The sequence below is a fragment of the Ranitomeya variabilis genome, chromosome 4 (assembly GCF_051348905.1).
Source record: "Ranitomeya variabilis isolate aRanVar5 chromosome 4, aRanVar5.hap1, whole genome shotgun sequence".
Taxonomy (NCBI): Eukaryota; Metazoa; Chordata; class Amphibia; order Anura; family Dendrobatidae; genus Ranitomeya; species Ranitomeya variabilis.
Genome location: NC_135235.1, coordinates 696,067,578 through 696,202,483, shown reverse-complemented (window position 1 = coordinate 696,202,483; position 134,906 = coordinate 696,067,578). Strand labels below are relative to the sequence as shown.

The following is a 134,906-nucleotide window of genomic DNA, read 5'->3' as shown; positions in this document are numbered from 1 at the left end:
TCATGTGAAACAGGTCAGAATGGTGTTCCAGGTCCTTTGTGCTAATTCCTTGTTTGTGAAGGGGTCTAAATGTCTCTTCGGAGTTCAGAAGGTTTCATTTTTGGGCTTCATTTTTTCCCCTTCTACTATCGAGATGGATCCTGTTAAAGTTCAGGCCATTTATGATTGGACTCAGCCTACATCTGTGAAGAGCCTTCAGAAATTCCTGGGCTTTGCTAATTTTTACTGTCGCTTCATCGCTAATTTCTCTAGTGTGGTTAAACCGTTGACTGATTTGACCAAGAAAGGTGCGGATGTGGTGAATTGGTCCTCTGCGGCCATTGAGGCTTTTCAGGAGTTAAAACGTCGTTTCTCTTCAGCCCCTGTGTTGTGTCAGCCAGATGTTTCGCTCCCTTTTCAGGTCGAGGTGGATGCTTCTGACATTGGAGCAGGGGCTGTTTTGTCTCAAAGAAGTTCTGATGGCTCTGTGATGAAGCCATGTGCTTTCTTTTCTAGGAAATTTTCGCCTGCTGAGCGTAATTATGATGTTGGCAATCGGGAGTTGTTGACTATGAAGTGGGCGTTTGAGGAGTGGCGACATTGGCTTGAAGGAGCCAAGCATCGCGTGGTGGTCTTGACGGATCACAAGAATCTGACTTATCTCGAGTCTGCCAAGCGGTTGAATCCTAGACAGGCTCGATGGTCGCTGTTTTTCTCCCGTTTCGATTTTGTGGTTTCATACCTTCCGGGTTCTAAGAATGTGAAGGCTGATGCCCTTTCAAGGAGTTTTGTGCCTGATTCTCCGGGAGTTCCTGAGCCGGCTGGTATTCTCAAAGAGGGGGTAATTTTGTCTGCCATCTCCCCTGATTTACGGCGGGTGCTACAGGAGTTTCAGGCTGATAGACCTGACCGTTGTCCTGCGGAGAAACTGTTTGTCCCTGATAGATGGACTAGTAGAGTTATCTCTGAGGTTCATTGTTCAGTGTTGGCTGGTCATCCTGGAATCTTTGGTACCAGGGATTTGGTGGCTAGGTCCTTTTGGTGGCCGTCCTTGTCACGGGATGTGCGTTCCTTTGTGCAGTCCTGTGGGACTTGTGCTCGGGCTAAGCCCTGCTGTTCTCATGCCAGTGGGTTGCTTTTGCCCTTGCCAGTCCCGAAAAGGCCCTGGACGCATGTTTCCATGGATTTTATTCCGGTCTCCCTGTCTCTCAAAGGATGTCGGTCATCTGGGTGGTTTGCGATCGCTTCTCTAAGATGGTCCATTTGGTACCCTTGCCTAAATTGCCTTCCTCCTTTGATTTGGTTCCATTATTTTTCCAGCATGTGGTTCGTTTGCACGGCATTCAGGAGAACATCGTGTCGGACAGAGGTTCCCAGTTTGTTTCGAGGTTTTGGCGGTCCTTTTGTGCTAAGATGGGCATTGATTTGTCTTTTTCTTCGGCTTTCCATCCTCAGACAAATGGCCAAACCGAACGAACCAATCAGACCTTGGAAACATATCTGAGATGCTTTGTTTCTGCTGATCAGGATGATTGGGTGACCTTCTTGCCTTTGGCTGAGTTCGCCCTTAATAATCGGGCCAGTTCGGCTACTTTGGTTTCGCCTTTTTTCTGTCATTCTGGTTTCCATCCTCGTTTTTCTTCAGGGCAGGTTGAGCCTTCGGACTGTCCTGGTGTGGATTCTGTGGTGGACAGGTTGCAGCAAATTTGGAATCACATAGTGGACAATTTGACATTGTCCCAGGAGAAGGCTCAACGTTTCGCTAACCGCCGTCGCTGTGTTGGTCCCCGACTTCGTGTTGGGGATTTGGTTTGGTTGTCGTCTCGTTATGTTCCTATGAAGGTTTCTTCTCCTAAGTTTAAGCCTCGTTTCATTGGTCCCTATAAGATTTATGAAATTCTCAATCCTGTGTCATTTCGTTTGGCCCTTCCAGCTTCTTTTGCCATCCATAATGTGTTCCATAGGTCGTTGTTGCGGAGGTATGTGGCGCCTATGGTTCCCTCCGTTGACCCTCCTGCTCCGGTGTTGGTCGAGCGGGAGTTGGAGTATGTGGTGGAGAAGATTTTAGATTCTCGTATTTCGAGATGGAAACTTCAGTACCTGGTCAAATGGAAGGGCTATGGTCAGGAAGATAATTCCTGGGTTGTTGCCTCTGATGTCCATGCTGCCGATTTAGTTCGTGCCTTTCATTTGGCTCGTCCTGATCGGCCTGGGGGCTCTGGTGAGGGTTCGGTGACCCCTCCTCAAGGGGGGGGTACTGTTGTGAATTCCGTTCTCGAACTCCCTCCTGTGGTCATGAATGGTACTTCGGCGAATTCTGTCCATGGACTCCCTCTGGTGGCTGTGAGTGGAGCTGCTGGTTCTGAGATTCCTTCCTCAGCTGTCCTCGCTGATGGCCAGGCTGGCTTCTCTATTTAACTCCACTCAGATCGTTACTCTATGCCAGCTGTCAATGTCTTAGTACTGGTTCAGATCTCTCCTGGATCCTTCTGATGACCTGTCTACTCCAGCAGAAGCTAGTCCCTGCTAGTTATTTTGTTGTTCATTGTTTTCTTGTCCAGCTTGCTATTTCGATATTGCCTTGCTAGCTGGAAGCTCTGGGATGCAGAGTGGCACCTCCGCACCGTGAGTCGGTGCGGGGGCCTTTTTGCACACTCTGCGTGGTTTTTTGTAGTTTTTTGTGCTGACCGCAAAGATACCTTTTCTATCCTCCGTCTGTCTAGAGAAGTCTGGTCTCCTTTGCTAAAACCTGTTTCATTCCTGTGTTTGTGACTTCCATCTTAACTCACAGTTAATATTTGTGGGGGGCTGCCTTTTCCTTTGGGGAATTTCTCTGAGGCAAGGTAGGCTATATTTCCTATCTTTAGGGGTAGTTAGCTCTTAGGCTGTGAAGAGGCATCTAGGCAGAGTTAGGTACGCTCCACGGCTGTTTCTAGTGTGTGCTGATAGGATTAGGGTTTGCGGTCAGCAGAGCTCCCACTTCCCAGAGCTTGTCCTGTATTCAAGTTTAACCATCAGGTCATTCCAGGTGCTCCTAACCACCAGGTCCATAACAGGTTTCCCCTTGCAGCCTTTACAGAGTCCTATTCCTTTGAGGGGCATTGATGCTACACCTTTGGCTAAAAATAAAAAAACTCAGTTTTGGACACAGCTGACCATGTGCATGGCGCCAGCCCATCAGGAAGATTGTCGTTTTCTAGTGTTGCATAATTTGCATGATGCTATTGTGCTGGGTTTCCCATGGTTACAGGTGCATAATCCGGTCAGGGGGTTCATGGTGACGTTCCTTTGATGTCAATTGCCTCCTCCCCCTCTTCTGAAATTCCTGAGTTTTTGTCAGATTTCCAGGATGTATTCAATGAGCCCAAGTCCAGTTCCCTTCCACCGCATAGGGACTGTGATTATGCTATTGTCTTGATTCCAGGCTGTAAGTTCCCTAAGGGCCGACTTTTCAACCTGTCTGTGCCAGAACATACCGCCATGCGGAGCTATGTAAAGGAGTCTTTGGAGAAGGGGCATATTCGGCCATCTTCTTCACCATTGGGAGCAGGGTTTTTTTTTGTTGCCAAGAAGGATGGCTCCTTGAGACCCTGTATTGATTATCGCCTCTTGAATAAGATCACAGTCAAATTCCAATACCCTTTGCCTTTGCTTTCTGATCTGTTTGCTAGGATTAAGGGGGCTAGTTGGTTTACTAAGATTGACCTTCGAGGGGCATATAATCTTGTTCGTATTAAGCAGGGTGACAAATGGAAAACTGCGTTTAATACGCCCGAAGGCCATTTTGAATACCTTGTGATGCCATTCGGACTCTCTAATGCTCCATCTGTGTTTCAGTCCTTCATGCATGATATATTTCGGAATTATCTTGATAAATTCATGATTGTATATTTGGATGATATTTTGATTTTTTTCAGATGATTGGGAGTCTCATGTGAAACAAGTCAGGATGGTATTTCAGATCCTTCGTGATAATGCCTTGTTTGTGAAGGGGTCTAAGTGCCTCTTTGGAGTACAGAAGATTTCTTTTTTGGGCTTCATTTTTTCTCCCTCATCTATAGAAATGGATCCGGTTAAGGTTCAGGCCATTCATGATTGGATTTGCTAATTTGCAAATTTTTATCGCCGTTTCATTGCCAACTTCTCCAGTGTGGTTAAACCCCTGACCGATTTGACGAAGAAAGGCGCTGATGTGACGATTTGGTCCTCTGCGGCTGTTTCTGCCTTTCAGGAGCTTAAACGCCGATTTACTTCTGCCCCTGTGTTGCGTCAGCCGGATGTTTCTCTTCCTTTTCAGGTTGAGGTTGACGCTTCTGAGATTGGGGCAGGGGCCGTTTTGTCTCAGAGGAATTCTGATGGTTCCTTGATGAAACCGTGTGCCTTCTTTTCTCGAAAATTTTCGCCTGCGGAACGCAATTATGATGTCGGCAATCGTGAGTTGTTGGCTATGAAGTGGGCATTTGAGGAGTGGCGACATTGGCTTCAGGGGGCCAAGCACTGTATTGTGGTCTTGACCGATCATAAGAATCTGATTTACCTCGAGTCTGCCAAACGGCTGAATCCTAGACAGGCCCGATGGTCCCTGTTTTTCTCCCGTTTTTATTTCGTGGTCTCGTATCTTCTGGGTTCTAAGAATGTTAAGGCTGATGCCCTCTCTAGGAGCTTTTTGCCTGATTCTCCTGGGGTCCTTGAGCCTGTCGGCATTCTGAAGGAAGGGGTTATTCTTTCTGCCATCTCCCCTGATTTACGACGGTTTCTTCAGGAATTTCAGGCTGATAAACCTGACCGCTGTCCAGTGGTGAAACTGTTTGTTCCTGACAGATGGACTAGTAAAGTGATTTCTGAGGTTCATTGTTCTGTGTTGGCTGGTCATCCTGGGATCTTTGGTACTAGAGATTTGGTTGGTAGGTCCTTTTGGTGGCCTTCTTTGTCACGGGATGTGCGTTCTTTTGTGCAGTCCTGTGGGACTTGTGCGCGGGCCAAGCCTTGCTGTTCCCGTGCTAGTGGGTTGCTTTTGCCTTTGCCGGTCCCTGAGAGGCCTTGGACGCATATTTCTATGGATTTTATTTCGGATCTTCCGGTTTCCCAGAGGATGTCGGTTATCTGGGTGGTTTGTGACCGGTTTTCTAAGATGGTTCATTTGGTACCTTTGCCTAAATTGCCTTCCTCTTCTGATTTGGTTCCATTGTTTTTTCAGCATGTGGTTCGTTTGCATGGCATTCTGGAGAATATTGTGTCCGATAGAGTTTTCCAGTTTGTTTCTAGGTTTTGGCGGGCCTTTTGTGCTAGGCTGGGCATTGATTTGTCTTTTTCTTCCGCATTTCATCCTCAGACAAATGGCCAAACCGAGCGAACTAATCAGACTTTGGAAACTTATTTGAGATGCTTTGTGTCTGCTGATCAGGATGATTGGGTGGCTTTTTTGCCATTGTCCGAGTTTTCCCTTAATAATCGGGCTAGTTCTGCTACTTTGGTTTCACCCTTCTTTTGTAACTCTGGTTTTCATCCTCGTTTTTCTTCAGGGCAGGTTGAGCCTTCTGATTGTCCTGGAGTGGACTCTGTGGTTGACAGGTTGCAGCAAATTTGGGCTCATGTTGTTGACAATTTGGTGTTGTCTCAGGAGGGGGCTCAGCGTTTTGCTAACCGTCGTCGGCGTGTTGGTTCCCGGCTTCGGGTTGGGGATTTGGTCTGGTTGTCTTCCCGTCATGTTCCTATGAAGGTTTCTTCCCCTAAGTTTAAGCCTCGGTTTATTGGCCCTTATAGCATTTCTGAGATTATCAATCCAGTGTCTTTTCGTTTGTCCCTTCCAGCCTCTTTTTCCATCCATAATGTTTTTCATAGATCTTTGTTGCGGAAATATGTGGTGCCCGTTGTTCCCTCTGTTGATCCTCCTGCCCCGGTGTTGATTGATGGGGAGTTGGAGTATGTGGTTGAGAAGATTTTGGATTCTCGTTTTTCGAGGCGGAAGCTTCAGTATCTTGTCAAATGGAAGGGTTATGGCCAGGAGGATAATTCTTGGGTTGTTGCCTCCGATGTTCATGCTGAGGATTTGGTTCGTGCCTTTCATTTGTCTCGTCCGGATCGGCCTGGGGGCTCTGGTGAGGGTTCGGTGACCCCTCTGTTGTGAACTCTGTGTTCAGGCTCCCTCTTGTGGTCACTGGTGGTATGGTGTGACTTTTACTTTGGGCTCTCCCTGGTGGCTTTGCCTGTTATCTTGCTGGTCTCTGGCTATCTGCTGGTTCGTTATCCTCTGGGAGGTTCCTATATAGCTCTGTTTTACTTTCACTTGTTGCCGGCTGTCGATGTAATCAGTGCTACTCAGATTCCTTCTGACTACCTTGCTCCCAGTCCATCCAGGATAAGCTAAGTTTTGTTTGCTCATTTTTTGATCAGCAGTGTTTATCATGTTTTCTGTTCCAGCTTGCTAAAATGTAATTCCCTCGCTTGCTGGTTGCTCTAGTGGGCTGAGTTTTTCCCCACACACCGTTAGTTGGTGTGTGGGTTCTTGAAATCTCAGGATGGATATTTTGTAAGGGTTTTTTATTGATCGCATAGACCCCTGCTCTATTTTCTGCTTTCTAGTACTAGTGGGCCTCTTTTGCTGAAACTGATTTCATCCCTATGTATGTGCCTTCTTCTTACTTCACCGTTAATATTTGTTGGGGGCTTCTATATCTTTAGGGATTATTTCTCTGGAGGCAAGCGAGGTCTTTCTTTCTCTTTAGGCGTAGCTAGTTCCTCAGGCTGGCTCGGGACGTCTAGGAATTTTTTAGGCACGTTCACCGGCTACCTCTAGTTGTTTTGGATAGGTTCAGATTTGCGATCAGTCCAGTTACCATCTCCCTAGAGCTCGTCCTTAGTTTAATCACTTGCTGATCTATTTGTGATCCTCAGCCTCTCGGGATCATAACAGTACAGCCGGCCTGCAAAGTGTTAATTGCATGGCAGAAGCAGGAGAAAAGAAGCCTTGAGAATTTTTTTTTTTTTTTTTTTTCTTGTTGTTGCCGTGTGTCTAGCTTGTGTGTCTAGCTTCTGTGCTAGCTTCTCTCCTCCTCTTAATCTTGGTGTGGCTCTGAGTTCAGCAGCTGACATGGATGTCCAGAGCCTGGCTTCCAGTCTGGATCATCTTGCTGCTAGAGTTCAAAGTATTCAGGATTTTGTTGTTCACAGTCCTATGTCTGAGCCTAGGATACCTATTCCGGAGTTGTTTTCTGGAGATAGATCTAGGTTCCTGAATTTTAAGAACAATTGTAAGTTGTTTCTTTCTTTGAAACCTCGTTCCTCTGGTGATGCCGTTCAGCAAGTTAGGATAATTATTTCCTTTTTGCGCGGTGACCCTCAAGATTGGGCCTTCGCATTGGCGCCAGGGAATCCTGCATTGCTCAGTGTGGATGCTTTTTTTCTGGCCCTTGGATTGCTCTATGAGGAACCTAATCTTGAGAACCAGGCTGAAAAAGCGTTATTGGCCCTCTCGCAGGGGCAAGATGAAGCAGAGGTGTACTGCCAGAAATTTCGGAAATGGTCGGTGCTTACTCAGTGGAATGAGTGTTCCCTGGCTGCAAATTTCAGAGAAGGTCTTTCTGAAGCCATTAAGAATGTCATGGTGGGGTTCCCTACGCCTGCAGGTCTGAATGAGTCAATGACTCTGGCCATTCAGATTGATCGGTGGTTGCGGGAGCGCAAACCTGTGCACCATTTGGCAGTGTCTTCTGAACAGACACCTGAATCTATGCAATGTGACAGAATTCTGACCAGAAGTGAACGGCAAAATTATAGACGGCAAAATGGGTTGTGCTTTTACTGTGGTGACTCAGCTCATGTTATCTCAGCATGCTCTAAGCGCAAAAAAAAGGTTGATAAATCTGTCACCATTGGTACTTTACAGCCTAAGTTCATTTTGTCTGTTACCCTGATTTGTTCCCTGTCATCTTACCCGGTTAATGCCTTTGTAGATTCAGGTGCTGCCCTGAGTCTGATGGATTGGTCATTTGCCAGGCGCTGTGGCTTTGATTTGGAGCCTTTAAAATTCCCTATTCCACTAAGGGGAATTGACTCTACGCCATTGGCTACGAATAGACCTCAGTACTGGACACAAGTGACCATGTGCATGACTCCTGTTCATCAGGAGGTGATTCGCTTTCTTGTATTGCATAATTTGCATGATGTTGTCGTGTTGGGTCTACCATGGTTGCAGACTCATAATCCAGTCCTGGATTGGAAAGCTATGTCTGTGTCAAGTTGGGGTTGTCAGGGAATTCATGGTGACGCTCCTGTGGTGTCAATTGCTTCGTCCACTCCTTCTGAAGTCCCTACGTTTTTGTCAGACTACCAGGATGTATTTGAGGAGCCCAAACTCAATTCTCTACCTCCTCATAGGGACTGTGATTGTGCTATAAATTTGATTCCTGGTAGTAAGTTTCCTAAGGGACGACTTTTCAATTTATCTGTGCCGGAGCATGCTGCCATGCGGAGTTATATAAAGGAGTCTTTGGAGAAGGGACATATTCGCCCGTCCTCTTCCCCTCTTGGTGCGGGATTCTTTTTTGTGGCTAAGAAGGATGGTTCCCTGAGACCTTGTATTGATTATCGCCTTTTGAATAAAATCACGGTCAAATTTCAGTATCCTTTGCCATTGTTAACTGATTTGTTTGCTTGCATTAGGGGGTCTAGTTGGTTCACCAAGATAGATCTTCTTGGTGCGTATAACCTTGTGCGTATAAAACAGGGTGATGAATGGAAAACTGCATTTAATATGCCTGAAGGCCATTTTGAGTACCTGGTGATGCCTTTTGGACTTTCTAATGCTCCTTCAGTCTTTCAGTCCTTTATGCACGACATCTTCCGTGAATATCTGGATAAGTTTATGATTGTGTATCTGGATGATATTCTGTTTTTTTCGGATGATTGGGAGTCTCATGTTAAGCAGGTCAGGATGGTCTTTCAGGTCCTGCGTGACAATGCTTTATTTGTGAAGGGCTCAAAATGTCTTTTTGGAGTCCAGAAGATTTCTTTTTTGGGTTTAATTTTTTCTCCTTCTACAATTGAGATGGACCCAGTCAAGGTTAAGGCTATTCATGACTGGACACAGCCTACATCGGTTAAGAGTCTTCAGAAGTTCTTGGGTTTTGCTAATTTTTACCGTCGCTTCATAGCTAATTTTTCTGGTGTTGTTAAGCCTTTGACGGATTTGACCAAGAAAGGTTCTGATGTGACTAACTGGTCCTCTGCGGCTGTGGAGGCCTTTCGGGAGCTGAAGCGCCGGTTTTCTTCGGCTCCGGTCTTATGTCAGTCAGATGTCTCACTTCCCTTCCAGGTGGAGGTTGATGCTTCCGAGATTGGAGCGGGGGCTGTTTTGTCGCAGAGAAGCTCCGATGACTCTGTGATGAAGCCATGTGCTTTCTTTTCAAGAAAGTTTTCGCCTGCTGAGCGGAATTATGATGTCGGTAATCGGGAGTTGTTGGCTATGAAGTGGGCATTTGAGGAGTGGCGACATTGGCTCGAGGGAGCTAAGCATCGTGTGGTGGTCTTGACTGATCACAAGAATTTGATTTATCTCGAGTCGGCCAAGCGGCTGAATCCCAGACAGGCTCATTGGTCGTTGTTTTTCTCTCGTTTTGATTTCGTGGTTTCGTACCTGCCTGGTTCGAAGAATGTGAAGGCTGATGCTCTTTCTAGGAGTTTTGTGCCTGACTCTCCTGGAGATTCAGAGCCGGCTGGTATTCTTAGAGAAGGGGTGATTTTGTCTGCCATCTCCCCAGATTTGCGACGTGTGCTGCAAGAGTTTCAGGCGGATAGACCTGATCGCTGTCCACCGGAGAGACTGTTTGTCCCGGATAGATGGACCAACAGAGTCATCTCCGAGGTTCATTCTTCGGTGTTGGCGGGCCATCCTGGAATATTTGGTACCAGAGACTTGGTGGCCAGGTCTTTTTGGTGGCCTTGGCCTTCCTTGTCGCGGGATGTGCGTTCCTTTGTGCAGTCTTGTGGAATTTGTGCTCGGGCTAAGCCTTGCTGTTCTCGAGCCAGTGGTTCGCTGTTACCTTTGCCTATCCCGAAGAGGCCTTGGACGCACATTTCCATGGATTTTATTTCAGATCTCCCTGTCTCTCAGAGAATGTCTGTCATCTGGGTGGTGTGTGATCATTTTTCTAAGATGGTCCATTTGGTGCCCTTGCCTAAGTTGCCTTCCTCCTCCGAGTTGGTTCCACTGTTTTTTAAAAATGTGGTTCGTTTGCACGGGATTCCTGAGAACATTGTTTCTGACAGAGGATCCCAGTTTGTGTCTAGATTTTGGCGGACCTTTTGTGCTAAATTGGGCATTGATTTGTCTTTTTCGTCGGCCTTCCATCCTCAGACGAATGGCCAAACCGAGCGAACTAATCAGTCCTTGGAGACTTATTTAAGATGTTTTGTTTCTGCTGATCAGGACGACTGGGTTACTTTTTTGCCGTTGGCCGAGTTTGCCCTTAATAATCGGGCTAGTTCTGCTACTTTGGTTTCTCCTTTCTTTTGTAATTCGGGGTTTCATCCTCGTTTTTCCTCGGGTCAGGTGGAGCCTTCTGACTGTCCTGGAGTGGATGTTGTGGTTGATAGGTTGTATCAGATTTGGAATCATGTGGTGGACAATTTGAAGCTGTCTCAAGAGAAGGCTCAGCTCTTTGCCAACCGCCGTCACTGTGTGGGTCCCCGACTTCGCGTTGGGGACTTGGTGTGGTTGTCTTCTCGCTTCGTTCCTATGAAGGTCTCCTCTCCTAAGTTCAAGCCTCGGTTTATCGGTCCTTATAAGATTCTGGAAGTCCTTGGCCCTGTGTCATTTCGTCTGGACCTCCCAGCATCATTTGCTATTCATAATGTGTTCCATCGCTCGTTGTTGCGGAGGTATGTGGTGCCTGTGGTTCCTCCGGTTGAGCCTCCTGCCCCAGTGCTGGTTGAGGGAGAATTGGAATACGTGGTGGAGAAGATCTTGGATTCTCGTATTTCTAGACGGAGGCTCCAGTATTTGGTTAAATGAAAGGGCTATGGTCAGGAGGATAATTCTTGGGTTGTCGCCTCTGATGTTCATGCAGCCGATTTGGTTCGTGCCTTCCATGTGGCTCATCCTGATCACCCTGGTGGTTTTCATGAGGGTTCGGTGACCCCTCCTCAAGGGGGGGGTACTGTTGTGAACTCTGTGTTCAGGCTCCCTCTTGTGGTCACTGGTGGTATGGTGTGACTTTTGCTTTGGGCTCCCCCTGGTGGCTTTGCCTGTTATCCTGCTGGTCTCTGGCTATCTGCTGGTTCGTTATCCTCTGGGAGGTTCCTATATAGCTCTGTTTTACTTTCACTTGTTGCCGGCTGTCGATGTAATCAGTGCTACTCAGATTCCTTCTGACTACCTTGCTCTCAGTCCATCCAGGATAAGCTAAGTTTTGTTTGCTCATTTTTTGATCAGCAGTGTTTATCATGTTTTCTGTTCCAGCTTGCTAAAATGTAATTCCCTCGCTTGCTGGTTGCTCTAGTGGGCTGAGTTTCTCCCCACACACCGTTAGTTGGTGTGTGGGTTCTTGAAATCTCAGGATGGATATTTTGTAAGGGTTTTTTATTGATCGCATAGACCCCTGCTCTATTTTCTGCTTTCTAGTACTAGTGGGCCTCTTTTGCTGAAACTGATTTCATCCCTATGTATGTGCCTTCTTCTTACTTCACCGTTAATATTTGTTGGGGGCTTCTATATCTTTGGGGATTATTTCTCTGGAGGCAAGCGAGGTCTTTCTTTCTCTTTAGGGGTAGCTAGTTCCTCAGGCTGGCTCGGGACGTCTAGGAATTTTTTAGGCACGTTCACCGGCTACCTCTAGTTGTTTTGGATAGGTTCAGATTTGCGATCAGTCCAGTTACCATCTCCCTAGAGCTCGTCCTTAGTTTAATCACTTGCTGATCTATTTGTGATCCTCAGCCTCTCGGGATCATAACACCCCTCCTCAAGGGGGGGTACTGTTGTGAATTCTGCTCTTGGACTCCCTCCGGTGGTTATAAGTGGTAGCGCTGCTGTCTCTGGATCGCAGCATTCATCAGGTGTGTCCACTTTTTGCAATTCTGACTGGGCTATTTAGTCTTGCTTGACCCTTTAGTCAGTGCCAGTTGTCCATTGTTCCTGGAGGATTCACATCCCTTCCTGGTCTCTTCTGCTTTGCTGTTCATTTCAACAAAGATAAGTTCTGGCCTTGATTTTTGCTGTCCACATGCTGTGGGCCTTATTGTTCAGTTCTTTTCCATGTTTTTGTCTAGTCCAGCTTGGTCTGTATAAGGATTTGTTTAGCCAAGCTGGTATCTCTGGAGATGCAGATATACCCTCCGTATCTTTAGTTAGATGTGAGTTAGATGTGGAGATTTTGTATTTTTTGTGGTGGATATTTTCTAGTGTTTTAATACTGACCGCATAGTACTCTGTCCTATTCTTTCTATTTAGCTAGAAGTGGCCTCCTTTGCTAAATTCTGATTTCAGTCTGTGTATGTTTTTTCCCTCTCCTCTCACAGTCAATATTTGTGGGGGGCTGTCTATCCTTTGGGGATTTTCTCTGAGGCAAGATAGTTTTCCCTTTTCCATCTCTAGGGGTAATTAGTCCTCCGGCTGTGTTGAGATGTCTAGGGAGTGAAAGGTACATTCCACGGCTACTTCTAGTTGCGGTGTTAAGTTCAGGGTCTGCGGTCAGTACAGGTACCACCTTTTCCAGAGTACGTCTCATGCTGCTCTTAGGCCACCAGATCATAACAGTACAACTGTCCAACAATGAGTTAACCGCATCTCAGAAGAAGGGAAGGAAAGTGCTGAGCCATTTTTTTTTCTGTAGTCTGTTGTTTTTTTTTTTCCCTCTTTATCTCTGGGTGGCTCAGGAGTTTGGCGCTGGCATGGATGTTCAGGGATTGGCTTCTCGTGTGGATCAACTTGCTGCTAGAGTACAGGGTATTTCCGATTTTATCGTTCAGACTCCGGTTTTAGAGCCTAGAATTCCAACTCCTGATTTGTTTTTTGGGGACACGTCCAAATTTTTGAGCTTTAAAAATAACTGTAAACTGTTTTTTGCTCTGAAACCCCGTTCCTCTGGTGATTCCATCCAGCAGGTTAAAATTGTTATATCTCTGCTGCATGGTGACCCCCAGGATTGGGCATTTGCCCTGGAACCTGGGAATCCGGCTTTGCTTAATGTAGACACCTTTTTCCAGGCGCTTGGGTTATTGTATGATGAACCTAATTCAGTGGATCATGCTGAGAAGACATTGTTGGCCCTGTGTCAGGGTCAAGAAGCGGCAGAATCATATTGCCAGAAATTTAGAAAATGGTCTGTGTTGACTAAATGGAATGAGGATGCCTTGGCGGCAATTTTCAGAAAGGGTCTTTCTGAATCCGTTAAAGTTGTTATGGTGGGGTTCCCCACGCCTGCTGGTCTGAGTGATTCTATGTCTCTGGCCGTTCAGATTGATCGGCGCTTGCGCGAGCGCTGAGTTGTGCACACTATGGCATTGTCTTCCGAGCGGAGTCCTGAGCCTATGCAGTGTGATAGGATTGTGTCTAGAGCTGAACGACAAGGATTCAGACGTCAGAATAGGTTAGACTAGGCAAGATAGTTTTCCCTTTTCTATCTCTAGGGGTAATTAGTCCTCCGGCTGTGTCGAGATGTCTAGGGAGTGAAAGGTACATTCCACGGCTACTTCTAGTTGCGGTGTTAAGTTCAGGGTCTGTGGTCAGTACAGGTACCACCTTCTCCAGAGTACATCTCATGCTGCTCTTAGGCCACCAGATCATAACACATGGCGCTGGGGCCTGAATATGAGAACTTGTCTGATCTCTGTGTCCTGTGTAAGAACTATGGAGATCGCGCTATTCTTCTGTATAATGGGGCATGGCGCTGGGGCCTGAATATGAGACCTTGTCTGATCTCTGTGTCCTGTGTAAGAACTATGGAGATCGCGCTATTCTTCTGTATAATGGGGCATGGCGCTGGGGCCTGAATATGAGACCTTGTCTGATCTCTGTGTCCTGTGTAAGAACTATGGAGATTGCGCTATTCTGTATAATGGGGCATGGTGCTGGGGCCTGAAGATGAGACCTTGTCTGATCTCTGTGTCCTGTGTAACAACTATGGAGATTGCGCTATTCTTCTGTATAATGGGGCATGGCGCTGGGGCCTGAAGATGAGACCTTGTCTGATCTCTGTGTCCTGTGTAAGAACTATGGAGATCGCGCTATTCTTCTGTATAATGGGGCATGGCGCTGGGGCCTGAATATGAGACCTGGTCTGATCTTTGTGTCCTGTGTAAGAACTATGGAGATCGTGCTATTCTTCTGTATAATGGGGCATGGCGCTGGGGCCTGAATATGAGACCTTGTCTGATCTCTATGTCCTGTGTAAGAACTATGGAGATCGCGCTATTCTTCTGTATAACGCGGCATGGCGCTGGGGCCTGAATATGAGACCTTGTCTGATCTCTGTGTCCTGTGTAAGAACTATGGAGATCGCGCTATTCTTCTGTATAATGGGACATGGCGCTGGGACCTGAATATGAGGCCTTGTCTGATCTCTGTGTCCTGTGTAAGAACTATGGAGATCGCGCTATTCTTCTGTATAATGGGACCTGGCGCTGGGGCCTGAATATGAGACCTGGTCTGATCTTTGTGTCCTGTGTAAGAACTATGAAGATAGCGCTATTCTTCTGTATAATGGGCTATGGCTCTGGGGCCTGAATATTCCTTTACCAGGAGAGATAATCTCACCCCAGCATTTTGAATTGGGGGAAGGGAAAAGGGATTGGGGAAATTTTACTATAATTTACCTTAATAAAAACTAATAAAAAATAACTGATTATTAAAAGTGTTTTGTTTCCCCCATTTTGTCTGTAGGAGGTAAAGAGCCGCGGCTGAAGATGCTTTATTTCCAGATGGCTACAGAAGAGGGAGGATTGGCAACTCCGAAAGTATTTGTCTTTTTTGGGAGTTAGGAAAAGGGGCAGGAGGACATTATGGGTTTTATTTTGAGGTCAGGGGCAAGAGATGCAATTGTAAGAGAATGGTCAGCCATAATATACTGAACAGCCACGTTAGCTCTTGCAGCCATCTTGTGCAAAGTTAGAAACCAACTAATTCTAAGATGTATTTCTGAAAGCCATAGACAGATGGGAGACACAAGATGAGATCATGGCCATTAGCATGTATAGTGGACATACACACGGGTTAATTGGATCAGCTGCAGGGCCATGAGAATAGGAAAAGGGTAAACATATGGTAGTAAATAAGTGTATTAAGTGAACAACGACAGCAGTTACTGAGAGGAACATGGAAATGCACGAGTTGTAGCACGAGTTGTAATGGAGTTTGGAATAAGGAGCCTCAAAGTAATTACATTTAACCATTTTTATGCTTCATCCCTGAAAATATGTTTTCGCAGTATGATGGTATCATGTATACACCCATTTGCCGCAATGTTCGGTCTTTGTATCATGTATAAAAAGCTCTGTTACTGTTGTTTGGGGCCATTCCATCGCCAACCTGCTGCCGTGCCGCACCATGGCCATTCCATTGCCATTCTGCTACCATGCCACACCACGGCTCTGGCCAGACCATCAGCCAGATATCCCAGCATTAATTTGTCTGTCTGGACTCCTGTTCGTGCCTGCATGCTTCATTTCACTGACTATTCCATGTGCTGTTCTGCTGCGAAATCTCCCAATAAACTGCAGTCTCAGCTTGATAAGGGGATTGTCTTACAGCAATATTTGTCCATCTAGTGTAAATATATGAATACAGTTAGGTCCTGAAATATTTGGGCAGTGACTGAATCTTTGTGATGTAAGCTCTGCAGGACACTAATTTGGATTTAATGAAACACTAAGATACAACTGAAGTGGAGACTTTCATGTTTCATTAAAGGAGTTGAACAAAAATATCCTGTGAAATGTTTAGTAATTGCAGTGATTTTTCTACAAATCCTCCTCATTTCAGGGGTCAGAAGTAATTGGACAAATTAACTTCACCATAAATAAAATGTCCATGTGTAATAATTTGTAGGGAATCCTTTTCAGCAATGATGGCCTGAATTCTGGAAGCCATGGACGTCACCAAACGCTGGGTTTCCTCCTTTGTGAGGCTTTGCCGCCTTTATTGCAGCTGACTTCAGTTATTGCTTGTTTATGGGTCTTTCTGTCATAAGTTTTGTCTTCATCATGTGAAATTCAGCTCAATGGGCATTGACATCTGTTGACTAACTCGGCCGTGGCAGAATATTCCACTTCCTTGCCTTAAAAATCTCCCAAATTTCTTTCATGGTATGTCTTGGGTCATTGTCCAGCCGTATAGTGAAGCGCCGTCCAATCAACTTTACTGCATTTGGTTGAATCTGAGCAGAAATCTTTGCCCTGTACATTTTAGAATTAATCCCTCTGCTTCTGTCTTCAGTCACAATATCAATAAACATCACTGACCCATTGCCCTGGTAAGCCATGCATGCCCACTCATCACATCGCCTCTACCAGGATGTGCTATGCTGAGGATTATGAGCGGTTTCAAGCCTTCTTCATACTTTCTTGTTCTCATCATTCTGGAACAGGTTGATCTTAGTTTCATCTGTACAAAGAATGCTTTTCCAGAACTGGATTGGCTTCTGTGGAGACACAGGGGGTTAATGAATGCTCTTGTCTGATGGCCAAAGACCACATGGACCAGGGCTCATCCCACTGAACACCTACTCTCCTTTTCGTGGGAATAATACTACTCAGACAACACTGGGTGAGGGTAAAACAGGGTGGCAATACCTTATTGAACCACCAAACAGACAATAACAGAACACTTCCAGCAAAATACACAAGATGGTGCAAATTTACAGAATCTCACCCTCCCGCTGATTCACTGAGATTAGAGCAGCTGCAACTTTGGGACTTCCAGGGCCGACAACCCCAACCTGTGGCACCCCACTTTTGTCGAGCTCCCACAGAGAAAAGGTAACGACAAGCTTATGAAGCTGACGTGGTCAGATGACCGGATGGTCCCAATCTGGCTTATATCTCCATGGAAAGCAAGGAGAAACTGACAGCAAATATGAAAAATACCATAGTACAAAACAATGATGCAATTGGAGGCACGGATCACTTAACATAAAATATATATACATACCCTCCCTCAATAATCCTCATAAAGTGCAAAAATAGGCACGCTATGAACAAAGCCTGAAATAAAGTGCATAAGTAATATACAAGGGAGGATACAAATACCAACTTATCAGTGATCCGTGGCTTCCCAGGACCCCAACGTACGTTTCACCAGCGTGGCTTTTTCAAGGACTGAAGGGGAAGTGGAAGGGGGAAGCATTTATATGCAACCCAAGCCAATCAGAAACAATATATAACCCATGGGATCAATAAATAAACCAAATACACAAAATATCAACATACATAGCCCTGGTGACATCTAAATATAGATGGAATCCAATATCATCAAATTAGTCAGTCACAAAACATAAAAATATCACGGAGAACCTGCGTTCCATGGTGGAACGCACGCCGCCGGCAGACGCCTACTGGAACTGGAAGTGACATACTGCGGCTATGTGATCCAGCGTGGAAAGCACGAACACTATAGCACAATATGGGACAACCAATCACATTATCATTTGGACGCTACGCTGGGACTCGTTCATAGTAAAATGTATGTATTCAAATACAGAGGACTATAATGCAGTACACAACCCAAAATGGGTACATTAGATATATATATATATATATATATATATATATATATATATATATATATATATATATAAGTGACAAGTGCAAAAGACAAAATAAATATAAGTATAATCATTATTACAAAAAGACTTAAATGGTGCAGTGAAGACACACGTGCGAACCAGTGAAAAAAAATACAATAAATCAGAATACATTAATAAACTATAATAATCAAAAGTGTATATATGACCCAGAAGGATACAATAAAATGTGGATGGACGAGATTCCTTAAATATCTGGATGGCAGGATTAAAACTAAAAAACAAGAAGAAATAACCAAAATTAAAATCAACAATAAAACAATCATAAGAAGGCACTAAATGACATTTGTTCGTTTAGGCCTTTGGGTGCTAATGTAGACAATCTACAGATCCATTTTGCTTCTACTTGAGCAAGACGCTTCTTAATGTCTCCACCTCTAGCATTTAGAGCGATATGGTCAATTGCTCTGATCTTCAATAGGGAACCATTACACTGATGAAACAACTTGAAATGTTTTGGCAGTGTCTTAAGGGATTCAATATCAGTGTTAGTTTGTGCCGCCCTAATATCCAATACATGTGCTCTAACTCTACGTCTTGGCTCTCTTGAGGTTAAGCCAATGTATTTAAGATTACCGGGACAAATAGCGCAATAAATTACCGCTGTGGTAGTTCATGTCATCGGGTAAATAATATTAAATGTCTTGTTCTCATCAGCATTGGAAAAAATCATACACCTTTTAATATTAGGACATGCCACACATGATCCACATGGAGGGCAGCCCCACTTAGGGCCACGTGATCCAAATGGATTAACAGTCTTCTTGTATGTACCAGGACATCCTGAAAATTCTTAGATCTTCTGTACGTAGTAGACGGTTTTGGAGGTAAGTATTGTGTAAGAATAGAGTCCAATTGCAAGACTGTCCAATGTCTGGACAAAATATCCCTAACCTCACGCCATCGGCAACTGAAAGTCCGGGGAACAACATTTCAATCTAGTGATGGCAAAAGACCTATACTATCACTCACCATATTACCTGTGATAGCTGTGGAGTGGTATACTATGCTGTATGTCCATGTAATAAGATTCACATTGGCCTAACCTCAAGACCCTTGAAAATTCGTGTAAGGGAACATTACAGTGATATTACAAATTCTAAGGAAATTGAAGACCTTTCAATATTAAAGCCGATACCTAGGCATTTCAAAGTGAAACACAATTGTAATGCCAACCTTATAAAAGCGATGGCCATCGGCAAGGTATACGTTGATCAGAGGGGGGGAAACTGGAGGAAAAACCTGGCCCAACTTCAGGCTAAATCGATTACTACAGTCAATACGGTTCAACTTTTTGGACTTGATGAAGTTCTGAGTTTTTTCTGCTTTCCTTTAACATTGTTCTAGTGTTTTTTTTAACCGCCTTATGGATTTTTTTTAAATATTTTAATTTTTTTGCTGTTCATGGTTTTAATAATTGTTTCATTGTTTACAGATTCACATTTACCATGTGCGGTGATGAGTTCATTCTGTCCTGCGGAGGGGAAGCAGTTTCACTGCTGCTGTTGTGGAGCTTCAGATATCAAAAACCTGGGACAATATGACAGAGATGGAAACAGTCTTTTGAGAAAACATTGTCACATTCGGGAACCGTCTGTGACATCTTAATACCCCAATATAGCAAAATAGGGTTATTATATCATTAATGTTAATTATTGTTATTTATAATCATTTGACGTTAACAATGTTTTAACGATGAGCTTGTGGATTATGGGATGTATTTATTATGAAAGTAATATAAATAAAATATTTTTTTTTCACAAATTCAAGCTATTAACACTTCACTTATCAGTATGCACTTACACATTAAAGCCTATTGTTCGCGGGCACCTTTTCATATTTACCCCTTTTGTCTTGGTTTTCACCATCAATCAGTTCACTTTCACCAATTTTCTGGGTCACTTGTATAACTACAGTCATAATTTTCATATGACTATCACGTTAAATTCTAGGTTACACTTAGTGCAATATATCTAATATTTTCAGATAAGTAGGTTTAGGACTAATTCAGATAGTCTTTCAAGAACATTAACTATATTATTGATATGCAATAATTTCACTTTTTTATGGATCTATAACAATTGTGTTGGGTTTTACCTTAATCTATCCTTCTTGTTGGTAATATATCTGTATTAATTGACACTAGTTTTCACAGTTAATATATTCAATAACTTATTTATTTGAATCTTATCCTTTCATCCCATTATACCTATTAAAACATCCTGACGTAGGCACAGTTACTTAATATTGATAGCTTTCTAACATATGACTATTATTTATATGCCAACAAATTATGACACTTTTCATCAAAAGCCCCATGAAACTTTCCAGTGTAATCTCCATAAAGGTATATACTGGAGGATTGCATATACTAATTACTTATGTGCCTACATTAAAACATTTTTAAGTCCCCCGGTTGCGTTTAATTCTCATAAAGATCTGTTTTTATCCCTGGTATACATATATACTTAATGATTTTTTAACCAATCAATTGTTCAGCGACCTCCAGTCCTCTTTATCAAATGACCTCACAATACAGCACAACTCTCTTATATCCCCGTACGGTCTTCCAGCGGCGTGCACTTCTGAAGACTGCCGGAGAGTGTGTTCCCATGGAGACGCATCCGCTTTGCATGCCGACTCCGCCCCTCTGCCTGACACGTCAGACGGGGAGTGAACAGGCAGCAAGAGATGCCGAACTGTGGCTGCGTCACCTCCGGTCATGTGGGCGGAAGCGCCACGTCCAGCCGCCAGTGACACGGACCACATGGGATATAAAAAGTCGGGCATATCACCTTCTGACATTACTGATCCCCATTGAGAAGAAGCCTACACGAAACGCGCGTCGGGGCACCATCTGTAGCCAGGTCATGTATATCTTTCTAATTTAAAACTTTCTTCCTCCTCTGTGTCACCACTTTTGACTTAAAAAACTCTATGCACCTTAATATTTGCTGCTATGGTAACTATACCTTGATTTCAACAACACTATTTTTTACTGAATGATGAACAACATAGAAAATATCACTTTTATTGATTCTTAAAGGGAGCCCATTTCTTTGTATGAGGAGTTTTCCCTCTCTCATATTTTGGTCTCCTTGTGATTTTTAGTAGTTCCCTATATTATTGGACATTCATTACAAATTGTTATATTATTTAACCCCTTCATGACCCTAGCTTTTTTAGGTTTTGCATTTTCGTTTTTCGCTCCCCTCTTTCCCAGAACCATAACTTTTTGATTTTTCCGTCAATTTGGCCATGTGAGGGCTTATTTTTTGTGGGACAAGTTGTACTTTTGAATTGGTTTTATCATGTCATGTACTAGAAAACGAGAAAAAAATTCCAAGTGCGGTGAAATTGCAAAAAAAGTGCAATCCCACACTTGTTTTTTGTTTGGCTTTTTTTGCTAGGTTCACTAAATGCTAGAACTGACCTGCCATTGTGATTCTCCAGGTAATTATGAGTTCATAGATAAAAAATAACGTAGCCAGGTTTGGTGTCTAAGTGTTACATTTTTTTTCCAAACTTTGCTAAATAAAAAAAAAAAAAGCGCAGTTTTCCAAGACCCATAGCGTCTCCATTTTAACTGATCTTGGGTTGGGTGAGGGCTTATTTTTTGCGTGTCGAGCTGATGTTTTTAATGATACCATGTAGGTGCATATACGTTCTTTTGATCGCCCGTTATTGCATTTTAATACCGCAGTGACCAAAAAAAAACGTAATTCTGGCGTTTCAATTTTTTTTCTCGCTACACCATTTAGCGATCAGGTTAATCCTTTTTTATTGATAGATCGGGCGATTCTGAACGCGGCGATACCAAATATGTGTAGGTTTGATTTTTTTATTGTTTTATTTTGAATGGGGCGAAAGGGGGGTAATTTAAACTTTTATATGTTTTTTTATTATTTTTAAAACTTTTTTTTTTACTTTTGCCATGCTTCAATAGCCTCCATAGGAGGCTAGAAGCTGGCATAGCCTGATCGGCTCTGCTACATAGGAGCGATGCTCAGATCACTCCTATGTAAAAGAATTGCTGCATTGCTATGAGCGCTGACCACAGGGTGGCGCTCACTGCAATCCGGCATAAACAACCATAGAGGTCTTCAATTGACCTCTGATTGTCATGATGACGCATCGCTGACCCCCGATCATGTGACGGGGGTCAGCAATGCGCGCATTTCCAGCCCGATGGCCGGAAGCGCTAGTTAAATGCCACTGTCAGCGTTTGACAGCGGCATTTAACTAGTTAATAGCAGCGGTGGATCGCTATTCCCCCCGCCGCTACTGCGGTCACATGTCAGCTGTACAAAACAGCTGACATGTCCCGGCTTTGATGCGGGCTCTCCGACGGAGTCCGCATCAAAGCGGGGGTTCTGACCTCAGACGTACTATCTCGACCGAGGTCAGAAAGGGGTTAAAGAAAAACAAGCACTAACGGCTTATTGACTTAATTCTGTTTCAGACCTATGAAACTTATTATTATTTTAAATGGTCTAATATTATATATAGAGTATACCCTTCATCTCTAAACTCCTCGAACGCCTGGTCCACTCCCGTCTTACCCGCTATCTCTCAGATAACTCTCTTCTCGACCCTCTTCAATCTGGCTTCCACTCTTTACACTCTACTGAAACTGCCCTCACTAAAGTCTCTAATGATCTACTAACAGCTAAATCTAATGGTCACTACTCCATGCTAATTCTCTTGGATCCCTCCGCAGCATTCGATACTGTGGATCATCAGCTCCTCCTCACTATGCTACATACCATCGGCCTCATGGACACCATTCTCTCCTGGTTCTCCTCCTATCTCTCTGACCGCTCCTTCACTGTATCTTTTGCTGGCTCCTCCTCCTCTCCTCTCACCTTCTCCTTACTGTTGGGGATCCTCAAGGATAAGTCCAAGGCCCCCTCCTCTTCTCTTTGTATACTGCCCCTATTGGACCAACAATCAGTAGATTTGGTTTCCAGTACCATCTCTATGCTGATGACACCCAATTATACACTTCTGCTCCTGATATCATGCCTGCCTTTTCAGAAAACACCAGTGATTGTCTTACCACTGTCTCTAACATCATGTCCTTCCTCTATCTGTAACTGAACCTGTCAAAAATTGAACTCCTCGTGTTCTCTCCCTCTACTATCCTACCTTTGCCTGACATTGCCATCTCTGTGTGTGGTTCCACCATTACTCCCAAGCAACATGCCCGCTGCCTTGGGGTCATTCTTGATTCCGAGCTTTCCTTCACCCCCCACATCCGATCACTTGCTCGCTTTTCTTATCTGCATCTCAAAAACATTTCTAGAATTTGTCCTTTTCTTACTTTCGACTCTGCAAAAACTCTTACTGTTTCACTCATTCATTCTCGTCTGGACTATTGTAACTCTCTACTAATCGGCCTCACTCTTATCAAACTCTCCCCTCTCCAATCTGTCCTGAATGCTGCTGCCTGGATTATATTCCTCACCAATCGTTACACCGATGCCTCTACCTTGTGCCAGTCATTACACTGGTTACCCATCTACTCCAGAATCCAGTACAAAACTAATACCCTCATCCACAAAGCACTCCATGGCTCAGCACCACCCTGCATCTCCTCCCTGGTCTCCGTATACCACCCTATCGGTGCTCCCCATTCTGCTAATGACCTGAGGTAAGCATCCTCAATAATCAGAACCTCCCACTCCTGTCTCCAAGACTTTACACGTGCTTCGCCAATTCTTTGTAATGCACTACCCAGGTTAATATGATTAATCCCCAATCCCAACAGTTTTAAGCGTGCCCTAAAAACTCATTTGTTCAGACTGGCCTACCGCCTCAACGCATTAACCTAACTATCCCTGTGTGGCCCATTAAAAAAAACAAAAACACTTTAATCAGGTTCCTCGCATCATGTTCTCATACAATTTATGCAGTTAATAGCCCTCTGTGTCTGTACTGCTACACACTTAGGCTGTTAACTGGTTCATGCAGCTTTACATGAACACCCGAGCCTTATACTATGGCTGGTCCAAATAACTAAAGCAATTGTTACCATCCACCTCTCGTGTCCCCCCTTTTCCTCATAGTTTGTAAGCTTGCGAGCAGCAGGGCCCTCATTCCTCCTGGTATCTGTTTTGAACTGTGACTTTTGTTATGCTGTAATGTCTATTGTCTGTACAAGTCCCCTCTATAATTTGTAAAGCGCTGCTAAATATGTTGGCGCTATATAAATAAAATTATTATTATTTACATTAGAATATTCTAGATCTTCACACATATATATAGACGTTGACTCTTATAAGCACTAACTGTATGATTTATGATTTATTGTTTATTATTGGAAGATCTTGGATCTATGCACATACGTCGACTCTTATAAGTACCAACTGTGTGGATATTTTAAAACAGATCTGGTTAATATTTCCTTTTCTGATCTAGCAACAGGAGACCCATCTATTCAGGGGAACTACAAATGTTATGTTTACTGATATTCATACCTCTGCATCTGCAAATCCATTTACCCATTGAAAAAATATATGTTCTTTTATAATATATATATGTTCCGTAGTGTTCAATAAAGGTTTGTATAATTTTTTAACTTACTTGGCATATGCTTCCTATGTGTGTATAGGTATAAATTTCTATGTGGAAGTGCCACTATTAGCAAGGCCTATTTGTATCTATTTTGTAAAATTTACGTACTGTTCTCCAAAGACTCAGGGAAAATCAACTGTTTGCTAAATTGGAGAACTGTTCATTTTTTGTACAGGAGTTGTCTTTTTTAGGCCTGATCGTGTCCAGTGAAGGGTTTTGCATGGATCCCAAGAAGGTGCAGGCTATTATTCACTGGGTTTAACCCCGGTGTAACAGGCCAGATTAACCCCCCGCCCAGAATATACCCGGGGTTAATGTGGCCTAGGCCAGATTATACCCGGGTATATTCTGGCCTAGCCCAAACTATACCCCGGGGTATAAATTGGACTAGTCCAGTTTATACCCAGGGGTGGATTAAGGGTAGCCAGGGCCCCGGGCTATTCAGACTGTGGGCCCCCCCGGTCATGTGACGGGGGTCATGTGACGGGGGTCATGTGATACCTGAACCAGATTATTCCAGAAAAATGGCCGGGCCCTACTCTACTGTAACCTATTAAATATTTGTTAAAATCTGCAATACAATTTAGGTATATTTTGACCAATAATATCACATACAAGGAACAAATACCACCGCGCCATGACCAGACCACAAATTACAACCACAGTGATCGAATAATATCACATACAAGGAACAAATACCACCGCACCATGTCAAGACCACATATTACCACCACTTGGTGACCAAATAGCACATTCAAGGGACAAATACCACAACACCATTTCCAGACCACATATTACCACCACATAGTGACTGAATACTACAATACTGATCAGTAATAAAAAAAAAACCACAATACTATCACCATAAGTGCCAGTATTCACAGGAGATCTGTACTTAGTATGCAGTGTCTGTGTAGAGGTTACACAGCGATCACTGGTGACATTATACACAGGAGCTCTGTATATAATGTATAGGTAATACAGTGATCACTGGTGACATTGTACACAGGACCTCTGTATATAGTATACAGTGTATAGTGTCAGTGTATAGGTAACACTGACTCACCAGTGACGTCTCTAGGTGAAGTCCTTCATCTTTCATCCAGCACAGACCGCCATCATTTCTTCCAGCCAGGACTCGTTTCTGCAGGAAATAACAGTTATCTCGAGCTCCACTTGCAGAACACATTACTTAATTTTTCACAACTTCTACATTACACCACATGGAGAAAAAAAAGGCGATATAGTGTCACTCTGCACAGTAACAGGACCGCCCCCCCCATTTAAAACCGTATACTCAAAAAATAAAATACATCACTGCAGTAATAATATCCCTTAATTAGCCCCTATGGTAATAATATTCCCCACCCTGGCCCCGTGTGTCTCATACCTGGCTCCAGCCATATGTTCTCCCATCCTGCACTCATGAGTATCCATTCTACCCCATATGATCTACCCATCCTGCTCCATCTGTCTCCATCGTATCATCTTGCCCCATGATCCAATCCTGCCCCATGTCTTTCATTCTGCCCCGTGTCTCCAATCATGCCCTGTGTCTACATTCTGCCCATGCCTCCAGTCCTGCCCCCAGTGTGTCCTGCAGTCTGCCCCAGTATGTCCAGCATATTGCCCCAGTGTCCAGCAATCTGCCCCAGTGTGTCCAGCATTGCCCCCAGACAGTGTCTCCAGCAATCTGCCCCAGTGTCTGACTCCAGCATATTGCCCCCAGTGTGTCCAGCATTGCCCGCAGACAGTGTGTCCAGCAATCTGCCCCAGTGTGTCCAGCATATTACCACCAGTGTGTCCAGCAATCTGCCCCAGTATGTCCAGCATTGCCCCAGTGTGTCCAGCATATTACCACCAGTGTGTCCAGCAATCTGCCCCAGTGTGTCCAGCATTGCCCCCAGACAGTGTGTCCAGCAATCTGCCCCAGTATGTCCAGCATATTACCACCAGTGTGTCCAGCATTGCCCCAGTGTCTCCAGCATTGCCCCAATGTCTCCAGCATTGCCCCAGTGTCTCCAGCATTGCCCCCAGACAGTGTGTTCAACAATATGCCCCAGTATGTCCAGCATATTGCCCCAGAGTATCCAGCATTACCCCCAGTGTGTCCAGCAGTCTGCTCCAGTGTCTCCAGCATATTACCCCCAGTGTCTCCAGCATTGCTCCAGTGTCTCCAGCATTGCCCCAGTGTCTCCAGCATATTGCCCCCAGTGTGTCCAGCATTCTGCCCCAGTGTGACCAGCATATTGCCTGTTATGGACTGGTAATTTAGGAGCGACATGCGACTAGCTCTGAGCATGTGCCCCAGTGTGTCCCCCAGCATTGCCCCAGTGTGTCCAGCAGTCTGCCCCAGTGTCTCCAGCATTGCCCCAGTGTCTCAAGCAATCTGCCCCAGTGTGTCCTCCAGCAATCTGCCCCAGTGTGTCCTCCAGCATTGCCCCAGTGTGTCCTCCAGCATTGCCCCAGTGTGTCCTCCAGCATTGCCCCAGTGTCTCCAGCAATCTGCCCCAGTGTGTCCTCCAGCATTGCCCCAGTGTGTCCAACAATCTGCCCCAGTGTCTCCAGCATTGCCCCGGTGTCACCAACATTGCCCCAGTGTGTCCTCCAGCATTGCCCCCAGTGTGTCCAGCAATCTGCCCCAGTGTCTCCAGCATTGCCCCAGTGTCTCCATCAATCTGCCCCAGTGTGTCCTCCAGCATTGCCTCAGTGTGTCCAGCAATCTGCCCCAGTGTCTCCAGCATTGCCCCAGTGACTCCAGCAATCTGCCCCAGTTTCTCCAGCAATCTGCCCCAGTGTCTCCAGCATTGCCCCAGTGTCTCCAGCAATCTGCCCCAGTGTCTCCAGCATTGCCCCCAGTGTGTCCAGCATTGCCCCCAGACAGTGCCTCCAGCAATCTGCCCCAGTGTGTCCTCCAGCATTGCCCCAGTGTCTCCAGCATTGCTCCAGTGTCTCCATCAATCTGCCCCAGTGTGTCCTCCAGCATTGCCCCAGTGTGTCCAGCAATCTGCCCCAGTGTCTCCAGCAATCTGCCCCAGTGTCTCCAGCATTGCCCCCAGTGTGTCCAGCATTGCCCCCAGACAGTGTCTCCAGCAATCTACCTCAGTGTGTCCTCCAGCATTGCCCCAGTGTGTCCAGCAATCTGCCCCAGTGTCTCCAGCATTGCCCCAGTGTCTCCAGCAATCTGCCCCAGTGTCTCCAGCAATCTGCCCCAGTGTCTCCAGCAATCTGCCCCAGTGTCTCCAGCATTGTCCCAGTGTCTCCAGCATTGCCCCCAGTTTGTCCAGCAATCTGCCCCAGTGTCTCCAGCATTGCCCCCAGTGTCCAGCAATCTGCCCCAGTGTCTCCAGCATTGCCCCCAGTGTGTCCAGTAATCTGCCCCAGTGTCTCCAGCATTGCCCCCAGTGTCCACCAATCTGCCCCAGTGTCTCCAGCATTGCCCCAGTGTCTCCAGCATTGCCCCCAGTGTGTCCAGCAATCTGCCCCCAGTGTGTCCAGCAATCTGCCCCAGTGTCTCCAGCATTGCCCCCAGTGTCCACCAATCTGCCCCAGTGTCTCCAGCATTGCCCCAGTGTCTCCAGCATTGACCCAGTGTGTCCAGCATATTGCCCAGGGCCCCCCGGATTGCCGTTCGCAAAAAACCACACAAAAAAAGAGTTCTCCTCACCTGACAAGCGCTCCAGGCAGCGAGCTCCCTCCAGCAGCGCACACTCGCCGGCGACTGACAATGACGTCAGACGCCGGCGACGTGTGCGCTGCGGCCGACTTCAGCTGCCAGCCTCCAATTAACTATTGACGTGCGGGCGCGCGCCCGCACGTCAATAGGAAACCGCCGCAGCGCCGGAAGGGGCCCGGTGAGCAGATGGGAAGGGGCCCGATGCGGGCCCCCTCTCTCTGCCCACCGGGTCCGGGGGCACATAAATGCCTGTGGGCATTCAGTCACACTCGGGCAGATTAGCAGAGGGTCAATCTGTGCGGTAGCCCAGGGCCCCCCCACACCACTGGGCCCTGGGCTACCGCCCACATTGACCCTCTGATAATCCGCCCCTGCCAGTCCCTGATATTCCTTGGAGGTTATTGCTCCTTTCTTTCCCTGTCCTTTTTAGCCATAGTTTTAACATTTGTATTTAATAAAAAAATTCTTTTATCTCACTACTTCTTTAGTCACTTTGTACCATTTTGGTAGATTGTGTTTATATACGTGATGTGTATAGTACACAACTTAGAATAAACGCCATCCTGATTGATAGACATCCCCCAATAGATACCGTTGTTACAGTGGTGGATACTAAAGGTCTAATATCCTTTATTTATAGGCAGTTACTGTCCCTACAGTTGATAGTTAAGAGACCCACATCCTCCTTCTATTTTGTCTTATCTGAGGAGCAATAGAGGGAAATACTGGATTTTGATTTTACATCTAAACTTTCCTTGTTGGAGTCACAAAGATTGCTCCAAATTCCTCTCATCCATAGGGAATATAGGTCCCCAAGTATTTTATTTAAAATTGGAATATGAACAGATGACACCTGCCCTAGATGTGGTCACAATGACGCCCACCTGATGCATATGATTTGGAAATATTGGCGACTATTGGAAGGGGGAATCACTTTTGTACTATCTGTATTTGGGATACAACTTCAGTTGGAATCTAAAATCTGTCTCCTAGGACTCCTGGGAGAGGGCGTAGACCCGGACTCCCATATGGCAATAGCTCAGGAATATTATTCTAGCCAGAAAGCTGTTGGCTCTACATTGGATAGACAATTCTCCCCCAACGATAACAGAACTAATGTCCAGGATAAATATCACTCTATGCTTGGAAAGGGGAAGCTAATATTAAAGGAACGTTGTCAAGAAATCCATCCACATATGGAACTATGGGTAATTACCGCCGGTATTGCTCCAGGAAACCTTCTCAGAAATCCTATACTGGACCGTTCTCCATTTCCTTACAGCAAACCAGGAATTTCTATCCTTATACCCAAGGTGTCCGCAGGTAATAATTGTCTCAGACCACACAATTGCCCCTTCTTAGATATATTCTTTTTCTTTTGATGTCCCAATAGGGAAAAACGTAATCAGTGAGGAAGTATTCAGATATTTATGTCTGTACAAATGTAAAGTTACTATTCCAAAGCCTCGTACTATAGAGCGAAATTGGGATTTATCTCATTGTAACCGTTTGATGTATTGTTTACTGGCTTTTCTTTCTTTTGTTTTTCTCACGTTTGTATTAAAAAACCCAAAATGTTGGTAATTCTTTGTTTTGCGCCGTACACCTCATACACACACGGCTCCGCTCCATACTCCTCGTACACACACGGCTCTGCCACATCCACACTGTAAACCCCTCCTGACCCCACACATAAACTTCCCCTCATCCAGCACCATGACAACCAGCACAGCAGAGTCCTGCATACACTGAGGCCCCTGATCATGTGACCCCTGACTCCTCCCCTCCTGTGACCTCATCACAGGTCCTGTGCACAAAGAAAAGCCATATATGTGGAGTTCGGCTCTGCAGGCCAGGTCAGTGATGGACAGTCTGGTTATTCTTGCAGCTACTTTCTCCCTCCCTCACTATAAAGCCTGGGCCTCATTATACAGCTGTACAGGGGTCTAGTGAAGGCTTTTTAGCCATTTCTCAGACTGTAGCTCCTGGGAACAGGCCCTCGCTCCAGTCCCTTCACTATAAAGCCTGGGCCTCATTATACAGCTGTACAGGGGCCTAGTGGAGGCTTTTTAGCCATTTCTCAGACTGTAGCTCCTGGGAACAAGCCCTCACTCCAGTCCCTTCACTATAAAGTCTGGGCCTCATTATACAGCTGTACAGGGGCCTAGTGAAGGCTTTTTAGCCATTTCTCAGACTATAGCTCCTGGGAACAGGCCCTCGCTCCAGTCCCTTCACTATAAAGCCTGGGCCTCATTATACAGCTGTACAGGGGCCTAGTGGAGGCTTTTTAGCCATTTCTCAGACTGTAGCTCCTGGGAACAGGCCCTCGCTCCAGTCCCTTCACTATAAAGCCTGGGCCTCATTATACAGCTGTACAGGGGCCTAGTGGAGGCTTTTTAGTCATTTCTCAGACTATAGCTCCTGGGAACAGGCCCTCGCTCCAGTCCCTTCACTATAAAGCCTGGGCCTCATTATACAGCTTTACAGGAGCCTAGTGGAGGCTTTTTAGTCATTTCTCAGACTATAGCTCCTGGGAACAGGCCCTCGCTCCAGTCCCTTCACTATAAAGCCTGGGCCTCATTATACAGCTGTACAGGGGCCTAGTGGAGGCTTTTTAGCCATTTCTCAGACTGTAGCTCCTGGGATCAGGCCCTCGCTCCTCGTCTGTATTGTGACTTGTGTTATTCTCTAGTATCTGATATTTGTGGTTTCTACATTAGTCAGTGCTGTGACATCTGGAGAACATTCTTATCAGTAAATCTTTGGAGACATGTTCCAGGCTCTTAGGCCGGGTTCACACTTGCGTGTGGCTGGTCTGCGGATGACTGCATACTTCCTCCCTTAAGCTCTGCCTACTTCTTCATGCGTTCTGTTAGAGAAGGGATTTCTAACCTACTCAGGTGTTCTCTTTCTTAGGTACCCAAGGTATGAAGCAATAATCAGAGAGACTCGCTGCTCGTTATCTTTCCAAAAAGTCTCTGTTTAATGCGGGGTTAGGGTGTTCTTTTATAGTACAAGATCAAAGGGAAATGAGGCATTACACAATAATCTGGCAGAAATATGAGTTGTACAATGGGTTGTCAAGCACATCCTGGGACATGAGATAAATTACATAAGACAATGTGTGGGTACTTCCAGCATGTTAACGCGTTCTGGTTAAAAAGTTAAAGCTCTCAAGAAAACTTGACTAAACAAATAGAATTTCTGGGTGGTTACGGACCGTATCGCTAAATTTGACAACAACATATCCGTGACAATTTCTGGGAATCTAAAACTGACCACCGGCCAATGTGGATATCAGCATGTAGACATATGATAACTGGAACATAGGCCATTATTGCATAATATTAGTTTCTTCTATTTTATTCAGAATAGAAATTAACCACTTCTTTCACAGTCCTGCGTACCTATCTTAACATTGGGTATTACGGGATGGAAGCAAAGCAGATTCCGTAGGAAAATGAGTTTATTTCAACCTGAAACAAAAATGTCTAAATGCTCCCAACTTTCACTGCTGGTTGTGCACAGCACTACAATTCCCAGCAAGTCATATGGCTGCAGCACTGGTTACATCCTGACTCTAGTGACAGTGAGGTTATAGTAATGGTCATTGAGGTAGTATTGTCTGTAGAGCAGGTTTACAGAGGTGTCCATGACTTCACCATTGATGGCCTTAAGGTCAATGTCTGTTATGTGGTGATGTGAAGCCTGGCAGCCGCCGATCAGCCGGAACTTCCATCTACAGTCACTGAGCTGCTCAGTCTATAGCGGCCGCGTACTGCACATCCAGGAGAGGGAGCAGCTCCATCACCAAGCAGTTCTGATTGCGGGAGACACAGGACAGCTGTTCAGTAGGGGATCCGGTGTCACAGTCCAGCCATCGATGACCTATTCTAAGGATAGACCAATGCTACAAGTCATGGACAACCAACTAAAGCCAGCAAATGATGTGGGGCTAGGTCAGTAAGTGTAATATATATACAGTGTATATATATATATATATATATATATATATATATATATATATATATATATATATATATATATATATATACACTCACCGGCCACTTTATTAGGTACACCTGTCCAACTTCTTGTTATCACTTAATTTCTAATCAGCCAATCACATGGCGGCAACTCAGTGCATTTAGGCATGTAGACATGGTCAAGACAATCTCCTGCAGTTCAAACCGAGCATCAGTATGGGGAAGAAAGGTGATTTGAGCGCCTTTGAACGTGGCATGGTTGTTGGTGCCAGAAGGGCTGGTCTGAGTATTTCAGAAACTGCTGATCTACTGGGATTTTCACGCACAACCATCTCTAGGGTTTACAGAGAATGGTCTGAAAAAGAAAAAAAATCCAGTGAGCGGCAGTTCTGTGGGCGGAAATGCCTTGTTGATGCCAGAGGTCAGAGGAGAATGGGCAGACTGGTTCGAGCTGATAGAAAGGCAACAGTGACTCAAATCGCCACCCGTTACAACCAAGGTAGGCCTAAGAGCATCTCTGAACGCACAGTGCGTCGAACTTTGAGGCAGATGGGCTACAGCAGCAGAAGACCACACCGGGTACCACTCCTTTCAGCTAAGAACAGGAAACTGAGGCTACAATTTGTAGAAGCTCATCGAAATTGGACAGTAGAAGATTGGAAAAACGTTGCTTGGTCTGATGAGTCTCGATTTCTGCTGCGACATTCGGATGGTAGGGTCAGAATTTGGCGTAAACAACATGAAAGCATGGATCCATCCTGCCTTGTATGGAGCATCTTTGGGATGTGCAGCCGACAATTCTGCGGCAACTGTGTGATGCCATCATGTCAATATGGACCAAAATCTCTGAGGAATGCTTCCAGCACCTTGTTGAATCTATGCCACGAAGAATTGAGGCAGTTCTGAAGGCAAAAGGGGGTCCAACCCGTTACTAGCATGGTGTACCTAATAAAGTGGCCGGTGAGTGTATATATGTATGTATATATATATATATATATATATATATATATATATATATATATACACACACACACACACACACACACACACACACACACACACACACACACACACACACACACACGGGAATCTTCAGGTAAGGGTCCCCAGCTGGAACAATTTCTCTTGACAGCCCTATTACTGTATTGTAGTGAAGTCCTCTCTGCTTTAAGAAATTTCTTGCTATGTGCAGCAGAAAGTTTTATATTGGGTGCAATTAGACCCAACTAGAAAAAACACCTAAAAAAATTAATGCAAGTCACTGAAAACTGTATGTTAGTATATACGAAACACTTTTAAAAAAGGGACTATAAATGGGTTAATTGTAGTATCAGGGACAATACACAGAAGCTGAAAGCCAGGTGAACAGGGCCTATTAAGGACATTCACCTTTTGTGTATTATTGTTCCTGATATTACAATTAACCAATTTATATCCCCTCTTTAAAGGCTTTTGTATATGCTATCATATACTTTTAAGATACTTGCAGAAAAAGTTACTTTTTAGTTTTTTTTCTAGTTGGTTCTCATTAATATTTGACCCCATTTTGCCTTATAAAAAAAAAAAAGTTTTTTTCCTACAAGAGTGTAATTACAGCAGGAGAGACTCGGACTAGCACAGGCCAATTTGCATATGAAACAACGCTAAAAAAAGTCTCACCCACTATATACACAACAGCTTTAATTCACAAATAATTAAAAAGGGGGCTTCTATATGACAGAGCAGAGAGGAGACACACACGGGAGCAATAGGGGTACTGGCCCTACTTGTGACCTAGTGGTTACCCCACCTTGCCGTGATATGGCACCCCCATGCGATGTCCGCGCTGCCCTCACTGACCCTAATAGACCCTGCAAAAATAAAGAAAGCACCGCTGTGAAAAAACACTTATATGTGACGGTAAGTAGCCATAATGATGGAGACACTGAATGGATGTAAATCTTATCTAGTAAGGTGCACAAGTCACAAATATTTTGAATAGTTGGGATCAGGGGTATTGGCTGCTAAGAGCAAGCCGTAATTGGGTCTAGTTTGTCAAACAGACATATCACATACAAGGACGCCTGGGATACTGACCCTATTTTGTGGCCTGGTAGTATCCCTACCTTGCCGCGGAGGTTGGGGGTTGCTGCGATCAGCACCAGTGGGGACCATGATGAGAGTAGTGTCTGCTCCCGCAGTGTCCAACTGTAAAAATAAGAATAAAATAAAAAATCCATGTACTCACCTGTCCTAATCGTCCCCCCTGTAATGCTCTTGAGCGCTCATGCAGAGGAGCCAGGGAGAATGATGCCTGCAGCGAGCGGCCCTGGACCTCAGTAAGTGACAGGACACCGATCGCTAAGCGCAGCAGAGGTCCGGGGCCCGCTAGCTGCAGGCGTCATTCTCCCCGGCTCTTCTGCATGGATTACAGTGGGGGACATTTAGGACAGGTGAGTATAAGGATATTTTTTATTGTATCCTATTTTTATAGGTGGAGACAGTGGGAGCAGACTACTACTCTCATCATTATCCCTTCTGGTGATGGGAACCAGGCCCGGATTGCTAATCTGGCCTGCTGGGCATTTGCCCGGTGGGCCGTGGTGTGCCACCTCTTGGGGTGCCGCCAGCCCGTTTTCCAGCTGCCGGCCCCTTTAATTTTTCAGTCACCTGGTGGTGGAGGTGGAGCATCACTGGGGGGGCGGGACGCACAGCGTGCACATGTGGCTGCAGCCAAGGCCGGCTTCAGTAATGTGTACACAGTGGTGAGAGGGGGCAGCTCCGCTACCTGGCACACAACTAAGAAGAGGAGGAGGAGGGTGCGTTACTTACATAGTGATCGCATCCTCCTGTGTGCAGATCTGTCTCCGATGTCCGATCAGCCAGGAGAGGGAGGGGCGTCAGCGTGCGGAGCAGCAGCACAGGACAGCGAGACATGGCGAGATAACTGCCCTGTGTGCACACTGCCCTGCACCCTCCAGGCAACCTCTCCAGCAGCCCAGCTCAGCTTTTACTGTGCTGAGATAGGTAGCGGGGGTTGGGGCATTTGACAAATGATAAATTCAACATGGCAGGTTAGAGTATGTATGCTTTCCCATGCGTGTGAGCGTGCATGTGTGTTTATTTTCCAATATGTTTGTGTTTTGCTATGTGTGTGAGCGTGCATATGTGCGTGTTTTCCGGTGTGTGTGTTTTGCTGAGTGGGTGAGCGTGCATGTGTGTCTTCTCCAATGAGTGTGTGTGCATGTGTTATATATATATATATATACACACACACACATACCATTTGGTGGATACTCGTCGGCCTCGGCGTGTCCCGTGCGGTGGATACATGTCAGCCCCGGCGTGTGATGTAAACGGCATAATTAAAGGGATCCTGTCAACAGGATTGTGCTCAATAACTACAGACAGTGTCAGGTCGGCGCCGTTATACTGATTACAATGATACCTGGTGATGAAATCCGTCTTGTGGTTGTTGTGTAATCTTTATTTTCAGTTTTGAGTTAATGATATGCTCATGCTCTGGGGTGGCCTGTGGGGAGTCTTCGTGTGGTGCTTAGGTATTCATCAGTATGGCTTCTGACAGGTCACTGACCCCTCACTGCCCCCTATTTTACATACTGAATAATATAAATATCTTGGCAGGCAGACGCTGGCGGTGGTTCCTGTGCTGCAGCATGATCGCATATGTACTGCATATTTTGTTTAACGTTATCCTGAAATTCATAAAAAAAAAAAAAAAGATCAGTTTGAAAATGGCGCCGGCTGCGCCTGCACTGTAGCAGCTATCGGTGTATGTAAAGGTGATCCAATAGCGGCTACTGTGCTGGTGGCGCCATCTTGGAGGAGGAAATTATTTTTTTCTCTACAAAAATGGCGCCGCCTGCGCAGTAGCAGCTGTGGGATCACCTTTATATACACCGATAGCTCCTACTGTGCAGGAACGGCCGTCGCCATTTTCAAATTGATTTTATATTTTATTTTTTTATGAATTTCAGGATAACCTTAAACAAATGAAATACTGTATATACGCAGTACATATGCGATCAGGCTGCAGTACAGAGACCACCGCTTTTTCCAAAAGATATACAGGGGTTGGACAAAATAATGGAAACACCTGGAAATATCAACAAAAGTTAGTTTAATTTGGTATAGGTCCACCTTTTGCGGTGATTACAGCCTCAATTCTCCGAGGTATGGATTCATACAAGGTGTGAATTGTTTCCAAAGGAATTTTAGCCCATTCTGCAGTTAAAACACCCTCCAGTTCTTTGGACGACGATGGCGGCGGAAATCGACGTCTAACTTGAATCTCTGAAATCGAGCATAAATGCTCAATAATGTTGAGGTCTGGGGATTGTGGGGGCTAGATGAGATGCTCAACTTCATTAGAATGTTCCTCGCGCCATGCTTTAACGATTCTAGCTGTATGAATTGGTGCATTATCATCCTGAAAGATGGCGTTCCCCTCCGGGAACAGTGCGTGAACCATTGGATGCACTTGGTTGCCCAAAATGCCTAAATAATCTCGGCTGTTAATTCTTCCATGAAGGGATATCATTGGCCCAGCGGATCTCCATGAAATATCACCCCAGATCATCTCAGAACCTCCGCCATGATTTATGGTTTGGAGAAGGCAGTCTGGATGGAATGTTTCTTTCGGCTGTCTCCAAACGTACACTCGGCCGGTGGTCAGAAATAGGGTAAACGATGATTCTTCTGAGAATATCACATGTTTCCACGGCTCGAGGGACCAATTCTGGAGGTTTCTACACCACTCTAAACGCTTGGAAACATTTGTCATTGAGAGCAGCGGTTTTCTAATTGCAGCTCTTCCGTGGAATCCAGATTTTTGCGGCTCCTGATGAACAGTTTTCGTGGAAACTGGGTTCTGTAGGTGTTCATTGAGCTCAGCAGTGATTTTTGGAGCCGTGGTCTTGCGATCCTCTCTCACAATTCGCTTTAGAGTCCGACGGTCTCTCTCAGTCAACTTTGACATTTGGCCGGACCTGTGCTTTGCTGCGGACATTTTTTCTTTCTCTTTCAAACACAGTCATTACTTTGGAGACAGTACCTCTTGACACGCCAAGCATTCGGGCACTTTCTGTTACACTAGCACCTGCCATACGAGCACCAACAATTTGGCCTCTATGAAAATCCGAGAGGTCTGCCATTTGGTTTCAGGTTTTCATCAATGTACTTACAATTCAGCAAAGCAAACAGTTAATTTACATACACATATCACAAATAATCAACTACAAAACATTACCATATGTCACGGATTGCATGTTTATAACATGTTCGAAGATTATTATGCCAAAATGTTAGGTGTTTCCATTATTTGTCCAACCCCAGTGTGTGTGTGTGTGTGTATATATATATATATATATATATATATATATATATATATATATATATATATATATGTATATATATATATATATATATATATATATATATTTCATTATGTAAACTAGGGGGCAGGTCAGTAGGGGATCAGAGACCTGTCAGCAGTCTGCATTATGAATATATAATCAGAGCACCACATGAAGACCCCCCACAGCACCACCCACAGGCCACCTCGGAGTTCGAGCATATCATTAACTCAAATCTTCAAAACTGAAAGTAAAGATTACAGAACAACCACAAGAAGTATTTCAACAGCAGGTATCATTGTAATCAGTATAGCGGTGCCGTCCTGTCAGTAGTTACTGTGCACAATCCTGCTGACAGGGGCATTTTAAGTATATAACATATAGTAAGGTGCTGTTTGTTTTTATAGTGTAGATATGTGTATATAATATGGTACTGTGTGTATATTTGATGGTGTGGACTCTATACTATATACACAGGCACATCTCTATATAATATACACGCCGCTCCATGCCAGGCTTTATAACGGAGTATGTAGTGTGGAGCTCTGTATATGATGTGGACTCCCCGCTACAAATTATACACTCTCTACACTATATACTATACGCACAGCTCCATACCATGCTTTATAACACACTATATAGTGTGGAGCTCTGTATATGATGTGGACTCCGCACTGCAAATTGTATACACAGCTCCACAGGACGTACTACACCATAGTCCATGTACTGGTACAGTACACACATGTAGTAAATAGTGTTTTGCCACCAGGGGTGGATTAAGGGTAGCCAGGGCCCCGGGCTGTTCAGACACTGTGGGCCCCCCGGTCATGTGATGGGGGTCATCATATACCTGAACCAGATTATTCCAGAAAAATAGTTACTGTGTGAAACTATAACCTGTCAAACATCCATTGATCTAGTCAATTTACCCTTCAGTTCAGTATATAGTATACAGTGTATAGTGTCAGTGTATAGGTAACACTGACTCACCAGTGACATCTCTAGGTGAAGTCCTTCATCTGTCATCCAGCACAGACCACCATCACTTCATTCTCTGCAGGAAATAACACAGTTATCTCGAGCTCCGCTTGCAGAACACATTACTTAATTTTTCCCAACTTCTACATTACACCACATGAAGAAAAAGAGGCAACATAGTATCACTCTGCACAGTAACAGGACCGCCCCCCCCCCCATTTAAAACAGTACACTAAAAAAATAAAATAAATACATCACTGCAGTAATAATATCCCTTAATTAGCCCTTATGGTAATAATAATATCCCCCATCTTGGCCCCGTGTATCTCATTCCTGGCTCCAGCCATATGTTCTCGCATCCTGCCCTCATGAGTATCCATTCTGCCCCATATGATCTCCCCATCCTGCCCCATTGGTCTCCATCGTATCCATCCTGCCCCATGATCCTGCACGATCTGTCTCCAATCCTGCCCCATGTCTTTCATTTTGCCCATTGTCTCCAATCATGCCCTTATATCTACATTCTGCCCATGTCTTCAACATCTCTGCCCCCAATGTGTCCAGCATCTCTGCCCCCAATGTGTCCAGCATCTCTGCCCCCAATGTGTCCAGCGTCTCTGCCCCCAATGTGTCCAGCGTCTCTGCCCCCAATGTGTCCAGCGTCTCTGCCCCCAATGTGTCCAGCGTCTCTGCCCCCAATGTGTCCAGCATCTCTGCCCCCAATGTGTCCAGCATCTCTGCCCCCAATGTGTCCAGCATCTCTGCCCCCAATGTGTCCAGCATCTCTGCCCCCAATGTGTCCAGCATCCTGCCCCCACTGTGTCCAGCATATTGCCTGTTTGTGTCCAGCAATCTGCCCCAGTGTCTCCAACATATTGGCCGCAGTGTGTCCAGCATCCTGCCCCCAGTGTGTGCAGCAATCTGCCCCATTGTCTCCAGCATTCTACCCCAGTGTGACCAGCAATCTGCCCCCAGTGTGTCCAGCATCCTGCCCCAGTGTCTCCAGCATATTGCTCCCAGTGTGTCCAGCATTCTGCCACAGTGTGACCAGCAATCTGCCCCAGTGTCTCCAGCATCCTGCCCCCAGTGTCTCCAGCATATTTCCCCCAGTGTGTCCAGCATTCTGCCCCAGTGTCTCCAGCATCCTGCCCCCAGTGTCTCCAGCATATTGCCCCCAGTGTGTCCAGCATTCTGCCCCAGTGTGACCAGCATCAGCATATTGCCCCAGTGTGTCCAGCATCCTGCCCCCAGTGTCTCCAGCATATTGCCCCCAGTGTGTCCAGCAATCTGCCCCAGTGTCTCCAGCATATTGCCTCCAGTGTGTCCAGCTTTCTGCCCCAGTGTGTCCAGCATATTGCCCCCAGCTTGTCCAGCATTTCTGCCCTGGGATCGCCGCTCTAAAAAAAAAACAAACAAAAAAAAACACGAGTTCTTACTTACCAAGCCGTACTTCTGCGGCGGCCGGCAGGCGAAGCTTCCTCCCTCCACTCAGGTGAAGCGTGCACTCTCCGGCGGCTGACAATGACGTCAGACGCCGGCGACGTGCGCCCTGCGGCATACGTCAGCTGCCAGCCTCCGATTGGCTGGCGGCTGTTAACTATTGACGTGCGGACCCGCACATCAATAGCCTTACTGCCGCAGCGCCTGTAGGGGGGGTCCGGTGAGCAGATGAGACGGGGCCCGATGCGGGCCCCCTCTGCCCACCGGGCCCGTACGCCAGTCAGGGCAGTAATGCCCTGATGGCGACGGGCAAACTGAGCGGTAGCCCAGGGCCTTCCCACACCACTGGGCCCTGGGCTACCGCCCAGATTGACCCTATTATAATCCGCCCCTGGTAAAATACTGAAAGTGTGAACAGGGCCTTATTCTGTATATATACACTTCTCCTGTCTTGTTGTCAGAGAGGCTGCATTGCACTTCTGGATTGTCATTATTGGTTTGTTTTTTATATTTCTATGGCCAAACAAAAATAAATCTTGTAAAACCTATTTAAATGAGTTACCCCAAGTAATCCCCTCTCCTCGGGATATGCAATAACTTGCCAATTGCTGCGGCAATGAAAACTAAATCTCTGAGCAGTCATAAATACTCAGAGAAAACCCGAGCAACGAGTACACTTGCTCATCACTAGTCTTCAGCATTGCTCTGACTCATCTGTGAAAAGTGTCCTACCAGCAGCTTAGTGTTTCATAGAGCAGCGGAGGTCACTTTTCAGTACAAGTCTTTGAGAACCTTGTCCTGCCTCATCCTGGCTCTCAGAACCTTGTATTAAGAGCTTGTGATGTAACTTCTGACTTCTGGCTGTCAGAAGCTGCACTTACAAAATGGCACCGTGGGACCGGAGCGGTGCTGAAAAGGAGGGGAAGATGCTGGAGGGTGAGAATACTACTGGGGCTAGGGGGTTTATACTTGAAGCGCCACTCCAGCACTGAAAAAATAAAAACCTCTGGAGTAAATAAAAATCCACTGATCGGGGTGGGACGTGTTATAGTATGTGGGCTGGTGGGATTTGTGTGGCAGGGCTGCTTTTTTGTCCCAGTCTGGCCCTGCTGGGAACCATGATGAGGGGAACGTTCAACCCTCGGCGCTTGGGAACAGAGCAAACTGTACACTGATTCCCAGGCTCCAATACGTGTTGCACGGATGGTATCCATGTTGGGTACATGTCACATGGACTTATTGACTTGAATGGGTCTGTGTGATCCGTGCTGTTATCCATGACACGGTCCGTGGAAATACACTGACATGTGCGCAGACTCATTCATTTCAATGGGTCTGTTACAGGGGTGTATCTAGGGTTTCTGGCACCCAGGGCAAGAATTCAGTCTGGCGCCCCCCCTCCCCCAAGGATATGTGCGATTTGCACACTTAGTCATGTACCCACAAGCTCCTCTCCCTAATACTAGCAATGTTCAGGGGGGGAGAAAATGATGGATGTGGTGGAAAGGGCAATGATGGAGATGGTGGGGGAGGAGAAAATGATGGATATGGTGGAAAGGGCAATGATGGGGTGGTGAGGGAAAAGCAATTATGGAGGTGGTGGAAAGAACAATGATGGGGTGGTGGGGGGAGAATGCAATGATGGCAGTGGTGGAAAGAATGATGGTGGTGGTGGAAAGGGCAATAATGGGGATGGTGAGGGGGAGGAGGCAATGATGGAGGTGATGGAATGGGCAATGATATGGGGTGGTGGGGGAGAAAGCAATGATAGTGGTGGTGGAGAAGGCAATAATAAAGATGGTGAAGAGGGCAATGATAAAGGTGGTGAAGAGGGCAATGATGGGGTGGGGGAGAGGTCAATAATGGGATGAGGGGGAAGGAGGACAATGAGGAGTGTGGGGGATTGGGATGAGAGGAAGAGGGACTTATAATGGACTTAGGAACAGGGGGAGGTGGAGGAAGACATTATTTATTATTATGTCTAACACAGTCCCTTAGCATAGAGTGTACGTACTTATTAGGTATAACACAGTCCCTTAGTATATAGTGTACTCACTAATTCTGTATAACACCACCCTTAGTTACATAGGTTTCCTCTTTTGTTATGTTTAACATTGTCCCTTACTTTATACCATCCTCTCTAGTTATATATGGTGCCATTCTATAATATATAGCTTTCTCTGCTGTCATGTACAGTACTGTCTTTTACATAGTGTATTCTTGTTATTTTTGTTATTCATAGCGCCCTCTTATTACATAGTCCCCACTCTTTTTAGATATAAAATGACTGCTGAAGGTGGAGCCGGTGACCAGACGACCAGTCCATCAGCTCCTCCATTAGAAAAGAAGCTTTCCCATGCTCCATCAGCCATCATTGCATTATACATCTAACAAGACAGGACGGCACGTAATAAAAAACAGGGCTCTATATAATCCAATATGTAAGGGACGGTACTGTACATAACAAGAGAGGGCATTGTATAATAAGGTACGGCAATATACACAATAAAGAAGACTATGTAATATATACAGTACAAGTGTATGTGTGGCTATATATATACTGTATATATATATATATATATATATATATATATATATATATCCTTGTCTCTATAAAAGGAGGGGGCCCCGACCCATTTCTTGCACAGGGGCCCCAAGCTGTCAGTGTTCGACCGGTACTGGACCGCATGTATGTATATCGCCAGCACGAGAGAATCCTGACAGCGTGCAGTGCGCACTGTGAGAATTCAGAAGTCTGCAGTCACAAAGAATGACTGCAGATTCACTACAAACCTGGACATTCCTTTTAATGCTCCTAACATAAATAAAAACATGAGAATTAGTTAAATAACTTTTATATCCAGGTACCTTATAGATGATGTCGTATCTGGAGTCATTCTCCTTCTTTTCTTCATCTTGTCCAGACCCCATGATGACTTTTCTCATCCACAGCCGTCTCTGCAGACTTCCATCTTGAGGAGAAGAAATATAAACCAGCTCACCCGTGATGTATAAGCTGAACTTCAGGAGCATGGACCCGCCGTGTCCAGGCGTGTAGAATCCAAAAGAAGAAAATGTCCAGCTTCACCGAATCCGTGAAAAAAAGGTTTCTTTATTCACAAACTTGTAACATGGAGGATACAAACATCAGCACAAACCATATGGGTGTGAATCTCAACGCGTCTCTGGAGACTAAGCTCACTTAATCATGACCATCGGTGAAGCTGGACATTTTCTTCTTTTAGACTTCCATCTTCTCCGCTCTTTTGCAGAAAATCTCCACATGATGCCCTTAAATATAGAAGTGTCATTATAATGCTCCTGAATAAAAATCTGCCCCTCACTATATTGCACAAAATATGACCCGTACACTGTCCCTCTTATGGTACATGCTCTTCACACTGACCTCTCCTTTCCATACCGGCTCCCTCTTCAGACTTTCCTCTCATACTGTGTTCCCCTATGGGGCCCAGTATTTATACTGTACTCTCATCACACTCCCCCCCCTCCTTGGTATACTGTCCCCTCCTAGCTGTACCCTTACACTGTCCCTCCATGCTACGTCCCCACTACTCAGTTTCTATTCTGTGCCCACTCACTTTTCTCTCCCATACTTGTCTCCTTACACTATTCCCCTCCCTCCTCATACTGTCTCCTCTCACGTCCCCGTTTTCACCATACTGCCTCCTCATAAATGTGTCCCCTCACTTTATATACTGCCTGCTCATCTGACTCCCCATAGTGTGTCTGCATACATCCCATCACCCTCACTCCCCGTACTCTGTCCACATACATTTTTCACATCGCTACTCATACTGTGTCTGCATACATTCCCCTGTTTGCTTCCCATACTGTCTGCACCCATCCCCATATTGTTTCCTCATATATGCCCCCCATTCCCCCATACTGTTTCCTGATACATGCTCCCCATTCCTGTTTCCTCATGCATGCCAGCCATTCCTCCATGCTGTTTCCTCATACATGCCCCCCATTCCCCCATACTGTTTCCTTATACATGCCCCCCATTCCCCGTACTGTTTCCTTATACATGTCCCCATTCCCCTGTACTGTTTCCTTATACATGCCCCCATTCCTCCACACTATTTCCTCATGCATGCCCCCCATTCCCCCTTACTGTTTCCTCATATATACCCCCATCTCCCCCTTTGCTCTTCATTTAGTGTCCTCAAATCTCCCCCACACATTAAAGCACCCCGTCCCCATTACAAATCTTCCCACACACAATAAATAACCCAATCTCCACACATATTAAATCCCCCATCCCCACTCCAAATCTCCCCCCAAATTTAACACCCCATCCCCACTCTAATTCTCCCCACACATAATAAATCCCCCATCCCCATTCAATTTTCCACACGCATAATAAATCCCCCCTCCAATTCTCCACACACAATAAATCCCCCCCATCCCCACTCCAATTCTCCCCACACACATTAAACACCATCATCCCCACCCCAATTCTCCCCACACACAATAAATCCCCCCATCCCCACTCCTCCACACACATAATAAAGCCCCCCGTGCACTTAATCTTCAGTGTCTTCAGCTCCACTGAAGCACTTACCACCAGAGTTCACCTCTGCAGCGTGGTCACATGATCTGATCACGCTGCTGGCGTCACTCTGACCCGGCAGTCAGACTGAGCCTCAATTGTACTCGCTTCTGTACAACTGATCCCTGGGAGCCGACGCGCTGCAGCTTCTCTGTGCTGGTTGTCAGCTTGACAGTCGGCACAGAGAACAGCCGGGGGGGGGGGCAGCAGTATGCAGCCGCCGGGGGAGACACTGCGGACCACCACATTAGGCTGCCCGACTGCGCCCCCTTACCTGCTGCGCCTGAGCACATGCCTCGGCTGCCCCCCTAGATCCACCTCTGGGTCTGTGTGTGTCAGTGTCTCCGGTATGTGGAAACTGTCACCACACGTACCGGACATACTGACCTGTGAAAGAGCCCTAATAAAAGAAAGAGCTTTTTTTTTTTTTTTTTTAAATATAAACGTGTCCACAAAAGAACAATCTATTTAAATCTAAAATTATCATGATCTGTAAAAACTATAAAAGAAAAAAATGTATTTAATGCCAGAATTGTGGAGTTTGGTCACAATGCCACAAAGATGCATTAAGAAGCAATCAGAGCATCACACGTACCCAACATATACTATATAGAAGTCCCAGATGTTTTGGAAAATTGCAACTCAAGTAATTTTTTTTGTTATGAATTTCTAAATTTTTTTCACCCCAATAAAATAAAAAATAACACACAAGCCCACACAACATTTTTTTATTTTCCCGCTGACAAAGTCAAAGTTACAGCTCTTAGAAGAAGGGGAGGGAACAATAAAAGCAGAAATAAAAGAAAAAGGTAGCCTTCCATGATTGCACACTTACGGGGCTATAGAGGCCGTGTGTGAGTCAGTGCTGCTGACTTTACACTATTATTGTGCATATACCGGGATCTGTCCACAGTATTTGCCTCAGATTTATAGTATTACTTTCCCACTGTAGGGCAGCAGGAACTACAGGAATTAATGAGAGGTAGAAATCTTCCTGTTAGGCTACTTTCACACATCAGGTTTTTGTTGTCCGGCTCAATCCGGCTAAATTTCAAATAAACGGATCAGGCGAATGTTGCCGTCGGATCCGTTTTTTTCCCCCATAAACTTGTATTAGTGCCGGATGACATCGCGTTTCGTCCAGTTTTTGCCAGATCCGGCAAATCTGCGTTTCCGGTTTCTGGATCGGGTGCTTCCGGCTGTTTGCTACAATGGGAGCCGAAAGGTGCCGGATCCAGAAAATGACGGATTCCGGCGCTGGATTCCATTTTTTTAAACTGAGAATGCTCCAAATTTTTAGATATCCAATAATCGACATATGCTAGCCGCATCCTTCGAAAAAACGAATCAGTCGCATCAGTTTTTCACAATCTGCGCCGGATCCGGTTTTTCCAACATTCGCCGGATTATGCCTGATGCAAAAAACCTGATGTGTGAAAGTAGCCTTATTAACCTAATTGCTGCCATTTCCTCACCGCAGTGCCTCTGCTCATCCTGCAGCTGCCGGACATCCACCACTCACGGACTGACTTCACTCACTACACTGAGCAGCCAATCACAGATCATGTATGAGCTCATATGGGAGGAGCCCAGTCACAACAAAGAATTGCCAGATGCCAGTCATTCTCCACTAGTACACTCTGCTCCAAGTCTCCTTCTCCCTCCTCCCGGCCCCCAGTCAGGCTGGAAGAAGCTAAGCAAACAGCAAGGTAAAAAAATTGACTCAGCTCCCAGTGCTGGAGGCCCCATTATTCTCTGTGGAGTGCGGCTCTGCGGGTGGAGGTCGGTGCTGGAGGCTCCATTATTCTCTATGTGGAGTGTGGCTCTGCGGGTGGAGGTCGGTGCTCGAGTCTCCATTATTCTCTATGTGGAGTGCGGCTCTGCGGGTGGAGGTCGGTGCTGGAGGCTCCATTATTCTCTATGTGGAGTGCGGCTCTGCGGGTGGAGGTCGGTGCTGGAGGCCCCATTATTCTCTATGTGGAGTGCGGCTCTGCGGGTGGAGGTCGGTGCTGGAGGCTCCATTATTCTCTATGTGGAGTGTGGCTCTGCGGGTGGAGGTCGGTGCTGGAGGCTCCATTATTCTCTATGTGGAGTGCGGCTCTGCGGGTGGAGGTCGGTGCTGGAGGCTCCATTATTCTCTATGTGGAGTGTGGCTCTGCGGGTGGAGGTCGGTGCTGGAGGCCCCATTATTCTCTATGTGGAGTGCGGCTCTGCGGGTGGAGGTCGGTGCTGGAGGCTCCATTATTCTCTGTGGAGTGCGGCTCTGCGGGTGGAGGTCGGTGCTGGAGGCTCCATTATTCTCTATGTGGAGTGTGGCTCTGCGGGTGGAGGTCGGTGCTGGAGGCTCCATTATTCTCTATGTGGAGGGCGGCTCTGCGGGTGGAGGTCGGTGCTGGAGGCTCCATTATTCCCTATGTGGAGTGCGGCTCTGCGGGTGGAGGTCGGTGCTGGAGGCTCCATTATTCTCTATGTGGAGTGCGGCTCTGCGGGTGGAGGTCGGTGCTGGAGGCTCCATTATTCCCTATGTGGAGTGCGGCTCTGCGGGTGGAGGTCGGTGCTGGAGGCCCCATTATTCTCTATGTGGAGTGTGGCTCTGCGGGTGGAGGTCGGTGCTGGAGGCTCCATTATTCTCTATGTGGAGTGTGGCTCTGCGGGTGGAGGTCGGTGCCGGAGGCTCCATTATTCTCTATGTGGAGTGCGGCTCTGCGGGTGGAGGTCGGTGCTGGAGGCTCCATTATTCCCTATGTGGAGTGCGGCTCTGCGGGTGGAGGTCGGTGCTGGAGGCCCCATTATTCTCTATGTGGAGTGCGGCTCTGCGGGTGGAGGTCGGTGCTGGAGGCCCCATTATTCTCTATGTGGAGTGCGGCTCTGCGGGTGGAGGTCGGTGCTGGAGGCCCCATTATTCTCTATGTGGAGTGCGGCTCTGCGGGTGGAGGTCGGTGCTGGAGGCCCCATTATTCTCTATGTGGAGTGCGGCTCTGCGGGTGGAGGTCGGTGCTGGAGGCTCCATTATTCCCTATGTGGAGTGTGGCTCTGCGGGTGGAGGTCGGTGCTGGAGGCTCCATTATTCTCTATGTGGAGTGTGGCTCTGCGGGTGGAGGTCGGTGCCGGAGGCTCCATTATTCTCTATGTGGAGTGCGGCTCTGCGGGTGGAGGTCGGTGCTGGAGGCTCCATTATTCTCTATGTGGAGTGCGGCTCTGCGGGTGGAGGTCGGTGCTGGAGGCCCCATTATTCTCTATGTGGAGTGCGGCTCTGCGGGTGGAGGTCGGTGCTGGAGGCTCCATTATTCCCTATGTGGAGTGTGGCTCTGCGGGTGGAGGTCGGTGCCGGAGGCTCCATTATTCTCTATGTGGAGTGCGGCTCTGCGGGTGGAGGTCGGTGCTGGAGGCTCCATTATTTTCTATGTGGAGTGCGGCTCTGCGGGTGGAGACTCCACACCAGAACTGTAGCAGGTAAAGACCCCAATATCCACAGGTGTCCCTTCTAATTGGGGGGAAACTATCACCTCTAATAATCCTCGGACAGTTCTCACAAACACGGAAAAGTGCCCCTTTATGGAGGTGACAGAAAGTCTGTTTAGTCACTTTAGCTCCATAGTATCAGCTCTAATCCAATGGTGAGAGAGCGATTAACCCTGAAGAGTCACAGATTGTGGGGTTGTTATAAGATGTTATATTTAGGGGGTTTGTGTTGTCTCCTTATAAGAATCACAATGGTTTTGTTCCTTTTCCGCTGATAGATACAAACGACCCAACTATGAAAGACGGGAACCAAGGAAACAAGTATTAATCTCATAGTACGTGACCTCTACACAGTGTAATGTTCCCCCCGTTATCCCTCACACATAGTACAAGATGCCCCACACAATCTGCTTCCACCCAAACCACTAGATAATAAATCCTAGCCACTTTCTTGGATCCCACACACAGTATAATTTTTCCACAGTATCTCCATGCCCAATTTTTTGGGGGGTGTTTTTCATGTAATATATTGAAGCCTGCAAGAAAATGGTAAAAAAAAAAAATAATAATATAAAGAAAAAAAATACATTACTGTACATGGAGAATTTGGAATCATATTTCTCCTGTTTTGGTTCTTACAAAAAATCTTTTATAAAAGCCTCAAACTTCAGTGTGTGAATCAGAGCTGAGATCTAACGTGATAGAAGATTACAGTGCGGGGAAGACGGGAAACCTTCATATAGACGGCCGGTGGGGATGGAGTCAGTGACCGACTCTGGACAAATCTGTTTCTAGAGCCATAGTAGAAGATGAAGATGTCGTCCTCACCATGAAGTCGTTATTTCTCCTGTCACGTGTAATGAATATCTCCTGCAGTATTACTAATGCCGATTCCAGGGACGGGAAATGAGGCGAGAATTAGCGTTATGGAAGATGAGTCTATGAGGAACGTATTCAGCTGCCGACTCCGAGGAAGAAGCTGCTTGTTGTCTGTGGCCTAAATATATACAGCTCTGGCAAAATTAACCCCTTCATGACCGTGGGATTTTTCGTGTTTTCGTTTTTCACTCCCCTCCTTCCCAGAGCCATAACTTTTTTATTTTTCCGTCAATTTGGCCATGTGAGGGCTTATTTTTTGCGGGACGAGTTGTACTTTTGAATGACACCATTGGTTTTACCATGGCATGTACTAGAAAACGGGAAAAAAATTCCAAGTGCGGTGAAATTGCAAAAAAAGTGCAATCCCACACTTGTTTTTTGTTTGTTTTTTTTGCTAGGTTCACTAAATGCTAAAACTGACCTGCCATTATGATTCTCCAGGTCAGTACGAGTTCATAGACACCTAACATGACTAGGTTATTTTTCACCTAAGTGGTGACAAAAAATTCCAAACTTTGCAAAAAAAATAAATAAATAAAATTGCGCCATTTTCCGATACTCGTAGCGTCTCCATTTTTCATGATCTGGGGTCGGTTGAGGGCTTATTTTTTGCGTGCCGAGACGGCGTTTTTAATTATACCAACTCGGTGCAGATGCGCTCTTTTGATCGCCCGTTATTGCATTTTAATGCAAATCGCGGCGACCAAAAAAACGTAATTATGGCGTTTCGATTTTTTTTCTCGTTACGCCGTTTTGCGATCAGGTTAATGCTTTTTTTTTATTGATAGATCGGGCGATTCTGAATGCGGCGATACCAAATATGTGTAGGTTTGATTATTTTTTTATTGATTTATTTTGATTGGGGCGAAAGGGGGGTGATTTAAACTTTTATATTTTTTTATTTTTTTCACATTTTTTTTTTACTTTTTTTTTTTACTTTTACCATGCTTCAATAGCCTCCATGGGAGGCTAGAAGCAGGCACAGCCCGATCGGCTCTGCTACATAACAGCGATCATCAGATCGCTGTTATGTAGCTAAAATGCAGGTGTGCTGTGAGCGCCGACCACAGGGTGGCGCTCACAGCCACCGGCGATCAGTAACCATAGAGGTCTCAAGGACCTCTATGGTTACAATATACAAGCATCGCCGACCCCCGATCATGTGACGGGGGTCGGCGATGCGCTCATTTCCGGCTGCCCGGCCGGATGCGGTAGTTAAATGCCGCTGTCTGCGTTTGACAGCGGCATTTAACTAGTTAATAGCGGCGGGTGATCGCGATTTCACCCGCCGCTATTGCGCGCACATGTCAGCTGTAAAAAACAGCTGACATGTCGCGACTTTGATGTGCGCTCACCGCCGGAGCGCACATCAAAGCAGGGGACCCGACATCGGACGGGATAGTACGTCCGATGTCGGGAAGGGGTTAAGAGACCACAGCAAAATGCTCAGTTTGTCTGATTTTTCTCTTTATAGGTACAGTATATTTTTTAGTAAGATGTAAATTGTTCTTTTATTCTATAAACTACTCACAACATGTCTTTGAAGTTCCAAGCAATACATTTTGTATTTATTTTCTGAAACTGAGAAATGGTCAAAATAACAAAATAATGCATTGCTTGCAGACCAAATAATGCAAAGAAAAAAACAAGTTCATAATCATTTAGAAACAACAATACTCGTGTTTTAACTCAGGAAGAGTTCAGAAATCAATATTTTGTGGAATAACCATGGTTTTTAATTACAGCTTTCATGCATCTTGGCATGTTTTCCACCATTCTTTCACACTTCTTTTGGGTGACCTTATGCCAATCCTGGTACAAAAATTTAAACTGTTCTTCTTTGTTTGATGGCTTGTGACCATCCATCTTCCTCTTGATTACATTCCAGAGGTTTTCCATGGAGTTCAGGTCTGGAGATTGGGCTAGCCATGACAGGGATTTGATGTGGTGGTCCTTAATCCACACCTTGATTGACCTAGCTGTGTGGCATGGCGCCTGGTCCTGCTGGGAAACCCAGTCCTCAAGAGTTGGGGAACATTGCCTGAGCAGAAGGAATCAACTGTTTTTCCAGGATGAACTTGTTTGCTGCTTGATTCATACGTCCTTCGCAAAGAATAACCTGCCCTAGTCCAGCCTTGCTAAGGCATCCCCAGATCAAGTTGTCTAATAGTTAGACGGACACATGGAGAGGCGCACAAGCCATAGTCTTGCACCCACTGAAATTTTGTGGAGGACCGGTGATGATTTTCGGATGCTTCAGCAAGGCTGGAATTGGGCAGGTTAATCCTTGCAAAGGATGCATGAATCAAGCCGCATACAAGGTGATCCTGGAATAACAGTTGCTTCCTTCTGCTCAGGCAATGTTCCCCAACTCTGAGGACTGTTTTTTCCAGCATGACAATGCACCGTGCCACACAGCTAGGTCAATCCTTGTCTTGGCCAGCCCAACCTCCAGACCTAAACCCCATTGAAAACCTCTGGAATGTAATCAAGAGGAAGATGGATAATCACAAGCCATCAAGCAAAGAAGAACTGCTTAAATGTTTGTACCAGGAGTGGCATAAGGTCACCCAAAAGCAGTGTGAAAGACTGGTGGAAAGCATGCCAAGACGCATGAAAGCTGTGATTTAAAATCATGGTTATTCCACAAAATATTTAAAATTTTGCCAGACCTGTAGGTTTTATTACTAGATGTAAAGAAGGAAACCAAATACTGTAAAATAATAAATCTCCTCATATGTTTCCCTTATTATCTCCAGTAATTGTATTATGACACAGGATCCTTTATGATGTCACATCGGTTCATCTTGTCATTCAGGTCTCTACAATATTGGATTCACTCAATGAAGATCTTCTACATAAGAAAATTTTACTGATTTACCCATTACAGATGGGTATGGACAGAGACAAGATGGCGGAGAGGATATTACACCTCACCCTAGAGATCCTCTTCCGGCTTACTGGAGAGGTGAGAGATTCTGACGACATCACATTTCATCATTCATATCTAGGGGAATGCGAGATGGGCAGAACTGGAGAGGTGAGGAGTCTGGAAATGTCTGTAGTGAGATTTATTAATGTGTCTCTCCATAACCAGGATTACACAGTAGTGAAGAAGACCTCTAGTGAGCGCTGTCAGGACCCTGTGTCTGAGGGATGGGGAAGACTCCTGAGCCCAATCACAGGACCTCCACCTCACCCCCTGATACATGAGGACATCAATGATAAGAAGATCCTAGAACTCATCTACATGATGGTTGAGCTGCTGAATGGAGAGGTGACACTGCTGGGAATGCTGGGACATTATACAGTAACACTATGAAGGGATCAGGGGGATGACTGTATCATTGTATGTGTCAGGTTCCTATTAGATGTCAGGATGTCGCCATCTATTTCTCCATGGAGGAGTGGGAGTATTTAGAAGGACACAAAGATCTGTACAAGGACGTCATGATGGAGGTTCCCCAGCCCCTCACATCTCCAGGTAATAGACAGGACTAATACATACAGCCTGTAATTATCTATATGTAAAGAATTAATTCAGTCCCTGTATGTGTTTCCTCCAGATCTATCCAGTAAGATGTCAACACCAGAGAGATGTCCCCATCCTCTTCTTCCACAGGACTATAAACAAGGAGATCCTAATGTTCCTCAGGATCATCAGGTACATGGCAGGAATGTGTCATGAGATCTCCCCTGTGATGTGTAGATGGCTGTGAAGGTCTTGTGCTCAGTCTTGTTTCATTCACCAGTATTATATGTTTTATACTTGTGTAATGAGAACGGTGGAGATGGTAGGATTAGAGCTGATCATGGATGTGACTTCTCCATCTGTCTGTTACTTTTACATATTTGTTTCAGGGTGAAGATCTGACCCATATTAATTCTACAGAGACATATGTGAGGGGTGATGAGTGGTGTAAAGAGGAGATTCCTACATATGACTACCCAGGTGAGTAGTAACCACTAAATGCAGAGAAGTCACAGATTCTTCTCAGTCACCGTCTGTGGCTGCTTTATCGGTGGTGTAGTCTGTCCATATCACACGATATATCTCTAAGCTGTGCGTGGCTGATGGCTGTAATATACATTTATTCACACCTGCAGGAGATGTGTTGACATGGCTTGAGCCCTGGTTTCATGGATTCGCTCCACGTCATAAATTCCATTATGTTTTTGATCCTGAGGAATTCAGATTACTGCACAATCTCTCCTGAAATGAGGAGCACTAACACTTTCTCTAATCTTCTGGTCAGGACTCACAGTAGCTCCAATGGTCCACCATAAATTATTGCAACTCTGGTTTACTATTGGAGTTCTCTCCTTGTACATACGTTGCTGTTGGAGATTTAACATATTTTTCCAGTTCACCACCTGACAGCACCATTGGAGGACGTCCTTCTTACCCTCAGTGGGACATGAACAACAAGCGGTTAAAAGGACCCTCCCCTTACCACCCACCAGTGTTTTTCCTGTCCCACTGTGGATAGGAACGGCAAGCCAGGTCCTCCGACGGTGCTATGCAGATGGTGGTGATCGGGGGGCCCAGCCTTTCCCTTCCCCACCGCAAGATATCTGCGGCTGATACCTGTGATGGGGGGTCCCTCAGCCTCCCCAGTGTAATGCTGCTCCTGGGGTCGGGTCCGCTTCCTCCACGCCGGGGGCTATTGGTTCCGGCGCCAGCTGCTGGGGGTGTAGCGGCCTTTTCCTGGATCACGCATATCCTAGCCAGGCTGCGTCACTTCCGGCCGTGACGACCACGTCACTTCCGGTCGACGAGGCACTCAGCGTCTGCCAGCGGGCAGATTTCAGCGGCGGCACCGGCCTCAGGGAGGCTCTTCAGAATCGTCGCACCGCGTGAACTCGGTGAGGAGGGCAGGATCAACCAGGTAATGAAACGAATAAAAGGGGATAATGGGGCTGCATATGCCGCCGACCATCCTGCTAGGGAGCACCCGGTTAGTATACCTTCCTAATGGAGGATACAGGAAGACCTGAAGGCCCAGAGCAGACACAGGGGCATGTGAGTAGCTACTCAAAGAGATACCACAATGCCACTCCTGATTCCCTATGTACTCAGACGTAATACTGGGATCTCTGTGAGTTATAGGGAGAGCTTCCCACCCCTGCACCTGAAAAGAAAAAGTCTGGGAAAAGCAAATGTCCCATTTGTGCGGCTAGTTTACCAGAGAACTGGCAGAAGCCACTTTGCAAGTCATGCACGTCTAAAATTGTAGGCGAGGAGCAGACTTCATTATTGACTAACATGAGAGCAATGATACGTCAGGAGGTTCAGGCTTCCATCTCGAGTCTGAATCTTCCCCAGACCAGCCAGACAGAACCGCAGACATTGCAAAAGAGACCGAGGGAGTCCAGCCCACCTTCTGATGAAGAAGATTCTGGAGAGTTAGATCAAGAAGAAAGAGAAGACTCTATAGGAAGAGGAAAGAAATATCTTTTCTCGGCTACAGATACGGATGAGCTCCTGCTGGCAGTTCGTAACACCATGCAGTTACAGGACACCCCAGAGGAAACCTCGATCCAGGATGAGATGTTTGGCAGCCTACATGCCCATGTTAATAGAGTCCGCTCCATGATATTGGAAGAGTGGCAGGAAGCGGAGAAGAGACTAGTGGTGCCTAGAGACTTTAGACTCCGTTTGCCCTTTAATCCAGAGGATATAAAAGTGTGGGATGAAGTTCCCAAGATAGATGTGCCATTGGCTAAAGTGGCGAAGATGACAGCGATTTCATTTGAGGACTCCTCTGCGTTGAAAGAACCAATGGATCACAAGGCGGATGGGCTGCTTAGGAGAAAATATAGCAGCAAACCCTGTTGCCCGGTCCATGCATCTATGGATGGACGATTTGGAGGAACATCTTAAGGCCAAAACCTCTAGAGATGTCATCCTCAAGTCCTTGGCATTACTAAAGCTCGCAACAGGATTCATGGCGGATGCTTCAGCGGAGTCGGTGCGATGTGCTGCCAGAAGCGAGTCATTGTCGAATGCAGCCAGAAGAGCTATCTGGCTAAAAACTTGGCCAGGGGATATTCAAATCAAAGAATAAACTTTGTGGGATCCCTTTCTCAGGGGATAAAGTGTTTGGGCCAATTCTAGATGACATTTTAGAAAAAGCCTCAGACAAAAAGAAAGGGTTCCCTGAGGAAATTACTAAAAAATACCAGCCCTTTCGTAGGTCCCGACCCAGTCAGAAGACAGACTACAGGGGTAAGGGGAAAACTGGGAGATGGTCTTATCCCAAAGGGGGAAAAGGTAGAGACTCCATTTTCCCAGGTCCTGGTTCAGGGAAGCCTAACAAATTACATCAGAGTGGGAGGTCGGTTACAAAAATTTCTAGGGGGTTGGCAGAAAATATCCAAAAATCCATGGATTCTTCAGGTAATCGGTCAGGGTTACAAGCTAGAGTTCACAGCCTTCCTCCAGAAAGATTCACGGTGACCAGATCCTATCCCCTCTTAAACTCCCCTATGTGGCTAGACATCCAGGAGTTATTAAAAGTAGAGGTAATTGTCCCAGTACCCATCCCGGAGAGAGAAAAAAAAAACATCGGGAGACTCCCGGACGATTATAAATCTCAAACCCCTGAACAGGTGGATAAGATACAGGAGATTCAGGAGGGAGTCTATAAAATCCACAATACCTCTGATAGACAGGGACATGGTGATGTGCACCTTAGATCTAAAGAGTGCACCTTAGATCTAAAGAGTGCATACTGACATGTCCCAATCCATGTTTCCTACAAAAAATTCCCGAGATTCGCTCTGTTGAACAAGGGAGTAATTTATCATTTTCAATTCAAATGTCTTCCCTTCGGCCTAGCCTCTGTCCCCAGGATATTTACCAAGCTGATGTCAGAATTAGTGGCCTACTTAAGGAATCAAGGTATTTCCATAGTACCATACCTGGACGACTTTTTAATAATGGCGAAATCCGAGAAGCTCCTCAAAATCGATTGCAATTTCACACTCTCCATACTACAAGAACTGGGGTGGATTGTGAATTGGGAGAAATCAAATCTAGTCCCTTATTCCAGAATAAAATTTTTGGGGGTCATGTTAGATTCGCACACCAGAACATCTTTTCTGCCAGAAGAGACAGGTGGCATTAATCGAGAGCGTACGCCGGTTCAGAGAAAACCCGGCCTCTATAAGAGAGGCAATGAGTATTCTGGGCTTAATGACGGCCTGTATTCCCTGTGTGAAGTGGAGCCAATTTCACTCACGGGGATTACAAAAGGACATTCTGAAAATTTGGGACAGAAAGCAAAGTTCTCTGGAAAAGAGGATGACGCTTTCTCCTTCAGGAAGGAGATCTCTAACCTGGTGGACCATCCCGAAGAACCTGAAAGAGGGAGTTCCTTGGGTCCTTTATCCCTGTGTCAACGTTACCACAGACGCCAGTCAGTACGGATGGGGCGGTCATATAGGAAGAACATACTACCAGGGGAAGTGGAGTCCGGTGATGATAACCAAATCATCGAATTTCAGGGAACTTTATGCGATTTGGAAAGTGCTGTACCAAGCCCTGTCACAGGTCATAGACAGACACGTAAGGATATTATCCGACAATGTGACAGCAGTGGCGTTTCTGAGGCATCAAGGAGGTCCGAGACATCCATCTCTACAGCTCCTAGCAGATCAGATTTTCAGACGGGCAGAAAAATCCATAAGATCCATCTCCGCGGTCCCCCTGGAAGGTGCCAAAAATCAGGTGGCAGACTTTCTGAACAGAACGCCGATAGATCCCAGAGAGTGGGAGTTAAATCCAGAAGTGTTCAGCCTATGCCAGCAGTGGGGAACACCTCAAGTGGATCTCTTTGCCACCAGGTCAAATGCAAAGGCCAGAACATTTTTTTTTTTCTCTCAGTCCCCTATAAGGAGCAGCGGGACTCGATGCTCTATCTCAACCTTGGGAAGAAGGTCTTCTTTACGCTTTTCCACCTCTTCCTCTGATCCCGAGAACACTCAGGAAGATACAAGACGAGGGAGCAACAATAATCTTGGTGGTTCCAAATTGGCCGAGAAAAAGCTGGTTCTCCCTACTATCCAGAATGTCGACAGACCTATCCTTTTACCGAAGATACAGGATCTACTGCACCAAGGTCTGGTGTTCCACGGCAACCCAGACTCACTCCAGCTATCTGCTTGGATCCTGAACGCCTGACTCTAAGATTGAGAGGCCTCTCGGAGGATGTGATCACCACACTCCAAGCAAGCAGGAAGCCGGTGACCTCAGCGATCTATAATAAGATCTGGAAGCGTTTTTGTTCCTTTTTAGGAGATGTTCCAGTAGATACTTCAAATCCAGACATCCCTAGGATACTTGACTTCCTACAACTAGGTTTTAAAAAAGGCCTCCGGCCTAGTACTCTAAAAGTACAGATTGCGGCCCTTAGTGTTTTCTTTGACCTCTCATCCTTGGATAGCAAGGTTCTCTAGAGCCACACAGAGAATGAGACCTCTTCTGAGAAAATCATCTCCACCCTGGGACTTAAATTTAGTCCTCAATGCCCTGTGTAGGTCCCCATACCTGTTATCAGAGGACATGGATATAGCCAGCCAATCCCTCTTTTAAAACAGCCTTTTTGGTAGCCATCACTTCAGCCAAGAGATTAGGGGAATTGCAGGCATTATCCATACCTTCAGGTTTTTGAGGACAGATTAGTTTTAAGACTTCACCCGGCCTTCCTCCCCAAAGTAGTCTCATCTACAAATATCAACCAGGAAGTAATACTTCCCTCGTTCTGCCAACATCCTACAAACTCAAAAGAGGGCATCTACCATAACCTGGATGTTAGAGAGATGGTTTTAAAATATCTAAGGGCGACTGAAGGTTGGAGACGAGCCACAAACCTGTTCGTACAGTACGGGGGACCAAATAGAGGTTGCAAGTCAGCAAAGTCTACCATTGCTAGGTGGTTTAAAACTACTGTAGACCTAGGGAATAGAGCACAAGGGAAAGATCCCCAAGACATCCTTAGAGCCCATTCAACCCGAGCTATAGCTACGTCATGGGCAGAAAAGGGGGGAGCTTCAGCAGAGCAGATCTGTAGGGCAGCGACTTGGACCAGTCTTTCTACATTTGCTAGACACTATAAGCTAGATGTCTCATCAGAGCAGTTAGCCTTTGGTAGGAAGGTATTGCATGCAGTAGTCCCACCCTAAGATTACCATTCTTTGGTACTTCTCCAATGGTCCTGTCAGGTGGTGAACTGGAAAACGATAATTAGACCTACCGGTAATTGTATTTCCAGGAATCCATCCTGACAGCACTACTAGTTCCCTCCCACTGCAAAATTGTATTATATACTAATGTGATGTAACATTGGTGTAGAATTTGGTAATAAACTCTCTTTTTGCACTCACCTAGATGTGGTACTTTGGAAAATCACTGGTGGGTGGTAAGGGGAGGGTCCTTTTAACCGCTTGTTGTTCCTGTCCCAATGAGGGTAAGAAGGACATCCTCCAATGGTGCTGTCAGGATGGATTCCTGGAAATACAATTACCGGTAGGTATAATTACCGTTTTTATTCTACCTCTTTTTTTTACCTATTTATTCTGTATGATAGTTTGATTGTGGTGGGAATGTCCTGCCTCACTTATGTGAATCTGTAACTCCCTGATAGTCTTAAAAAAAAATGCTCTCCATCTCCTCTTCCAAATGCCTAAGATTTAAATTTAAAGCGAACCTGTCAGCAGGATTGTGTCAGGTCGGCGCCGTTATACTGATTATACTGATATCTGGTGATGAAATCAGTCTTGTGGTTGCTGTTTAATCTTTATTTGTAGTTTTCAGTTAATGAGATTCTCGTGCTCTGGGGTGGGGCTGTGGGAGGGGCTGCGGGGGCGGTGGGCGGGGCTTTATGTGGTGCTCTGCTTACATATTCATCTGTATTGGCGTATGATCGGTCACTGCTCCTTCAGTGGCCTGCCCTCTATTTTATGTAATGCACATAATAGTGTTGATATTATTGTTGATAATGCCTATAATATTGTGGCTATTGTGAGGCTTAGAAAAATAAACTACATCCAGCAAAATGACATCAGCGGCGATAGCATTTATCTCTTACTTATAGATGCTACTACGCAGGCGCCGCCATTGCTGGTGACATTTTGCTGGATGTAATTTATTTTCTAAGCCTCACAATAGCCACAATATTATCATTATTATTATATTATCAACAATAATATCAACACTATTTATATGCATTATGTAAAAATGGGGGGGGGGGCAGGTCACTGAAGGACGGTGACCTGTCATAAGCCAATACAGATGCATATGTAATCACTAGTGATGAAAGAGCCTGCTCGCCACTACTCTGTGCTCGCCCGAGCACCGCGATGCCCTGAGCTGGCTGAGTATTTCTGTCTTCGCTCGGTGGTAGTTCAGGTCACCTCCCTGCATATTTGGCTCTCTTTAGAGCGCCAATCAACAAGCAGGGATTGCCTGCCACACACTGTAATGCCGCAGCCATCTTTGTTGTGGCATTACAGTGATTGGCTGGCTGCACAGCGTCATCGGGTCTATACGAGACCTAGCGCCTCTCTGCTCGCCGCATTCTGCTCCGGATGTAGCTAGTGTAGGGAGAGCCGCTGCAGAGACAGGGTCAGAATCGTCCTTGTAATTGTTAGTGTGGGTCTGCTAGTGTTCAGTCCACAAATCCTGACAAACCAACAGTCCTTTTTAGGGCTAATTCGGGGGTATATAGATTGCAGCCCTAGGTAGGCAAGGGAGTCTATTTGCGCATATCCACATCAGTGCAAGGCCTGCAGGCACTGTATGTGAGTACATAGCTCCCACTGCTTACCTCCAAAAGCTACATTACTATCTTCTGCTGCTGCTTCTTTAACCCCTTCACCCCCAAGGGTGGTTTGCACGTTAATGACCGGGCCAATTTTTACAATTCTGACCACTGTCCCTTTATGAGGTTATAACTCTGGAACGGTTCAACGGATCTTGGCGATTCTGACATTGTTTTCTCGTGACATATTGTACTTCATGTTAGTGGTAAAATTTATTCGATATAACTTGCGTTTATTTGTGAAAAAAATGGAAATTTGGCGAAAATTTAGAAAATTTTGCAATTTTCCAACTTTGAATTTTTATGCCCTTAAATCACAGACATATGTCACGCAAAATACTTAATAAGTAACATTTCCCACATGTCTACTTTACATCAGCACAATTTTGGAACCAAAATTTTTTTTTGTTAGGGAGTTATAAGGGTTAAAACTTGACCAGAAATTTCTCATTTTTACAACACCATTTTTTTTTAGGGACCACATCTCATTTGAAGTCATTTTGAGGGGTCTATATGATAGAAAATACCCAAGTGTGACACTATTCTAAAAACTGCACCCCTCAAGGTGCTCAAAACCACATTCAAGAAGTTTATTAACCCTTCAGGTGTTTCACAGGAATTTTTGGAATGTTTAAATAAAAATGAACATTTAATTTTTTTTCACACAAAATTTATTTCAGCTCCAATTTGTTTTATTTTACCAAGGGTAACAGGAGAAACTGGACCCCCAAATTTGTTGTACAATTTGTCCTGAGTACACTGATACCCCATATGTGGGGGTAAACCACTGTTTGGGCGCATGGCAGAGCTCGGAAGGAAAGGAGCGCCATTTGACTTTTCAATGCAAAATTGACTGGAATTGAGATGGGATGCCATGTTGCGTTTGGAGAGCCCCTGATGTGCCTAAACATTGAAACCTCCTACAAGTGACACCATTTTGGAAAGTAGACCCCCTAAGGAACTTATCTAGATGTGTGGTGAGCACTTTGACCCACCAAGTGCTTCACAGAAGTTTATAATGCAGAGCCGTAAAAACAAAAAAATCATATTTTTTCACAAAAATGATCTTTTCGCCCCCAATTTTTTATTTTCCCAAGTGTAAGAGAAGAAATTGGACCCCAAAAAATGTTGTGCAATTTGTCCTGAGTACGCTGATACCCCATATGTTGGGGTAAACCACTGTTTGGGCGCATGGCAGAGCTTGGAAGGGAAGGAGCGCCATTTGACTTTTCAATGCAAAATAGACTGGAATTGAGATGGGACGCCATGTTGCGTTTGGAGAGCCCCTGATGTGCCTACACATTGAAACCCCCCACAAGTGACACCATTTTGGAAATTAGACCCCCTAAGGAACTTATCTAGATGTGTTTTGAGAGCTTTGAACCCCCAGGTGTTTCACTACAGTTTATAACGCAAAGCCGTGAAAATAAAAATTATTTTTTTTTTCACAAAAATGATTTTTTAGCCCCCAGCTTTGTATTTTTACAAGGGTAACAGAATAAATTGGACCTTAAAGTTGTTGTCCAATTTGTCCTGAGTACGCTGATACCCCCTATGTGGGGGGGAACCACTGTTTGGGCGCATGACAGAGCTCGGAAGGGAAGGAGCGCCATTTGGAATGCAGACTTAAATGGATTGGTCTGCAGGCGTCACGTTGCATTTGCAGAGCCCCTGATGTACCCAAACAGTACAAACCCCCCACAAGTGACCCCATATTGGAAACTAGACCTCCCAAGGAACTTATCTAGATGTGTTGTGAGAACTTTTAACCCCCAAGTGTTTCACTACAGTTTACAACGCAGAGCCGTAAAAATAAAACATTTTTTTTTTCCCACAAAAATGATTTTTAGCCCCTCAAATTTTTATTTTCCCAAGGATAACAAGAGAACTTGGACCCCAGAAGTTGTTGTTCAATTTGTCCCGAGTACGCTGATAACCCATATGTTGGGGTAAACCCCTTTTTGGACGCACGGGAGAGCTCGGAAGGGAAGGAGCGCTGTTTTACTTTTTCAACGCAGAATTGGCTGGAATTGAGATTGGACGCCATGTCGCGTTTGGAGAGCCCCTGATGTGCCTGAACAGTGGAAACTCCCCAATTCTACCTGAAGCCCTAACCCAAACACACCCCTAACCCTAATCCCAACGGTAACCCTAACCACACCCCTAACCCTGACACACCCATAATTCTAATCCCAACCCTAATCCCAACCGTAAATGTAATCCAAACCCTAACCCTAACTTTACCTCCAACCCTAGCCCTAGCCCTAACCCTAGCCCTAACTTTAGCCCAAACCCTAACCCTAGCCCTAACCCTAACCCTAGCCCTAATGGGAAAATGGAAATAAATACATTTTTTTTTATTTTATTATTTTTCCCTAACTAACGGGGTGATGAAGGGGGGTTTGATTTACTTTTGTAGCGTTTTTATATCAGATTTTTATGATTGGCAGCTGTCACACACTAAAAGACGCTTTTTATAGCAAAAAAGTTTTTGCGTCTCCACATTTTGAGACCTATAATTTTTCCACATTTTGGTCCACAGAGTCATGTGAGGTCTTGTTTTTTGCGGGATGAGTTGACGGTTTTAATGGTAACCTTTTCGGACACGTGACCATTTTTTATCACTTTTTATTCCGATTTTTGTGAGGCAGAATGACCAAAAACCAGCTATTCATGAATTTCTTTTGGGAGAGGCGTTTATACCGTTCTGCGTTTGGTAAAATTGATAAAGCAGTTTTATTCTTCGGGTCAGTACGATTACAGCGATACCTCATTTATATCATTTTTTTTATGTGTTGGTGCTTTTATACGATAAAAACTATTTTATAGAAAAAATAATTATTTTGGTATCGCTTTATTCTGAGGACTATAACTTTTTTATTTTTTTGCTGATGATGCTGTATGGTGGCTCGTTTTTTGCGGGACAAGATGACGTTTTCAGCGGTACCATGGTTATTTATATCCGTCTTTTTGATCGCGTGTTATTCCACTTTTTGTTCGGCGGTATGGTAATAAAGCGTTGTTTTTTGCCTCGTTTTTTTTTTTTTTTCTTACGGTGTTTACTGAAGGGGTTAACTAGTGGGGCAGTTTTATAGGTTGGGTCGTTATGGACGCGGCGATACTAAATATGTGTACTTTTATTGTTTTGGTTTTTTTATTTAGATAAAGAAATGTATTTATGGGAATAATATATATTTTTTTTATTATTATTTATTTAGGAATTTTATTTTATTTTTTTTACACATGTGGAAAATTTTTTTTTTTACTTTGTCCCAGGGGGGGACATCACAGATCGATGATCTGACAGTGTGCACAGCACTCTGTCAGATCTCCGATCTCACTTACATCGGTGCAGGCTTACCAGCGTCTGCTCTGAGCAGGCACTCGGTAAGCCACCTTTCTCCCTGCAGGACCCGGATGCCGCGGCCATCTTGGATCCGGGACCTGCAGTGAGGAAGGAGGTAGGAGACCCTCGGAGCAACGCGATCACATCGCGTTGCTCCGGGGGTCTCAGGGAAGCCCGCAGGGAGCCCCCTCCCTGCGCGATGCTTCCCTATACCGCCGGTACACTGCGATCATGTTTGATCGCGGTGTGCCAGGGGTTAATGTGCCGGGGGCGGTCCGTGACCGCTCCTGGCACATAGTGCCAGATGTCAGCTGCGATATGCAGCCGACACCCGGCCGCGCTCCCCCCGTGAGCGCGGCCGATCGCGTATGACGTACTATCCCGTCGGTGGTCATACGGGCCCACCCCACCTCGACGGGATAGTACGTCAAATGTCGGGAAGGGGTTAATATATACCTTGCTGCAGTTCTCTGTGGCAATTTTTTTTTTTTTTTACATGTTATACCTGCTCCTTTTTTTTTTGTAAAGCAATCCATAGCCCCCTTTTGTTCTACATTTATTTGCCTGGTCACACTGCAGACTACAGCCTGGTCATTGTAATTGAATAGTGTGCAAATCTACGAATTGAAAATTTATTTTTTTTTTTTTTTTGTCCCAGTCATCAGATGTGAGTGCGCCCAAAAAATATATATTTTTTTTTTGGGGTACTATCTAATATTTTCTAACACAATCATGAAGCACCAAAGTAAGTTGTAACGGAGAGCAAAAAACCTCAGCTCTCCCAAAGTGCCCAAAGCGCACCAAATCACCAGGACTACTCCAAATAGAGATCAACACAGACAAAGGGAGTAAAAAGTCCACATAGACATAATTATATGTAAAAAATGTATATAACTCTTTATTACAATAAATCCAACAATGTATCAAAAACTGCAAAAACGTGCTGTAGGCACTATGCACATAAGAAGGGAAAATAAGAAGGGGAAAATAAGGAGGAGACATGACGGCAACTAAGTAAGTTGGGGAGTAGTCAAATGCATCCTTTTAGCAACAGATGTAAGCCAGAACCATTTATAAGGGTCCCACAGGTATCCCATAACCATAGATAACGAAAGTTATGTGCAGCATATCGCAGGCTTACCCATTGTAGTCATCAGGGAAGGTACCCCCGCCTTCTCAGCACCCCCGGACGTACGTTTCGCTAAATAGCTTTCTCAACAGGGTCTATCTAATATTTTGTAGTGTCTTACAAAATTTTTAGACACCATTTTGCTGCCCCAAAAATCTGTAGTTGTTCTAAAAATATTTACTTACAGTTCGTAGATTTATCACTGTGAGTTGTACTTCACACACATCGCATATAATTGTGCCAAATATCTCACAATTTCAATAATAAACAAAAAAATACCGATCCAAAAGACTGTGTTTAGGTGGGATAGTCTACCCACCTGAACAAGTGCTCAGTTTTTTGGCCCCAGCGAGGTTCCGTGCCTCAGTGACGTCACATACTGCCGAGCAGTGCTGGCCATTTTTTTTTCTTCTCTCCGTGTAACAAGGGAGGCCACCAGCTAGGATGTTCTGGGCTCTGTGCAGATGTGGAAGTCCTCCCTGCTTATTGCATAGATCCTCAGGAGGTATACACTCAGCAGATCTCTTACTCAGCTCTGCATGGACTTGCAGCAGGGCACTAATCATCTGCGAAGCACTGGCAGATATCTGCACATCAATCATACTCTCACCTGACTCATTGTGAACCCTAAGGTATGTGAACCTAATTAGTGTGCATTCTAAACAAAACCCATTATTTTGTGTTATTGCCTAAAGGTACCGTTACACTAAGCGACGCTCCAGCGATATAGACAACGATCCGACCTAAACTAGATCGCTGGAGCGTCGCTGTTAGGTCGCTGTAGAGACGTCAAACACAGCAGCTCCAGAACGATGCAGGAGCGATCCAGTGACGTAATGGTGACTCGCTTATCGTTCACGCTCCATGTAAAAACATTACTGACATCGTTGCTTTTGCTGTCAAACACGACGATACATGCCGATCTGACGACCAAATAAAGTTCTGGACTTCTAGCTCCGACCAGCGATATCACAGCGGGATCCAGATCGCTGCTGCGTGTCAAACACAATGAGATCGCTAACCAGGACGCTGCAACGTCACGGATCATTGTCGTTCTCGTTGTAAAGTTGCTGAGTGTGAAGGTACCTTAAGGCCTGCAGGCTGAATTCTCTGTGCATTTACGGCAGTGATTTGTGTGACTAATGACCTTAATGGCTCATTCAGTGTCCACACACTAGCAACTGGCATCAGCTGTATACATATAATCGCATTTTACTGAGCGCTTGTTCAGGTGTGTAGACCATCCCACCTAAACAGTCTTTTAGCACGGTATTTTTTCTATTCGCCACGACAGCACCCACTAGAGAGAGGGGATCCGCCCCTAGGAACAGGAAACCTACAGAGAGATAAAAGGGGCGGCCCCCCCTCACTCCTCAGTTGGTTTCCTGTTCCTAGAGGGGAACCCACAGAGAAGACTCTATGGAGTTGCTAAAGAAGAGGAAGACTCGCCTGGATGCTGCCTGTGCGTCTCTGCTGAGCGACAGGGGCTCCAGAGCGGGTAGACAGAGTCGGGGGTTCCTGCTGGTTCCCCCCTCATCTTCTGCGGTCTGCTGCGGGACCTGAAGTTAACAACAGTCTCCCTGCTGGGACATCGTTGTATGGGATGACCGGTGGAGCGGCATGTACCTGGTCCAACCCAGACCTGGGTCAAGTGACGGTGCCACCGGGTGATGTGGAGCGGTGTGTCGGCTTTCCCCCCCGAGGTATGATGGCGACATGCGGTGAGGTAGCGCTCTCTGAGATCTGCCGGCAGGCTGCAGAGACGCAAGCGCATGCGCGGTACAGCCGGATCCTGGATGTAGTCCCATGAACCTCTGAGGTCGGTGTTCTATTTCCGGGGGAACCGCCATATTGGATTCCTCTAGGCGGTTCTGTCCCCCTGACGCTATGCTGAATCTATGCAGGTAAAAAAAAAAAAAAAAAGGGGGGTGTGGATTGAGAAGTCCCTGCACTATAAATTACATTTGGGCAGTGCAGAGAGCGCGCTATCATGTCGTCCCAAGAGGAAGTCTGTGAACGCCCTATGGAGGAGCCACTAGTACCCGGTGGTGATACCAGAAAAAGGAGTAGTGGACACTCGAAAATGAGTGACTCCACTGACAAATCGGGAAGGAAGTCGTCCCGTTCCACATCCCAGGCCAAGCAAACAACCCAGCAGCCGGGTAAGTGTGTATACAGCTTTGTGGAAGCTTATATTGGTTTCCTCTGCTTATTTTTTTTTTAGGCAAAGAGGACGGGGAAAGCCAAGCACAAGCAGTGTGCTATATGTACCGAGCCCCTGCCTGACTTAAAAAACTTTGTCGGGCTTGTATAGACAGCACCTTGCGGCAGGAGGAGTCCGTTAAGATGAATGAGTTACGGCTCATGATTCGCAAAGGGCTTCAGTCTTTAGGAAGTGGTCCCTCCGTGAATATTGAAAGGAGAAGTAGGAGAGTGTCCTCGCCTAAAGCTGACACATCAGCAGAGAGTGGGGAAGTTGACTCAGATGTCTCTGAGATGTCTGGTTCATCAGATGAAGAGGACTATGTCTGTTTTCCTACTGAGGGCGTGAATAATTTGGTTAAATCAGTAAGGAGTATGATGGGGTTGTCAGAGTCAAAAGAACCCCAGACGCCACAGGAGGTTATGTTCGCTGGTCTCTCCCAGAGAAAAGGCCATGGTTTCCGGTAAACCAGGCCATAAAGGACCTTGTCAAAATAGAATGGAGTAAGGGACAACAGGGGTTTGTGCCAATATCCTGTAAGAGACGCTACCCCTTCGATGACGAAGACTTAGTTACCTGGGCTAAAGTACCTCTCGCCGTTCCTCTCTACCTGTAGAGGATGCAGGTTCTTTGTCCGATCCCATGGATAGAAAATCGGACGCACTTCTTAAAAAGTCGTGGGAGGCCTGTGTCACTGCCTTCAAGCCGGCAATCTCAGCCATGTGCACCAGCAGGTCTATGCTGGTTTGGCTAGAGCAGCTGGATCAGAATATCAAGAGTGGCGTATCCAGGGAAAAGTTGCGTGCGTCTATTCCCTTGATTAAGAGTGCTGCGGCTTTTATATCTGATGCCTCAATTGATTCTCTCCGCCTGGTGGCCAGAACAGCTAACCTTTCCAATACGGCTCGGCGAGCATTATGGCTAAAAAACTGGAAGGGGAATGCCCAGTCCAGATCTAAGTTGTGTGGCATACCCTGTCAGGGTGAGTACCTCTTTGGAGCCGTTCTGGATGATATACTCACTAAGGCGGGTGAAAGGAAGAAGGGGTTCCCTAATCCCTTTATTCCTTCTTACAGAAGGGCATTCAGGAAGCCACCATTCGGCAAGAAGGGAGGCTTTAAGGACCGATGGAATAACAAAGATTTCAGGCAGAAGGGCAATTTGTTCAATAAGCGTCCCTTCAGACCAGCGGATAAGTTCCGAGAACCCTATTCCACCGGTGGGCGGTAGACTTCTGGGATTTATTAATCAGTGGAAAGAAATATCTGTTAATCCATGGGCCATAAATTTGATATCTTCGGGCCTCACCTTGGACTTTATCCTGACACCTCCGGATTCTTTCCTTCTCACCTCCTTAAAATCCAGACCACAGCAAGAGGCACTGGAAGTTGAAATTAAATCCCTCTTGACCAAGCGAGTTTTAATAGAGGTTCCGTCATCTAAAATAGGGAAGGGGTTCTACTCCCCCTTGTTTCTGATTACAAAACCTGACGGATCCTTTAGAACTATATTTAATTTGAGGAAGCTAAACACCTTCATAAGACCCAGAGCATTTAAAATGGAATCCATTCGCTCAGCTATTAAAAATTTATTTCCCAACTGTTACATGGTAGTACTGGATCTTAAGGATGCTTATTACCATCTTCCTATACACCAGTCACACCATAACACCTTCATAAGACTCATGCCCACATAGATTACTTAGAGTAAATTATATTATATTAAATTGTGGGCCACATCATTGGATATCTAAGGGGTAATCGCAACTAGAGAAACCAAAAACCGCAGCAAACATACGATCAAAAAGACCCCAAAACAATGTAATAGTATAAATATAGAAAATACTTTATTGAGACAAAATTGACAAGGTAGGAGACAAGGGAATAAATAAGGCAGATGTCATTATACACATGCTTGGAAACGCTGAGATGCATACCATGAAGTGGGAATGCAATCACTGGTGGTTTTAACAGAATATTCAAATATTACACGTAAGTCCATGATAGGAACCACATAGATGGCTAGACACAGGCAATTATACAAGTATAAAAAAAAACATTACCAGATGCTGTACTATATCATTTACCTGTGACGCACAGAGAGCAGTCCCACCACAGCGTGCACCTCGCCCCAACGCGCGTTTCGGCGTGATGGCCTTTCTCAAGGGGTGATGGGAAGGGGGAAAGGGAAGGATATAAAAAGCACCCACCCTCCAATAGCAGGTAAAATACGTAGTCATGTGATTATACGCATATGTGAAGTGAATACTAATCACCAACACAAGTGCCGCTTTTTGCCGCTCCTAAAAATGATCACCAATGTATGCGCCGCTATTTATCGCTTAAACCGGAAGTTATGAGGGGCATAGAGTTCATGTGACCTGTTGTCCGCCTATAATGACGCGTGCAGCACTACCGTGGCCGAAGACAACAGACGGCGCCGACGTCACGTACACGGCACGGGTTGCCATGACGATGAGACGCCAGAAGCCGGCTGCCGTGCAGGGGTCTGTAGCGCGCACGCGTACAGGCTGGAAATTCTATGATGTGAAAAAGGTTACCATGATGCCCGGGATCGGAAAACATCAGCTGTATAATAGCCACCAGCGTGTATAGATATAAGATAACACCAGAGCCACAGAGGGTGACACAATGAAAATATGATGGAAATAAATAATATAATAAATGAAACTTAGTAAATAAGAATGGAGCGACTACAGCAACACAGGGGGTCTCTAATAAGAAGGATACACATACAATTGACACTCAGTCGCATCATAGTAATCACATGATGAAACAAACACTTGTACTAAATACTGGGAAACGAAGGGGGATAAGGGCCACAACAACATAGAAATGATGCGATATATAATATTCCACCAGAATAACATAACCATTGTATATACCACAAAACAAGAAACAAAGGACAGTGGACAAAAATTTTTTTTTATATATATATATATACCAACATGATATACAATATGGTGTCTGGCTGTCTGCCTGACACCATTTATTCTCCATGATGTATCCATGTATCTTAATGTTCATCCGCCATCTAATGTCCCCATAGGCGATAAATCAAATTTCATGATGCAAGCCCGACAGATGGAAACCACCATACACACGTCCAGATATCCCCATCGTCCAGAACAAGGAAACCAGCAATAAGGAGGTGAGTGCTATATAAAATAATAAAGTAAAATGTTAAAAACATAACAAACATGTGTACCATGGGACCAATTATTATAGAAAAGGAGCAAAACTTATTGTTTCATTTAGCCCTTTTGGATGAACAGAATCTAACGCCCAGATCCATCCTGTCTCACAGTGTGATAGTTTTTGTTTGAGACCACCCCCTCGAATATTGGGGGTAATCATATCAATTCCCCTAATCATTAATAGTGAACTATCACAACCATGAAATTGTTTAAAGTGACGTGGTATTGTCCTAAGCATGGCTACATCATTACAGCCGGCCGCTTCCTGAATCCCCAAAACATGCTCGCGGACTCGCACCTTGAGTTGACGAGAAGTCATACCAATATAGATCAATCTGCATGGACATAATGCAAAATAGACCACATATCGGGATGAACATGTGATGTTTTTTTTCTAATGTCATATGTTCTCGTCTCAGCTGAATTGAAAAATGTCATGGTGCAAATCCACGTTGGGGCAGGCCACGCACCGACCGCAAGGGGTGCAGCCACGCCTAGGACGCCCACCATCAAGGAAGGTAGGTCTGGGTTCATGGTGATAATGGCTGTGGACAAGATGGTCTCTGAGATTTTTTGCTCGCCTGATAGTGATATTGGGTGTAGAGGAAAGCAATTGTCCAAGAATAGAGTCAGACTGGAGGATTGGCCAAGCCCTCTGAAGACAACTTTTCATGCGGGAGAATTGGGCATGGTAGTTGGTAATAAATCTTATTTTGTTGTCATTTTTGCGAGCCTGTTGTTTATATAATAAAGATTGACGTGATGTATGTCTGGCTCTATTCAAAGCTCTTTTGACCACTCTACCACTATATCCTCTTTCCCGAAATCGTGCACCGAGATCCTGTGCATTATGTTGAAATTCAACATCACTAGAACAGATTCTGCGAAGTCGCAGAAACTGACCCACTGGGATGGAATCAACCAGAGGCTTGGGATGGGCGGAGGAGGCGTGGAGTAGCATGTTGGTGGAAGTTTCTTTCCTAAAGATTGTAGTCTGTAGAACATCATCCTGGTCCCTCCATATTTTAACATCGAGGAAGTCAACCACATTAGCATCACAGTGGTAAGTAATGTGAATATTACACTCATTGTGGTTGATCTCCTCCATAAATTCCCTCAACTGATCTACATTCCCCTGCCAGATCAGGAAAATGTCGTCGATGTACCGCACCCAGAAGGGGATGCGGTCCATCGACACATCCCGATCCGACAGGGGGAGGTCCCTCTCCCACAGCCCCAGGAACAAGTTGGCGTAAGATGGGGCAAAGGAAGCCCCCATTGCTGTGCCCTGGAGCTGCAGGAAGAAGGACCCCTTGAAGGTGAAAAAGTTATGGGTAAGGGAAAATTCCAGTAGTTGTAAGATAAGTTCCACAATCCCCATAGGGAAATTAGACATACCCAAAAAGTATTTGACTGCTGCCAAACCATCAGAGTGTTTAATATTGGTGTACAGGGATTCCACATCACCCGACACCAACATAGTGTCAGATTCAATTTGAAGGCCATCGACCCTTTTTAAGAATTCTCCTGTATCCAAGAGGCTTGAGGGTTCGTGTTATTCCAGCTTTTCCTGTAGAGGATGGTGAATTTATTTCCAAATGGGAGGAGGCGTGTGGTACCTGTTCATTTACTCTAATGCAACTATTGGTGGATCTAAATACCAAATCTATTCTGGATTTAGATAAGAGGATTGATGAAGTGGAACAGAACTTCAAGGCGAAATGTCCAGCAGATAAGACTGGAAGTTTTGAATCCAGAATCGAGAAAAGCCTTGATTCATGTGTCAAAAAAATTCATGACACTCAGGCCTCCAAATTCAAAAGGGATGTAACTGATTTTACCAATAAGAACGTTTATTTTTGGAGGAAGAACAATATTCAGGGCTCCAGGATGATGGGAGCACCATCTGAGAGTTCGCTTTCCAACATGAGCGATTCATCAGAATGGTCTACTTCGGATCGGGATGTGTCGATGGACCGCATCCCCTTCTGGGTGCGGTACATCGACGACATTTTCCTGATCTGGCAGGGGAATGTAGATCAGTTGAGGGAATTTATGGAGGAGATCAACCACAATGAGTGTAATATTCACATTACTTACCACTGTGATGCTAATGTGGTTGACTTCCGCGATGTTAAAATATGGAGGGACCAGGATGATGTTCTACAGACTACAATCTTTAGGAAAGAAACTTCCACCAACATGCTACTCCACGCCTCCTCCGCCCATCCCAAGCCTCTGGTTGATTCCATCCCAGTGGGTCAGTTTCTGCGACTTCGCAGAATCTGTTCTAGTGATGTTGAATTTCAACATAATGCACAGGATCTCGGTGCACGATTTCGGGAAAGAGGATATAGTGGTAGAGTGGTCAAAAGAGCTTTGAATAGAGCCAGACATACATCACGTCAATCTTTATTATATAAACAACAGGCTCGCAAAAATGACAACAAAATAAGATTTATTACCAACTACCATGCCCAATTCTCCCGCATGAAAAGTTGTCTTCAGAGGGCTTGGCCAATCCTCCAGTCTGACTCTATTCTTGGACAATTGCTTTCCTCTACACCCAATATCACTATCAGGCGAGCAAAAAATCTCAGAGACCATCTTGTCCACAGCCATTATCACCATGAACCCAGACCTACCTTCCTTGATGGTGGGCGTCCTAGGCGTGGCTGCACCCCTTGCGGTCGGTGCGTGGCCTGCCCCAACGTGGATCGCACCATGACATTTTTCAATTCAGCTGAGACGAGAACATATGACATTAGAAAAAACATCACATGTTCATCCCGATATGTGGTCTATTTTGCATTATGTCCATGCAGATTGATCTATATTGGTATGACTTCTCGTCAACTCAAGGTGCGAGTCCGCGAGCATGTTTTGGGGATTCAGGAAGCGGCCGGCTGTAATGATGTAGCCATGCTTAGGACAATACCACGTCACTTTAAACAATTTCATGGTTGTGATAGTTCACTATTAATGATTAGGGGAATTGATATGATTACCCCCAATATTCGAGGGGGTGGTCTCAAACAAAAACTATCACACTGTGAGACAGGATGGATCTGGGCGTTAGATTCTGTTCATCCAAAAGGGCTAAATGAAACAATAAGTTTTGCTCCTTTTCTATAATAATTGGTCCCATGGTACACATGTTTGTTATGTTTTTAACATTTTACTTTATTATTTTATATAGCACTTACCTCCTTATTGCTGGTTTCCTTGTTCTGGACGATGGGGATATCTGGACGTGTGTATGGTGGTTTCCATCTGTCGGGCTTGCATCATGAAATTTGATTTATCGCCTATGGGGACATTAGATGGCGGATGAACATTAAGATACATGGATACATCATGGAGAATAAATGGTGTCAGGCAGACAGCCAGACACCATATTGTATATCATGTTGGTATATATATATATATAAAAAAAAATTTTTGTCCACTGTCCTTTGTTTCTTGTTTTGTGGTATATACAATGGTTATGTTATTCTGGTGGAATATTATATATCGCATCATTTCTATGTTGTTGTGGCCCTTATCCCCCTTCGTTTCCCAGTATTTAGTACAAGTGTTTGTTTCATCATGTGATTACTATGATGCGACTGAGTGTCAATTGTATGTGTATCCTTCTTATTAGAGACCCCCTGTGTTGCTGTAGTCGCTCCATTCTTATTTACTAAGTTTCATTTATTATATTATTTATTTCCATCATATTTTCATTGTGTCACCCTCTGTGGCTCTGGTGTTATCTTATATCTATACACGCTGGTGGCTATTATACAGCTGATGTTTTCCGATCCCGGGCATCATGGTAACCTTTTTCACATCATAGAATTTCCAGCCTGTACGCGTGCGCGCTACAGACCCCTGCACGGCAGCCGGCTTCTGGCGTCTCATCGTCATGGCAACCCGTGCCGTGTACGTGACGTCGGCGCCGTCTGTTGTCTTCGGCCACGGTAGTGCTGCACGCGTCATTATAGGCGGACAACAGGTCACATGAACTCTATGCCCCTCATAACTTCCGGTTTAAGCGATAAATAGCGGCGCATACATTGGTGATCATTTTTAGGAGCGGCAAAAAGCGGCACTTGTGTTGGTGATTAGTATTCACTTCACATATGCGTATAATCACATGACTACGTATTTTACCTGCTATTGGAGGGTGGGTGCTTTTTATATCCTTCCCTTTCCCCCTTCCCATCACCCCTTGAGAAAGGCCATCACGCCGAAACGCGCGTTGGGGCGAGGTGCACGCTGTGGTGGGACTGCTCTCTGTGCGTCACAGGTAAATGATATAGTACAGCATCTGGTAATGTTTTTTTTTATACTTGTATAATTGCCTGTGTCTAGCCATCTATGTGGTTCCTATCATGGACTTACGTGTAATATTTGAATATTCTGTTAAAACCACCAGTGATTGCATTCCCACTTCATGGTATGCATCTCAGCGTTTCCAAGCATGTGTATAATGACATCTGCCTTATTTATTCCCTTGTCTCCTACCTTGTCAATTTTGTCTCAATAAAGTATTTTCTATATTTATACTATTACATTGTTTTGGGGTCTTTTTGATCGTATGTTTGCTGCGGTTTTTGACCAGTCACACCAGCAGTTTCTTCGGGTAGCAGTTTTAATAGATGGTCAGGTTCATCATCTACAATACAGGGCAATGCCCTTTGGCCTATCTATGGCTCCGAGGGTTTTTACTAAATTACTATTAGAGGTAATGTCCTTTTTGCGATTAAAAGACACACTGGTCATTCCATATCTTGATGACCTACTAATTGTCGGAAAAAATTCCTTACAGTGTGAGCAAAGGTTGGAGGAAGTGGCGTTTTCTTTACAAACGCTTGGCTGGATTGTCAACTGGGAAAAATCCAGACTCCAGCCTGTAACATGTCAAAAATTCCTTGGGCTCCTTCTGAATTCAGTTGACCAAGTATGTTGGCTGCCTGAGGATAAGAAAGCTTCCATAATCAATAAAGTGAGCTTAGCAACCAAAAAACGTAGTATGTCATTGAGAAGTGCCATGTCGTTGCTATGTTCACTGACTTCATGTATTCCTGCAGTTAAGTGGGCACAATTTCATACAAGGCAGCTGCAGAAATTTGTATTACAAGAGGACACTAGAAGTCGAGGACATTTGGATCAGACAGTTTATCTAACGTCAGAAGTAGTACATTCCCGTACATGGTGGTTGAATTGGGGGAATTTGTCAAAAGGGGTCCTATGGGTGATCACTCCTTCAAATTTAGTGACCACAGATGCTAGTCCTGAAGGCTGGGGGGCACATTTTCAGGATCATGTGGTTCAGGGTCTTTGGTCCAGATCAGAATCTAATAATTCTTCTAATGTTAAAGAATTAAGAGCTATATATTATTCCCTGCTCCACTTTCTTCCTCAGCTGCGAGGTTCTCACACAAGGGTCCTCTCCGACAACACCTCTGCGGTGGCCTATCTGAACCATCAAGGAGGTACACGGTCAGACAATCTCATGGAAGTCACTTCAGACCTCATAATGTTAGCCGAAAATCATCTGCTGTCCTTGTCAGCGGTACACATCAGAGGCATAGACAACTTTCGTGCCGATTTCCTCAGCTGTCACACCCTTCATCAAGGAGAATGGATGCTCAACAGGAAGATTTTCAGATTGATAACAGCCCGGTGGGGCATACCTCAAATAGACTTGTTTTCAACAAGGTCCAACCGTCAAGTCAAAACATTTGCCTCTCTGTGCAGACTAGATCCGGACATATTCGATGCCCTTCAGGTACCATGGACATTCGACCTAGCTTATGCGTTTCCGCCATGGAACCTATTGCCCATAGTGATAAGAAAAATAAGGGAGGAAGGGGCAAGAGTTCTGTTGATAGCCCCATTCTGGCCCAAGAGGCCATGGTTTTCGTGGCTCAGGGCAATGTCAATTACAGACCCTTGGATTCTGCCTCAGACCAAGGACCTGCTGTCTCAGGGACCATTAATCCATCCTCAGGTAAAGGGCATGAATTTGACTGTCTGGAATTTGAGAGGCAGTTATTATGTCTAAGAGGTTTTTCTAGTGGATTAGTGGATACCCTCATGAAGAGTAGAAAGCCTTCTACTACTAAAATTTACTTCAGGGTCTGGAGAAAATTTCTTGAGTTTCATAAAGCGCAACTTTCTTCTGAGGTGCCTATATTTTCAATACTAGAGTTCTTGCAGAAAGGGCTTGAGTTGGGGCTCTCTGTAAACACTCTGAAAGTTCAAGTTTCAGCGCTAGGAGCTCTCTTCAGTTATGATGTCGCAGGTGATAGGTGGGTATCCCGTTTTATATCTGCATGTGAGCGGTCAAGACCAATAAATATACCACAGGTGCCTCAGTGGTATCTAACTTTGGTCCTAGATGCTTTGACACACAGCCCGTTTGAGCCTCTTGATACGGCCTCGTTAAAGAACATCTCGTTAAAAACTATATTATTAGTGGCATTGGTATCTGCGAGAAGAGTAAGCGATCTACATGCCTTATCAATAGATCCTCCATTTTTGTCTGTGACATCTGATAGGATAATTTTGAAGACGGACCCTTGTTATCTCCCTAAAGTAGCCACTAGTTTTCATAGATCCCAGGAGATCTTATTACCTACCTTTTATAAAGACCACTCAACTCTAGAAGAAGTAAGACTTCATACCCTAGATGTAAAAAGGACTGTTCTGGCCTATTTAGAGAGAACTAGGGACTGGAGGAAGAGTAGGGCTCTTTGTGTCTTTCCAGGGTAAAACCAAAGGTTCCAGAGTCACAAAGAACACGCTATCACGCTGGATCAGAGATGCCATAATCTTAGCGTATAAAGCTGGAGGAAGAGATCCTCCAATGCATGTAGGAGCGCACTCTACAAGAGCCTTGTCGACTTCCTGGGCAGAAAGAGCGAACGTGCCAATAGACCTTATATGTAAGGCTGCAACCTGGTCTTCGCCTAGTACCTTCTATAAGCACTATAGATTAGACCTATCTGCTGCTTCTGATCTAACCTTTGGGGTTTCGGTTCTTGACTCGGTTAACCCACCCAATCTATAGTCTCTGTAAATCTCTCTAGTGGGTGCTGTCGTGGCGAATAGAAAATACCGGATTACTCACCGGTAATGCTCTTTTATAGAGCCCACGACAGCACCCATTCACATCCCTCCCTTTTTATAGTAGCACATGGTGCCTTGGTGGTGAGGTGTAAATATTAGAAAGTTATAGTATAAGGTTGTAAATATGTATATATATCTGAGCCTATTGACTAAAACCTGGCGGCGGTTCCTCCTATTCTCTGTAAAACAACTGAGGAGTGAGGGGGGCCGCCCCTTTTATCTCTCTGTAGGTTTCCTGTTCCTAGGGGCGGATCCCCTCTCTCTAGTGGGTGCTGTCGTGGGCTCTATAAAAGAGCATTACCGGTGAGTAATCCGGTATTTTATTATTATTATTGTTTCAATATATCGACAGAACATAGCACAGTGTCTGTCTAATACCAGCAGCCACCTAAGGCTACGTTCACATTTGCGTTGTGCGCCGCAGCGCCGGCGCCGCAACGCACAACGCAATCAAAAACGCAGCAAAACGCATGCACAAGCTGCGTTTTGCGCCGCATGCGTCCTTTTTTTCATTGATTTTGGACGCAGCAAAAATGCAACTTGCTGCGTCCTCTGCGCCCGGACGCGGGCGCCGCAGTGACGCATGCGGCGCAAAACGCAAGTGCGACGCATGTCCATGCGCCCCCATGTTAAATATAGGGGCGCATGACGCATGCGGCGACGCTGCGGCGCCCGACGCTGCGGCGCAGACCGCAAATGTGAACGTAGCCTTACTGATTGTTCATAAACAGCTTTCTCCTCTCCTATTTAGGGTAGCGCTGGTGTGGTTTGGAATTTTCTCACAATTTTAGTATTCCTTTTGTTTATTTTTTGTGTCATAGCCAAATTGTTGATACAATTTTGTTGGGGCCTAAAAAAATCAAGACCACATTTAGATCAGTCTGTTATCTCCGGCTGACGCCTGTTGTATCTGTGTTGGAAAAATCGTAGCTTTGCAGGCATAAGTTGCTTAGTTCTGTCTGCTAGCCTTGTTCTACTAATTTTTTATTTTTTGCCAAATTAAAAAAAAAATTATACAATATTATCTGAGGCTGAGGCCTGGTGTATCTGTGGTGGAAAAACCTTAGCTTTGCAGGCATACTAATCACATATAATTTTCCTCCAAATAAATAAATTTGTCTTGAGATTTTGAAATAGTCCAGTAGTCCATTTAAAATGGGCAAAGCAAGTGACGGGGAAATGGACATGATGCTGATGGTGCATGCAGAGGATGAAGCCGTGGCCAAGCTGAAAGTGGGCCACAACAAAGACCCACATCTTGCCATTCGACCTTCCTGTCCCAGTATCTAGTGGATCGCAGCACACCACTATTGAAGCCAGAGCAGTGTGAAACGGTGGTTGGTTGCATAGCGGATAATGCTTCCAGTCACTTAGCCACCACCACCATGTCTTCCACACGGTCAAGTCTGAGTAGCCATGAGTTTGGACCGGATATTCCTCACCCTGATCCTCCTTCCTCCCACCATGCCGAGTGCCCTGAGACAACTGATCCCACACTTGGACACTCCGAAGAGCTGTTCAGTTTTCCCTTTAAAGATTCCGGACTCTCAGCCAGATGAGATTGTATGTAGTGATGCCCAAATCATTGAACAAACACGGTCACTCGAAAGGTGACGGTGGGAAAGTGTCAGAAGAGTTGGACGATGATGAGACACACTTGCAGGAAAGTCAGGAGGAGGACCAGGGTTCGGATGTGGAAGATGTGGTGGATGAAATAGTGACTGACCCAACCTGGCAGGAGGACATGCAGAGCAAGGACAGCAGGACACATGGGGAAGGAGTCATATCGCCCCAACAGGCAGGAAGAAGCAGTGTGGTGGACACAGACAGAAGTCATGCCTCCATTGTCTGTAACACCAACATGAGGGAAGTTGCCATTCCAACTGTTAGATCTTCCAGAGTCTGGTTATTTTTTAAAGACTCTGCCAATAACCCCAAACAGGCCATTTGCAGCAACTGCCATGCCCACATCAGCAGGGGTAGCAAAACTACCAGCCTGACCAATACCAGCATGATCAGGCACATGGCAGCAAAGCACCCGACTTTGTGGGCTGAACCCCAGGCTCCAGGAACACTGTCTGCGGGTGACACCACTGCTTCTTCCACTGTTTTGCGTAGAAGCCAATCCCCAGTCCACTGTGCATGTGAAGATGCCTCTGACCCTGCACCTGTTGTTGCCCACAGTCAAGCAGCACCATCTTCAAGCCCATCCATGTTCTTGTCCCAGCACAGCCTTCAGCTGTCTATACCCCATTCATTGCAACTCAAGCGTAAATACCCAGCCCCACAGGCCACAGTACTAAATTCTAACATTTCTCGTCTGCTTTTTCTTGAAAAGTTGCCTTTTAGGCTCGTTGAGATGGATGCTTTCAGCAACCAGATGGCGGCAGCTGTCCCAAGGTACTCTGCCCCAGTCGCCACTATTTCTCCCAGTGTGCCGTGCCGGTATTACACCAGCATGTGTCTCACAACATTACCTGTGCCCTCAACAATGCTGTTACTGGGAAAGTCCACCTAATCACGGACACGTGGACAAGTGCTTGTGGGCATCGACGGTACATCTCACTGACGGCACACTGAGTTAACACAGTTGAAGCTGGGACCCAGTCGGACCTTGGGATGGAACACATCCTCCCCACACCGAGGATTGTGGGCCCTACATCAATCAGGGTTGCCCCCACAGTCTACAGCTTCTGCACCTCCTCCTCTTCAGCCTCCATCTCTGAAATGAACACATCAGTCAGAAACTGGAACCACTCCAGCACTGCCTCAGCCAAGCGGCAATAGGCTGTGCGGAAGCTAATCTGCTTAGGCGACAAACGGCACAATACAGAAGAGTTGTGGACAGCGCTGAAAGAGCAGTCAGATATATGGATGACACCGCTGAACCTACAGCCAGGCATGGTCGTGTGTGACAATGGCCGGAACCTGGTGGCGGCTCTGAGGCAAGGTGAGCTCATACACATACCTTGCCTGGCCCATGTGCTTTACCTCGTGGTTCAACGTTTTCTGAAAAGCTACTCGGAGCTGCCAGATCTGCTAGTGAATGTACGCCATCTGTCTGCCCATTTTAGAAAGTCAGCTACAGCTTCAGTTGCCATGCTTCAGCAGCGTTTGCAGCTTCCGGCTCACAGACTGGTGTGTGATGTCTCCACGCGTTGAAACTCTACACTGCATATGTTGGAAAAGATTTGTGAGCAGAAGAGGGCAGTTGTTGACTACCAGCATCAAGAAGGCCGTCGATATTTAGTTCAGACTCCACACATAAGACCTCAGTAGTGGACATGGATGACTTTGAGGACTGCAAAACTTTGAGGACTGCACCAAGATGGTGAGCGGCGATGAAGCCATAATTAGTGTCGCCATCCCGCTTCTCTGCATTATGAAAACGTCTCTGCCCACAATTATGGAGGATGCATTGCAGGCCGAGGATGAGGACATGGAGCAAGGACCCATACAGGGTGATTACACTCAGCCTAGCCTCATGTCTTCCCAACGTGGATTGGTAGACAATGAGGAGAAACATAACTTTTACTGATAATACATAGATAAAAGTCGAAACAATGTCACCCAAAGTGCTATAAAAGCATGGGGTAAGGTCCACACCATGAGACCTACAAAACCCCCGGTAGGATTAAAAAAACTCCTCCTGCAGAGGCACTTGCGGAATTAAAGCAGACCAAAGTATGATTCAAACCAAAACTGCCAGAATCATATTCATATGAATGGCAGAGCAAAGCTCCATACAAATGGTTGGGGGCTACCGGTAAGCTATCCCCAGAGCTCCCGCCCTTACAAGGGCAGTCCACATCTACCCCTGTCACTACATGCCCTGCACTCTCCCTGTGGTCAGTCCCGACGCGTTTCCTCCAATCAGGGGACCTGATTGTGTAGAGAGATCTCTCTACACAAGCAGGGAGCTCTGGGGATAGCTTAACCGGTAGCCCCCATAGGGAATGACAGGGGATTGTCATCTCTCTTCATCAAGTCCCGGATTACTCCATGACCAGAGGTCTTCCGGTGCTCCTGCTCATTCATGTTGGAATCGGTGAGATTGTTCCTTTTCCATTTCACCTTAACAATTATTAGTAACGCCATTTTGTAGGTGCTATATTTTGTTATTGAGTGATGATTGTTTACATGCAACCATTTGTATGGAGCTTTGCTCTGCCATTCATATGAATATGATTCTGGCAGTTTTGGTTTGAATCATACTTTGGTCTGCTTTAATTCCGCAAGTGCCTCTGCAGGCGGAGTTTTTTTAATCCTACCGGGGGTTTTGTAGGTCTCATGGTGTGGACCTTACCCCATGCTTTTATAGCACTTTGGATGATATTGTTTCGACTTTTATCTATGTATTATCAGTAAAAGTTATGTTTTATTTCCACTTTATGCTGTATTTTCTGATATTGTTTAGTGGTTTCATCTGTTGAATTTATAAATTAAGTACAGATTGTGCTATTTTCGTAGACAATGAGGAGGAAGAACAGGAGCTACTTTCATGCGCTATAGACGGTACTACAAGCACAGCTGTCATACCATCTGTCCAGCGGGGATGGCCTGAGGACAGGGGGAGGATAGCATGGTCAGTTGTCCTGTTATTGAGAACACGGAAGTCTTGCCTGTTAGCAGTCTGGCACGCATGGCTGACTTTATGTGGCACTGCCTTTCACGTGACCCTCGCATTATTAAAATTTTTGGTGACACTCATTACTGGTTGGTGACATTTCTAGACCCATGCTACAAGGAGAACTTTCAATCTCTTATTCCAGAGGCAGACAGGTATACTAAAATGTTGCAGTACCAGAGGGCCCTTGTAGCGGAATTGCTTAAATTCCCATGTGAGAACGCTGGCAGCAGATGTCAGAGTTTGTTGTACAACCAAGGAGTCCAAGCGAGAGAGACAGAAGTACAATCCAGCTCAGGCAGGGGAACAACGGCAAAGTTCTGGGACAGTTTTCTCAGACCCTCCCATTGTGCCGGCACAGAGGCAAGGGGTGCTGTCACAAGAAGTGCAATGTTTGGGAAGATGCTGAGGGAGTACCTTGCAGAGCGTACAAACGTCCTCCGGGATTCCTCTGTGCCTTTTAATTATTGGGTATCCAAGCTAGACACGGGCATGAAGTTTCTCTCTACGCCTTGGAGGTCCTGGCTTGCCCTGCTGCTAGCGTTCTGTCAGAGCGGGTTTTTAGTGCCGCTGGGGGAATTATAACAGATAAGCGCATCCGCCTGTCATTTGAAAATGCTGCCAGGCTGACTCTTATAAAAATGAACAAGGGCTGGATTGGGCAAGACTTCTGTACACCACCAAGTGAAAACAGCGAAACATAACCTATAATTGTCTTTATGGTGGAGTTGTGTTCTCATGCACCTCTTCACAACCACACATGGGTATGCACTTCCAGATTTGGTCTGTTTGGTGATCTCCTCCTCCTTATCCTTGTCCTCATCCTCATCATCCACAACCATAAAAACACCAGGGTGAATGGATTCCGTGATGGTAAAGTCCCTAATTTTTGGGTAAAAGGGTATTTTTATGATGCCTGTTACAAATTGGAAAACAAAACAAATGTTACTCCCCTAGGGGGAAATGTCACAAAAATGAGATGTACGCCTATTCTTCCCATTTATTCCTATACTAGATGGGCGCGACCAATCACTGAATCGGTGTTTAAATCCGGCGGCAATGTCGCTGATTGGTCGCGCAGGGCCGGGCGCGACCAGTCAGCCAAGCAGTGGGTTAGGGTTAGAACAGCCCCTCTCGTCCTGCAGCTCTGCCGCCTACATTCTTGTGAGTGTCGCTGCTGCCTGTTGGCCGCCATGTTGCGGCAGTGAGGGGACGCTTGTCCCGCAAAGTGGCCGCTCGTCTGCTCGGTCCCTGCTGTCGGCCGCTCTCCGCCATGATGAGAAGGTCGGTATTGCGGCACTGTTGGGCCTCGTACACAACAGGAGCAGCCCCTGTCCTCCCGCAGCGCTGCCACCTGCATCACACTGTGACTGCGCCTGTCGCTGATTGGTCTCGCCAGCCATCCGTGACCAATCAGCGACGCGGCATTTCCATTACAGACAAACAGACGGAAATGGACCTTAGATGATTATATATATATATATTCTAGATGGTGGCCAGATTCTAACGTATCGGGTATTCTAGAATATGCATGTCCACATAGTATATTGCACAGCCCACATAGTATATTGCACAGCCCACATAGTATATTGCACAGCCCACATAGTATATTGCACAGCCCACATAGTATATTGCACAGCCCACATAGTATATTGCCCAGCCACGTAGTATATTGCCCAACCACGTAGTATATTGCCCAGCCACGTAGTATATTGCCCAGTGACGTAGTATACAGCACAAAGCCACGTAGTATATTGCCCAGTTACGTAGTATACGGCACAGAGCCAAGTAGTATATTGCACAGCGACGTAGTATATTGCACAGCGACGTAGTATATTGGCCAGTCATGTAGTATATTGCCCAGCTACGTAGTATATTGCCCAGCCACGTATGTCACAGGTTAAAAAATAAACATATACTCACCTTCTGAGGGTGCCTTGTAGTAGTTCTTTCGCCTGTGTGCGGTGCAGGCGGCAGCTTCCGGTCGCAGGGTGTGATGACGTCGCGGTCACATGACCGTTACGTCACGGCAGGTCCTTCTCGCGCAGACGCGCAGGACCTGTGATGACGTCGCGATCACATGACCGTGACGTCATGGCAGGTCCTTCTCACAGACCATCCTTGCCACCGGAACCTGACGCTTGCATGGAGCGGTCACCGGAGCGTCACGAGGAGCGGGAAAGGCGGCGGATGGTGAGTATATTATGATTTTTTATTTTTTTTATTATTTTTAACATTAGATGTTTTTACTATTGACGCTGCATAGGCAGCATCAATACTAAAAACGTGATCACACGGTTAATAGCGGCGGTCCGTTACCGCTGGCATTAACCCTGTGTGAGCGGTGACTGCGGGGAGTATGGAGCGGGTGCCGGGGACTGACTGCAGGGGAGTAGGGAGGGACTAATCGGACTGTGGCCATCACTGATTGGTCGCTGCAGCCATGACAGGCAGCTGGCGAGACCAATCAGCGACTTGGATTCCATGACAGACAGAGGCCGCGACCAATGAATATCCGTGACAGACAGAAGGACAGACAGACAAACGGAAATGACCCTTAGACAATTATATAGTAGATAGATTTTCCTGTTTTCCTATATGTGGTCAGTCCCCTAATAAGGTAATGTATACCTCTACAATAGAAAATTATTCAAATACTTTTATGTTATCTTTTTATTTATGTCCCTGAGCTGTTGCTAGGGACAAACATATCTCGTTAGACACATTCTGGCTTCATATTTATGAACCTGTGTTTGCCCCTCCCTTTTGTTATTTTCTTTCATAGGTGGATTCACATTTTTTGTTTTTCTTTGATTTCAGTATGATTTATGTTATGTCTCCTCATTGTCCACCACTACATCACCCGGTTTAACTTGTTCTGTGCTGCTACACCAGTGCAATTTTTGGCAAGGGTGTCTATGATGCCCATAAAATCATTTTTAAAAATTTTACCCCAATGGGGAAGTGTTTGGCAGCCCATGCACTTTGTGTATGGGCATTACAAGTCTAGGAGACCTGCTCCTTAACATTGTGCCTAATTTTAATAAGGACTTCATCAATGTCTCATCATTCTCTACCACTACATCAACAGGGCTAACGGGTTCTGTGCTGCTACAGCCAGTCCAATTTTTGGCAAGGGTGTCTGATGCCCATGAAATCTTTTTTCAAAATTTTACCCCAATGGGGATATGTTTGGCAGCCCATGCACTTAGTGTATGGGCATTACAAGTCTAGGAGGCCCGCTCCTTAACATTGTGCCTAGTTTTTAATAATGCCATCCTCCACATGTCATCATTCGCCGCCACTAGGAACACCATGGTGAACGTGTTGTATGCTGCTACAGTCATTCAGTTTTTGGGCAAGGGTGTCCGATACCCATAAATAATTTTTTAAAACTGTAACCCCTATGGGGAAATGTTTGGCAGCCCATGCTCTTAGTGTATGGGCTTTACAAGTTAGGAGACACGCTCCTTTACATTTGGCCTAGTTTTGTATTGAGCCCTTTATCTTATGTCTCCTCATTCTCCACCACTAGATCACGAGGTTTAACGTGTTCTGTGCTGCGACATCAGTGCAATTTTTGGCAAGGGTGTCTATGATGCCCATAAAATATTTTATGCACTTCGTGTATGGGCATTAAAAGTCTAGGAGACTGTTATGATCCTAGTGGCAAGGATTGCAAGTCTGACTAGCTAAGTAACTAAACCGACGACTAGCTCTGGGGAAGTGGTAACTGGATTGACCGCAACCTGATCCTATCCGCACACAACTATAGGTAGCCGTGGAACGTTACCTGAAAATCCTAGACGTCTCTTCATGGCCTGAGAAACTGACTATTCCTAGAGGGAAAGTAAAGTCCTCACTTGCCTCAGAGAAATGACCCCAAAGATATAGAAAAGCCCCCCACAAATATTAACGGTGAGTTAAGGGGAAAGCACAAACGCAGAGATGAAATAGATTTAACAAATGAGGCCCGCTAACTCTAGATAGCAGAAAATAGGAAGGGAACTGTGCGGTCAATAGAAAACCCTATTTAAAATATCCACGCAGAGATTGCTCGAGCCCCCGCACCAACTAACGGTGCGGGGGAAGCAACTCCGTACCCCAGAGCTTACCAGCAGCAAGAAATCACATATTAGCAAACTGGACTAAACTCATCATACACAGAAATCATATTGCAGACTGATGAGCAAAAAATAATCAAACAGAAACTTAGCTTCTCATGAAGAGACTGAAAACGAAGATAGTCAGGAGTAATCAGAATAGCACTGAGTACATCGACAGCCGGCAACAAGTGGAGGTGTAGCAGAGCTAAATAGGAACCTCCCTAGTGCATAACGAGGCAGCTGATCCAGCCACAGACCCGCAGGATAACAAACAAAGCCACCAGGGGGAGCCCAAAAACAAAACTCACACAATACCACCTGTGACCACAAGAGGGAGCCCGAAAACAGAGTTCACAACAGGAGACCTGCTGCTTAACATTGGGCCTAGTTTTAGTAAGGCCTTCATCAATGTTTCCTCATTCTCCACCACTACATCAACAGGGTGTAGCATTTCGCCTACTACGTGTCTGGTGGAACACTCGCTTGGCAGCGATATAAGTGCACACGGGTACAGTTTTTAACACACAGCAGGCAATCCAGTTTATTTAAATTCAGCATAAACCAGATAGAGTACAGTCTGTTTCATTGCATGCACGAAATATTATAGGACATCAGTCAGTTCCTATAGCAAATACACCTCTCTGCCTTTCTTACAACCTCTTTGTCTGAGGTTACCTTCCAGGAGCTCCTGCTCCACAGGCTGGCTCCTCGTCAGTCCAAGGTCCTCAACACAGGTGACCTGTCCGGGTGCTATTCATGTCCCACCACGTGCTCTTCAGGGAGACAGCACTTCCAGCACCTAGGCTTCCAGGACCTTCCAGCACAGAACCATTCAGGTCCACACTCGGAGACCATATGACCCACACCCTGGTCACATTACATACTTGTAACCACTCCCATAGGTGGGAGTTGTGTGTGTGGCTTGTTTGACCCACCCATCTCTCATAACTAGCCCTGTCGGTCTCCCTTGTCAACACAATTTACTTGTAGGACTACAGGTCCCAGAACATCCTTACTTCAGGCTGACAGTGCACAGTGTCTTCCTCTGCGACACACATACCGGCCATTCACAATAACGCCATACTTAATCACCACAGTTATGCCTGTGACTGCCATGCATTCCTATGGCCTCAATACGCCTCCATGCGTATTCTGGGGAGACCATGCAGCGACCCCTACCTGTAACAGGGGTCACTGCACGACAAGGGTTTAACGGGTTCTGTGCTGTACAGCCAGTCCAATTTTTGGAAAGGGTGTCTGTGATGGCCATAAAATATTTTCTTAAAAATGTACCCCCCATGGGGAAATAGTTGGACAATTTTAGTACTCCAAATGTTTTATTTTAGTGTCATAGCCTACTTATGGACACAATTTTGGTGGGCCAAAAAAAACCAACACATTTTGATCACTCTGTTATCTCCCTCAGACACACGATGTATCTGTGGTGCCCAAATCCTTCCTTTGCAGGCATACATTGCATTTTTTGGTCTGCTAGACTGATACCCTTGGTGTATACAGTATTTGGTGGTTTTGAAAATTTTACAAAATACTTTCCACATATTGAAACAGTCTGTTATCTCAGTCCGACGGCCATTTTATGTGTGGTCTAAAAATAGTTTTTTGTCATGCATACATTCCAATTTTTGGTCTTTCTAATACCCTTGGTCTATATGTTATCTTGGTTAAAACAAAAAAAATGTTTACAGTGTGGTAGTTCCGTGACACACTTCATCTATCTGTGGGCTACAAAGTATTCTTTTGAGGCTTCCATTCTCCTGTTTTTTGCTGTGTTACCCTAGCTCAAAACAGTAAACACTATTTTGTTATGATTTTTTTTTTTTAAATTTACCCCCCATGGGGAAATGTTGGTCAGCCCATACACTTAGTGTATGGGCAGTACAAGTCTAGGAGACACGCTCCTTAGTAATGGGACAGTTTTGGTTAGGAGGCCCTCCTCCATGTTTCTTCCAAGGGGGGATTGGGGTGCATGCAAATTTGGGTCAAGGCGGCCGTTGCATTCAATGCATAACGAACCTGTATGGCAGGACCAACTGAAGACTGTGAACTGGGTTTTCCAGTATCTGGCTTCAAAGGCTTATTGGGGTGCATATGACTTGATAGCAGGGCAGGCCTTGCATTCAATGAAACATTTTTTTCAGGAGGCCCTCCTGTACCTCTCATGAAAGGGGTATTGGGGCGCGTTGTAATTCTTGGCAGCCTAGTCACTCGTTGCATAGACAATAACAGCATAGGAGACCCACTGTTTCACAATGTCCCTTTAAGAATATTAATGCAAACTCATGCACCTCTAAAAAATAAGCTTTGTGACTTTAATAGTCCCTCCTTCATAAATGAAACAAGATGTCTCCTTATGTGTCACACCACATGGCCAGCTAGGGTTGTTAAATGTTACAATGACATTTCCAAGTGAATGCATTTGTATTGGTTGAAAGCAATGTTAAAGCTGAAAAAAAGCATCAAAAACGTTGCGTCAGAACATAGCCCAAGTGGTGGAGGAACATTTTGGTCTGGGGTTAATTATTTTGCCTTATATACAAGTCATTACCCTAGAAAGGATGTACCTTAACATATTTCCCAGCAAAATCCATTTTGGTTTAGTTTTTGTATGTTTTTTGGTGCACCTGTAAAAATGGCGTGAAACTCTGACAACATTGCTTACAGCTGGGAACTAGGAGACAGAAATGCTTCCATGGGCGATCCCCATGATGATCCTGTGTCATTTGAGCAGTGTTTCCATAATTTTCAGACGTTTTTAGACCTTAAAAGGACCCCCGGGTGGGATTGCGGTAAGAATACTCGGGTTTCCTATAGACTTACATTGGGCTCGTTGCTTGGGTCGAGTACCCAAGTATTCCAATTTGTTCGACCCGAGCAACGATCACCCGAGCATTTTAGTGCTTGCTCATCACTAGTAATCACAGAACCACATAAAGCCCCGCCCACAGGCTGCCCACAGCCCCATCCCGAAGCATGAGAATCTCTTTAACTGAAAACTACAAATACAGATTAACAACAACCAAATAGTCAGGTAGCTGGGTCAGAACCAGAAGGACAGAATACAGAATCAGAAGATACAAGAGTATTTAGTAAACGGGCCACGGTCACAACAGGACACAAATACACAAGTCGCGAGCTGAGCACAGAGGCCTGAACCAGAAGAGAATAATGCTGTATCTGGCAGATTCCGGCAATATGCTTTGACCTTTAGTAGGGTGTGGTACTTTCCAATTGGCTGAAGTAGGGAGCAGATTACTCCAGCTGGAACAGATCCCAGATGAGATCGGACACACCATATGCAGAAGCCCTAATATAACCAAATGACAGAAAATGTGAATAGTCAAACTCTCCAAAAAGTGATTCCATTTTATAAATTAATTCACTGATGGTTATAATCTATAGGAGAAGTGAATATTTTGACTCCACAGCCACTTTCCGGAAATTAACATTCAGTGGATATAATCCCCAGCTGGTATGCTCATCCACCCAGCTCTTCTGCTTTGCCTGTCTATATGAAGTGCATATAATCCCCACATGCTATGTCACTCTACTTTACACACAGACTCTTACCTCTGCTCCTAGTATTCACATGGTATGTCTTTCAACTAACCCCAGCTTTATCCCAGTGTTATTTATGACTTTGTTTACTTTGGCTTGATTATATGCATCTGGTCCACTCAAATTCTCTGACCAAGATGAATAGAGAAACTCCTCTCTGCTTCATAGCTCAAGTCTGCCAAGACTTTAGGCTTCAGTGTGTATCCTATAAGTGTATCATATATATGTGAAGACCAGAATTAAAACCAGAAGGGAACTGAAGGTAACTGGACACAATCACTGTAAACAATGTTTCTGTTTGTTTTCACTCTCACGCCTATAATCCTTCACTTTCTGCTAACTTCCCTAATCCCTACTCCTAGTAAGGAACTGTTCATCTCTTCTTCAGTCCTCCCCATACATCTTACCTCATCCTCAGAACTGTTCCTCAACATTCAATCCTCTGTCTCCAAACACAGACACCCACCTCATGCCCTCTCCTGCTTCCACCTGCTAACACTTTTTCTCTGCTCCTTCTCACTGCTGGTGATATCTATCCAAATCCTGGTCCTCCTCACTACATCACTCACAGTCATTTCTACCTCCCATCCACACTCTATCACAAATTTCCGTAACCTCTATAACCTTATGTCCATTGTCCCAGCCCCCGCCTCCCCAGTCCCACTAACAGGAGCTCTGTGGAACGCTCACTCTGTCAGCAACAAGCTTTCCTACATCCATGATCTTTTTGCTACTACCAAACTTTCTTTCCTCGCCGTCATCGAAACCTGGCTAACCCCTTCTGACACAGCCCCTCCTGCTGCACTTCCATATGGTGGATTCCACCTTTCTCGCACACCTCGCCCCAGCAGCAAGCATGGTGGAGGAGTTGGTTTTCTCCTGTCAGATAACTGCTTCTTCACCCCAAATCCAATTACCACCCTCTGTTACCCTCCCTTCCTTTGAGGTGAATTCTGTGCGCATCTACTCCCCCTCCAACCTCCAAATGGCTGTCATTTACCACCCCCAGGGCCAGCCACCACCTTTTACCACTTCACCACCTGGCTACTTCATTTCCTCTCCGCTGACATCACCACTATCATCTTGGGTGACTTCAACATCCCCATTGACACTTCCCTCTCAGCTGTCACTAAGCTTCTATCTCTCACTTTCTCCTTCTGCCTCACTCAATGGTCATCTACAGCCACTCACAAAGATGGCCACACACTGGACCTCATCTTCACCTGCTTCTGCTCCCTATCTAACCTCTTTAACTCACTTCTTCCTGACCACAACCTACTCACATTCTCTTCCCTCTCCACTCCTTGTCTACAACCCACAAACTTGCACACCCTCGCAGAAATCTTAAATACATCGATCTACACTCACTTTCTGAATGCCTTCTCCCTCTTACAGAAATAAGTTCCCTACACAATGCGGATACCGCTGCCGCTCTATATAACACCACAATAGCTGTAACTTTGGAATCTGTTGCCCCTCTCCCACATACCAAAGCTCGCAAAATCAATGTCAGTTTCGCCATTTCATCCTTCTTCTCTGCTTGATTTCTAAAACTTTAACATGGACAAAACAGAATTCATCATCTTTCCCCCATCTCACGCAACCCCCCCCCAACGAACCTATCCATTACAGTAAACGGCTGCCCACTATCCCCAGTCCCACAAGCTCGCTGCCTTAGGGTAATTCTTGACACTGAACTCTCCTTCAAACCACATATCCAAGCCCTTTCCACTTCCTGCCGCCTTCAACTCAAAAATATTTCACGGATCCGTACATTCCTAAACCAAGAGTTTGCAAAAACCCTAGTCCATGCCCTCATCATCTCCCGCCTTGACTACTGCAACCTCCTGCTCTGTGGCCTCCCCTCGAACACTCTTTCACCCCTCCAATCTATTCTAAACTCTGCTGACCAACTAATCCACCTGTACCCCCCCATTTTCCAGCCTCTCCCCTCTGTCAATCCTTTCACTGGCTCCCCATTGCCCAGAGACTCCAGTACAAAACCCTAACCATGACATACAAAGCTATCCACAATCTGTCTCCTCCATACATCTGTGACCTCGTCTCCCGGAACTTACCTGCACGCAACCTCCAATCCTCAAAAGATCTCCTTCTCTACTCCCCTCTTATTTCCTCTTCCCACAATCGCATACAAAATTTCTCTCGTGCATCACCCCTACTCTGGAACTCTCTACCACAACATATCAGACTCTCGCCTACCATCAAAACCTTTAAAAAGAACATGAAGACCTACCTCTATCGACAAGCCTACAACCTGCAGTAACCACCGATCGACCAAACCACTGCACAACCAGCTCTACCCTCACCTATTGTATCCTCACCCATCCCTTGTAGATTGTGAGCCCTCGTGGGCAGGGTCCTCTCTCCTACTGTACCAGTCATGACTTGTATTGTTTAAGATTATTGTACTTGTTTTTATTATGTATAACCCTCCTCACATGTAAACCGCCATGGAATAAATGGCGCTATAATAATGTTGGAGAGTGAAAACATTTGCACATTTGTCATTTTATTACCCAACACATAGTGCCCAGATTGTGCTCCAAGAGACACACACTGTAAATGAAGTGGATTGTTCTCACTATAAGATTGCTAAATACAGGGATAATAAATGTTTGGCCACACTGCAAGACTCAGAAGTGAGAGGAATTTTGCTGCATTGGTTTGTAGAAACCTTGTTGCTTTTCAACAGCCTTTGAGCCACTAATAGTGTGGGAACCTCTGTTTTTCCATTGACAGATGATTGACCTTAGTGGGGACTTGTTTTTTGTGAGATGAGAATTGGTATTATTTTCGCCTACATAACATTGATAGATTTCTTTTTATTCGATATTTGGGAGGCAGAATGAACAAACAGTTGAACGCTACGCTTTACTGGTTCATCCAATAAGGTTTTCTATTAGACTGTGAGCGGTCATTGTCTTGGTAAATAATTAAAGTTTTTTACATAGTTGCTTTTTTTATGGACAGTTTAATTAGAAATGTTCAAAAATATAAAACTCAAGGATATTTTATTAAAAAAATAATTGTTTTTTATCTTAGCAGATGACTGTACCAGGAGATCAGAGGGACAGCTGACATCTTCAGTTTTTAAATCTGATGATATTGAGATCCTACAAGTTACAACTGAAGTGATTGCTATTCCTCCAGATATACAATCATCCATTCACAGCAAAGATCTGTCATCTGATCCTATGAAACGGGTCCCATCTTCTGATTCATTACCGACTACTAAGGAAAATCAAAGTCCCAAAAGTGGCATTAAAAAACAAGCTGATCCTAAAGCAAAGAAGTTATTTTCATGTTCAGAATGTGGGAAATATTTTACACAGAAATCACATCTTCTTAACCATCAGAGAACTCACACAGTGGAGAAGCCTTTTACCTGTTCAGAATGTGGGAAATGTTTTAACTTTAAATCTGTTCTTGATATCCACAAGAGAACTCACACAGGGGAGAAGCCTTTTTCCTGTTCGGAATGTGGGAAATGTTTTAACTGGAAATCTGTTCTTGATATCCACAAGAGAACTCACACAGGGGAGAAACCTTTTTCTTGTTCAGAATGTGGGAAATGTTTTGCACGTAAATCATGTTTTGTTAACCACCAGAGCACTCACACAGGGGAGAAACCTTTTTCATGTTTAGAATGTGGGAAATGTTTTGGACGTAAATCATATTTTGATAACCACCAGAGAGCTCACACAGGGGAGAAACCTTTTTCATGTTCAGAATGTGGGAAATGTTTTGCACGTAAATCACATTTTGTTCAGCACCAGATAGCTCACACAGGGAAGAAGCCTTTTTCATGTTCTGAATGTGGGAAATGTTTTAACCGGAAATCTGTTCTTAATAGCCACCACAAAACTCACACAGGAGAGAAACCTTTTTCATGTTCAGAATGTGGGGAATGTTTTGCACGTAAATCAAATCTTGTTAACCACCACAGAACTCACACAGGGGAGAGGCCTTTTTCCTGTTCAGAATGTGGGAAATGTTTTAGCTGGAAATCGGTTCTTGTTAGCCACCAGAGAACTCACTCAGGGGAGAAGCCTTTTTCCTGTTCAGAATGTGGGAAATGTTTTAACCAGAAATCGGATTTTGTTATACACCAGAGAACCCACACAGGAGAGAATCCTTTTTCCTGCTTATATTGGCCTGCCATCTAGATGTAGCAGAGCTGAACCTGTGATGGGACTAATGTGTTAAAAGAATCTCTGCGGAAAGGTAAGGATGAGGAACTTTGTTGTTGTGTTTTTGTTTTGTTTTTTACCTCTTTTGCAGATGACAATGGCATCAGGGGAATGAGCGAGGTTGTAAGTATGGTTTAATTAAGAATATTAAAGGAGTATGTCTTTCTTTCAATTAAAGGACTTTTTCTAAGTGTCTGTTTTCTTACAATGTGACTATGGGGTTAGTAATGGGGGTGTCTTATTGTCGCCTCTTCATTACGAACCTTGGGGCTTGATGTCACCAGACAATACAAAGGTGACATCAACCCCCCAACTATTACCCCACTTGCCATCACTACAGGGCAAGTGGGAAGACCGAGGCTAAGTGCCAGAAATGGCGCATGTTAAAGAAGCGTCACTTCTGGGGTGGCTGAGAGCTGTTTTTAGCCTTGGGGGGGAGTATCCATAGCCCTTTCCTAGGCTAATAATATCAGCCCAGAGCTGTCTGCATAGCCTTTGCTGGTTATTAAATATAGGGGACCCCACATCATTTTTTGTGGAGTGTCCCATTTTAATAGCCAGTAAAGGTAAGTATACAGTTGTGAGCTGATATTAACAGCCTGGGATGCTTCATGGGTATGGGTATTATCAGCCGCCGTCTTTCCCGGTTCCGAAAATTGTGTCGGAGCTCACATCATTTTTTTTTTCCCCAAAATATTCTTTTATTTAATTCATGTACAGTAATTTGCACACACACTGTACTGATTGTATTTGAAACTGACATCTATATATCTGCCTATTCTATTTGTGTTTACTGTATGTAATCCATCTCTTCTATCCTGTCGGCTCCGGCAGTGATTTCACAGAACCCAGCAGATGCATTACCAGCTTCATTTCTATCTATCCATGCAATATAAAGCGATGTGTAAATTACAGAGAATTGCTGTATGTAAAAGCTCATGTTAAAATCGAAATGCAATCAAACTGCATTTGGATGTCCAACGGATGCTAGGTGTGAGTTATCAGAATGCACTCGCATTACACTCCTGCGACTCTCGGCAGGGAGACTCGGACTGATTTTTCACATATTAAGTGTGACTCCAGCCTAACAAGGAACTCCTCATTGTCTGAAATCACATTGATCACATAAATATAGATTATATTGATAATATAAATATATACAGTGAGTATGGTAAGTATTCAGACCCCTTTAATTTTTTCAATTTGTTTCATTGCAGCCATTTGGTAAATTTAAAAAAGTTTTTTTTTTCACATTACTGTACACTCTGCTCCCAATCTTGACTGGAAAAAACAGAAATGTAGAAATTTTTGCAAATGTCTTCAAAAAGATAAACTGAAATATTACATGGTCATAAGTATTCAGACTCTTTGCTCAGACACTCATATTTAAGTCACATGCTGTCCATTTCCTTGTGATCCTCCTTGAGATGATTCTACTCCTTCACTGGAGTCCAACTGTGTTTAATTAAACTGATAGGACTTGATTTGTAAAGGCACACACCTGTCTATATAAGACCTCACAGCTCACAGTGCATATCAGATCAAATGAGAATCATGAGGTCAAAGGAACTGGCCAAGGAACTCAGGCAGAATTGTGGCAAGGCACAGATCTGGCCAAGGTTACAAAAGAATTTCTGCAGTACTGAAGGTTTCTAAGAGCACAGGGGCCTCCATAATTCTTAAATGGAAGAAGTTTTGGACCACCAGAAGTCTTCTTAGACCTGTCTGTCCAGCCAAAATGAGCAATCATGGGAGAAGGGCCTTGGTGAGCGAGGTAAAGAAGTATCCCAAGATCACTGTGGCTGAGCTCCAGAAATTCAGTAGGGAGACGGGAGAAAGTTCCACAAAGTCAACTATCACTGCAGCCCTCCACCAGTCGGGCCTTTAATGCAGAGTGGCCTGATGGAATCCTCTCCTCAGTGCAAGACATATGAAAGCCTACATAGCGTTTGCTAAAAAAACTCATGAAGGACTCCCCGACTATGAGAAATAAGATTTTCTGGTCTGATGAGACAAAGATAGACCTTTTTGGTGATAATTCTAAGCGGTATGTGTGCCCAATACAATCCCAACAGTGAAACATGGTTGTGGCAGTATCATGCTATGGGGGTGTTTTTCAGCTGCAGAGACAGGACGACTGGTTGCAATTGAAGGAAACGTGAATGCAGCCAAGTATAGAGATACAGTCATGGCCAAAAGTATTCACACCCCTGCAATTCTGTCAGATAATACTCAGTTTCTTCCTGAAAATGATTGCAAACACAAATTCTTTGGTATTATTATCTTCATTTAATTTGTCTTAAATGAAAAATCACAAAAATAATTGTCCTAAAGCAACATTGAGTATAATTCTACACCAAACATAAAAAGGGGGTGGACAAAAGCATTGGCACTGTTCGAAAAATCATGTGATGCTTCTCTAATTTGTGTAATTAACAGCACTTGTAACTTACCTGTGGCACCTAACAGGTGTTGGCAATAACTAAATTACACTTGCAGCCAGTTGACATGGATTAAAGTTGACTCAACCTCTGTCCTGTGTCCTTGTGTGTACCACATTGAGCATGGAGAAAAGAAAGAAGACCAAAGAACTGTCTGAGGACTTGAGAAACCAAATTGTGAGGAAGCATGAGCAATCTCAAGGCTACAAGTCCATCTCCAAAGACCTGAATGTTCCTGTGTCTACCGTGCACAGTGTCATCAAGAAGGCTCATGGCACTGTGGCTAACCTCCCTAGATGTGAACGGAACAGAAAAATTGACAAGAGATTTCAATGCAAGATTGTGCGGATGTTGGATAAAGAACCTTGACTAACATCCAAACAAGTTCAAGCTGCCCTGCAGTCCGAGGGTACAACAGTGTCAACCCGTACTATCAGTCGGTGTCTGAATGAAAAGGGACTGTATGGTAGGAGACCCAGGAAGACCCCACTTCTTACCCCGAGACATAAAAAAGCCAGGCTAGAGTTTGCCAAAACTTAACTGTAAAAGCCTAAAGCATTTTGGAAGAATGTTCTCTGGTCAGATGAGACAAAACTAGAGCTTTTGGGCAAAGGCATCAACATAGAGTTTACAGGAGAAAAAAAGGCATTCAAAGAAAAGAACACGGTCCCTACAGTCAAACATGGCGGAGGTTCCCTGATGTTTTGGGGTAGCTTTGCTGCCTCTGGCACTGGACTGCTTGACCGTGTGCATGGCATTATGAAGTCTGAAGACTACCATCAAATTTTGCCGCTTAATGTAGGGCCCAGTGTGAGAAAGCTGGGTCTCCCTCAGAGGTCATGGGTCTTCCAGCAGGACAATGACCCAAAACACACTTAAAAAAAAACACTAGAAAATGGTTTAAGAGAAAGCACTGAAGACTTCTAAGGTGGCCAGCAATGTCCAGACCTGAATCCCATAGAACACCTGTGGAGAGATCTAAAAATGGCAGTTTGGAGAAGGCACCCTTCAAATATAAGGGACCTGGAGCAGTTTGCCAAAGAAGAATGGTCTAAAATTCCAGCAGAGCATTGTAAGAAACTCATTGATGGTTACTGGAAGCGGTTGGTCGCAGTTATTTTGGCTAAAGGTTGTGCAACCAAGTATTAGGCTGAGGGTGCCAATACTGGGAAACAGAAACCTGTGAGACCCATAAAGGAAACAGGTTTCTGCTAATAACCAAGAAAAATTATCTTTCACAATTGGTGCAGAATCCAACCAGAGGAGCAGCACTTTTAGACCTAATACTATCTAATAGACCTGGCAGAATAACAAATCTGCAGGTGGTCGGGCATCTAGGAAATAGCGACCACAATATTGTACAGTTTCACCTGTCTTTCACTAGGGGGACTTGTCAGGGAGTCACAAAAACACTGAACTTTAGGAAGGCAAAGTTTGACCAGCTTAGAGATGCCCTTAATCTGGTAGACTGGGACAATATCCTCAGAAATAAGAATACAGATAATAAATGGAAAATGTTTAAGAACATCCTAAATAGGCACTGTAAGCGGTTTATACCTTGTGGAAATAAAAGGACTAGAAATAGGAAAAACCCAATGTGGCTAAACAAAGAAGTAAGACAGGCAATTAACAGTAAAAAGAAAGCATTTGCACTACTAAAGCAGGATGGCACCATTGAAGCTCTAAAAAACTATAGGGAGAAAAATACTTTATCTAAAAAAACTAATTAAAGCTGCCAAAAAGGAAACAGAGAAGCACATTGCTAAGGAGAGTAAAACTAATCCCAAACTGTTCTTCAACTATATCAATAGTAAAAGAATAAAAACTGAAAATGTAGGCCCCTTAAAAAATAGTGAGGAAAGAATGGTTGTAGATGACGAGGAAAAGGCTAACATATTAAACACCTTCTTCTCCACGGTATTCACGGTGGAAAATGAAATGCTAGGTGAAATCCCAAGAAACAATGAAAACCCTATATTAAGGGTCACCAATCTAACCCAAGAAGAGGTGTGAAACCGGCTAAATAAGATTAAAATAGATAAATCTCCGGGTCCGGATGGCATACACCCACGAGTACTAAGGGTACCGTCACACATTGAAATTTCCATCGCTACGACGTTACGATTCGTGACGTTCTAGCGATATCGTTACGATATCGCTGTGTCTGACACGCTACTGCGATCAGACACCCTGCTGAGAATCGTACGTCGTAGCAGATCGTTTGGAACTTTCTTTCGTCGCTTGATCACCCGCTGACATCGCTGGATCGTTGTGTGTGACAGCGATCCAGCGATGTCTTCGCTTGTAACCAGGGTAAACATCGGGTAACTAAGCGCAGGGCCGCGCTTAGTAACCCGATGTTTACCCTGGTTACAAGCGTAAACGTAAAAAAACAAACAGTACATACTCACCCGTCGGTGTCCTTCAGGTCCCTTGCCGTCTGCTTCCTGCTCTGAGTGCCGGCCGGAAAGTGAGAGCAGAGCGCAGCGGTGCTGCGCTCTGCTCTCACTGTACGGCTGCACTCAGAGCAGGAAGCAGACAGCAAGGGACCTGAAGGACACCGACGGGTGAGTATGTACTGTTTGTTTTTTTACGTTTACGCTTGTAACCAGGGTAAACATCGGGTTACTAAGCGCGGCCCTGCGCTTAGTTACCCGATGTTTACCCTGGTTACCCGGGGACTTCGGCATCGCTCCAGCGCCGTGATTGCAACGTGTGACCGCAGTCTACGACGCTGGAGCGATGATTATACGACGCTGCGACGTCACGAATCGTGCCGTCGCAGCGATGAAAATTTCAATGTGTGACGGTACCCTAAGAGAACTAAGTAATGTAATAGATAAACCATTATTTCTTATTTTTAGGGACTCTAGCGATGGGGTCTGTTCCGCAGGACTGGCGCATAGCAAATGTGGTGCCAATATTCAAAAAGGGCTCTAAAAGTGAACCTGGAAATTATAGGCCAGTAAGTCTAACCTCTACTGTTGGTAAAATATTTGAAGGGTTTCTGAAGGATGTTATTCTGGAGTATCTCAATGAGAATAATTGTTTAACTCCATATCAGCATGGATTTATGAGAAATCGCTCCTTTCAAACCAATCTAATCAGTTTTTATGAAGAGGTAAGCTATAGGCTGGACCACAGTGAGTCATTGGACGTGGTATATCTCGATTTTTCCAAAGCGTTTGATACCGTGCCGCACAAGAGGTTGGTACACAAAATGAGAATGCTTGGTCTGGGGGAAAATGTGTGTAAATGGGTTAGTAACTGGCTTAGTGATAGAAAGCAGAGGGTGGTTATAAATGGTATAGTCTCTAACTGGGTCGCTGTGACCAGTGGGGTACCGCAGGGGTCAGTATTGGGACCTGTTCTGTTCAACATATTCATTAATGATCTGGTAGAAGGTTTACACAGTAAAATATTGATATTTGCAGATGATACAAAACTATGTAAAGCAGTTAATACAAGAGAAGATAGTATTCTGCTACAGATGGATCTGGATAAGTTGGAAACTTGGGCTGAAAGGTGGCAGATGAGGTTTAACAATGATAAATGTAAGGTTATACACATGGGAAGAAGGAATCAATATCACCATTACACACTGAACGGGAAACCACTGGGTAAATCTGACAGGGAGAAGGACTTGTGTTATGATTTTCCCAATGGCAGGGAAATCAAAATAACAACGGACTAGCTCTCGGGTGATGGGAACTAAAGTGACCGTGACCTGAACCTGACACGACACTGGAAGTAGCCGGGGAGTGTTTCCTACGATGCCCTAGACACCACGCGCCAGCCGGAGATCTAACTACCCCTATCAGAGGAATATACAGGCCTGCCTTACCTCCAGAGATGAACCCCAAAAGGAGATAGCAGCCCCCCACAGATATTGACGGTGAGTCAAGAGGAAAAGACATACGTAGGATGAACAGCAGATTTAGCACAGTGAGGTCCGCTTACTAGATAGCAGAAGTACAGGAAAGAGTCACTTCACGGTCAACTTCAAAACACTACTCAAAAACACCATCCTGAAATTACTTTAAAACTCCAGTGACAACTCATGCCACTGGAGTGGCAATTCCAGTCCACGAGAGCTTCCAGCTACAGAGAGTCACATTGCAAATAGCTGGACAAAAATAGAATAAACTAGAAACAAAATTCAACTTAGCTGTACAGGATCTTGAGGCAGGAGAATGCAACAGAATGCTACTGATACATTGTTGGCCGGCATCAGACCAGCAGCCAAGCAGCCTTAAATAGGAAACTCCCCTAATGGGTGTCAACAGGTGATCAAGGATAGAAGAAGGCAAATAAGTGGCACTACCATAAAAACACCACCGGGGGAGCCCACAAACAGAATTCACAACAGTACCCCCCCCTTAAGGAGGGGGCACCGAACCCTCACCAGAACCACCAGGGCGATCTGGATGAGCACTATGAAATGCACGAACCAAATCAGGAGCATGAACATCAGATGCTGTCACCCAAGAATTATCCTCCTGACCATAGCCTTTCCACTTAACCAGATACTGAAGTTTCCGTCTGGAAACACGGGAGTCCAAGATCTTTTCCACCACATACTCCAACTCACCCTCAACCAGCACAGGAGCAGGAGGATCAGCAGACGGAACAACCGGCACCTCATACCTCCGCAACAATGACCGATGAAAAACATTATGAATAGTAAAAGATGCTGGGAGGTCCAAACGAAAGGACACAGGATTGAGAACCTCCAGAATCCTATAAGGGCCGATAAACCGAGGCTTAAACTTAGGAGACGAGACCTTCATAGGAACAAATCGAGAAGACAACCAAACCAGGTCCCCAACACAAAGACGAGGACCGACACGCCGATGACGATTAGTGAACTGTTGAGTCTTCTCCTGGGACAACTTCAGATTGTCCACAACCTGTCCCCAAATCTGATGCATTCTATCAACCACAGCATCTACTCCAGGACAATCCGAAGACTCCAATTGACCGGACGAAAAGCGAGGGTGAAACCCTGAATTACAAAAAAATGGAGAAACCAAAGTGGCAGAACTGGCCCGATTGTTAAGGGCAAACTCTGCCAATGGCAAAAAATCAAGCCAATCGTCCTGATCAGCGGACACAAAACACCTCAAGTAAGTCTCCAAGGTCTGATTAGTACGCTCAGTCTGGCCATTAGTCTGAGGATGGAATGCAGACGAAAAAGACAAGTCGATGCCCATCCTGGCACAGAACGCCCGCCAAAATCTAGACACAAACTGAGTACCCCTGTCAGACACTATATTCTCAGGAATACCATGCAAACGCACAACATTCTGAAAAAATAGAGGAACCAGCTCAGAGGAGGAGGGCAATTTGGGCAAAGGTACCAAGTGAACCATCTTGGAAAAACGGTCACACACCACCCAGATGACGGACATCCTACGAGAAACAGGAAGGTCAGAAATAAAGTCCATAGAGATGTGCGTCCAAGGCCTCTTAGGAATAGGCAAGGGCAACAACAACCCGCTGGCCCGGGAACAGCAGGGCTTAGCCCGAGCACAAACATCACAAGACTGCACAAAAATACGTACATCTCGAGACAAGGAAGGCCACCAGAAGGACCTAGACACCAGATCCCTGGTGCCAAAAATTCCAGGATGACCTGCCAACGCGGAAGAGTGAACCTCCGAAATAACTCTACTGGTCCAGTCATCAGGGACAAACAATCTACCAGGCGGACAGCGATCAGGCCTATCCACCTGAAACTCCTGCAAAGAGCGCCGCAGGTCTGGGGAGACAGCTGACAATATCACCCCATCCTTCAGGATGCCAGTAGGTTCGGAATCACCAGGCGAGTCAGGCTCAAAACTCCTAGAGAGGGCATCCGCCCTCACATTCTTAGACCCAGGCAGATATGAAACCACAAAGTTAAATCGAGAGAAAAACAATGACCAGCGCGCCTGTCTAGGATTCAGACGCCTGGCTGACTCAAGATAAATTAGATTTTTGTGGTCAGTCAAGACCACCACCTGGTGTCTAGCACCCTCAAGCCAATGACGCCACTCCTCAAATGCCCACTTCATGGCCAAGAGCTCCCGATTTCCAACATCATAATTTCGCTCAGCGGGCGAAAACTTTCGAGAGAAAAACGCACATGGTCTCATCACTGAGCAGTCAGGACCTTTCTGCGACAAAACTGCACCTGCTCCGATCTCGGAAGCATCTACTTCAACCTGGAACGGGAGCGAAACATCAGGCTGGCGCAACACAGGAGCAGAAGAAAAGCGGCGCTTAAGCTCCCGAAAGGCCTCCACGGCCGCAGAGGACCAATTAGCAACATCAGCACCCTTCTTGGTCAAATCAGTCAAAGGTTTAGCAATGGCAGAAAAACCCGCTATGAATCGGCGATAGAAATTAGCAAATCCCAAGAATTTCTGAAGACTCTTTAGAGAAGTAGGTTGTACCCAATCACAAATAGCCTGAACCTTAACAGGGTCCATCTCCATAGATGAAGGGGAAAAAATATATCCCAAAAAGGAAATTCTCTGAACCCCAAAAATACACTTTGAGCCCTTCACAAATAGAGAATTAGCTCGTAAAACCTGAAAAACTCTCCTGACCTGTTGAACATGAGATTCCCAGTCCTCCGAAAAAATCAAAATATCATCCAAATACACAATCATAAATTTATCCAGATATTCACGGAAAATATCGTGCATAAAGGACTGAAAAACGGAAGGGGCATTCGCGAGACCGAAAGGCATTACCAAATACTCAAAATGGCCTTCAGGCGTATTAAATGCGGTCTTCCACTCATCCCCCTGCTTAATCCGCACTAAATTATACGCACCACGTAGATCGATCTTAGTGAACCACTTCGCCCCCTTTATGCGAGCAAAAAGATCAGTCAGTAAAGGTAACGGATACTGGTATTTAACTGTAATCTTATTCAGAAGTCGATAGTCGATACAAGGTCTCAATGAACCATCCTTTTTACCCACAAAGAAAAACCCTGCCCCAGTGGAGACAAAGAGGGGCGAATATGACCCTTTTCCAAAGATTCTCTGATATACTCCCGCATAGCAGTATGTTCAGGTACAGACAAATTAAACAAGCGACCCTTAGGAAATTTACTACCGGGAATCAACTCAATAGCGCAGTCACACTCTCTGTGAGGAGGGAGAGAATCAGTTTTAGGCTCCTGAAAGACATCATAAAAATCTGACAGAAATGCTGGGATCTCAGAGGGAGTAGATGAAGAAATGGGAACCAAAGGTGCATCCCCATGAATCCCCTGACATCCCCAGCTCAGCACAGACATTGATCTCCAGTCCAAGACTGGATTATGAATTTGTAACCATGGTAATCCAAGTACTAATACGTCATGTAGATTATATAACACAAGGAAACGAATAATCTCCTGATGGTCTGGGGACAGATGCATAGTCACTTGTGTCCAATATTGTGGTTTATTGCTAGCCAAAGGTGTAGAATCAATACCCTTTAAGGGAATAGAAACCTCCAGAGGCTCTAAATCAAACCCACAACGCTTGGCAAAGGACCAATCCATGAGACTCAGAGCGGCGCCAGAATCCACATAAGCATCCACAGTAACAGATGATAAAGTACAAATCAATGTCACGGACAAAAGAAATTTAGACTGCAAGGTACCCATAGAAAAAGATTTATCAACCTTTTTATCAACCTTCTTTATGCGTTTAGAGCATGCTGATATAACATGAGCTGGATCTCCACAATAGAAGCACAACCCATTTTTGCGCCTGTAATTCTGTCGTTCGCCTCTAGACAATACACTATCGCATTGCATATGCTCTGGTGCCTTTTCAGAGGTAACCGCCAAATGATGCACAGGTTTTTGCTCAGAAGATACCGCCATATGGTGCACAGGTTTTTGCTCAGAAGATACCGCCATATGGTGCACAGGTTTTTGCTCAAAAGATACCGCCATATGGTGCACAGATTTTTGCTCAGAAGATACCGCCATATGGTGCACAGATTTGCGCTCCCGTAAACGCCGATCAATCTGGATAGCCAATTTCATGGCATCATTCAGACCTGTAGGCACAGGGAACCCCACCATGACATCCTTCACGGCATCAGAGAGACCTTCTCTGAAATTAGCTGCTAGAGCGCACTCATTCCATTTAGTAAGCACCGACCATTTACGAAATTTTTGGCAGTATATCTCAGCTTCATCTTGCCCTTGAGAAAGAGCTATCAAGGCTTTCTCAGCCAAAATCTCTAAATTAGGTTCTTCATAAAGCAACCCCAAAGCCAGAAAAAACGCATCTACATTTAATAACGCAGGATCCCCTGGCGACAATGCAAATGCCCAACTTTGTGGGTCACCCCGCAATAGAGAAATAACAATTTTAACCTGTTGCGCAGGATCACCAGCAGAGTGAGATCTCAGAGACAAAAACAATTTACAATTCTCTCTGAAATTCAAAAAACGGGATCTGTCTCCGGTAAAAAATTCAGGCATAGGGATCTTAGGTTCAGACATTGGGACACGAATAACAAAATCTTGTAAGTTCTGGACCTTTGAAGCCAGGTTATTCAGACCTGCAACCAAACTCTGTGGATCCATGATTCAAACAGGTGTAACCAAAGCCATTCAGAGATTAAGAGGAGAGGAAAAAAAAAAAGGCTGAAGACTGCAGTTTAAGCAAGGAGTACAAATAAGCACTAAGGTGCACTTTCCAAACACAGAAGGAAAAAAAACCTTTTCATATCCTTTCCTGCTTTAGTGCATAGTTTAAACACATGCTGGCCGGCCAAACTGTTATGATTTTCCCAATGGCAGGGAAATCAAAATAACAACGGACTAGCTCTCGGGTGATGGGAACTAAAGTGACCGTGACCTGAACCTGACACGACACTGGAAGTAGCCGGGGAGTGTTTCCTACGATGCCCTAGACACCACGCGCCAGCCGGAGATCTAACTACCCCTATCAGAGGAATATACAGGCCTGCCTTACCTCCAGAGATGAACCCCAAAAGGAGATAGCAGCCCCCCACAGATATTGACGGTGAGTCAAGAGGAAAAGACATACGTAGGATGAACAGCAGATTTAGCACAGTGAGGTCCGCTTACTAGATAGCAGAAGTACAGGAAAGAGTCACTTCACGGTCAACTTCAAAACACTACTCAAAAACACCATCCTGAAATTACTTTAAAACTCCAGTGACAACTCATGCCACTGGAGTGGCAATTCCAGTCCACGAGAGCTTCCAGCTACAGAGAGTCACATTGCAAATAGCTGGACAAAAATAGAATAAACTAGAAACAAAATTCAACTTAGCTGTACAGGATCTTGAGGCAGGAGAATGCAACAGAATGCTACTGATACATTGTTGGCCGGCATCAGACCAGCAGCCAAGCAGCCTTAAATAGGAAACTCCCCTAATGGGTGTCAACAGGTGATCAAGGATAGAAGAAGGCAAATAAGTGGCACTACCATAAAAACACCACCGGGGGAGCCCACAAACAGAATTCACAACAGACTTGGGGATCCTAGTTAATAATAAACTTACCTGGAGCAGCCAGTGCCAGGCAGCAGCTGCCAAGGCAAACAGGATCATGGGGTGCATTAAAAGAGGTCTGGATACACATGATGAGAGCATTATACTGCCTCTGTACAAATCCCTAGTTAGACCGCACATTGAGTACTGTGTCCAGTTTTGGGCACCGGTGCTCAGGAAGGATATAATGGAACTAGAGAGAGGGCAACAAAATTAATAAAGGGGATGGGAGAACTACAATACCCAGATAGATTAGCGAAATTAGGATTATTTAGTCTAGAAAAAAGACGACTGAGGGGCGATCTAATAACCATGTATAAGTATATAAGGGGACAATACAAATATCTCGCTGAGGATCTGTTTATACCAAGGAAGATGACGGGCACAAGGGGGCATGCTCTGCGTCTGGAGGAGAGGTTTTTCCACCAACATAGAAGATTCTTTACTGTTAGGGCAGTGAGAATCTGGAATTGCTTGCCTGAGGAGGTGGTGATGGCGAACTCAGTCGAGGGGTTCAAGAGAGGCCTGGATGTCTTCCTGGAGCAGAACAAAATTGTATCATACAATTATTAGGTTCTGTAGAAGGACGTAGATCTGGGGATTTATTATGATGGAATATAGGCTGAACTGGATGGACAATGTCTTTTTTCGGCCTTACTAACTATGTTACTATGTTACTTTTGTCTGGCCCATTTTTGGAGTTTTGTGTGAAATGATCAATGTTTTGCTTCATTGTCTTTTGTGTTTTTTCATTTAAGACAAATTAAATAAAGATAATAATACCAAAAAATTTGTGTTTGCAATCATTTTCAGGAAGAAACTGAGTATTATCTGACAACTGCAGGGGTGTCAATACTTTTGGCCATGACTGTATATGTCTGAAGGTTCACCTTTCAGCAAGCCAATGACCCTAAGCACATAGCTAAAATAAGAAAGGAGTGGCTTCAGAACAACTCTGTGACCATTCTTGAGTGGCCCAGCCAAAGCCCTGATCTAAACCCAATTGAGCATCTCTGGAGAGACCTGAAAATGGCTGTCCACCAACGTTCACCATCCAACCTGACGGAACTTGAGAGGATCTGCAAGGAAGAATGGCAGAGGATCCCCAAATCCACGTGTGACAAACTTGTTCATCATTCCCAAGAAGACTCATGGCTGTACTAGATCAAAAGAGTGCTTCTACTCAACACTGAGCAAAGAGTCTGAATAGTTATGACCGTGTGATATTTCAGTTTTTCTTTTTTAATACATTTGCAAACATTTCTACTTTTCTGTTTTTTTTCAGTCAAGATATGGTGCAGATTGTACATTAATGAGAAAAAAATGAACTTTTTTCAATTTACCAAATGGCTGCAAGGAAACAAAAAGTGAACAATTTAAAGGGGTCTGAATACTTTCCGTACCCACTGTATGGGAGGAACATTTTATATTAATCATCATTAACCCTTTCTTTTCTCACATAGCATGGTATGGATGCTATGTGGGTGATCTCATAGTGTGGACAGGTGACACATCAATTATTCCACAGTTTCTTCAGTACATCAACACCAATTATTACAATTTATGGTTCACAGCTGACAAACCAAATATCTCCATTCCCTTTTTAGACCTTATGCTTCCTGGTATACCATCAAGCAATAAGGTTGGAACAACACTTTTTTGCAAAGACATTGCAAACAATACAATCCTTTCTAGTAGTTGCCACCCTAGACATACTATTGAGGCTATCTCTTTTGGCAAATTCACACCGGCCAGACGAATATACTGTATACTCAATATATAGATATATATTTCTCAACTGCATCAGTTAAATCCTGGAGGGAACCAGTCGTACAAAGATGGTTTTTCTTTTTGAAAACACTTTTATAGACGTGCATCTATTCTACCACACACTATGGTTGTACAATCAGTAAGCAGCTTTTATATCTGGGATTATGATTTGTCTGATGTCATGAATATGGCACAATAAAGTATGATGTAATGAAATCCATATACATGGCTTCTTCATAAACAAATCCCTATACATGGTATCTATATGGTTCCTATACAATTCATGTATAACTCCAATATTCCTTTGGTTCCATTTGTTTGCACACTGTGATCTTTTTGCTGTCGAACAAAATTATTTATTTAAATGGTGTTTTATTATAAGTTTATTAAAATTGGTGCACACATTTCATCTGACCGTCTCCCATCAGACTACATGACTGCTGCTCTTGAGATTAACCCCATATTCACGCAACATAAATCACAGCCGGCCGAACGGAATCTCATACATCCTATTTTGTACTTGTTCCCTGGAAGGATTTTTCTTGATGTCATCATTTAGTTCAATGGACGTGTCTACATTTATGTGATTAATGTATATCCAGACTGAGAGGAGTTCCTTGTTACTTTGTCAGTATGTAAATAATGCTGGACTATAGATTGTTTTACTGTGAACTAGCATAATTTGTATAACACTTCACATCAATGTATTTCTTGAGTTTTTAAAAAAAACTTTTTCACAATATGATATAATTGTAACGGGGTCTACCGTGCTGGGGTACCTCTTTCAGTACCACCCCGTGATTCAGGAGGTCCACTTTGCTTTGGCTGGAGTCTGAATGAAGGACGCTGGCTGGAATTGCTTAGTTACATGGGCGCATATAAAAGATCACTGCTTCTCCAAGTATTTCCAGTGTGACAACACTTTACTCACAGGACACAGAATATATCCCACAGATACAGAGGGCGGGCCAATTGAAAAGCGGCAGGCCAGATATACATTACAATAGCTGCAGGTGGCCGGAGCCTGCCGATATTTACTGTGGGAATTACAAAGGTGGGGGAAGTCAGAAGGGGGATATCTTGTCCCCTCTGCCCAGGGGTGCAGCCTGTGGGCTGATGCATTAGGGACATGCCTCTCGCATGGAACCTATTATACATACATATAACTGCCCAACGTGCTGGGGGGTTCCATAACACGGCTCCCCTTTTCAGCGACGCGATCGGCATACACAGTCTGATCCTTAACGGATCGGTTTGGGGATGACCGAAGTTTATGGGGTTGGTACAAGTTCCGTTTGGCGACTTAGTCCATCAGCGTTACCGTTTTGTTTGCCGGATCTGTAGTGGATGGTGAAGTCCAGAGGTTGTAGGGCTAAACTCCACTGCAGTAATCTGGCGTTGTCTCCAGAGACCCGATTAAGCCATACTAGGGGATTATGGTCCGTTAGGAGGGAAAACTCGTCCATACAAATATGGTTGCAACTTGTTGAGTGCCCATACTACCGCCAGGCACTCCTTAATGGCCGCATAGCTTACTTCACGGGGCAGTAGTTTCTGACTCAGGTAAGCTACTGGGTGTTCTTGGCCATCTGGCCCGACTTGGCTCAGTACTGCCCCCAATCCAAACAGAGAAGCATCTGTGTGAACAAGGAAACGTTTAGTTGGATCGAGTGCGGCCAATACAGGGGTATTGGTGAGGGCATCCTTTAGCTGGCGGAAGACTTCCTCACACTCGGGTCCAGGTTACCTGGCGGGGTTGGTTCTTACGGGTCAGATCAGTGAGGAGCTTGGCTACACTGCTGCAATTGGGAACAAATTTCCTGCAATACCCCGCTGTCCCTAGAAATGCCATGACCTGGGTTTTAGTGCGTGGGGTGGGCCATTTGGCTATGTCCTCAATCTTGGCTGGTTCTGGTTGCTGTTTCCCACTTCCCACCCAATGCCCTAAATACTGAACCTCTGCTTTGCCCACGTGACCCTTGTTTGGGTTTAGGGTGATTCCGGCATTGTGGATCCTGTCCAATACTGTCTCTAGGTGACTGTCTCTAGATGCTCTTCCCTTGTCGCGCTGTAGATGGCGATGTCATCCAGGTAGGCACAAGCATAGTCCTGGAGACCATCTAGAAGCCAGTCAGCCAGCCTCTGGAAGGTCACCGGGGCATTCTTCATCCCGAATGGCATAACTCGAAACTGGAATAAGCCGAACGGGGTGACAAATGCCGACTTGGGAATAGCATCAGGACTAACGGGAATCTGCCAGTAGCCTTTACATAGATCGATGGTGGTCAAATACTTTACCCCCACCAGCTGGTCTAACAACTCATCCACACGCGGCAGGGGCGGCGTTTTCTCATTGAGCTTACGATAGTCTACACAAAACCGTGTAGTCCCATCCTTCTTGGGCACTAACACTACGGGGGATGCCCAGGGACTATCTGACTCTTCAATGACCCCTAAACACAACATCTCTAGTCGCATCCCTTCTCGAACAGACTCAGGGACGCGGAAGGGGGGTCGTCACAGGGGGTCTGATCCTGGGTCTCAACCTTGTGTTGTGCCAGGCAAGTGTACCCTGGTCTCCCCAAAAACATCCTCTGTCGCCTCAACAACGCCTCCGCCTGCTGTCTCTCCTGGGGACCTAGGTCTTCACCCAAGTGTACCTGGTCCCATGTTTTAGACTGAGTCCTCTCCCCTAAGACATCAGGCATTGAAGTCCGGCTAAATCCTCTGCTTCAGGTGCACAGATGGCCACTACCTCTTCAGGGCGCTCCCGGAAGGGCTTCAGTATATTCACGTGGAACATGCGGATAACCCTGGGGTTGTCACAATCGGCGACATTATAGGTGGTGTCGGCTATTTTCCCCACTACCTGGTAGGGCCCCTGCCATGCAGCTTGGAACTTGTTCTGCCTAGTGGGCTCTAACACCAGGACCTTCTGTCCTATTTCCAAGGTGCGTTCTCTGGCCCTCTGATCGTACCATACGCGCTGGCGCCGCTGGGCCACCTGCATGTTCCCACACAGCCTGGGTCAGCTCCTATAGGTGGTCCCAGAATTCCAACACATAGGGTACAATAGGTACCCCTTCTATGATGCCCTCCCCTTCCCAGTGTTCTAGCACTAAGTCTAGGGGTCCTCCCATATACCAGTTCGGGGAGAACCCCGTGGATTCTTGGGGCACCTCCCAATAGGCAAACAGGTGTGGCAAAAATTTCTCTCAGTCCCTGTAGGTCCTGGTAAAAGTCCCACTGAGTTGTTTTAACGTCCCGTTAGTGTTCACACAACCCATTGGTTTGCGGGTGGTTTGGGGCGCTTCTAATGGACTTTATGCCGCACAGCTTCCACGGTTGGTCACCTCTGCTGTAAACTGGGTACCCTGGTCCGAGATAATCTCCCGGGGAAATCCAACCCATGAGAAAACCTGGAGCAGGGCAGCCGCCACCGTCTCTGCCAGCATGTTAGGTAACGCAACCGCCTCTGGATACCGTGTGGCATAATCTACCACTGTCAATATATACCTTTTCCCTGACGGACTGGGTTTGGCTAACGGCCCTATCAGATCGACCACTACTCGGCTAAATGGTTCCTCCACAATGGGGAGGGGGCGTAATTTGACCTTGCATTGATCTCCCCTTTTGCCAATGCGCTGGCAACTGTCACAGGTCTGGCAGTACTGACGAACATCATAGGTTACCCCCGGCCAAAAAAAGTTTTGTGTCAGACGATGCCTGGTGCGACTGATGCCAAAGTGCCCGGCCAAGGGTATGTCATGAGAGATTCGCAGTAACTCCTGCCTATACTTCTTGGGAACTACCAGCTGTCGTTTTGTAGTGGGGCTCGTCCCTGTGTGGTGCTGCTCTGTGATCTGGTAGAGGAGTCCCTGCTTCCATACAAACTGTTCCCCTGCCAGTACCCCTCTCCCCTCCTGTGCCTTACCATGATATCCCTCCAATGAAGGATCCTCAAGTAACTCCCTCTTAAATTCATCCGGGGTGGCCGAAGAAATGTGTCTGGCTATGGGAATATGTAAAGGGCTGGGATGTCTTACCTGGGCCTCCTCTGAGTGTGATTCCGCCTCCGCAGCTCGAGCTTGTCTTTGGGTGGTCACAGGATATGTCTCAGCCAGAGGGGCAATCAAGAAGGCAGAGAACATGGGCCCCAAGTCATTTCCCAGCAAGACGTCTGCAGGCAAATCCTCCATCAAGCCGACCTCAACAAGGCCATCCCCGACTCCCCAGTTCAGGTGAATCCTGGCAGTGGGCAGTCGATGTATGGCTCCCCCTGCTACACGAACTGCCCCTGTCTGGTCCGTCTTCTCTTGGTCCGGACGAGATGAGGCTTCACAAGGGTCAAAGTTGCCCCGGAATCTCTTAGTCCCTGCATACGTTTCCCATTAACCCACACGACCTGTCGATGCTGTTGTCGATTATCTGCCCGGGCTGCCTGCACGGGGTCTACTTCATGCAGCACTTCCTCCATCTCTTCCACCCCCTGGTTAGTCATAGCCCCCAATGCCATGTCAGCTTCGCCTTGGTAGCAGTGTACAGCGGCCAGGCTGAAGGTAGCTGTTCCCGCCTTTGGCCACTGGGTATGCTGAGTCCGGTTGGGACATTGACTTTGCAGGTGGCCCAGCTGATGGCAGGTGTGGCATCGCACCCCAGGGGGACTGTGGTAGACCGGGTTTTTAGCTGGTCCCCCTACAATCTTCTGTGGTTTGGGGGCCTCCAGGTCCATGGGCGGACCCCTAGTGACCATCTTTGATCCGGACAACTGAGGCCTCCTGGCATCATGATGTTCGGCCAGATGAGCGGCCTCAAGAGTCGTTGGCCGCCTGTCCCGAAGCCATTCCTGTGTCTCGGGGGTTAGTCCATTAAAGAATCGTTCTAACAAGAAGAGCTGGAGGACGTCCTCTTTAGTGGTTGCTTGGCTCCATTGTACCCACTGTAGCAGTGATCGCCGTAATTTACAGGCCCATTCAGCGTGGGTATCGGTTACGCGTTTTATAAGTCCGTGGAACTTTTGGCGGTATGCCTCTGGTGTCAGCGCATACCGGGCCAAGATCACTTCTTTGATCCGCTCATAGTCCATACAGTACTCATCAGGTACCGTGCGATAGGCGTCCGCTGCCCGGCCTGTCAGCTTGCTGGCCAGAATCTGAACCCGTTCCTCCGGCTTCACTTGATGAAGGGCACACTGCTGCTCAAAGTCCTGCAGAAAGCCATCAATGTCTTCCTCTGCCTCCCCCAACTGTCGGAAGGCATTATACTGGATCTTTTTGTGGCTTACTGTTGAAGGTACCTGGGTGGAGGCCAGAGCTCCCCCTGTTCGCTGACTCTCCATCTTGGCCAGCTCCACTTTGGTCTGCTCTGCCAACTCCATCTTGGCTAGCTCTATCCTGGTCCGCTCGGTCATCTTCTCCTTCAGATCAGTACACACATCAGCCATCACCTCTCATATGATCTCTATTGCAGTGTTTGGGCCATAGAATGCCAGTCTGTTCTTTACCTCCCTCTGGAATTCAGTCTCTTCCATGTTCACATTGAGGGGCGCTGCACTGTCGTGTTCCATGATGGCTGCTATCAAATCCGCTTTTGTTTTGTTGCTGGCGATTAACCCTCGGGCTTCCACCAGATCTTTTAATGCAGTCCTCTTTAACTTCTGGTAGTTGTTTTCCATTCATTCCTTTCATCCTGTAGACGGGGTATCACATCCCGCTGTCTGCCACCAGTGTAATGGGGTCTACCGTGCTGGATTACCTATTTCAGTACCACCCTGTGTTTAAGGAGGTCCACTTTGCTTTGGCTGGAATCTGAATGAAGGACGCTGGCTGGAATTGCTTAGTTACATGGGTGCATATAAAAGATCACTGTTTCTCCACGTATTTCCAGTGTGACAACACTTTACTCACAGGACACAGAATATATCCCACAGATACAGAGGGCGGATTGAAAAGCGGCAGGCCAGACATACATTACAATAGCCGCAGGTGGCCGGAGCCTGACGATATTTACTGTGGGAACTACATAGGTGGGGGAGGTCAGAAGGGGGATATCTTACCCCTCTGCCCAGGGGCGCAGCCTGTGGGCTGATGCATTAAGGTACCTTCACACGAAATAACTTTGTAATGATATCGCTAGTGATCCGTGACGTTGCAGCGTCCTGGCTAGCGATATCGTTTAGTTTGACACGCAGCAGCGATCAGGATCCTGCTGTGATGTCGCTGGTCGCTGAATAAAGTTCAGAACTTTATTTGGTTGTCCGATCGCCATGTATCGTTGTGTTTGACAGCAAAAGCAACGATACCAGCGATATTTTACACTGGTAACCAGGGTAAACATCGGGTTACTAAGCGCAGGGCCGCGCTTAGTAACCCGATGTTTACCCTGGTTACCAGCGTAAAATGTAAAAAAAACAAACAGTACATACTTACATGCGTCCCCCGGCGTCCGCTTCCCACACTGACTGAGCGCCGCAAAGTGAAAGTGAAAGCACAGCACAGCGGTGACGTCACCGCTGTGCCCTGCTACTGCCGGCGCTCACACAGTGCGGGAAGCGGACGGCGGGAGATGCATGTAAGTATGTAGTGTTTGGTTTTTTTTACATTTTACGCTGGTAACCAGGGTAAACATCGGGTTACTAAGAGCGGCCCTGCGCTTAGCAACCCGATGTTTACCCTGGTTACCCGGGGACCTCGGCATCGTTGGTCGCTGGAGAGCGGTCTGTGTGACAGCTCTCTTAGGGATATGCCTCTCACAAGGAACCTATTATACATACATATAACTGCCCAACATATTCTGGGTGCTGGGGGGTTCCGTAACAATAATAACTAGTCTATTTCAGCTTACAAGATGAAGATTAGTGTATGACAGCTGGAATTTCTTAGGATTCATCAGAATATTGCAGTATTTTTACAGACAATGGTATATGATGGCTTTTTGTATAATGTTCTGTTTATTATACACAGTCCTCCTGTAAATTAGCCTTATTAACATGATGGATCTACGTGACCTGTGGTAACTCCTGTGCTTCATGCTTCACAATGATTTTCCACCTAAGCTGTAATTGGCTTAGAGCTATTTAACAGTTCACTCAGAATATCCTGCCATATCCGATGACTAAGGGCGCTAGGACACCAGAAATGCGTCAGGTTTTATATATATTTTTTGGATTCCATGTTTTTAATGAATCTTGAATAAAGTATGAAATAATTTTTACCTATTGTTGGGTGGATGTGCTGTTCATTTCCTCTTATCCTTGAATCTTTGGCTGAACTTCAGCAGGATCGGCACCCAACACAGATCTCAACCCTCAACATCGGATGACATGACATGGTGAGCTCACAATAACCCCTCTATCAAACTATGAATATCTCTACAGCAAGTGCACTCCTCTGCAGCTGGCAGCTGAATACATTGTCCACAGCTCCACCACTCCTCTACACCGGGAACAACCTCAGCTTCTTTGTGCTGTTCTTCATTTTTGAGGCTGAAGAGACGATATGCGGTTCGTGTCTTGAAACACCCAGCTCCTCAAACTCCCTGTACAAAACTTCTCTATAAACAAGTAATTTAACAAATTTGATTTTTGAAATTAATCAATAAAATATTTGAATTATCCCCCAAAATCCCACAAAGCTCTTTTTGCTTTCTGTTCTTCTGTATACTTCGGCATAATTCTTTTACATCGGCTTTTGGTTTCATTGAGGCAATTTCTTTCTTTTACTTGGCATTGTATTATTCTCCAGAATAGATCGTGTGTAATTCAGATGTGGATATCAGAGTATTTGGACGTCACATTATTCTTCTGTAGTTCCTGTAAATGTTGTAGGAATATACTTTTTCTCCTTAGAGTTTCACAAATGTCAGACAAGCCATCACATAAGCAGACAAGTATCTGATGTTCGTATAGTGTGATAAAATGTGTAATATAACTATCAGAATGTGACCGGTGTGAACACGTGCTTCTTTACCTGTCTGTGACATTTTTGTCTTTATTCTTGTAAATTAGATTTACTTCATAGTGGACACAATTTCTATCATGTTAGGTGATCCCATAGTAAAATTGAATGTATGCATGTTTTAAAAAAAGAAGGACTTACATTATAACACTTGTACCAAGGGATGAAGAATTAGTTCTGCAATTCTCACTGTGGTAAAAAAAAATTTTTATCTGTCTGATGTCTGTGTACAATTTGATTTTTTTTAACCAGCAGCTCATACTGAAGGTCCGCTTGCTGTATTTTTCACGCACAGTAACGTTTTCATAGTGAAACTGTAACATGCTGAGAAATTTTTCTCATGCCGAAGACAGCTTACAAAAATAAACAGTTCGCCAACGCCTCCTTGAATAACGTTGGTCCAAGTGCAATTCCTCTTTTTATCGGATTGAACTCGGCCAATATGGCAACTCCTGCGAGCAAGCTCAAAGTGACATGATGTGAACATCATTCCTAAATGACATGACCTGTGACTCCTACTAGCTGACATGACGTGTGCCTAATTCCTAAATGACATGACCTGTGACTCCTACTAGCTGACGTGACGTGTGCCTCATTCTTAGCTGACACAACGGATGGTTCCATCCTCTTTATTGTTGAATACACCACTGTTGTACATGTGTTTTTGGACAGACCCATCTTGAATGAAAAAGATGTATGGACAGCAAGAAAAAGGACCAGTATAATGTGTTGAGTTTTTTTGTATTAGCACAGAAAAGGTGAAAAAACATCACAACATTTACAGTATATTTATTGACATGTTTGAACATAGAAAATTACAGAAATAAATTACAAAGGTTACTACATAGAAATGTATTGTGTTTTGATCTAAGGAATATAATTTCTGGCAATGCAAGATCAACAATGGTTTCTGTCTCTGGTACAAATTGACATTTCGCGAGCCTCCTCCGAGCTGACATGAAAACACAGGAACATCGCACATGATATCTTTCCCCTACATATGCCATTTCCTCCCTCTCACATGCCATCTGCCCCCTCTCACATGTCATCTCCCCATCATATGCTGTGAAGATGCTATTTTTTATTCCATAAGTCCATGGTTTTACAACAAATCCAGGTAGGTGGCCGAAATACATTGTCACCAGACCACAAAAGTCCCTCCCCGGGGCCGATAGTCCCATCGCCTCCATACCAGGCGATACTCACGGTCTCACAACTTTTAGTTCGCCCACAGATTTCGTATTTCTCCCCAGTAGTGTGCAGTCACAGTCCAGGCTCCTCCAGATGACAACACAACCGACGTCCATGTATCCAGGACCAACAATCCTTAAGAAAGTTTGTGAAATCCAAACAACAGATCCCTCAATCATAGCAGGGGGTCCAGCACAGCCAGCAACCAATCTCCAAGACTCCATAGGCCATCCATCCACCTCGCCCTTGATCCTATCCTGTTCATGTCATTCCAACAACTCATCACTAAACATTTGGCTTCTTATTCTTCCTCCTCCTTAAACATTTGCTTTCAGCACAAAATAGTGAAGTATATTCCTTAAATCCATCACCTGAGATTCCATGTGAGACCCCCTGTGGTGGCGGCTCCCCTGGGTCTACTATCCCCATCCACACAATGGGCCTAAAGGTACCTTCACACGAAACGACTTTGAAACGATATCGCTAGCGATCCGTGACGTTGCAGCGTCCTCGCTAGCGATATCGTTTCGTTTGACACGCAGCAGCGATCAGGATCCTGCTGTGATGTCGCTGGTCGCTAAATAAAGTCCAGAACTTTATTTGGTCGTCCGATCGCTGTGTATCGTTGTGTTTGAAAGCAAAAGCAACGATACCAGCGATGTTTTACACTGGTAACCAGGGTAAACATCGGGTTACCAAGCGCAGGGCCGCGCTTAGTAACCCGATGTTTACCCTGGTTACCAGCGTAAAAGTAAAAAAAACAAACAGTACATGCTCACCTGCGCGTCCCCCAGCGTCTGCTTCCTGACACTGACTGAGCGCCGGCCCTAAGTGAAAGTGAAAGCACAGCGGTGACGTCACCGCTCTGCTGTTAGGGCCGGAGCTCAGTCAGTGTCAGGAAGCAGACGCTGGGGGACGCGCAGGTGAGTATGTACTGTTTGTTTTTTTTACTTTTACGCTGGTAACCAGGGTAAACATCGGGTTACTAAGCGTGGCCCTGCGCTTAGCAACCCGATGTTTACCCTGGTTACCCGGGGACCTAGGCATCGTTGGTCGCTGGAGAGCGGTCTGTGTGACAGCTCTCCAGTGATCAAACAGCGACGCTGCAGCGATCAGCATCGTTGTCGCTATCGCTGCAGCGTCGCTTCGTGTGAAGGTACCTTAACTGCTGGCAGCACAATGGCTTGAGACCTTGAGATACAGATGAGATTAATAGAATGATTGCTTTACCTTTAGCAATCTCCTGCCTGGCCTTAGGTATCCATAAGATCCAGCCTGCATGTCTGCCTCTGCTTGCTGTCACTGAAGGAAAACATTGACTCCTGAGGCTGAACTGACGAGCAAGAAAATCTTCCTCTGCTTGCTGTCACTGAATGGAAACATTGATTCCTGAGGTTGAACTGACGAGCAAGAAAATCACTAATAGAACACAGAAGGCAAATATCTAATAAAATTCAATAATATCGATGTAAACGGTGCTCAGTGCTGGAAAAAGTCTGCATCCCGTAGAGCTGTGGATGCCACTCTACGTACATTTGTCCAATAGTCTTTAGTAAGTGGCCAGCTCCTCACATATGCCTTCTCAAACATGAGATCTCCCCCCTCCATATGCCATCTCCTCTCCCTCTCATATGCCATTTCCCCATCATATGCCATCTCTCACATGAAATCTGTCCCCTCCATATGCCATTGCCCCCTCTGTGATATACCACCTCTCAGAAGCCATCTCTCCCCCCACCCTTCTACCACTTCTCATATTTTGGAGTCTGTACAAAAAGCTCCATAGAAACATTTGCCCCATATAATGCGGCTGCGATAAAAAAAAATGACATACTCACCTCTTGTCCTGAGCAGGCGGGACATCGGCACTTGCGATATTCACCTGTCCCCATTCCACCGCTGCGCTGTCTTCTGCATCCTCTGCAGTGACTGTTTAGAGGGCGGTGTGCACACTAAACACATCATCGCGCCCTCTGACCTGAATGTCACAGCCAGATGACGTGGAAGACACAGCCCGGCAGTGGAACGGGGACAGGTGAATATCGGAATGCTCACCCTCCCCGTTATACTCACCGGCTCCCGGCACGGTCCCTGGCAGCTTCTCACTGACAGATGGTATCCGGGCACCGGCAGCTTCTTCCTATGTTCAGCGGTCACGTCGTAGCGCTCATTAAAGTAATGAATATGTGCTCCACCCCTATGGGAGAGCTGTCGCGTCCATATTCATTACTTTAATGAGCGGTACCACGTGACCGCTGAGCACAGGAAGAGCTGTGGATGCTGGAGAAGCAGGGACAAGCAGAGATGCACCAGTAGCAGGTGAGTATGATGGACAGCTGCCGCTCCCCCTCCCCTGCCGACCCCCTGGGACAATAACTCGAGTATAAGTCGAGAGGGGCATTTTCAGCCTAAAAAAAGGGCTGAAAATCTAGGCTTATACTCGAGTATATACGGTAATTAAGTAACATCCTCATGTTTCTGTATGGCGACCTCCATCCCATGACATTCAGAACTTATATTAGAAAATTCACAAATTGGGGCTGAAAACCATCATTTAGAGAAAAAAACGGCGACAGTGTACTGATTAATCTGACTGTTAAAAGCGACCTGAGCAAGATGTAAGAATGAAGTCCAGACCTCCTGCTGAGCTGCAGCAAAACACTTTCAAATTTGTCCCAAAGATTGATTTGTCCTTTCTGCCTGAACATTGGTTTCAGGGTGGTAGGCACAGGAAAATGAGAAGTCAATCCCCATTTTTTTTTACAGAAAGCTCTCCAGAATTTGGAGACAAATTGCACTCCCCTATCAGACACAATGCTAAGAGGAATTCCATGTAATCTCACAACATGACAAATACACAACCTGGAGAGTGTCAGCATTAGGTAACCCTGACAAAGGAACACACTGAGCCTGTGCACTGTATCACCCCCCAAATAACAGTCTTCCCACCAGACATGGGGGAGATACATGGACAGAGAAACACAATGAGCCTGTGCACTGAATCACCCCCCGAATCACAGCCTTCCCACCAGACATGGATGAAATCCATGGACAGAGGAGTTAACTGTCTATCTGGAATTGGCAATGGCAAACTTATGACAGACTTTAGTGAGTGAACGAACTTCTCAAGCAGATACAAAATCTATAGTATCAATATTCATAGACGACCACCAAAAAAGCTTTCTGCATAGCTGTGACTCATGATGACTAGAGATGAGTGAATCTTTCAATGTTTGGTTCGGATTATGTTTGCCGAATTTGCAATATTTACCGATTAGGCTACTTTCACACATCTGTCTTTCTCCGTCAAGCATCATCCGGTGGCAGGACGGATTGCCGCATCCGGCGAAATTACTGAAAAAACTGATGCGATGGATCAGTTTTTCTGCCGGATCAGAGTAGCTGTCCTGGCCAATCGGATCAGGTAAGGAGAGAGATGGAAAAATACAAATTATGGGCATGTGCAGTTTGAAAAACGGAATCCGTTACTGACGGAATTCGGCGCCATAGGCTTCCATTACAGGAAAAGCCTGACAGCGCCGGATCAGCCGCTGTCCGGTTTTTCACCAGATACAAAAAACATTCCTCTGTCAGTTTTGTCCGGCCGCCGAATCCGCAATTTTTACCGGATCCGGCGAAAAACAGATGAAATGTAATGTTATCCTGCGCAAATACAAGTCTGTCCACAGTACAGATTTTAGCATGTAGCTGCAGCAATCAGCTTGGTATGAGGTATCGGACAGCATTTACAGCTTTGAACATCACAGACGAGATGGGTGAGGGATCGATCTAAGTCCCCTTTGCTGGGAGCCCTGATACCACATGCAACACCTCTCCATGCTTTCATTATGAGCCACACTCAGGTGGCACAAATATCAGTTTTGTAGACTATCATTGTCCCAATCCTAAAAACAAATGGAAGCAAATACCTTAGAAACAATTTTACATACTATTTTAAACATATACTGTAGAATATAAATTAAAATTAAAATATGAGGGATACAATTACAAAAAACTGCAGGCATAGAGTATTAGAATATCTCACCAGATGAATGCTGTGTAGATTGAAAATCTATTTAACCCCTTTACCCTCAAGGGTGGTTTGCACGTTAATGACCGGGCCAATTTTTACAATTCTAAACACTGTCCCTTTGTTAGGTTATAACTCTGGAACGCTTCAATGAATCACAGTGATTCTGACAATGTTTTCTCATGACATGACATTCATGATAGTGGTCAAATTTATTTGATATTACTTGTGTTTATTTGTGAAAAAAATGAAAATTTGGCAAAAAGTTTGAAAATTTTGCAATTTTCCAACTTTTAATTTTCATGCCCTTAAATCACAGAGATATGTTACACAATATACTTAATAAGTAATATTTCCCACATGTCTACTTTACATCAGCACAATTTTGGAACCAACATTTTTTTTCATTAGGGAGTTAAAAGTTGACCAGCGATTTCTCATTTTTACAACACCATTTTTTTAGGGACCACATCACATCCAGCCCCAACCCTAACTTTAGCCCCAACTCTAACCCTAACTTTAGCCCCAACCCTACTGTAATGGGAAAATGGAAATAAATACATTTTTTAAATTTTATTATTTTTCCCTAACTAAGGCGGTGATAAAGGTTTTTTTTATTTACTATTTATAGCGGGTTATTTAGCAGATTTTTATGTTTGGCAGCTGTCACACACTAAAAGACGCTTTTTATTGCAAAAAATATTTTTTGCATCACCACATTTTGAGAGCTATAATTTTTCCATATTTTGGCCCACAGAGTCATGTGAGGTCTTGTTTTTTGCGGGACGAGTTGAAGTTTTTATTGGTACCATTTTCGGGCACATCACATTTTTTGATGGCTTTTTATTCTGATTTTTGTTAGGCAGAATGAACAGAAACCAGCAATTCATGAATTTCTTTTTTGGGGGGGCGTTTATACCGTTCCGCGTTTGGTAAGATTGATAAAGCAGTTTTATTCTTCGGGTCAGTACGATTACAGTGATACCTCGTATCATTTTTATATTTTGGCGCTTTTATACAATAAAAACTATTTTATAGAAAAAATAATTATTTTTGCATCGCTTTATTCAGAGGGCTATAACTTTTTTATTTTTTTGCTGATGATGCTGTATGGCAGCTCGTTTTTTGCGGAACAAGATGATGCTTTCAGGTATACTATGTTTATTTATATCTATCTTTTTGATCGCATGTTATTCCATTTTTTTTTTGGCGGTATGATGATAAAGCATTGTTTTTTGCCTTGTTTTTTATCTTTATTTTTTATGATGTTCACTGAAGGGGTTAACTAGTGGGACAGTTTTGTAGGTCGGGTCGTTACGGATGCGGCGATACTAAATAAGTTTACTTTTATTTTTTTATATATATAATCATAAAGAAATGTATTTATTGGAACAATATTTTCTTTATTTAGGAACTTTTTTTTTACTTTGTTCCAGGATGGGACATCACTGTATAATGTCAGATCGCTGATCTGACACTTTGCAAAGCACCGACAGGCAGTGCAGGAGGCTTGCCGGCGGGAGCAGGCGCTTGCAAGCCACTTCCCTGTGGCCATCTTGGATCCAGGGCTTGCAGGGAGGACGGAGGAGACGCTCGGAACAACGCTATCACATCGCATTGTTCCGAGGGTCGCAGGGAAGCACGCAGGAAGCCCCCTCCCTGCGCAATGCTTCTCTATGCCGCCGGAGCGCTGCGATCATGTTTGATCGCAGTATTCCGGGGGTTAATGTGCCGGGAGCGGTCCGTGACCGCTCCTGGCACATAGTGCTGGACGTCAGCTGTAATAATCAGCTGACATCCGGCTGCGATACCCACATGAGCGCGGCTGATCGCATATGATGTACTATCCCGTCGGTGGTCATACGGGCCCAGACCACCTCGACGGGATAGTACGTCTAATGTCAGAAAGTGGTTAAACATGAAGGCGTCACTGTAATGTTGTTTTCAGATTTTTCATCTGACTTGCAGAAACAAAGAGCCTCATTTATATCGATCAAGGGATGCCTGAAGAGTTCCAATGTGATTTATTCAATGGCGTACCCTGCCAGGCTGAGGTAGTAGATGGCGAGAAGGTAATTTTCTTTCAGAATCCGGCGGAAGCGGAGGAGTGAATTTCCAGGAGAGAGGTGTCAGAGGCAGAACTGAAGGTACCTTCACACGAAACGACTTTGTAACGATATCGCTAGCGATCCGTGACGTTGCAGCATCCTGGCTAGCGATATCGTTTAGTTTGACACGCAGCAGCGATCAGGATCCTGCTGTGATATCGCTGGTCGTTGGTTAAAGTCCAGAACTTTATTTGGTCGTCCGATCGCCGTGTATCGTTGTGTTTGAAAGCAAAAGCAACGATACCAGCGATGTTTTACACTGGTAACCAGGGTAAACATCGGGTTACCAAGCGCAGGGCCGCGCTTAGTAACCCGATGTTTACCCTGGTTACCAGCGTAAAAGTAAAAAAAACAAACAGTACATACTCACCTGCGCGTCCCCCAGCGTCTGCTTCCTGACACTGACTGAGCGCTGGCCCTAAAGTGAAAGTGAAAGCACAGCGGTGACGTCACCGCTGTGCTGTTAGGGCCGGAGCTCAGTCAGTGTCAGGAAGCAGACGCTGGGGGACGCGCAGGTGAGTATGTAGTGTTTGTTTTTTTTTACTTTTACGCTGGTAACCAGGGTAAACATCGGATTACTAAGCGCGGCCCTGCGCTTAGCAACCCGATGTTTACCCTGGTTACCCGGGGACCTCGGCATCGTTGGTCGCTGGAGAGCGGTCTGTGTGACAGCTCTCCAGCGACCAAACAGCGACGCTGCAGCGATAGGCATCGTTGTCGCTATCGCTGCAGCGTCGCTTCGTGTGAAGGTACCTTGACAGTGCAGGTCAATATGAAAAGTTTATTGTATTAACACTGAATTATCTGTTTCAGATAGAGGTCATCAACTTGAACCCCACAGGTTACTGTTCAAAATGCTTGGCAATGGCTATGTTTATCTCTGTGTGGGGTTATCAGAATAACCAATTGAAATACCTCTCTGAATTTGATATCTGACTATCGAAATAGCGTTTATACTTGTATGGGCTTGTTGAACTCTTCATATATTGGTTAACTAAACTATGTTTTACCTCCCCTGTGTTGGTTAGCTAGGTGGAAAGGAGGCAGTTTATATTGAAGAGGGTAAGACTCATGCTTAGATTATAGACCCCTATGTTAGTGCTTTCAGAAAAGGCTGATGGAGATTATTGAAGATCCGAAATGGGATGGTGGCGAGGTACACATTTCTGTGGGTGCCTGCCCCTCAATCTCTGGCCTGGGGACTTGGTTAGCATTTTGGATTCAGCAAAAATTGGGTTGTCAGACCAATAATTCAGTAGTTGCCTTTGCAAAGAACAATGTAAGATATATACACTGAATCTATTATAGTTGTTATTAGTGGCTCGGATAGGCAAGAATACAAGAATTTCTATTTATGCCTATATTTAAGTTTTGGGTAGTTTATAGGCATTTCTATGACCATTATTGGTCAATGGTTCTAGATCCAATTGTAATTTCAGTTGAATATGAGCATTGCACTTATACTTCATTGTCCAAGGGCGGTCTGCAAACGATAAATTTAACCACTCTTGAAGGGAATAGTATCCTATATCAAAATTTTATATGGAGTCTATATGGCGTCACTTAAACTTCTTTCATGGAACATTAGGGGGTTGGGAAATGCCAGGAAATGTTATATGGTATTCCTCAGATACGTAAATCACAGGCACAGATAATATGTCTTCAGGAAACCCACTTAACACCAGACACTATATCCAGAATGAATAAACCTTGGTTACAATGGCAAAAGCATGCCATGAACACTTCCTATTCTAGAGGGGTAGCCAGTGGCGTAGAAAGGGGGGTGCGGGGGGGGCGGGCCACCCCGGGCGGCACAATGCCGGGGGCGGCTCCGACCCAGAGAGGAGGAGGAGGAAGAAAAAAAAAAAATTTGAGACGCGGGCCCTTTAAATCTTCGGGCGGCGCCGACGCCGCCGCCACGACCAGGCCCCCCCCCCCCCCCCCCGATACCAGCGCTGGCATTGGGCCCCCCTTCTAATGCTCACCTCTCCTGGTTCCTGCGGCAGCTGCAGCGTCTTCAGCGCCCTCTGACTCTGCGACGTCTCAGGGCAGAGGGTGCGATGACGTCATAACTGCACGCTCAGCCTCTCTGTCCTGAGCGTTGCAGAGCCGGAGAGACGCTGAGTGCACGGGACCTGCGCTGGGAGCGGGAGAGGTGAGGATTTTACTTTTTTTTTTTCTTCATGTCTGACTCAGACACACTGGGGGTAATATGCTGGAGACAGACTGGGGGTAATATGCTGGAGACAGACTGGGGGCAATATGCTGGAGACAGACTGGGGGCAATATGCTGGAGACAGACTGGGGGCAATATGCTGGAGACAGACTGGGGGCAATATGCTGGAGACAGACTGGGGGCAATATGCTGGAGACAGACTGGGGGCAGATTGCTGGAGACAGACTTGGGGCAGATTGCTGGAGACAGACTGGGGGCAGATTGCTGGAGACAGACTGGGGGCAGATTGCTGGAGACAGACTGGGAGCAATATGCTGGAGACAGACTGGGGGCAGATTGCTGGAGACAGACTGGGGGCAGATTGCTGGAGACAGACTGGGGGCAGATTGCTGGAGACAGACTGGGGGCAGATTGCTGGAGACAGACTGGGGGCAGATTGCTGGAGACAGACTGCGGGCAGATTGCTGGAGACACACTGGGGGCAGATTGCTGGAGACACACTGGGGGCAGATTGCTGGACACACTGGGGGCAGATTGCTGGACACACTGGGGGCAATGCTGGACACACTGGGGGCAATGCTGGACACTGGGGCAGATTGCTGGACACACTGGGGGCAATGCTGGACACTGGGGGCAATGCTGGACACACTGGGGGCAATGCTGGACACTGGGGCAGATTGCTGGACACACTGGGGGCAATGCTGGACACTGGGGGCAATGCTGGACACACTGGGGGCAAATTGCTGGACACACTGGGGGCAATGCTGGACACTGGGGCAGATTGCTGGACACACTGGGGGCAATGCTGGACACTGGGGGCAATGCTGGACACACTGGGGGCAATGCTGGACACTGGGGCAGATTGCTGGACACACTGGGGGCAATGCTGGACACTGGGGCAGATTGCTGGACACACTGGGGGCAATGCTAGACACACTGGGGGCAATGCTGGACACTAGGGCAGATTGCTGGACACACTGGGGCAATGCTGGACACTGCGCCTGTGCGGCCGCCCTGCTTGTGAATCCCAGCCCCGAACTCTGCATAATGCATAACACACTGCGGGGCTGGGATTGCCAAGGTGGGTGGCCGCACAGGCGCAGCCTGCAAGCCTGGCTGTGACGTCAGACGGCCAGAGCTCTCTGCGCCTGCACCAAACAGCGATACACAGCGCAGGCACCGGATTTCATGGGTAAACAGTGCTGAGGGGGCAGTGCCCGGCGTTGAGTGACGGCAATGGGGGGGGGGGCGGGCGCCAAAAGCTCTAGCTACGCCAGTGGGGGTAGCCACTATGGTGCATAAGTCACAGACATAGCTGGTTCAAGGGGTCAAAAGAGACCTGGAGGGTAGATTTATTTTTATATACGCATTTATAGATGTGGTGCCTTATGTACAACCCACCGCCAGCCAAAATGAATGTACTCCAACAGGCGGCGATTTTTGTATCACAGTACCCTGATGCCAAGATGTTATGTATGGGTGATTTTAATATGGTTCTCAATCTACATTTGGATAGAATGAGTGTGGCCAATTTTAGGCCTGGTAATCAAGACCCCACCGCATTACATACTTTCATAACAGAGATGGGCTGGATTGATTTATGAATTCTTCAGCCGCTCGATGTTTATCTAGGATAAAGCATATATTTGGGAATAATGCTGTATTTTCAGATCTGAGTAAAATGGAATATTCCCCTAAGGCAGTGTTAGATCATGCTCCATTGGAGGTATGCCTTCGTCTAGGGGACCTGAACAGACCAAAGAGATTCCGCATACATCTGTTTTGGTTATCCCATATAGGGGAACACGATAGAATAACAAATCAGTTGGAGGTATTTATAGCAGATTATGGTGATTTTCCTGATAGATTGGTGGTGAGACACACTTAAAGCATATTTGAGAGGATGTGTCAGGTCCACTATTTCATATAATAAAAGTGAGTCCTCTATTGGGAACAGAAGCTTGCTGAGGAATGTAAATCTCTAGAAGCTGAGTATATTAATAACCCCTCTGATAACTCTTTACATAATTGTCTTGGGAAAGGGAGGGAATACCTGATTCATTGACAGGAAAAAGTGCAGAGAATACTTTTTTTCTCTAAGCAGACTTATTTTGAACAAAATCAAATGTCCCCATCAAGTTTGGCCATTAATACAAGACTGGAAACACCGCTACTTAGATCAGATTGCAGGTAGATTTGAAAAATACTTTAGAGAGCTGTATGGCTCCCAATTACATCATGCTGTAGAAGAAATTGATGAATAATTAAATATTTAAACCAAATAGAATTTCCCAAACTTTCTTGGGAAGATCAGGCGTTCTTGGAAACAGCTATCACTTTGGAAGAAATTCGTGAAGCAGCTATGTCTCTCTCTGATGGGAAAGCTCTGGGGCCTGATGGCATACCCATAGAATAATACAAAAGATATATAGATCAGATAGGCCCGGTTCTCTTGCAGACTCTTTCTGAAGCACTTACAAGGCACTCACTTCCTCAATCCTTCTACGATGCCACGGTAGTGGTAATTCCAAAGCCAGATAAACCAGCTGAGTGTGGTTCTTATCGCCCCATATCCTTAACACGGATTACAAAATACTTACAAAACGTATAGTTAACTGTTGTGAATTCCGTTCTCGAACTCCCTCCTGTGGTCGTGAATGGTACTTCGGCGAGTTCTGTCTGTGGACTCCCTCTGGTGGCTGTGAGTGGAACTGCTGGTTCTTGAGGTTCCTTCCTCAGCTGCCCTCGTTTATTGCCAGGCTGGGCTGGCTTCTCTATTTAACTCCACTCAGATCGTTACTCCATGCCAGCTGTCAATGTATCAGTACTGGTTCAGATCTCTCTTGGATCTTTCTGATGACCTGTCTACTCCAGCAGAAGCTAAGTCCCTGCTAGTTCATTTGTTGTTCTTTGTGTACTGAATATATTTCTTAGTACTTGTTAAGTTCTAGTCCAGCTTGCTATCATGATATTACCTTGCTAGCTGGAAGCTCTGGGGTGCAGAGTGACACCTCCACACCGTGAGTCGGTGCGGGGTTCTTTTTGCACACTCTGCGTGGTTTTTGTAGTTTTTTGTGCTGATCGCATAGATCTCTTTCCTAACCTCGGTCTGTTTAGTGAAGTCTGGCCTCCTTTGCTGAAACCTGTTTCATTCCTGTGTTTGTGACTTTCCTCTTAACTCACAGTCTATATTTGTGGGGGGCTGCCTTTTCCTTTGGGGAATTTCTCTGAGGCAAGGTAAGGCTTTATTTCCTATCTTTAGGGGTAGTTAGCTCTTAGGCTGTGAAGAGGCGTCTAGGCAGAGTTAGGTACGCTCCACGGCTATTTCTAGTGTGTGTGATGGGATTAGGGTTTGCGGTCAGCAGAGCTCCCACTCCCTAGATCTTGTCCTGTCCTATAGTTTAACCATCAGGTCATTCCGGGCGCTCCTAACCACCAGGTCATAACAGTACAGCTGGCCCACAAAGTGTTAATGCATCTCAATAGAGGGATAAGAGAAGTTCTGAGACCATTTTTTTTTCTCTGCAGTGTGTTTTGTCCTTCTTTTCCCCTTAACCTCTGGGTGGTTCAGGACTCAGGTGTAGATATGGATATTCAAGGTCTGTCCTCTTGTGTGGATCAACTCACTGCAAGGGTACAAAGCATTCAAGATTATGTAGTTCAGAATCCGATGTTAGAGCCTAGAATTCCAATTCCTGATTTGTTTTCTGGGGATAGATCTAAGTTTCTGAATTTCAAAAATAATTGTAGACTGTTTCTTGCTTTGAAACCCCGCTCCTCTGGTGACCCCATTCAGCAAGTAAAAATCATTATTTCTTTGTTACGTGGCGACCCTCAAGACTGGGCATTCTCCCTTGCGCCAGGAGATCCTGCATTGCGTAATGTAGATGCGTTTTTTCTGGCGCTTGGACTGCTTTATGATTAACCGAATTCAGTGGATCAGGCAGAGAAAATCTTGCTGGCTTTGTGTCAGGGTCAGGATGAAGCGGAGGTATATTGCCAGAAGTTTAGAAAGTGGTCTGTGCTTACTCAATGGAATGAGTGTGCCCTGGCAGCAATTTTCAGAAAGGGTCTTTCTGAAGCCCTTAAGGATGTTATGGTGGGGTTCCCCACGCCTGCTGGTCTGAATGAATCAATGTCCTTGGCCATTCAGATCGATCGGCGCTTGCGTGAGCGCAAAGTTGTGCACCATTTGGCGGTATCCTCTGAGCAGAGGCCTGAGCCTATGCAATGTGATAGGACTTTGACCAGAGCTGAACGGCAAGAACACAGACGTCAGAATGGGCTGTGTTTTTACTGTGGTGACTCCACTCATGCTATCTCTGATTGTCCTAAGCGCACTAAGCGGCTCGCTAGGTCTGTCACCATTGGTACTGTACAGCCTAAATTTCTTTTGTCCGTTACTCTGATTTGTTCTTTGTCGTCCTACTCTGTTATGGCATTTGTGGATTCAGGCGCTGCCCTGAATTTGACGGACTTGGAGTTTGCCAGGCGCTGTGGTTTTCTCTTGGAGCTCTTGCAGTATCCTATTCCATTAAGGGGAATTGATGCTACGCCTTTGGCCAAGAATAAGCCTCAGTATTGGACTCAGTTGACCATGTGCATGGCTCCTGCACATCAAGAAGATATTCGCTTCTTGCTGTTGCATAATCTGCATGATGTGGTCGTGTTGGGTTTGCCATGGCTACAGGTCCATAATCCAGTATTGGATTGGAAATCAATGTCTGTGTCCAGTTGGGGTTGTCAAGGGGTGCATGGTGATGTTCCATTGTTGTCAATTTCTTCTTCCACTCCTTCTGAAGTCCCTGAGTTTTTGTCGGATTACCGGGATGTATTTGATGAGCTCAAATCCAGTGCCCTACCTCCTCATAGGGATTGTGATTGTGCTATTAATTTGATTCCTGGTAGTAAGTTTCCTAAACGCCGACTTTTCAATTTATCTGTGCCAGAACATGCCGCTATGCGGAGTTATTTAAAGGAGTCCTTGGAGAAAGGGCATATTCGCCCGTCGTCGTCACCGTTGGGAGCAGGGTTCTTTTTTGTGGCCAAGAAGGATGGTTCTCTGAGACCCTGTATAGATTACTACCTTCTCAATAAAATCACGGTCAAATTTCAGTACCCTTTGCCTCTACTGTCTGATTTGTTTGCTCAGATTAAGGGGGCTAGTTGGTTCACCAAGATAGATCTTCGAGGGGCGTATAATCTTGTGCGTATTAAACAGGGCGATGAATGGAAAACAGCATTTAATACGCCCGAGGGCCATTTTGAGTACCTGGTGATGCCATTCGGGCTTTCTAATGCTCCATCTGTGTTTCAATCCTTTATGCATGACATCTTCCGAAAGTATTTGGATAGATTCATGATTGTATATTTGGATGATATTTTGGTCTTTTCGGATGATTGGGAGTCTCATGTGAAGTAGGTCAGAATGGTGTTCCAGGTCCTTCGTGCTAATTCCTTGTTTGTGAAGGGGTCTAAATGTCTCTTCGGAGTTCAGAAGGTTTCCTTTTTGGGCTTCATTTTTTCCCCTTCTACTATCGAGATGGATCCTGTTAAAGTTCAGGCCATTTATGATTGGACTCAACCTACATCTGTGAAGAGCCTTCAGAAATTCCTGGGCTTTGCTAATTTTTACCGTCGCTTCATCGCTAATTTTTCTAGTGTTGTTAAACCGTTGACTGATTTGACCAAGAAAGGTGCGGATGTGGTGAATTGGTCCTCTGCGGCCGTTGAGGCTTTTCAGGAGTTGAAACATCGTTTCTCTTCGGCCCCTGTGTTGTGTCAGCCAGATGTTTCGCTCCCTTTTCAGGTCGAGGTTGATGCTTTTGAGATTGGAGCAGGGGCTGTTTTGTCTCAGAGAAGTTCTGATAGCTCTGTGATGAAGCCATGTGCTTTCTTTTCTAGAAAGTTTTCGCCTGCTGAGCGTAATTATGATGTTGGCAATCGGGAGTTGTTGGCTATGAAGTGGGCATTCGAGGAGTGGCGACATTGGCTTGAAGGAGCCAAGCATCGCGTGGTGGTCTTAACGGAAGAATCTGACTTATCTTGAGTCTGCCAAGCGGTTGAATCCTAGACAGGCTCGATGGTCGCTGTTTTTCTCCCGTTTCGATTTTGTGGTTTCGTACCTTCCGGGTTCTAAGAATGTGAAGGCTGATGCCCTTTCAAGGAGTTTTGTGCCTGATTCTCCGGGAGTTCCTGAGCCGGCCGGTATTCTCAAAGAGGGGGTAATTATGTCTGCCATCTCCCCTGATTTGCGGCGGGTGCTGCAGGAGATTCAGGCTGATAGACCTGACCGTTGTCCAGCGGAGAAACTGTTTGTCCCTGATAGATGGACTAGTAGAGTTATCTCTGAGGTTCATTGTTCGGTGTTGGCTGGTCATCCTGGGATTTTTGGTACCAGAGATTTGGTGGCTAGGTCCTTTTGGTGGCCTTCCTTGTCACGGGATGTGCGTTCTTTTGTGCAGTCCTGTGGGACTTGTGCTCGGGCCAAGCCCTGCTGTTCTCGTGCCAGTGGGTTACTTTTGCCCTTTCCGGTCACGAAAAGGCCCTGGACGCATGTTTCCATGGATTTTATTTCAGATCTCCCTGTCTCTCAAAGGATGACGGTCATCTGGGTGGTTTGTGATCGCTTCTCTAAGATGGTCCATTTGGTACCCTTGCCTAAATTGCCTTCCTCCTCTGATTTGGTTCCATTATTTTTCCAGCATGTTTTTCATTTGCATGGCATTCCGGAGAACATCGTGTCGGACAGAGGTTCCCAGTTTGTTTCAAGGTTCTGGCGGTCCTTTTGTGCTAAGATGGGCATTGATTTGTCTTTTTCTTCGGCTTTCCATCTTCAGACAAATGGCCAAACCGAACGAACCAATCAGACTTTGGAAACATATCTGAGATGCTTTGTTTCTGCTGATCAGGATGATTGGGTGACCTTCTTGCCATTAGCTGAGTTCGCCCTTAATAATTGGGTCAGTTCGGCTACTTTGGTTTCGCCTTTTTTTTGTAATTCTGGTTTCCATCCTCGTTTTTCTTCAGGGCAGGTTGAGCCTTCGGACTGTCCTGGTGTAGATTCTGTGGTGGACAGGTTGCAGCAAATTTGGACTCACTTAGTGGACAATTTGACATTGTCCCAGGAGAAGGCTCAACGTTTCGCTAACCGCCGTCGCTGTGTTGGTCCCCGACTTCGTGTTGGGGATTTGGTTTGGTTGTCGTCTCGTTATGTTCCTATGAAGGTTTCTTCTCCTAAGTTTAAGCCTCGTTTCATTGGTCCTTATAAGATTTCTGAAATTCTCAATCCTGTGTCATTTCGTTTGGCCCTTCCAGCTTCTTTTGCCATCCATAATGTGTTCCATAGGTCGTTGTTGCGGAGATATGTGGCGCCTATGGTTCCCTCCGTTGACCCTCCTCCTCCGGTGTTGGTCGAGGGGGAGTTGGAGTATGTGGTGGAGAAGACTTTAGATTCTCGTATTTCGAGACGGAAACTTCAGTACCTGGTCAAATGGAAGGGCTATGGTCAGGAGGATAATTCCTGGGTTGTTGCCTCTGATGTCCATGCTGCCGATTTAGTTCGTGCCTTTCATTTGGCTCGTCCTGATCGGCCTGGGGGCTCTGGTGAGGGTTCGGTGACCCCTCCTCAAGGGGGGGGTACTGTTGTGAATTCCGTTCTCGAACTCCCTCCTGTGGTCGTGAATGGTACTTCGACGAGTTCTGTCTGTGGACTCCCTCTGGTGGCTGTGAGTGGAACTGCTGGTTCTTGAGGTTCCTTCCTCAGCTGCCCTCGTTTATTGCCAGGCTGGCTTCTCTATTTACCTCCACTCAGATCGTTACTCCATGCCAGCTGTCAATGTATCAGTACTGGTTCAGATCTCTCTTGGATCTTTCTGATGACCTGTCTACTCCAGCAGAAGCTAAGTCCCTGCTAGTTCATTTGTTGTTCTTTGTGTACTGAATATATTTCTTAGTACTTGTTAAGTTCTAGTCCAGCTTGCTATCATGATATTACCTTGCTAGCTGGAAGCTCTGGGGTGCAGAGTGGCACCTCCGCACCGTGAGTCGGTGCGGGGTCTTTTTGCACACTCTGCGTGGTTTTTGTAGTTTTTTGTGCTGATCGCATAGATCTCTTTCCTAACCTCGGTCTGTTTAGTGAAGTCTGGCCTCCTTTGCTGAAACCTGTTTCATTCCTGTGTTTGTGACTTTCCTCTTAACTCACAGTCAATATTTGTGGGGGGCTGCCTTTTCCTTTGGGGAATTTCTCTGAGGCAAGGTAAGGCTTTATTTCCTATCTTTAGGGGTAGTTAGCTCTTAGGCTGTGAAGAGGCGTCTAGGCAGAGTTAGGTACGCTCCACGGCTATTTCTAGTGTGTGTGATGGGATTAGGGTTTGCGGTCAGCAGAGCTCCCACTCCCCAGAGCTTGTCCTGTCCTATAGTTTAACCATCAGGTCATTCCGGGCGCTCCTAACCACCAGGTCATAACAGTTAACAGATTGAAAACAGTAATATTAAGCATTACACATGAGGATCAATCCAGCTTCATGCCAGAAAGGTCCACCTCATCTAATATTGGAAGAGTGCAGATTGTAACCCAGATAGGTCACAAATATGGGGAACCCTGGGCCATAGCTTCTTTAGACATGGCAATAGCTTTTGATTCCTTGGAGTGGACATTTTTTGCAGGGTGTGCTTCTGAAATTTGGTTTCTGACAAATTTTGCAAGTTTATTAAATTACTTTACTGCATGCCGAAAGCTAATATCCTTGTAAATGGAATACTGTCAGAGTACTTTGATCTAGATAAAGGAACCAGACAAGGCTGCCCTCTATCCCGATGCTCTTTGACTAGCGATAGAGCCTATTGTGCTTAAGATTAGACAGGACTAGGGTTGAGCGAAACGGATCGTTCATTTTCATAAGTCGCCGACTTTTGGCAAAGTCGGCGTCTCATGAAACCCGACCCGATCCCTGTGTGGAGAGAAAAAATTAAAAAAATAATAATAATTTCTTCATTGGGTTTCGTGTTTCGGCCGATCCCCGAATTTGAACGGTGGTCGGCCGATTTCACTCGACTCGACTTTTAAGACAGTCGGGTTTCACAAAACCCGACTCGAGCCTAAAAAACTAAAGGTCGCTCAACCCTAGACAGGACCCATTGGTGGAGGGTATTAATATAAATTCCAGAATAGACAAAGTGGGATTATATGCAGATGACCTGGTACTTTTCCGAAATAGAGTGGATCAGAGGAATTGACCTCATTAACTGTTTTGGAGAATTGTCAGGTCTCAAAATGAATTGGAGCAAATCTGTGGTCATGCCATTTATAGATAACAAAACTGAACCGGTGATGTTTGGACTACAAGTAGTATAGAAGTCCAAGTATTTAGGCATTATAATGAATCAAAACCCAATTAAAGGCCTCAGGGACAATGTATTTCCCTTAAGTGATATGATGAAAAAAAGATTTGAGGTCTTTTCTCAGCTACCCCTATCTGTGGCATGCAGAATTAGTTTAATCAAGATGATAATTCTTCCAAAGTGTTTATATGTACTGGAACCTTCATCAATTAAGGTCTCCAAAGGATTTTTTATGAAAATGCTTGGCATGATGGCGGCATTTCTATGGGGTTCATCAAGGCCTAAATTAAGTATTGGATCCCTGCAGAGACCCAAAAATCAGGGTGGATATGCAGTACCTGACCTTATTTTGTATAATCTAGCTGGTCAAAGACGTTATTTAAAGCATTGGATAGTTGGTGACAAGCTAACTAGTGCAGAAGCTTATCTCATACACTTTTTGAGTGGACATGCACCATGGGCAATATTAGAGATTCCTACAGACCATCACACGGTTTATTATTTGCACATAGTTTGGCGATACAGGTGTGGCGAGAAAGTAAGCTTATTATGAAATCCATTGATCAAGTAGGAGAAACTCAAATGGGATAATCCCGAATTTCTACACCTCAAAAATCTACAAGACCCAAGTTTCTGGAAGAAATACAGAATGACAAACCTTAATCAGATATTTGAAAAAGAAATTTTATTATCATTTTAACAAATTCATATAAAGTTTAGGATCCCCCATAGTGATGTTTATAGATATTTGCAAATGAGACATGCCATAATACACCAGTTTCCATATCCTAGGATGCGAATATCAAGATATCCTTTGATAGGAGTGCTATCAACTCAAGGAGCCACGGGAGCAATATCCTCCCTATATACCTTTCTTCTAAACTCCAGAATTGCCTCTGCTCAACTTGCTGTAGAGAGTTAAGGTACCGTCACACATAGCGACGCTGCAGCGATACAGATGATGCCGATCGCTGCAGCGTCGCTGTTTGGTCGCTGGAGAGCTGTCACACAGACCGCTCTCCAGCGACCAACGATGCCGAAGTCCCCTGGTAACCAGGGTAAACATCGGGTTGCTAAGCGCAGGGCCGCGCTTAGTAACCCGATGTTTACCCTGGTTACCAGTGTAAAATGTAAAAATAACAAACAGTACATACTCACCTGCGCGTCCCCCGGCGTCCGCTTCCTGCACTGACTGAGTGATGGCCCTAACAGCAGAGCGGTGACGTCACCGCTGTGCTTTTACTTTCACTTTAGGGCCGGCGCTCAGTCAGTGCGGGAAGCAGACGCCGGGGGACGCGAAGGTGAGTATGTGCTGTTTGTTT

General features: G+C 45.4%; 1 protein-coding gene across 1 annotated transcript; it reads left to right on the top strand.

Annotated features, from left to right (window-relative positions):
• Positions 1–29,826: 29,826 nt before the first annotated feature.
• Positions 29,827–97,904, top strand: LOC143767688 (uncharacterized). The gene is made up of 7 exons (XM_077256173.1): positions 29,827–29,879; positions 51,514–51,663; positions 51,793–51,972; positions 52,056–52,179; positions 52,262–52,359; positions 52,557–52,647; positions 91,905–97,904. Exons 2-7 carry the CDS (start codon positions 51,586–51,588, stop codon positions 93,026–93,028), a joined length of 1,695 nt encoding a protein of 564 aa, XP_077112288.1. The 5' UTR covers positions 29,827–29,879; positions 51,514–51,585; the 3' UTR covers positions 93,029–97,904.
• Positions 97,905–134,906: the final 37,002 nt, after the last annotated feature.

What these genes read in the sequence shown, in the direction of transcription:
- LOC143767688 (XM_077256173.1), top strand. Translation starts at nt 51,586, where the DNA reads ATGGGTATGGACAGAGACAAGATGGCGGAGAGGATATTACACCTCACC. An exon ending in TCTTCCGGCTTACTGGAGAG is followed by an intron (nt 51,664 to 51,792) that starts GTGAGAGATTCT and finishes CTCCATAACCAG; the next exon opens with GATTACACAGTAGTGAAGAA. An exon ending in TCCTACATATGACTACCCAG is followed by an intron (nt 52,648 to 91,904) that starts GTGAGTAGTAAC and finishes TTTTTATCTTAG; the next exon opens with CAGATGACTGTACCAGGAGA.